Source organism: Budorcas taxicolor, chromosome 13, assembly GCF_023091745.1.
Source record: "Budorcas taxicolor isolate Tak-1 chromosome 13, Takin1.1, whole genome shotgun sequence".
Lineage (NCBI taxonomy): Eukaryota > Metazoa > Chordata > Mammalia > Artiodactyla > Bovidae > Budorcas > Budorcas taxicolor.
In genome coordinates, this window is record NC_068922.1 from 66,149,463 (window position 1) to 66,290,911 (window position 141,449).

General features: G+C 52.8%; 2 protein-coding genes across 2 annotated transcripts in view; both read left to right on the plus strand.

The window, feature by feature from the left end:
- MANBAL (mannosidase beta like) overlaps nt 1-3,862 on the plus strand; it is a 24,505-nt gene extending 20,643 nt beyond the window's left edge. The window contains exon 3 of the mRNA XM_052651042.1: nt 2,999-3,862. Coding sequence (XP_052507002.1) covers nt 2,999-3,106 — 108 coding nt within the window. The 3' untranslated portion in view covers nt 3,107-3,862. The remainder of the gene's footprint in view (nt 1-2,998) is intronic.
- Nucleotides 3,863-44,203: 40,341 nt separating this feature from the next.
- Nucleotides 44,204-80,528, plus strand: SRC (SRC proto-oncogene, non-receptor tyrosine kinase). The gene is made up of 14 exons (XM_052650543.1): nt 44,204-44,245; nt 49,755-49,821; nt 59,682-59,817; nt 62,436-62,707; nt 64,394-64,493; nt 71,882-71,980; nt 72,152-72,255; nt 73,291-73,440; nt 74,889-75,044; nt 77,140-77,319; nt 78,767-78,843; nt 79,581-79,734; nt 79,886-80,017; nt 80,320-80,528. Exons 1-14 carry the CDS (start codon nt 44,204-44,206, stop codon nt 80,526-80,528), a joined length of 1,878 nt encoding a protein of 625 aa, XP_052506503.1.
- Nucleotides 80,529-141,449: the final 60,921 nt, after the last annotated feature.

A 141,449-nucleotide genomic window follows, 5' to 3' on the forward strand; every position in this document is an offset into this window, starting at 1 on the left:
CGTTCCTTTACCGCACGTGGGATCTTCCCGAAGGAGGGATTGAACCCACGTCCCCTGCATTGGCAGGCAGATTCTTACCGACTGAGCCACTCAGGGAAGCCCCAGATCTAGTCTTTTTCATGATGATAAAGCAAGAGAGAAGTTCCCATGGTTATGGGAGATCTTTTGTGTTCTTTGATTTCATTCATTCTTTCAGGAGCAGTTGAAGCCATCTAAGGGGCTCACAGGCTAGGAGGGGAGACCCTCATGAGCACTGCGTTGTTGAGGTTCCTGGGTGCCTGGGGCGTCAGGGCGGAGGAGAGCATGCACCTGCGGAAGAAGAGTGGAGGGAGAAGGCTAGGAGGGAGCATCGGTGTGTTCCTGGGGGCCAAACCGTGGGGGGAGCTTTGCTGGGCGGCCAAGGAGAGAGGGGTGCTCCTCTTGCTTAGGGCTAAGCAGTGGAAGCCCTGGGGCCTGGCCTGGTGTGGGGGATGGAGGAGAGGCTGGAGAGGTGGCCTCCTTAGCTGCCATCCCAGAACGTAAGACTGTGGGTGATGGAAGCCACTGGAAGGTTTAAGGTGGAAAGGATCTGCATTTTAGAAAAATTCTTTTGGCAGGTACACAAGTCATGGCATAAAGAATTAGGGCCTTTGATGCTCAAGACGGTGGCCGAGTCAAGGTGGAGGAGGTCAAGTCAGGAGGATTTGGTGACTGTTGGACGGAGGGGAGCAAAGGGATGGAGGAGTCGCTGGGACTCTGGTTGTTCTGCCTACGGGAGGGGGTGGGGTGGAGGAGGAAGGCCAGGCCGGCTGCAGAGGGGCCATGCTCTGTCTGCGGCACTTGAGCTGGAGGTGCCTGGGAGGTGCCCGTTCCACTCTGGGCCAGGAGAGAGATCTGGGAGGTGACAGACAGGATGAGGCGCCAGAGAGAAGGTCTGTGGAGTAAAGGAAGCACGAGGGATGACAGCTGGGTGTCCTCGTCTCTGGGTTCTGAACCGGCCCCACTAAAATCAGAGGAGACCCCAGCTTTGAACTGAGAGTGGGGCTCCATCCCTGGAGATCCTGGCAGGCCTGGCAAGTCCCTTGTGCAGAAACCTTTTTGTTTAATCAGATCTTGTTTGCTCAGGCACGCAGGGACTGACTGGTTTCCACTGGCCACACAGGTACTGGACTGGGGACTGTTTCCGGTTCCCAAAGTCTCCAGAGGTGCTGTGCTTGTGAGGTTGGCCTTAAACCATGGCCCTCCTGCTGGCTCTGCAGCTGCCAGCCTGTGCACTTTACACAGTGTCTCCTCTGAGGTTTTGTTCTCTTTGTGTTTTTAATGAAGTAGCTTTTTCCCCCCCTTTTCTTCTTCCTTCCTTCTTCCCTTCCACCCTCCCTCCTTCTCTTTCATAAACAGCATCACTGCAAGGGGACTGGTTGAGCTCAATCAGAGCTCTGGCCAGCCAGGGCCCTGCCCCCTGGTTATCTAAGGAGGATCACCCATGGGTGCTTGGAACTGGGCTGGGCCTTTACGCCTGGTTTCCCTGCTGGCAGGCGAGCAGGGTGGAGAGCTAGTGAAGGCTGATAAGAAGGAGCTGGCGCACCTTTGGACTGGGCTTAGGTGGGGACCGCCTGTCTGCAGCCCCAGTACAGCCCCTTCTGTCTGAGGGAAGCTCGAGGCTGGGGCCAGAAGCTGACAGTGAGCAGAGAAGGACCAAGAGTGAAGCGAGCTGGGAGCTGGCCAGTTAGACACGAAGAAATGCTCTTCTGGAAACACTGTGCTCCCTCCTTGTCTTCTGAGTCTGCTTTTTGTTCTCCCATTTTTAAACAAAAGGACACAAGTACTGAAAACGTTTCTTTACTGCAGTGCTGGGGCCCGTGGAGTGGCGGGAGCCAGGGCAGGGGCGGGCGCCACTGAATAAAGGGACAGCCACTGCTTAGCCCATTTCTTCCATGAGGCCGGTGTCACCGGATGTTTAAAGTTTTCAAGAAAAGCAAGGACTCCACGTTGAATGGGAAATCTCCCAACTGGCTCGAATCCCTAAAAATAAACACTGCAGGCCAAGTGAGGTCTGCCTCTGGGCCTGACCAGGCCTGCGGACCGTGGCTCGTGTTCTCTGTGCTATATGGGAACTCTAGCATCCTTCCTGGCTGAGTTTATCACCAGGGAGGAGGAGACTCCCGACAGGACAGGGCCCACTCCAGAGTCTCCTCTGACATGAGCCTGTGAGGCTGGGGCAGGCCAGTTCCCCTCCCTAGAGTCCACTTTCTTTATCAGCCCTGTGAAGGCCAGGGCTGGCTTCGTGGTTTTAAACCTTTTTTCAGCAGCAGAACCTTTGTTTAAACCAGATCTCACAGGGAACAAATCACAGTGTACATGACAGATGAAAACCAGAGCTGCCCTGGACGTAGGGAGAGTCTGGAGTTGTGCCCTGAGGCTGCCCTCTGCCCTTTCCCAGAGGGCACCCCTGCCAGGCGCCGCAGAACCTTGAAGCGGCTGTGCTCTCCACCCTTCCCTGTCCCCGCCTCTGCGGCTTGAATGGGAGGAGGGGGTGGCAGGGCCAGAAGGAGGGCAAGCCGCCCAAAGTCTGCCCACCGCCGCCTCCCCAGTCGCGCTCTGCCCAGGCCCTGCTCACTGTGCCCCACGGCCCCCAGGTGCATTGGCGTTTCCCGGGTTCTCCCCGAGCACATCAGCCCTGCAAGGTGCGCGCCACTGTTTCCATCCCTCAGGCGGTTGCGCCGAGATGCGGAAAGGGGAAGGGAGTTGCCCACAGGTCACTTGGCTGGAACTGGGGGAGCCTCGGTGCCCCCAGGCCTGTGAGACTCCAAAGGCCGCCCCTCCCCTTGGGCCTCCTCCCTTATCCTTCACCTGCTCCCCGGGGACAGTCCCGGAACACACGGCTCCCAGGTCCCTGTGGTGATGGTTTGGTCCCTGGTTTCTCTGCTTCCATTTGCAGAGTCCTTTCAGACGTGGTCCCATTTTGCTGGTGTCAGGCTTGATTTGTCTAAGCGAGACTCTCCTCTTTCTCGCCACACAGGAGGCAGAGCCATCTGAGCCCCGAAGTGCAGAGGTGACGAGGAAACCCAAGGCCACTGCTCCTTCTGCAAACAAGAGACCCAAGAAGGAGGCCAAGAAGAAGCGGTAGAAGAGGCGGCCTGCACAGCCTGGCACGAGGGCCTTAAGGGCAGCCCTCCTGGGGCACAAGGTTTCAGGTGGCTGGGATGCCCTGTGGCCACAGAGATCTGGACAATCATGACAGTGCCCAGGCCCCAGAGTGCAGACCAGCACTTCTTCTTTCTTCCGCCTTCCTGAGGGGTTCAGGCCAAGGGGGCTGAAATACCCTGTGAACAGAGACTGTCCTGGAAGCCTCTTGAAAAGTTGGGTCACCTCACAGAGTTCCATTTTCTCAATCCCCGTGTCGCCCACCTTGTGGGTTTACACTACGCTTTAGAGTTCTTATCTACTGCCGCAAGCACCACGCTCTGCCATTATCCATACCCCACAGATCAGATCCCCTGCTAATCAGTCACCTTTGTCTCTGCTTGTGCAGAGGGAGCCAGGCCAGGCCTCCCCTGTTTGTTGAGGTCAAGGCGCCAAGGCCATTAGCACAGTGGTCCCACTGGTGCAGCAACCAGGCCTTAAAGAGGCCTGGTCCTCCTCTAGCCGATGGAAGGGATTTGGCTTGAATGAGTGTGTATTCTTGAGCCCAGACTTCCTGAACATCTCACATAGCGGGTAAGGGCAGGGACTTGTCAGTCGCAGACGAACCTCTCTCCAGCCCATCACAGCACATTGAGGGTGTAGCTTTTTGCTTCTGTCTGTATCCCCTCCTCTCCCTCCAGTTCCTTCAACCCCTGACCACAGTCATTTGGGGAAGTAAAGGTCAATGAATGGCCCCGCACGCTGAGCCTCCTGTGTGTTGTCTGTGCTGAGGGGGAGCCTGGTCCCTGCCCTGGAGGGTAAGGCAGGGCACACCCCTGGAGAAGAAGGTGGCCTGAGTGGGGTCTGGTCAGAGCAGATCTGGGATGAGTTTCAGGACGGGTCCAGCCAACTGCTTCATGTAGCCCTTAGTCACTGTCACTGGAAACGCTGTGAACATCCACATGTGTGTTAGAGTTTCCGTGGGCCAGGTCCCACTCCGTCCCCAGATCCGGCTGCCTGAGGAGGACATCACTTATCTTCAGAGTGGCTTGAGGAGAACCCACTCAGAGGCCTCACGTGGCCTAGGGTGGGTCACACAGTTGTAGTCACGTGCCCTGAATCAGCCACCAGGGAGAAGCCTTGACTGTGGTACCTCCGAATGCCCGGCTGGTTTACAGTTTGCCAAACATTCTCCCAAAGGTCACAGCTGAGGAGGAGGAGCTTAAGGGATGAGCGCGCGTCCTCTCCCTTTCTGAGATGGGAGACTGAAGTCCCAATGACTCGTGAGTGCCAGGACTTGAACTTGGACCCAGTCCTTGGCCCCTTTCCTGATATTTAACAGCTCTTCAGTGAGTGTCAGCAGGTGGGTGCTGTGATGGCCAGTCTGCCGCGAGGGCCCAGGAGGATCCCAGCACCCCAAGTTTCAGGGGATGGAAGTGTCTGCACAACCAAGCACTGGACACAGCCATATCCCAGGGGAAGGGGCTTCTGAGTGTGTTCTCAGACGTTTACTGAGGGTCTGACACCTCACACCATGCTAGGCCGGGGGATGCCCAAACGAAGCTTCTGAGAAGCCCAGTGGGAGACTGAGACGTGTACACAGGCTGAGTGTGGAGAGCTGTCCAGTGGGGAGCAGTGGGAGCTGGGTGGGGGCCCCCAGCTCAGCTGTGGGGGGCAGCACAGCCACGTGGCAGAGGGGAACAACTGAGCTGAGTCTTAAAAGCCCAACTGGAGCTGAGACCAGAGGGAAATGATGCTGGGAGAGCAGGGGTCAGACCTCTCGAGCAGATCCGTCTGGAGGGGAGACAGCTCTGGAATCGCAGGGCTGCCTCGGTAGGTCCAGCTCCCATCAACTGTCTCCTGTAGAGGCTGTTTGCCAGAGAATGGTCCTCTGCTCCACCATCCTTGCTCCGCACTCACTTTGGACAGTGTTGGCGGGATTTGGCACTCTTGAGGCTTGCAGGACCCCGCCCTAGCCTGGTTTTCTTCCTGCATCACTGGTTCCTCCTCAGCAAAGGGACCCAGGTCTTAGTCCTTAATGGCTCTGCCTGCACTTCCTGGGAGATCTCATCCAGGCTTATGGCTTTAAATTCCAACATGCCGATATCTTGCCAACAGATCCCTCCAGACCCCTCGCCCAAACTCCAGACTCATAAATCTGACTTTCTACTCAGGTATCTCCCTCTGGATACCCAACAGGCATCTCAAAGTCCTGACACCAGCAGCCCCAGGCCTGGCTTTTTGTGGTCTTCCCATCTTGGAGAGCGTCTCAGTCCTTGCAGTTGTTGATTCGTGACTCCCCTCTTTCCGTGACGCCTCACTTTTGATTCTTAAGTGGTTCCTTGCAACTTGACCTTCAAAATCCAGATTTAGACCCATCTCACTGCTTCCCTCTACTGCCATGGTCCAGCTGGCATCATCTCATGGATGTTGCAGCCACCTGCAGTATCCCACAGACTCTCCAATAGTCTGTTCTCGACACAGCAGCCAGAAGCATCCTGGTAAAACCCATAAGGTCATGTCCCTCACCTGCTCCCAGCTTATTTGGGTAAAGGTCACAGTCCTCACTGGGACCCAGAAGAATCTGCAAGAGCCACTGAAGCTTCTTCCCCTCGCTGACCTCAAAGACCACTCCCCTCTTGCCCACTCCCCTCCATCTTCACCGGTCTCCATCTTCCTCAGACATGCCTGGCAAGCCCTGCCTCGGGGCCTTTGCACTTGCTCTTCTCTAGATACTATGCCTCATATGGTAGACAGAACGGCTCCCTTGAAGATGTCCCCATCCTAATCCCTAGGACCTGTGACTGTGTCACCTTACATGGCAAAAAGGACTTTGCAGGTGTGATTAAGGATTTTGAAATGGGGAGAGTATTTTGGATTATCCAGGTGGGCCCAATATAATCACAATGGTCTTTATGTGTATATATATATATATATGTACACACATACATGTGTATATGTGTATACATGTGTATACATATATACATACCTGTATATATACATGTGTGTGTATATACACATATGTAAAATTTCATTTATTTTCGGCTGTGCTGGGCCTTCACTGCAGTGCTCAGGCTTTCTCCAGCTGCAGCGAGTGGGTCTGCACTTCCTGCTGCTCAGGCTTTCTCCAGCTGCAGCGAGTGGGGTCTGCACTTCCTGCTGCTCAGGCTTCCCGCTACTGTGGCTTCTCTTGTGGAGCACAGGCTCTAGGTGCCTGGGCTTCAGCAGCTGTGGCTCTTGGGCTCTAGAGCACAGGCCCAGTAGTTGTGTCACACGGGCTTGATTGCTCCACAGCACGTGGGACCTTCCTGCATCAGGGATCGAGCTGTGTCTCCTGCACTGACGGGCAGATTCTCTACCACTGAGCTACCAGTGAAGCCCCACAAGGGTCTTTATAAGGAAAAGAGGGAGGTAGGAAATGTCAAAGAGAAGAAGATGTGATGACAGGGGTGGATGCTGGAATGATGCAGGCCTATGAGCCAAGGGATGCGGGCAGCTTCTAGAAGCTCACAAAGGCAAGGTACGGATTCTCCCCGGAGCCTCTGGAAGGAACACAGCTCCCCCAACACCTTGATTTCAGCCCCATGAGACCCATTTTGAACTAACTCAAGAAATGTAAAATACTACATTTGTGTTGTTTTGAGCCACTAAGTTTGTGTTAACTCGCTATAGCAGCAAGAAGAGATGAAAACACCTCACTGCCCTCAGAACATTACTCAGGGAAACCTCTGGCCACCCAATTAAAAAATTCTAATGTTTCCCCCAAACTTCCTATCCACACCCTGTATTTATCTTTTCTCTTTTAGTATGGGTCAGGAAGAGCCCCTGGAGAAGGAAACGACCACTGACCCTAGTATTCTTGCCTGGAGAATTCCAGGGACAGAGGAGCCTGGTGGGCTACAGCCCAGGGGGTCGAAAATGACTGAACAACTGAGCACGCACACACCCACATGCAACATGCTATGTATTTTACTCACTTTGTCTCTTTACTGTCTTATACCCCAATTGGAGTGTGAACTCCAAGAAGAAAGGAATTTTATTCTTGCTTAGAGATGAATCCCTGAGGCCTGCAAGAGTGCCTGGCAGGTAGCAGGCGCTCATTAAACATCTGCAGCACAGGTGACGGTAGAAGCAGGTGGTCTGCCCTGACAGCACAGCCTGGCGAGTAAACGGCGCCTCTAAACCCTCCCTGTGCCCGGACACTGCACACCTGATACCGGTCCATCTCAAACAGCCCCATGAACCCGGTAGCATTAGCAGCCCCATTTTACAGATGAGAACATGGAGATGCCTGCACTTGAACTCAGGCAGGCTGACTCTAGGGCCCATCCTCTGGGTCATGCTGCCATTTCCTCCCTGAAATTCTCAAGCAAGCAGGGGATACTCTGGGAGAGAAAAGATTGGGACCAGGTGCTGGGGAACTTTACTACGCCAAGGACTTAATCATTTGTAGTAAGATTATGCTCATTAATGAAAAGACGGCAGGGTGAAGTGTTTGGTTTTTTAAAAAAATTTATTGAGGTAAAAGTCATGTAACATAAAATTAACCATTTTAGGGACTTCCCTTGTGGTGCAGTGGCTAAGACTGCACTCCCAATGCAGAAGGCTTGGGTTCGATCTCTGGTCAGGGAACTGGATCCCACATGCTGCAACTAAAGATTTCGCATGCCACAATGACGATCAAAGATCCCACATGCCGCAACTAAGACCTGGTGCAAAGAAAAAAAAATTTGTAAGTGTTCAGTTCAGTGACATTTATTACATTTACTGTGTTGTATAACCACCATCTCCATCTAGTTGCCAACCATTTTTGTCACCCCAAGAGAAAAGCCCACAGCCATTAAACAATTTCTCCAGTTCTCCTCTCCTCACAACCTCAGGCAACCACCTACTCGCTATCCGTCTAAAGGTAGATTTACCCTTTCTGGATATTTGGCATAAATGGAATCACACACTGGGTGACCATTTATGTCTGCTGTCTTTCGCTTAGCCCAATATTTCTGAGGTTCATCGATGTCGCAGCATGTATCAGCACTTCATTCCTTTTCATAGCTGGATAAAAAGCAACTTGAGTGAGATTTTGAAGCCACTGTTGCATTTTAAATCTAGACCCCATGGAGATGTAGCTGTGTGGTGTTAGGCAAAGAAATTCTTATCTTTGGACTCAGCTGGTTCTGTGGATAAGAATCTGCCTGCAAATTCGGGAGACATGGGTTTGATTCCCAGTCCAGGAAGATTCCACATGCCGTGGAGCAACTAAAGCCTGTGAGCCGCAACCACTGACCTGCACTCCAGGGCCCGTGAGCTGCAACCACTGAAGCCCGTGCACCTTGAACCTGCGCTCCATAAGAGAAGCCACAGCGATGAGAAGCCTGTGCACCGTAATGAAGACTAGCCCCTGATCACCGCAACTAGAGAAAGCCCGTGTGTGGCAAGGAAGACCTAGTGCAGCCAAAAATAAATAAATCCATACCTGATGTTTAGAGACCACCGAATATGGATCCTGTAACAACCTTGCGGGGTTACTGTACAAATCCACATACTGTGTGTAAATACATGTACCGTGTACTGCTGGGGCAGAGTAGGCAGTTCATAAATGGCAGCAGTGAGCGTGATTACTCAATCAAGGGCAAGTTTATCATTAAAACATTCTGGGAACTTCCCTGGTGGTCTGGTGGTTGACTCCCTGCTTCCTGTCCAAAAAAATCATTGACACTACCAACAAGCAACAAAAAGGAAAAAAGTATCAAAAATCTTCTGCACTACAAAAGAAACAACAAAACGAGGAGGCAACTGCGAAACTGTCTAAAAAGGTTTTCATGTCCTCTGTCTGATAATGAATCAATATCCAAAATATGTAAGGAAAGCCTGCAACTCAGTAACAAAACACAAGTAATCCAATTAGAAAATAAGCAGAAGATCTGAATAGACATTTTTCCACAAAAAAAAAGAAAAAAAAAAAATATATATATATACACAAATGGCCAACAGGTACATGAAAGGATGCTCAACATGGCTAATCACTGAAGTGAAGTGAAGTCGCTCAGTCGTGTCCGACTCTCTGTGACCCCATGGACTGAAGCCTACCAGGCTCCTCTGTCCATGGGATTTTCCAGGCAATAGAACTGGAGTGGACTGCCGAAATGCAAATTAAAATCACTATGAGATATTTCTTACATTTTTTAGTCTGCCTATTATCAAAAATAGATAAATAGGGTTGGCTAGGATGTGGAGAAAAGTGAACCCTTGTGCACTATTGATGGGGTCATAAATTGGTACAGTCACTGTGTGAAATAGTATGAGCTTCCTTAAATTAAAAATAGTATTTGTTTAGCAGCTAATTTGTCTCTGACTCTTTGTGACCCCATGGACTGTAGCCCGCCAAGCTCCTCTGTCCCTAGGATTTCCCAGGCAAGAATACTGGAGTGGGTTGCCATTTCCTTCTCCAAGGGATCTTCATGACTCAGGGATTGAATCTGCATTGCAGGCAGATTCTTTACCACAAACTACCTGGGAAACCTCAAAATAATACTACAATGAAAAAAAAAAAGACTCTGCACTTGAACTGTAGGGGGCAGGGATGTAATCCCTGGTCGAGAAACTAAAAATCATGCATGCTACACGGTGCAGCAAAAAAAAAAAAAAAAAAAATTCTGACGTCAAGTCAGCCATGATCTTGTCCCCAATTCATTCAAGAAAAGCAAGTCCTTAGCTCCCCAGTCCTGGGAAACCCAAGTCAGCGGAGGGGTTCCAGGGCTGAGCTTATGTTTGATTTTGTATTTGTAGAGCTGTTTACATTTTCAGTAGATTTGGTCATCAGTTTTCCCCTTCTTATTTGTTCATCAGTCCTTCTAATCATAGAGGGTGAAAGCTACACGGCAGCAAAGGGGAGAGGAACTACCTTGGAAAATCTTCTAAGTAAGCACATGACAGGAATTCACTAGTCATGGGGAAATGCAAATTAAAACCATGATGTGATACCAGAATGACCAAAATCCATACGACTGACCACACCAAATGTTGGCGAGGGTTTGAAGTGACTAGAATGCTCATACATCACTGATGGAAATGTGAAACGATACAACCCCTTTAGAAGGTCATTTGGGAGTTTCTTTCAAAGGTGCAACATACATCTACCGGATGATCCAACATTCCACTCCCAGGTATCTACCCAAGAGAAATGAAAATATCTGTCCATGAAAGTCTTCTACTAAATTCTAACGAGAAGATTCATAGCAGCTTTCCTCATCATAGGCAAAAACGGGGACTAGCCCAGAGGCTCATCACCAGTACAGTGGAAAAGCTGTACAGCATTTATGTGATAAAATACTACACGCCATAAAGGAAGCATCCTACTCACTCACCGTAATAGGAATGACCCTCAAAACTGTCATGCTGAAGAAGCTAAAAATCCCCACAAACACACAGATACAATATATACTGTTTAGTTCTATTTGTATGGGATTGTAAATCAGAAGAAACTAACCTGTGGTAATAGAAATCAGATCTGGTTTTTTTCCCCCCTGGGAGAAGGGCTGCCTAGGAAGGGGCACGAAAAAACTTTCTGCAGTGATTGAAATGTTCTGTATCTTGCTATGCAATCATCAAAGTTGAATGCTGAAGATCTGAGCATGTCACTATGTGTAAACCACACCTTCATTAAAAAAAAAAGAAAATTCATATGGGCCAAACACTAAGCTATGCGCTTTGTATACATCATGTTATTTAACCTGGCAGCAAATCCCATGGGTAGATGTTATTGTCTCTGCTTTACAGATGAGACAATTGAGGCTCAGAAAAGTTAAGCAATTTTCCTCGGGACACGCAGCTAGAAAAATGAGATTAGAATCCAGGTAGTGTGATTTCAAAGCCCATGACTCAGGGGTCCTCTCTTTTCACTCTACCCATTCTCTTCCCTATGATTTTAAGGTTGGGGAAACTTGAGTCCCCATGAGGAGACTTAGCTTCTTGGCATCAGAGTCAAATTAGAAGCCATATCTCTGGAAATTTCTTACTGTTATCACACAACCTCACTTGGGCAAAGAGGTCAAGTTCACTCCCACTTCTGCCCAGTCGTGGCATGGGAGTGAGAAGTACAATTAAAAAAAAAATTTTTTTAACCCAGTTCAGTATTGTTGCCTAGAAAATCTCACGAACAGAGGAGCCTAGCAGGCTACAGTCCATGAGATCGCAAGAGCTGGACACGACTTAGTGACTAAACCACCGCCATTGTTGTAATCTGTTGGTCGGTACTTATTAAGCGTTTCTGTAATGTGAGCTTTTAATTCTGACAGTTTGGAGTTACTTTTAATCCTTAAAGTCTGCATTTCTAGAGACAAAGGTCTTTTAAATGTTTGCTTTTTATTACAATTTTAAAACACTTTCATGTCAGTTTTTATTAGGAATACCATTTCTTTGAAGTATTTGGGTTTGAATCATGAGAATATGCATTCTTAATAAAGATCATTTATAACCCCCCAATTTTTTTTTATTGAGGTAAAAGTCACATAACACATACTGTTTTAACCATATTTAAGTGTATAGTTCAGTGGCACTAAGTACATTTACACTGTACGACTCTCATCGCCATCTATTTCCAGGATTTTTCACCTTCCTAAACTGAAACTCTGTCCCCATTAACCACTAACTCCCCATCTCCCCTCCCACCCCCTACCCTGACCCCTGGCATTTACCAACGTACAAAAAGTACCATTTTTTAAAGAGTTGAATATAACAGTTGTATTATGAGAGACGCAAACTCAGGGCCTAGATATCCAGTGACTTCAAAATAAGAGATGGGGTTATCCATCTGTCCCTGCACTGCTGGAGCAGTTCCGGTGGTTTTCTGTGAATGGTGGAAGCTCACCATTCAAGTTCACTGCAATTAAACCATGCTTCCCCCTAGATCCCCCAACCAGACTCACCTGTTACCTCCCTCTGTGTCTTCTTGAGTTACAAGATGTCCAAACCATCCAGCAAGCTCTCCTTTGCTTAATTTAAGTGGAGCAAGCAAGATAAGTTGCTGATCTTCCTTTTGACCATCAGAGTTCTGGAATGGATTAGTGCCAAGAACAACAAAAGCAGCCAACCTAATTTGGTTTTAACTCACATCCAATCAGTCAGGGTTCACAGTGGCTGTTGTCAGGTTCAGTCCACCATGCTGTTTAAAAAGCAGCGTTGTCCTTGGTGTTCACTGAGGATGCCACCTTGCATTTTGGGACAGTTTGGCTCAAACCATGATAGTTTCCTTTCCTCAAAGCCTGAATCTCTGGGAGGAAAAAAAAAAAGTAAATATATATATATCTATCTATCTCCCAATTCTGTCTCTGTCCGCTAAAGAGAAACTTAATCTTAACATTTCTTTGTCTCCTGTTTAACAGTTGCAGAATGTATTTCATGGTCTGTCTTTTCTCTGGAACTGGCAAATGGTGTTGTGATGAATCACCCTGCTCCTTGGGAATGTTTTGCTCCAAGAGCTCAAGGGGGTAAGACAAGATGATAAACAGCCTCTGGAATGATCCCTCCTCCCCTGCCTGGCGCCTGGCGTCTGTGGGTTCACAGAACTGGACCGTGGCTGAGCTTCCAGAGGCTGCTGCATGTAGCCCAGTTTTGCAGATGAGGAAACCTAGGCTTTAGCATTTCTGGGAGGAGAGCCATGGAACAGGGCCAGGACCATCTGAGCGTGATTCACGTTATGCTCATGGACCGTGCCTTTGTCGCTCTGAGCTTCAGCTTCCTCCCCTGGAGCATGAGCACGAGAAGCCCGATGTCCCTTTCATTTTCCATCTTTCAGGGCCTCTGTGCCTCTGCACGTCCACTTGGTAGGGACGCTAAACCCGAAATGTGGTACTCTGCCTGGGAGCCAGAGAAGGATCAAAGTCTGTGGCCCTTCACAAGGCACCGCCGGGTTCGGTTCAGATGAGATCCGTTCAACAAACACACCCACACCTCAGTTCTGTGCAGACCCTGAGCTGGGCACTGCTGTGGATCAGATGTGGCCTCTGCCTTCAATCTGTGGAGCCAAGTGGACACGCAGACAATTGGATAGACAATCAGATAGGCAAGTCTGGTGATGTGATACCTGAGGGGCTCTGGGAACGCAAGGGAAGTCCTTCATCCAGCCTGGAAGAGAATCAGGGAAAGCTTCTAGGAGGAGGTGACAATGCCAGAGGATTAGCATCTGGTGGCACTGATGAAGGAGGGGTTGACCAATGGAATGAGGTGTTGGGCAAGACCCTTCCCTACCCTGGGCCTAAAACTCCCCGGAGCACACTTCCAGGGGGATGGCTAACTCAGCTGAGAGTTGTGGTCACTCTGGACTTTCTGAAGTGGGGAAAGTGTTTGCTAGATTCTTTCTCTTTCTTTTTTTTCAATTAAATTTTTTGGAATATAGTTGCTTTAGAATGTGTTAGTTTTTACTGTACAGCAAAGTGTATCAGTCATGCATATACATATATCCCCTCCCTTTTGGAGGTCCTTCCCATTCAGGTCACCACAGTATACTAAGTAGAGTTTCCTGTGCTATAGAATAGGTTCTCGTGTAGCCTACCAGGCTCCTCCCTCCATGGGATTCTTCAGGCAAGAGTACTGGAGTGGGTTGCCATTTCATTCTCCAGGGGATCTTCCCAACCCAGGGATTGAACCCAGGTCTCCCACATTCCAGGCAGATGCTTTAACCTCTGAGCCACCAGGGAAGCCCAGGTTCTCATCAGTCATCTGTTTTATACATAGTATCAATAGTATGCATGTGTCAATCCCAATGAGTCCTCCCCATCGCCCCACTTCCTCTTGATGTTAAGTTTCTGAACGTGGAGGGCGCCTGGTCCAGCAGCCAGGCAAGGCTGCTTGTTCTGGCATTTGAGCACCCTGGTCCCCTACGGGCCCACAGTCCCCGGGAAGCACCAGGGCGCCCCACAGACCTCTTGGCTCTGACAGAGCCCTGGTTTGTGTGGGAATACCGGGGGTGGAGAGAGGTGACAGTGAGTCATCCGCCTCCCCTAACCCCACACCCTGTCCTCAGTCCCCTGAAGAAAATCTGCGGGCAGGAAGGAGTGCTCCATGCTAACACAGGACTGTGGCACCACCGGCTGGACCACATCAGAAAGGAAGTCATTCTGAAGTGTCCATCCCTCTGGCAAATGGCGGGTGTCCCTGTCCCCAGATGGGCAGCATGGCAGCCCAGGACCCTCAGCCCCTGTTAGCTGCCCCCGTCTCTCTCCTGCTCTCCCCAGCTAGACTTAGATGTTGGAAAATGTGAGGCCACTTTCTCTGTCCTGCTCTCCCCTTCCCGTTCCTTCCGGACCTCTTGTGGTCCAGCTCCCAGCCCCTACTCCTCTGCACCCACGCTGTGTCTCCATCCCCTGGACACTCTGTCAGGTGACCCCTGGCAACATCAGGATGACCCAGAAGAACCACCTTCTGGGAAGCCCAGGATTCCCTTCAGAGGCACCCCCCGCCCATGGTCTTTTAGACATGAGGGCTTCTTGAGACTCTGCCTGGCTTTCTTCTCATCCTATACGCTACAGCCTACTCCAAGCCTCAGTTTCCTCATCAAGGAAATGGGCATAATAACGGTACCTATTTCTAGGAGTTGATGAAGGGATTAAATTGCCTGATGCAGTATGTGTGCAATGAGTGTTGGCTGAAGTATTCATTTTTTCCACATCACCATGGATACTTAAAAGGTTTTTCCAACATAATTTGGCCAACGCTGAACTTGTGACTTTTTGCCCTCAGCTGGCTCCTACCCAGGCTTCCCCATCTCAGCTAATGGCAACTCCATCCACTCAAATCAAAAGCCTGGGGATTCATCTCGATTCTGCCCTTTCTGTGCTCCCACGCTCCCGATGCAAGCAAGGACTGTGGGTGCTTCCTCCACACGCAATTGAATCATGCTCTCCACCTCCCCTGCCCCCCTGCCATCTCCCCTGCCCCCATCCCTGGGCTGAGCCACCTCCACACCCACCCACCCCCAGAGGGCATCCCAGCCTCCTTGCCCGCCTCTCTGCTCCTACCTGCCCCCCTGTAATCCCCCTTTGAGCAGCTGCCAGGGGGATATTTCAAAAACATACATTGAATCGTGTCACTCCCTCTTGCTTAATATCTATAGGCTTTCCAGCGCATTTAAATGAAGTTCAAGGCTCTCGCTACAGCCCAGGAAACTCCAGGCCCTTTTCCAGGCTCCAGCTTCACCTTTCTGCCTGCCCCTCCGCTACACTAACTGCTCCACCCAGACCAACTCAAGCCCATTCTCACCTCAAGGCCTTTGCCTGAACGCTCTTCCTCCCAAATCCTTGTATGGCCAGTCTGTTTATCTTTCAAACTTCAAAGCTAAAATTCAACCCTGGTGGTGCAGAGGTTAAAGCGTCTGCCTGCAATGTGGGAGACCTGGGTTCGATCCCTGGGTCAGGAAGATCCCCTGGAGAAGGAAATGGCACCCCACTCCAGTATTCTTGCCTGGAGAATCCCATGGACCGAGGAGCTTGGTGGGCTACAGTCCACGGGTCGCAAAGAGTCGGACACGACTGAGCGACTTCACTTCACTTCACTGAGAAGCTCTCCCAGACCTGTTGTCCTCAGCGCCCCCAACTCTTCCCCATCACGCTCCGGGCTTCCTCTCACCCTAGCAGGTAGCACAACCCGCCTTTCTATCGGTTTGTGCTCTGGGTTTTTTACCCATCACCCCTCACACCAACCAGTGAACTTCACACAGGCAGGGGCTGTGTGTATTTTATCAACCATTGTGTACCCACAAGATGATGAAGTAAATATTTAATCAACTCCCAAGTCCTTAACCAGATCTCTGCTCCTGGGCTCTGTGACCTTGGGGAAGTCTCTCACCCTGTCTGGGCCTTGGGTTTCATGTGCCCAGCAGGTAACCGGACTCCTCCTCGTCCTGGCCCCAGGTGCAGCGGGCAGGGAGGCAGCCTGGCTGGCACCATCACCTGCTGCAGACAGGGCTCCATAGTGTTTACTGAGCGGCACTGAGTCAAACAGCCCTGCCCTCGAGGCCCTGAAAACACAGATGCCAGAACCTCCAGGAATGAGAAGCCAGAGGGGAGCTAGGCTCAAGGCCCCGGGAGCTCTCTTACCTGCTGGATGGTTGCGAGTCCTCAGTCGCTCAGTCGTGTCTGACTCTTCGTGACCCCATGGGCTGTAGCCCGCCAGGCTCCTCTGTCCATGGAAGTCCCCAGGCAAGAGTACCGGAGTGGGTAACCATGCCCTCCTCCAGGGAATCTTCCTGACTCAGAGATCGAACCCAGGTCTCTTGCATTGCAGGTGACTTCTTTACTGTCTGAGCCACCGGGGGTGATTAAATATGTCTAACTGTTGGGAGGAAGATGCGGTAGAAGTTGAGGACAGACCACAGTGACAGGAGACGGCAAGAGACCTGGGGTTGCGGGGAGGTGATTCCCCAGACCCCGTCACTGGGATGGGAGAGGCATCAGACAGGGAAGGCCGGGTTCCTCTCTGGCTCCTGCTGGGCTCCCCTACCCACCCAAGCCCCTCCCTGAGCCAGCAGGAGTACGGGGAGAAGGTGAGGCCAGACTTGGAGTGTGACCTGAGTGGCTGGCCCAGTTCCTGGTATGGAAGGCTGAGAGAATGTGTTAGCCTCAGGCAGGGGCCGAGACAGGCCTGGCAGTGTTTCTGTGGAGCTGGGAAATCCAGGCCTGAGATTCCTGTCCTGACAAGCCTGGGGCCTGTTCAGTGTCAAGCCCTGTGGGTAAGTGGGGGCAGTGCTGGGGTACAAGGATGACCCCGGCCCAAACTCTACCCGCTTGGAGCTCTTGGCCTGTGGTGGGGGGAATGGTCAACTGAACATTGCTTGTGAGACAGGCAGATGAGGTTTGTGAAACTTTGACCCAGCCTGGGGGAATCACCATGTGTGCGTATTTGTGGCTCAGTTGTGTCTGACTCTTTGCATCCCCATGACTATAGCCCACCAGGCTCCTCTGTCCATGGGATTCTCCAGGCATGAATACTGGAGTGAGTTGCCATGCCCTTCTCCAGGAGATCTTCCAGACCCAGGGGTCAAACTCTGGCCTCTAGCATTGCAGGCAGATTCTTTACCAACTGAACCACCAGGGAAGCCTGGGGGGGGTCAGGGGAGGGGCCAAAGCATGAGGAGGATTAACCTGGGAGGAGAGGCGGGGAAAGGATCATCCCTTGTGGAACAGAGAGCAAAGGTGAGACAGTGCTGCTGGTTCAGTTCAGCCCTGGGGAGGATGCAGACAGGACTGGAGAGGCTGTCCGGCCCTGTGTGGCCTCTTTTATGGGCTGTGGCCTGAGGCCACAGGGGAGCCACTGAAGGACAGAGTTGTGTTCTGAAAATAGGAAGGTGAGGGCTGTTAGAGGAAGAGTGGGGGATGCAGAGACCAGAGGCCGGGAGATCATGAAGAGGCCGGGATGCTGTCTGGATGCTCCAAGCCCACCTGAGCTCCGGGGGTGGGGGAGTATCCAGGATGCCAGAGTGGGGGAGGGGAGTGTGTCCTGGGGAAGGATCTGGAGGATGATGGACAGACGGGTCCAAAGCTCTAAAGAGAGACCAAGGCATGGGAGTGGGGCTGGGGTGAAGCTGGCTGGGCGCTCCCTTCCAGACTCTTCTCCCTCTGGCCCTCTGGAGGCAGGGAGCAGGCTTGGTCGTGGAATGAGAGGGAGTGAACAGCCCGGGGGCTATCCTGAAGCCAAAGGGAGTCAGAAGTGAGGGACAAAATCTCCGTAGGATGGACAGTTGTGGAGGCGTGTGGAGACTCATTTGAGGTCTCAGAGGAACTGGAGCGCCTGTGGCCTCCGGCAGTGACCTGGATCAGCCTCCTTTATTGGCTTCTCCTCTTCCGTGTCTCTTCCTGTTCCCTCTCTGTGGCTTCTGCCATCCCTTCCCAGAGGACTGCGGCCTCAGGCTCTGCTTTGGGAGAACCGGACCGAGACAGGGATGAGTGGGAGCCTGTAGACTGTGGGCTCCTCCTGGGCTACTGTGCGCTGTGCCCTCGGCCCCAGACCCAGGCCCTGGGCCAAGGAGCACCCCCTCCTCATTACCTGCCTCTGCCCCATCCTGCAAGGGCTTGTGGACATACACAGGGTGAGCCAAGGTCGAGGTAAAGGGAAATAGCAGGACCCCAGAACACCATGGGAGAGAACCAGGCACTTCCCCTGGGAACCTGGCTCTTCCTCATCAGGTGGGGCCAGGAGCAAAATGAGCCACAGGATCCCAGGTGGAGGCACTTGGGGGTGGAGGGTGGGGGTAGGTCACCCAGAGTGGGTGGGGAGAGGCCAGGTGCAGGGCCAGCTCACCCTCATGGACCTTGGCCCCCAGGAACCCTGAGCTGTGGAGTCTACGACCAGGCCTGGCCCTCTGCGTCCAGACCAGTGAGGCAGCCAATCGAGTCACAGATAATCTCTATCACTTTCTATTGCCCCTGTATCACAATCTCAACCAATCCTGAATATTCACTGGAAGGACTGATGTCGAAGCTGATGTGCCAATACTTTGGCCACCTGATGCAAGAGCCAACTCATTAGAAAAGATCCGGATGCTGGGAAAGATTGAAGGCAGGAGGAGAAGGGGACGACCGAGGATGAGATGGTTGGATGGCATCACTGACTCAATGGATATGAGTTTGAACAAGCTCTGGGAGATGGGGAAGGACAGGGAAGCCTTGTGTGCTACAGTTCATGGGGTTGCAGAGCCTGACATGAATGAGCAACTGAACAACAACAAAAATCATGACCTCATTTTAGAAAATTTAAAACATAAAGATAAGCACAGAAGAAAAAATCATTAAGCTCAACTGTGAGTTGCCCCCTCACACCCTACCCCTGGGACAACTGCTCGAAACATGGTAGTGTTTATTCCTTTTATTTTCCCTACTCCCACATTTTTTTAAAAACAGAAATGGGATTATATTGTTAATACTATAACATTTAAATGTACTAGTAGAGTATGAACTCGTTCCAGGGCAAAATACATAGATGTACACTGCTAATTTTAAGACTGTCGCAGCTGTCCACTTTTCTGATGGAACCGTAAACTGGCTACACCAGAAATAATAATAATAACAATAGTAATAATATCCATTTACTGAGCATCTAGTATGTGTAATGGTCCCATAAAGAAGGCTAAGTGCCAAAGAATTGATGCTTTTCAACTGTGGTGCTGGAGAAGACTCTTCAGAGTCCCTTGGAGAGCCAGGAGATAAAACCACTCAATCCTAAAGGAAATTAGCCCTGAATATTCAATAAGCACTGATGTTAAAGCTGAAATCTCCAATACTTTGGCTACCTGATATGAAGAGCCTACTCATTAGAAAAGACCCCGATGCTGGGAAAGATTGTGGGCAGGAGGAGAGGAGGGTGACAGAGGATGAGGTTGTTGGATGGCATCGTCGACTCAATCGACATGAGTTTGAGCAAGCTCCAGGAGATACTGAAGGACAGGGGAGCCTGGTGTGCTGCGGTCCCTGGGGTCACAAAGAGTTGGACATGGCTGAGTGACTGAATAAGAAGAAGAAGCATGTGTCATGCTAATCACTAAAAACCAAAGGAAATGTGTACAGTTACCCCTAGTTTACAAATGATACCAGTGAGGATGACAGGGTCAGGTGCCTTGCCCAAGGCCACAGAACTATCCAGGCAGGATTCAAAGTCCTGTCTTCATAGTTGCTCTTAATCATGATATCTGGCCACCTCGTAGGCTCCTTTCCCAGGCCCCCATAAATTCTGATAAACTGAAGCTCTGAGTCTGCCTTTTGCCCGTTCCACTCAGAGGGAAGCTTTGTACTGGGGTCGACAGAATGGGGGTTGGTGGGGCAACCCTTTCCATCTCCCCTGCCTGTTCCCTTAATTAAGGCTCCCTAGACGTGGCATTGAACATTTCCCCTCAGCAGCTATGGAAACAACGCTGGCCAGACAGAGGAAGGGACTTGCCCAAGATCACACGATGCAGAGGCTGTACCAGACTTCCAATTCCCCACCCCAGGTGTGGACAGAACCTGCAGGATGCATGGGACATAGAGCCTAGAGGCCCCCACTGCAAAGACAGGGTTTGTGCCAGTCTTGCTCGCTGCTGATCTGCCTGCCAGGCAGAAGGCATGAATGGGTAGAGAGGATACAGGGACCAGGAGGGGTCTATGCAGAAGCCCTCTGGGAGGAGCTTAGGATGGGCTGAGGAGGGCAACTGGGGTTTGGACCAGCGGAGGGGAGAGGGTGGGCAATCACGGGCAGATGAATGGAGGTAGGAAGGAGAAAGTATACTTTGGAGGGCAGGGGCGGGACACGAGACCAAGTGTCTGAGTCTTTGAGTGACCAGAGCAGACCCCAGGAGGCTCCGAGCCCAGACTTTAGGGCAGTCCCCCCAACCAGCAGAGCCCGGCCCCAGGGTAATTCCTGAACAAGAGCAGAAGGAGGAAGTTGTATAAGCGACACTCAGCTGGTGAGTGGGAGGCAGGGCTGGGTTTCATTTCCAGACAGTCCTGGAGTTGTTCAGCTCTGGTGGCCGCCCCCGCCCTCGCCCATCCCCACTGCCTCTGCCCTTGATTCAAGGCAGTGGTGAACCCGAAAGCCCAGGGGAGGTCAGGAAGGAGGCATCAAGACCAAGAAATGGGGAAGTCCCGTCCCGTGGGAATGCCCTCAGGGAGCTGCTCGATGCGTTTCCTTCTCTGCCAGACCAGGTGGTGAACTCTGGTGGCTGGGGCTCAGTTTCCACATCCTCTCTCCCTGGCAAACTTCTTCCCATCCTTCAAGACCCAGTTGAAAGGTCCTTCACCTAGGAAGCCCCCCAAGAAACCCCCACCAAAGCAACTTGACAAATCACTCCCTCTCTGAGCTTTCCAGCACTCAGACTGCACTTGAAAATAAGGAATCATTATTTGTTGAGAAATTTCAGTGCCAAAAGTGCCGTATTAGATCCCCCAGAGCTCCAACACCTTATTGCCTCCTCTTAGCATCATTGCGCATCACAGAGAGAAGGTTCCATTACCAGCTCCTTTCCATGAAGCAGCATCGTGAGGCTTAGCGAGATCACGTGGGTTGCAGATGGTGGGGCTGAATCTTCCGAACATGGAAGTTCATGGCTCTCTGGCTCTCCTGCTCAGGGTGTTTCAGTATCTGTTTCCCCTTCTGGTTTGAGAGCCCTCAACGGGCAGGGTCTGTATCCCTGCACACTTAGCCCAGGGGAGGTGCTGACCTATGGACAAAACTCTGAAACTCTCAAGGACCTAGGCTAGTGTCCTGTGTACAGTAGGTATTTGATAAATACCTGTGCCATCCAGAACACTTGATCCTAGTTCAGGCTGTCATGAACTTGCATATGACCTTGGGAAAATCTCTTCCATTCCCCAGTCCTTGGTTTTCCAAGTTTTAAAAGGAAATGTTTAGTGGCAACCCTCTTGGCTTCCTGTCTATCCTAAAATTCTGTCCTTTATTAAAGAACATAACGTAGCATATGGTGGCAGTGGTTTTAGTCACTAAATCATGTCCGACTCTTGGGACCCCATGGACTGAAGCCCACCAGGCTCCTCTGTCCCTGGGATTTCCCAGGCAAGACTACTGGAATGGGTTGCTATTTCCTTCTCCAGGGGATTTCCCCACCCAGGGATCGAACCCTCATCTCCTGCATTGCAGGCACATTTTTTACCGCTGAGCCACCAGGGAAGCCCAACACGGCATATATTCCCCAACTGGTTGCCCCTATAACTGCCGTCTTCCATCAGGATGGTAGATTTGTTCCAATGAATGAGCCAATCTCAGTGTACTATCGTTAACTAAGGTCCATAGTTCATTCAGAGTGCTAGGTTTTCCCCTAATGTCCTTTTTCTGTTCCAGAATCCCAACCAGGATGTCATATTACATTTAATCATCATGTCTCCTTCTGCTCCTCTTGGCTGTGAAAATTTCTTGGACTTTCCTTGTTTTCTATGACCTTGACAGTTTAGAGGAGAACTGGTCTGCTGTTTAGTAGAATGTCTTTGGACTGTGTCTGATGTCTTTCTCATGATGACATTGGGATTGTGGATTTGGGGGAGGAAGACCACAGAGGTGAAGTGCTGTGTTCGTCATATCATATCAAGGGCACATATTATCATCGTGACCTATCTCTGTTGATGTAGATCTTGACCACCTGGCTGAGGGAGTGTTTGTCAGGTCTCTCCAAGGTAATGTTACTGCCTCCTACCCCATGCTGTCCTCTCTCGGAGGAAGGAAGGCACGGTGAGCACCCCCTATCTAATGAGCTGGGAGTTATGCACCCTTCCTTGAGTTACCATTTTTTTCTTCTTTAGTATCTACTTTTCAAAGTACTCCCACAGAACATTGCTACGTTCCATCTATCCAACAGACCTGGGAAATGTGGGAGATGGAGACGTTCCATGAGATGGAAGCAGAGGCTCAGGGTAGGAGGGGTCAAGAGGTAGCGTCCAGCTCTGTGGGTCCCGCCTCTCCCTACTGGACGTGAAATACGTCCAAGGTCTGGGTGGGACAGAACCACAGAGCCTGAGTTTCAGACTCAGGAGGGCTTGAGATTAAGGTCCTGCCCTCCCTCCCGGGGGCACATCACCTTGCCTCGCCTCAGTTTTCTCATCTGTAAAACAGGAATAACAATAGCTCCCACCCTGTAGTGCCGTGAAGAACAAGCATGTTGCTATGCAGAGACCCCAGAACAGGGGGCTCTGGACACTGTCACTGTGGGCTGTTGCGATGCTGATTATTTTCACAAGCATTCTTTGAAGCCCTCCTGTTGCAGACTGTCTCCTCTCAGCTCAGCAGGTTTCTCACCCCCTCTGATGTCTGGGGTCACAGCTCTGGCTGCAGATTTCCGCCCTGCCCTCTACCCTCCTGCCAGGTCAGGCAGATCAAGGGCCCTGGTTCCTTTTATCTTTTCTCACAAACATTCTGAGATTATGGCGGAAGGAGGCTTGGGGTGGAGGAGGGCAGGTTCTGCTGGCCAGTAACTCTCTGTGTGACCTTGGGAGAGTGTCTGTCCCTCTCTGGGCCTCAACTGAGGGGAGTGATGTGATGAATAGCTGAGTTTCTTAGTGGGGGGGGACAAGAGTCTCCCCTGTTTTCACATGGGCAGCCTCTGTTCTGTCTCCAGACTCCAGGCTGAGAATAGAAATTGAAATCACACATTTCCACCTGTGAAGTGACCGTACAGACCCAGAAGGTGGGCCACAAGGATTCTAAGTGTGCCGGGTGGCATTCCGAGGTCAGCGCGGTCACTCATTGGTCTTCGCTTGGGCTCTGTCTGCTCAGGTGCTCACTGTCTCCATCCCTCCCTGGAGGTGGGCAGATGCTGCAGGAGCCTGCAGTTGGCTGACCACCTCTCCAGAGCTCGGCCTCTGAGGACACATATGCTCACTTGCTCCCAGCTCTCATGGGATTGGGGGCACTCCCTTGGCATCCTGGGTCTTAGGCCTTTGGGCCAGTTTGGCCTCACTCCCTGGAATATAGGTTTGTGCCCCCCCCCCCCCCCACACACATACACCCTGTAAGCCAGGGGCTCCATCTCCCCTGGTCCTCAGCTGTAGTTGCCATCAGCCCAGAGCCCCCCAGACTGCTCCTCCCACCCCTCCATCTGCTCCCTGCTCAGGGACAGCACCTCTCGGCCAACCCTCCATGGCTCCCCATTGCCTCCAGGACAGAAGCCAAGCCTGACATTCAAGCACCTTCAGGGCTCCCCCAGCCTCCCTTCCCACCTCCCTTCCCCCAGCCCAGGCGCCCACTGCTCATTCCACTGTGCTCCTTTAGCTCTGCCTGCGCTTGCTTCCAAACAGGGTTTTCAGCCTCTGTGTCTTTGCTCACGCCTTCTCTGCCCATCTTTCATCTGCAACTACTTCCTCCAGCTTCTATAGTCTCCATAGACATCCTCCTTCCTTCACCTGGACTCCATCACACATGCAGAGTCAGAGCCCCTTCCCTCCACCCCCCAATGCTTGCCCATCACTGTGCCAACCACCACACCACCACTCTTCCCCGCTCCTCCAGACTGTGAACATCTCCAAGGCAGAGACCAGACTTGGCTTGTTCACTACTGAATCCCAGAGGTGAATGTGCAGAGCACAGATCTTAGCATACAGTAGACGCTCGGTAAATATTGACTGACCAGAGGAAGGAAGAGTAAGGCTTAGCCAGGGGCTGGCGGGGAGAGGGCATTCCAGGCAGACGGGCCAGAGCAGGCGCTTCAGGGTGGAACAAGCTGCTGTGATAACAGGGAGGCAGGCTTCCCATAGTCAAAGTCATGCTTCCCATAGTCAAGGCTACGGTTTTTCCAGTGGTTATGTATGGATGTGAGAGTTAGACTCTAAAGAAAGCTGAGCGCCGAAGAATTGATGCTTTTGAACTGTGGCGTTGGAGGAGACTCTTGAGAGTCCCTTGGACAGCAAGGAGATCCAACCAGTCCATCCTAAAGGAAATCAGTCCTGAATATTCATTGGAAGGACTGATGCTGAAGCTGAAACTCCAATACTTTGGCCACGTGATGCAAAGAACTGACTCATGGGGAAAGACCCTGATGCTGGGAAAGATTGAAGGCAGGAGAAGGGGATGACAGAGGATGAGATGGTTGGATGGCATCAGCGACTCAATGGACATGAGTTTGAGTAAACTCCGGGAGTTGGCAATGGACAGGGAAGCTTGGTGTGCTGCAGTCCATGGGGTCACAAAGAGTCAGACGCGACTGAGCGACTGAACTGAACTGAACTGATTGAGGCTTCCCAAGAAAGGCCCGAGCAGTTAGCGAGGCTGATGCACTGGACATCTCTGTGTAAACTGTAAATTGTAGTGCCAGGAGAGGTGCCAAACCCATTTCACAGCCTCAGGCCAGAGTCTGTCTTCTTTTCCACCTTGTCCTGTAGCCCTGAGCCTGGTTCTTCGAATTGCGGCAGACTATCTAGGGAATGAGGGGGCGGGTCTGGAATTTCCCACCCAGCGCCTGGGATGGGTCAGCTTCCCAGTGGCTTTCCAAGGATGTGCTGGGCTCAGGGTGGGTGAGGCGAATATCCTGGGGGAGGTGCAGGCAGTGCCCTGATCCCATCGCATGGGAAAACTCTTGCCACAGGTCTGCTGCCAGCTGTGAGGAGACAGGCCTCACCCCACATGCTTCATCCTGCCCTCAGTTGTGGCTTTGACCCAAGCTGGGGGGAGGAAAAGAGAGGAGGTTTCCAGAGACAGAGAACTGTATACAGCTGGTGCTCACCATCTCCACGGTGTTGACATCAATAACATCTGTCATCTGCTGGGTGCTTGGGGTTGGGAGATTATCCCTCTTGGTGTTCCAGGCCTGGCACGGGGCTGGGTATATTATCGGTGACCAGTGTTTGCCGTTCATGGACAAAGATGAATGATTGGCAGGTATGAAGCAATGAGCTGCTGTTTTACTAACAATCTTTTAAGCAAAATAATATACAAAGAGTCACTCACCAGTTCCCCAGGCCAGACCAGCAAGCAGCTCTTGCACCTGCATAATCCTGGTAAGGGTATTGCTCCCAATTTATTGATGAGTAAACTGAGGCTCAGAGAGGGCAGGATCACATAGTCAATGAATGGAAGAGTTAGAACTCTTGTATGTATATCCCTAATCCCAGCGCTCTCTTGGCCAGAGAGTGTCGCTTGGCAGTGCCTACTCTGTGCCAGGGGACAGGCCAGAGTCCCTGCCCTCTGGGTGGGGACAGACACTCCCAAATGGCTTGGGGTGTGCCTCCAGCAGAGGATTGTCAGGAAACTTATCCTGTAGGAGGCCACACTTACTTAGGACCATGATGGACAGGGAGGGTCGGGAAGCTAGAGAGGTGGGGCGAGCATTCCTGGTGGGGGTTACAGCCTGAGTGAAGACCCAGAGGGGTGGTTGAAAATAACGAACTCTTCCAACGCTCAATCATGAAACCACCGTGCTGGCCACATCCTCCTGAAAGACCTCCTGAGAACCTCAGCGGCTGAGCCGAGCCACTGGTGGCTCCAGGTGGAAGGCCACATACACGCTCACAAAGCCAAGAGGGGTCCCAGCTGCCCCCTCTCCTCCAAGACAGTGGTAGGGTGTGAAAAGGGCTGAGACACACTGAGGGGACATCGCTTCATTTCACGTTCACGTCAGTCTTCTGAGGGGAGCACTCTCTTTAGCTCCTTTTGCAGGTTGGCATAGTGAGGCTCAGAGAAACTCTGCTCCCCTCAAGGAGAGGTAACCATGGGGTGGCAGAGATGGGACTTGAACCGAGGTCTGTGGGTCTGAAGTCTATGCTTTTAAGCACTCTTGTTATCCAAGCTTTAGAAGAAGCCCAGAACTTTCGACTGAACTCCTGGGGATGAATTTAGTGATGGGCTGGTAAATATTTAACAACTAGCTCTCTGGAATTAAAAAAAAAAAAGCTTTGATTTGTCGTGTCTGCTGGTTTCTGCGGTGTTAAAAGTTCCACTTCTGCTGACGTCAAGCTACCAGGATGATATCACTGAATGTGGAGTTGGGAAGAGATGAACCCAATCTGCTCCTGCACGAGAGAAGAGCCAGCTTCAGCACACCACTGGATGAACACGCCGCCCTCAGCCCAGGCCCCCCAGTAAAGGCCTGCAGGCCTGTCTGAGGAGTGAATGACGGCTGAGAAACCTGCTCCTCCAGCTAGGGCCCCGCCCAGTATATCCTAGGAAGCTGGGGTTAATCTTTAAGCCAGCCTTGCAAATACCTGCAGCCATTTCACCAGCCAGGGTTGGCTTCTGGTGCTGGCTCTCTTGCTGACTTGCTGTGGGACTTCAAGCAGCCCCTTCCCCTTCTGGCCTCAGTTTACCAACCATAAGCGCTTTACCTTTGTTGAGCACAACCTCGCCACCCTCACTCTTGTCAGTTCTAACCTTCCCGGAAGTTGTCTGTGGACATGTTTACTCCCGTTTCATAGGCGAGGGGACCTGGGCTGGGGAAGGTGATGGACTCGTAGAAGGTACAGCAGCTGGGCAACCAGTCTAGATTTGAACCCAGATCAGTCCAGCTTGAGGCCTTGCTCATTCCTGGTCTCCCAGGTACTGTACTGTACCCTGAGGCCCTTGCCTCCCATAGTCTTGCGTTTCCCTCCCTGCTCCTCTCAGGAGAAGTCCAGGCTTCTACCATTTGACCTGGACTGGGCTTTACTTTCCCATCTGTGAAATGGGAAAACTTTCAGAGAAGGAAAACAGAGGCAGATGGTGGCATTTAAAGCTGGATTCAGGCCCACCTTCCCCTGTGCAGTAATCCCAGGAGGACCTGTGAAAAGCCAAAGGTGGGACTAGCACATGTGCTCAGTTGCGTTCGACTCTTTGCAATCCCATGAACTGAAACCTGCCACCAGGCTCCTCTGTTCGTGGAATTTTCCAGGCAAGAATACTGGAGTGGGTTGCCATTCCCTTCTCTAGGGGATCTTCCCAAGCCAGGGATCGAAACCACGTCTCCTGCCCTGGCAGGCAGGTTCTTTACCACTGAGTATAATTGCCACTGAATACCTGCTTTGGCCCCTCCTAAGGGGCTTACTCGGAGAAGGCAATGGCACCCCACTCCAGTACTCTTGCCTGGAAAATCCCATGGGCGGAGGAGCCTGGTAGGCTGCAGCCCAAGGGGTCGCTAAGAGTCAGACACGACTGAGTGACTTCACTTTCACTTTTCCCTTTCATGCATTGGAGAAGGAAATGGCAACCCACTCCAGTGTTCTTGCCTGGAGAGTCCCAGTGATGGTGGAGCCTGGTGGGCTGCCGTCTGTGGGGTCGCACAGAGTTGGACACGACTGAAGCAACCTAGCAGCAGCAGCAAGGGGCTTACTGGAAGCCCTTTATAAGTTCCTTATCTGGAACTTATTGGCTTCTTAGTTACTTTTTTTTTTTTTTCTTCTGATGCACATTAAAATGAATGCATAGCTATTAAGATAAAAACGCTGCTCCTTACCACACTGTCCTGCCTGTCTCAGTCCCCAGTTTGGGAAATTCAGGTCAAGGCCAGGGTCCAAGACCTGGCTCTTGTCAGGTGAGTCCCTTCTCTGTGCCTCAGTTTCTTCATCTGTAAAATGGGGGTGATCATTGGCCTGCCCAGCCCACTTGGTTGGTAGGAATAGATCCTAAAGTTGACCTGAACAGCTTAGCATGGCACCTGGTAAGGAATGAGTTCTCCATCAGTGCTGCTGTTACTGATTATCAGTAATAATTTCATGAGAGGTAGACTTGGGGTCAGTTGGGTGGGTGGGTTGGGAGGAGTTGGGGAGGGTATTTTGGCTTGAGAGCTGATGGGTGCGTGCCCCACGGGTAGGGAGCACTCTCAGGGCGGGGTAGGGGGCGGGGCTCCCGTGGCCGGAGCCCCTGCCCTTCCATCCCCTGGCCGCCGGGACCCCGGGCGTGGGGAGGCCGCGCGCGGGACTCTCCCAGGTCACCGGCGGGGACCCGTCCCGGCACGCTTCCTTCTTCCTCCCCCTCCCGGCGGCCTGCCGGGCCCCTCCTCCCTGCTCGCGCGCTCCCTCCCTCCTCTTCCCCTCCCCGGGCCGCCGCCTCCTCCTCCTCCTCCGCCTCCCTTTCTCTCTCGATCTGTCTCTCCCGGCCCGGAATCCATTCCGGCCCGGGAGCCGGAGCGGCCAGGCCGCCGTGTGCCCGAACCCCTGGCCGTCCGGCGGTCCGTCCTCCAGTGCGTCTGTCTGCCCGGTGCGTCCGTCTGCCTGCCGGTCCAGGTGAGCGCCCCCCGCCCCTCCGCCGGCCCCGGCTCCCGGCCCGCGTGAGGGAGGCCCCCGCCCGGGGACCACCCTGGCGTCCGATCGCTGGGCCGCGGGGGCTCCTGCCCCCCCTCCAAACCTCACCCCTCGAGCCAAGCGGCGATCCCGGGGCGCGGGGCGGGCGCACCGGGACTTGACTGGCGCGGCCTTTTGTTGTGATGCCGCGCGGGGGGGGGGAGGGGTTTGGTGGGGGGCGTAGGGGTCTTGTCCTCTCGAGGACCCCCCCTCCCGCTCACGCTCCCTCTGCGGGCCCCCTGAGAGCAGCGAGCCGGGCCCGAGCCCCCAGGCCAGGTCTAGGCCAAATCTGAAATCTGAACCAGTCGGCGCCGCCTCTGGCCGCCGCTACCCAGCCTGGCGCCCCCAGCCCGGGATGGGAGGTGGAGAAGGGCCGGCAGGGTGGGCCTGGGGGGGCGCCGGGCAGGGGGTGCCGGGCCAGAACACCAGGATCTCCTTGTCCTCGTGGGGCCTTGGGTAGGGCCTGGTGCTGCCGGCCTGGAAAGGACTGGGCCAAACTGTGGTTGGTCCCAGCTGCCCACAGCCCCCAGCCTCCTCTCTGGGCAGGCCCTACCTCCCGTCTGCTCAGAAGTTGGCAAAAGTTTAAGATTTGGCCCCCAGGCCGGGTCCATCTGCCTGCCTGGGCTGGGGTTGGTGGTGGGTTTGAGTCCCAGTGGGGGCTCCGCTTTCCTGCCCTGCTGTGCTTCCTTGAGCAACTGCCTGCCCTCTCTGAGCTGGGGGCCCTGGTCAGGTCCAGCTGTGGGCCTGGCTAAGCCTACTGGGCTGGTGGAAGGACTGGGTGAACAGAAGGGGCTCACCTGTGGGGTAGCAGTTCAACCTCTGGGGCCTTCAGGCGGACTTGAGAGTGGACAGAGCCTGTGTGGCCCTGGGTGAGGTGTCCCCAGCTTCAGGGACTCTGTCCAGTTGGGGCAGTGGTCTCTGGATCACCTGGGGTGACTCCAGGCCTGGCTTCAGTCAGCTGAGATCAGACTTGATTTCAAGAATGGAGCAGGGTGATGCTGTTGCTGACCCTCATCTTGGCTTTCTGGCTGGAGAGACAAGACCTCGGCTTCTGGTCACACTGGGCTACCTGGGCCAAAGGACCGCCCCTCTGAGTCTGCTTGTGTGCGGTGGGGATCCCCAGGGGAAACCTGTAAGCACTTCTGCTGGTAGGGCCTTGGCATGTAGTAGGTGTTCAATAAATGAGCATGGCACTGGATGAATGGCCTGAAAAAGATGGGCATGAGATGAGATGGCTGGCTCTTGTGGGGCTTATTCCAGAAGAGGGTGGATTGGTGTCCCCAAAGCCACCTCCTAACCTCTTGAGGAGGAACCAGCCTCAGTGCAGTCTTGCCACCCAGCACTTGAGACAACTCGCTTCTCCTTCTGGCCTCAGGTTTGTTCAGTATAAAATGGGCTCGTGAGAATGATAGCTGCTAACATCTATCGAGTACCTCCTAGGAGGTAGGGACTTTTGTGTATCCCCTTTTTGCTGGGGAAGAAACTGAGGCTCTGAGAGCGGAAGTGACTTGACCGAGCCACACAGTTTGAAGCTGGAATGAGAGCCTAGAGCTCAGAGTGCCCGGTCGGGCTGCCCTTGTTCCCTTCCCGTGATGGAGGAATGGGTGTTTCTCAGTATGGGACCAGGCACACGACAGTGTTGGAAGAGACTCGGATGAGTGATTGTGTGGATGCCACGAGGCCCTTTGGGTGAGGTGGTGTGCTGTGGTGATGTGGTCTTTCCACCCAAGGAAATGATTTACAGTGTGTCACCTCTCAGCTGACTGCCTGCCTAGGCTCTCCTGTGTGACCCCAGGGCCTTTGCTCCTGAGGGTTTCCCTGCCGGGTGTGCCCTCTCCTCTAAGAGCTGCTTGTCTGCTTTTGCTCTTTAAGGCTTTGTTTAAGGCCCACCTCTTCCAGGAAGGCCTCCCAGCTTTCTCCTCCTCTCCCCTAGCCTCTTCCCAGGCGTGACGTAGCCCCAGCTCATAGCCAGTTCCTGCTTTGGCTTCTACCCTGATTGTGACCTGACCTGGGAGTGGTGGGTTGGTGGGTGGGGGGAGGTTGCCTGGCTCCCTCAAACCCCAGGAGCCAGGAAGGAGATGGCTCAGTGGCCTGTGACCAACCACCCATTCCCTGAACCTCAACTGACCCCATTTTCCCAAACCTGCCGAGATACAAGCATCCATGGCCCTGTGTTGAGTACCTATGATGTTCTACGAGCTTTGATCTTGAGCTGAACAGTGTGTGAGGGGTTAGCAGTGGGAGCTGTAGGAGACCTTGGGAGGCTTCCAGGAGGTGGTGACAGGGGCGGGGGGCGGGGAGCAACATTTTCCTCAACAAAGAAGGGGACACAGTACTCTTTCTTCCTTTCAGCTCAGACATGTCCCAGGGCCCCTGGGGGAGGCTCTGGGACGTGTGTGGGAGTGGTCAGTTTGGGTGGGTCCTTGCTGGGGAATTGTGAACAGTCCTGGCTGCCCAGAAATGTAAGTCTGGAGGGTGAGCCAAGTATAACAGCAAACAAGTTACCAAGTAAATGAATATATAATCACAGACGTGAGAAGGGTTGAGAGAGAGGTGTGGGGTGCTTACCAAGTAAATGAATATATAATCACAGACGTGAGAAGGGTTGAGAGAGAGGTGTGGGGTGCAGAAAAGTCATGAAGGAAGCATAGTGCAGTCCGCCAGGCATGGAGCTGGGGATAGGGCTTACCAGGCAGAGGGAACTCACGTGCAAAGGCCCTGAGGTGGGGAGTATGTGCTGTTCTGGAGAAACAATGGGAAAGCTTGTGAGTCTGGAGCACAGAAAATTAAGACGAGCAGATGAGCGGTGAAACGAGGGGATGTTATCAGCAGGGCTGGGCCATGTGGGGCCACATGGGCCTTGGGAAGGAGTCTGGCTTCCATCTTCACACAAGGCGCCGATTGGTGTCCCCTGTGTGAACAGCTCCAACTTGGGGACCAGGGAGGTCAGAGCTGACCAAGTCACCTGGGAGAAGTAAATCTGTGGGCTGGACTCCACGTATTCTGTGGGGGCGTAGATCAGGTGTCAAGAGGAGGAGGCACTGGAGGCTGGGCTTTGAAAGTAGAGTAGGAGTTCGGTAGCAGGAAAGCAGGAGAGGGTGAGAGCCGGGGTAGGGGCAGTGCCACGCAGAGTGGCTGGATGGAGGCTGGGAGCAGGAAGCAGTTGGCTGGGGAGCTGGAGACTAAGGTACAGTAAGGGCTCAGGAGTCAGACAGGCCTGCATTCAAGTTCTGACCATGCCTGCTTGCCAGGTGTCCTTGGCTCGTTCATCTTGTCTTTCTGAGACTTAGCTTCCTTGTCTTGAAAATGGGAACAGTAAATATCTCCCTATGGGGTGAGGGTTCAAGGAGGGCTGTAAGCCTAATGCTTGGAACCAGCAGGTCCTCAGGGGAGTGGGCCCTGCCCTGTGCGGTGTGAACACTGGGAGGGTCAGTTGCCTCGATGAGTTGACCCCTCTGCAGCTGTCCCATGAAGGCTTCAAGGGAATGGGCTCACTAATTCTGAAGGTGCTGGCCTCAGAAAGGATGTTGGTGGCCAAGGCCGTCCATACACTGGGTGACCGGAGTCCTGCCTTGCCCTGTGTGGGGAGAGTTCTGTGGGTCCAGCTTGTCCCAACTTTTGGAAACCTTGCCTTCAGTGATATTAGCCATTTTTCCACCTGTGAATACTGAGACCCTGAGGGGGAAGGCACTAGGTAGGGTCTCCCAGTTGCCAAGTGACAGAGCTGAACCTAGGCTTGGGGCTCTGGGCTCCTAGTCCTAAGAGACCCTTCAGAGGCCTCTGCCCCGTGCCCTGGGCCTTTTGACCAGAGCCTCACTTCCTGCCTTAGCTGTGTGGCCACCCAGCCTCTATCTCTCCTGGGTTCCCCCAGCCCTTTACTTCCCCTCCGCTGCTCCTCCCCACTTATCTCCATGGTAAACCACTCTGGTCTCCACTTGAGCCCCTAGAGGGTTGGGGACCGCTTCCTTTGGGGGCACTTCAATTTCCTCATCTATGAAGTGGGATGGTATGAGTCATGGCTCCTGGGGTGTCCCAAGGGGACTGAAATAAAGCGTTTACATTAGCTGGATGAATGGTGGGAACAGCTAGATACATGGTCAAGTCCATCGTTTTCTGGCAGCTGACACCCCCTTCCTGTGACTCAGTTTCTAATGCTGTAAAATGGGCATGGGGCTTGCACTTAGTAGGTCCAAAAGGAGGACGAGGTGAGGTCATAACCTAGGCTCTCACCTGGTGGCTGGCTCTGCATCACTATTCCTGGGGAGGGTGACCCCAGAGGTACCTCCCCTGTGTTCAAGGCTCGGTTCCCAGCTGTCTGTCCAAAGGCAGATCACTCAGCCTTTCTGAACGTCAGCTTGTGCACACCTCCCTCCTTAGGATTAAATCAACAAATGTCTCCCAGCACTTGAAACTACTGGATGTCCAGTAAATGTTACGTCTTTCTTTCTCCCTTCTCCTCCCTTGAGCGCATGCTAAGTCACTTTAGTCATGTCTGAGTCTTTGCAGCCCTATGGCTGTAGCCTGCCAGGCTCCTCTGTCCGTGGGATTCTCCAGGCAAGAATACTGGAGTGGGTTGCCATGCCCTCATCCAGGGGATCTTCCTGATCCAGGGATCGAACCCATGTCACTTATGTCTCCTGCACTGGCAGGTGGGTTCTTTACCACTAGCGCCACCTGGGAAACCCTCCCCTCCCTTGGGGAGGACTCATATGTTGCCCAATCTAGGGATGGCCCTGGGACTCAGATCCCCCAGACCTGGACTGCTCTGTTAAAAAACATGCTGAGGCCCAGTTTGAGGCTTCATGGGAAAGGGTGCTGTGATAGATTAATAATGTTAGATATCACTGTGTATGTGCCATGAGTTTGTCTTTCCTGATCTATTCTGAGCTTCTCTTTTCACAGATGGGGGAATTGAGGCCAGAAAGACCCAGGACATAGTATTCAAGCAGGGTGAAAAATGCACATCTCCTATCTTTTCATCCAGGGCTCTCCCCACCCAGCCAGCTTGTTCGCAATACAGCCCCACAATACAATGCAGGGGTCGGGGAGGCTGAGTCAAGGAGTAGATGCTTGGGGAAGATCCCAGAGCTGGAAGTCAGAACCCCAATTTCCCCGCTCCTTGCTGCAAGACCTTGAGCAAGTGACTTCCCCTGCAACCTGGGCCTCAGTTCCTCTCCTCCTCTTGAAACTGTCCAGCAAAGTTCCAGAACAAAATGAGAAGCCAGAGAGGAGAAGTAGTCCAGTGATCTTGTCCAGGCCTCTTTGTGCTCTGTTCCTTGGGTTCCTCAACTGTCTGGTGAGGGCTCTTCCCTCCTGAGGTTCTGAGACAGGGATCCTAGCAGGGGGTCTCCGGGGCCTGGGGCCGTGTCCTTATTGATGCTGGGTGGGCCTGGGGATGTCAGTGGGGCTAGGGGCTGTTGAGAGACTGTGGGGATGGGTCTTTGGGGTCCTCAGACCTGCTGGGCTGTGAGGCTGGTGCAGGTGGACTCCTGCTGCTATGGGATGGAAGTCGGGGTTGGAGTGCCATCCGGAAGCTTGGTCTGCTCTGTCAAGATCTGCTGTTGCGTCCGACCGTTTGTGACCCTACGGACTGTAGCCCGCCAGGCTCCTCTGTCCGTGGAATTCTTCTGGAGTGGGTGGCCATTTCCTTCTCCGGGGGATCTTCCCGACCCAGGGATCGAACCCATGTCTCCTGCACTGGCAGCAGATTGTTTACCACTGAACCACCTGGGGAGCTCCTCTTTCCGGCTGCTTTATCCAAATTCTCGGTCTTGACTTTTACTCTATCTGATGTCAATGTCCGGGTCACAGCAAGGTGACTCATTCCATCCTTTGTGTCATCTGGGGGTGGGAGGAATTTTTGTTTTTATTACACAGAAGAAGAAACTGAGGCTCAGAGGGGCTAAGAGCTGGAGCCACAAACACCCATCAGAGTGTGAGCCCAGATTTCTGGCTTCTGGTTGATGTGTAGCATCTGAGTCCCACTGAGTGAGAGCTCAGCTTAGCTGAGGTCTTGCCCGAAATAGCATGGGTGTGTGGCTGGGCTGACAGGTGATCCTGCCTCCCTGGGCTTCCGGCTCTGGCTGGTGGATCTCCACTCAGATCTGGAGTCCTGGGCCTTGCAGGGATCTCCCAGCTCCCAGGATCAGCATAACATGGGTGCTCCACGGACACTACTTCCACTCAGATTTTTGGAGTGAATGGGTTCCGGGTTCAAGTCCTGGCTGTGCCCTTGTTTGCTGTGTGTGATTGCGGGAAATGGTGCCTCTGAGCATAAGTCTCCCCGTCTCTGAAGTGGGGATGGCAGGGCCAGTGCGGCTTTGGCCAGGTGGCCTGAGGGTCAGGCGAGAGAGTGTGTCTGCTCTGGCGCAGGGCCCCCACGCAGTCCGTGCTTAGGATTTCTGAGTGCCTGTAATTATGAAGGTAATTCCCTGATGAGGCTGGAATTCTGGGTCTCTGCAGGCCAGTGAATCCAGGAACCCTGAGGCCTGAGACTGGACGCCCGTGTCCAGGCTTGTCCACTGGGGTGGGGATGGGGGCGGGGAGGTTAACTATAGACAGACAGGTTTGGTGGCCAGACCAATTGCAAGCTGCCAGCTCCCTCCAGCCTCCCTGAGCCCACCTCCTGCCTCAGCGCCTGCCCTCCTGTGGTTTATGAAGGCCTTTGAGTGTCCCGAGCCCTGGCATTCAAGGACTCCCTTACTGAATGGGTCCATTTCTCCAAAAGTGGCTGCTGTTTGAGCACTGCGTGCTTTGCATCTCTGCCTGCTGGGCCTGGAGTCAGGGACTGTCACTGCTCTTGTGTTTTGGGGGAGGCACAGCTGAAGCTGAGAGAGGCTGGAGGAGCCCAGGGCCCACAGCAAGGGCTCCTGGACGTGGTGGTGGTCTGGACCACGCTCTTCCCTCCACTCCACCCTGTCGCCTCCCACTTTCCCCTTTCACTCAGGTGACCTGTTAGCCTTTCTGAATCATCGGCTGCCTTCCTGCCGGCCCCGGGCAGTCTAGCGTCCATGCTTTGACTCTGCGGGTCCCGCTGCCAGGCGTTCCCGCCCTCTCCCACCATCTCCATGTGACTGAGATGTCTCTGCCTCTGGAAAGTTCTGGCTGACCACCCTCTGCCCCAACCCACGTCTACACTTTCCAAGCTCCTGTGTCCCCCAACCCCCATTCTCTGCCTTCCCTCATGGCTCTAGCACATTCTACCTTAGATGGCAAGTCACAGGATTCTTCTTGCCTCTAAGGGAGTACAGTGATCGTCATCACTCTCAAGGGTGCCACGCTTTGCAGTTTACCAAGCACTTTTCACCATCGCCTTTGATCATCCCAGCAGGGCTGGAAGGGAGACAGACCATCTAATAATCTTCATTTGGGGAATTCCCTGGTGATCCAGTGGTTGGGACTCTGTCTTTCCATTGCAGGGGTTCAATCTCTGGTCAGGAAATTAAGATCCTATAAGCCTCGCAGCCAAAATAAAAAACCCAGCAGACTTCATTTGGCAGGCTGAAGACATGGAGGTCTCAAGGCAGCATCATGCCAGGCACTGCTCTCTCCGCGTAGGCAGGCTGAACTGAGCCACCTTCCTCGCATATGCTCTCAGTCCTTCCAGGAGGACCTCCTCCTCAGGGCCCTGTGAAAGCCTTGATTTAGTAGCAAAAGGAGGAGCCAGAAGTTCAGAGAGGTGAAGTCATTTGTCCGAGGTCACACAGCCTGGAAAGCTGGCAGAGCTCGGAGGGTTCCCACTAGGGAAGAGGTAGGCTGTACCCCCGCCTTCCTGCCCCTGCAGAGCAGAGAATCAGATACCACCCAGATCCTGGAGGAGCAGTGAGCTGTTGGCCCAGCCCTGAGGCTTCTTTCCTGAGCACACAGTTGAGCTCTCGTTCAGTGGCAGACAAATGTCTGTGTCCCGTCCCCACAGTGTCTCTGCGAGACAGCAGTTCTGGCCCCATTTTACCAAATAAAGGCTCAGAGGAGCAAAAGGACAGTGGCTTGGATGCGGACCCAGGGCCTCCTGAATACTGCAGGCTTGCCCTGCCCTGTCCTGTGTTCCTCCTGCCTGACCCCTGACCTCTCCTCCAGCCCCCTCCCCACTGTTCCTCTGGGGCAGCGTGAAGGGCAGGAGACTCCCCTGGGAAGCCCCCCCATCCCCCGCCGTCTCCAGCCCCACAGCCTTCTCCTCTGCCTCCATGCTCGCTGTGTGACTTTGTGACTTTGTGACTTTGTGAGTCAGCTCACCGCTCCGTGCCTCAGTTCCCCATTTGAAAAACAGGCCTGATGGTAATATCTGCATCACAGACTTGTTCTAAGGATCAAGTGAGGCATTATGTGATGCTCTGAGCAATGGCAGCATGTAGGAAACACTCAATATGTGTTGGCTGTTACTTTATTATAATTTGTATCAAGGCTCTCCAGGTAGCCCTGGAAAAGTGATGAAGAATCTGCCTATCAATGCAGGAGACATAAGAAATGTGGATTTGATCCCTGGGTCAGGAAGATCCCCTGGAGGAAGGCAAGAGAACCCACTTCAGTATGCTTGCTTGGAAAAATCCCTTGGATAGAGGAGCTTGGCAGGCTATGGCCCATAGGGTTGCAAAGAGTCGGACATGCCTGAAGCAACTTAGCATACATGGGGAGGAATCACAGCTCCTGTCTCCAGATAGGAAATCTGAGACTCAGAGAAAGGAAATTGTATCCACCAGGTCAATCCATAGAGGAATATCACAGCCAGAGAGTTCCTGGGGCACATAGCACTCCCCAGATGGGGAAACTGTCCCCTTGTAGGACTCAGTTTTCTCATCTGTGTGGTGGGTCTGTGCATATTTGAGGGGAGACAGTTGTATCACATTGCCCCAGGGTGGCTCCTCAGTCCTCAACCACTCTAAGGGGAAGGTCAGAAGGATGTAGGGGCTCTTGTTCTATCTGGGCCAGTGAGGTTCTCTGGCCATGAGCTATGCCAAGTCCCCAAGGCTGGGCTGACACAGAAAGGTGAACCAGGCCCTGTCAGGCCTCCTGGGTGGTCCTCTGGCTGCCACCACCCAGGTCCCACCACCTTCCATCTGGTCCACCTGCCTCCTCTGCTCTGTGTCCTGAGCCAATGGCTTCTCTTTTTGAGCCTCAGTTTTCTTATCTGTGAGATGGGGGCAGGAGTCTTTTCTTCATATGACTGTTGGGAAGATTCGATAAGCTCATTCCCCCCAGGTGCCCACCAGTGTCAGGCTTATACCAAGTGCCCAGTCTGTGGCCACAATGCCAAGGAGGGGCAGGATTCTGACCGACAGCCAGGGCGACAGCATTCTGGGCAGAGGATGCAAGTGAGCAAAGGCTGGGAGGTGGGACAGTTTAGGGAGCACCTGGTTGGTAGGCGGCGGCAAGTGGGATTGGATTGGGACTAACCCTGAGGGAGGTGGGCAGGGTGTCTACACCACCATCTCCGGTTGCAGTGGTGTTGGCCTCCCCGTTCTCCAAACTTCAGATCTCCCTTCACAGCCTTGGGAGCAGCCACCTGCCCTCCCCACCCCCACCCCCGCCAGGTGTTCCCGGAGGCCCTGGAACCAGATGAGCCACCGTTCTATTTGGGGACAATTCTGCTGCTCCCGTTTCTTTCCTGTGCCCTAGTTTTAGAAACGATGTGGGTTTGGTTACCAGTTGGCCGTTGGTGGAAAGCCCCCCTCCCCCACTCCACCCCTACCTTAGCTCTGTGGGCAGTGTGGGCAAAATAGGAGTCAGTCCTGCCTCTGGGAGTTGCTCCTGGCTTCTGTTAGTGGGTTCTCCAGGCAGGGGGTTGGCAGCTGGCCTTTGGACTATCTGCCGGTGAGATCTGGGCCTTGTTCTGGGTGCTGGGGACCCCAAAGAGGCACTCTGGGAGCAGCCTACACCCCAGGGGAGCCAGACACAGACCCTGATCATGGCCCCAGCACCAGGTAGATACCATATGAACTGGGGCAGCTGTTACAATGCCAGAAGGGCTTTACAGAGGAGGTGATACCTGGCCTGAAGCTTAAAGGGTGAGCAGGAGCTCATGAGGGAAAGAGAAGGGTGAGGGCCTGCCAGCAAGAACAGACAGGGTGAGCAAAGCTCTGGGGAAGTGGGGAGGTCAGATCCAGGGCAGTTAGACCGTGATGAGGTTGGTCAGGCAAGGCTTCGGACTGCGACTTCTGGGCACAGGGTTGGCCTCTTGCTGAAGGTGAGAAGGGAGGGCGGAGAGAAGGATCAGGCTGGGCTCAGGTGCTCAGTTACTGTTGCCAAATGAAGGCATCCCACAGAGGCTGGGGTTCAAGATAGTGATCAAGAGCCCTTAGCTGGAACAGAAGGGAGGGGCTGGTCTGGGGTCTTGGAGAAGTGAGTCAGGGAAGATTTCCTGGAGGAAGTGATACATATGACATCCTTGGGACAATGGAACGGTTCTCTGGGAGCAGGTAGAACTTGTGAAAGGCCTGAAGGTGCAGTGTGAGTAGCTCTACTCTTGTTGGAGTTCAGAGGAACCGCAGGGTTTTCTCCTGGCAGGTGGCTGGTGCCAATCAATGGAGGGCTGGGAGTCCCTCCCTGGGGAGTCTACGCACTACCCTTGGGCAGCAAGGAGAAGCCACAGAGGCGGGGGTGGTGATGGTGATGGACAGGACTGATTTGCCTGGCCCTGTGGTTAGTGCCCACTGAGGGTAGGTGTCCCATTGACACTGTGGCCTTGGTGAAGTGGCCCTGCTGACTGCCTTGAGAGCAGATGGGCCTGGAGAGAAGGTGGGTGCCAGGGAGGCAGATAGCAGGTCTGTGATTGACAGGGGAGCGGCGGGTAAGGGGTGGGGGAAGTCTACCCCCTGGTCTGTCTGCCCGCCCAGCCTTTCCCTGTGGACGCCTGCCTGGCAGGAAGTGGTGGAAATGTGTTGGGGCCTGGCCAGCAGATTGCGAAGACACCTGGGGCATGGGCTGGGCATGGACCAAAGGCTCCGAGTTCAGAGCCCGACCCCCCTTCCCTTGTTGGGTAAACCTCCTAAAGACAGCGATCTTCTGCTAAGGGTGGAGGACCAGGTGTGGTTGCCCACTTGTGCCTCCAAAAAAGGCACCCCCACCCTTCTGAACCCAGAGACAGGGTGAGTTGAGAGCAGGGGCTGAAGATGCTAGTGCCAGGTGGGCTTAGGTCTGAATCCTGGCTTTGCTCTTTGCTGGCTGGGAGACCTTGGCCAAGTGACTTTGCCTCACTTTCCCCATATAAAAAAATGGGGGTCATCCTAGAACCTCCCTCCTAGGGCTCCCAGGGAGGATTAATGAGATTTTAGAAGGCTGTGCCCAGTACCGTGCCAGCCCCTGGGATCCGGCTTTGGAGCTGTTAGCTCAGCTGACCGGGGGTGCTGGGACCTGCTGGGTGGCTGAGGGGCAGCTTCCGGTCTGCCCCAGGCTCTCAGCACTGAGGACAAAGCCGCTTTGTGGTGGGACAGATGGAGCCTGGGAGCGCCCCCCTCTTTGGGAACCAGGGGCCCATCCGCCCCTCCTCCTCACTCATTCCCTGGGGTGGGGGGGGAAGGAGCTTCCTTAGACCGAGAGGATGGGAAATGAAAGTCGGGCTGTGCAGGAGCAGAGACTCCAGCTGCAGACCCTGGCTGGTGAGCTAGGGTGGACCCTTCCCTTCTCTGGGCCACCTTCTCAGAGCCCTGGGCCTCTCTGGTAAGTCCCAGACCCACAGTGTGTTCACTAATTCATCCATCCATCCATCCATCTAGCCACCATCCATCCATCCATCCATCCATCCACCCATCTAGGCATCATCATCCACCATCCCTCCATCCATCCACCGTCCCTCCATCCATCCATTTGTTCATTCATCCAGTAATTACCAAGTACCAACTCCATGCTAGGCCCTATACTTTGGCCAGTGTCCATTCCGACCGGATGGCCCCAAGCATCCCGGCTGTGAACTGTTGTGACTGTTACACCCACTGCAGAGTATTTGGCTGGGAGTGAGACAGAAGTGGCCCCGGTCCTCCTCCTCAGACATACTCATCCAGTGTGTTATGTCATCACAGCTATGGTCCCCGCTAGGAAGGAGAAGTTGAAGGTTCTCACTTGGGGGAGGTCAGAGAGGCCTCCTGTGAGGAGGTGGCTTTTGGAATGAGACTCAAAGAGAGAGCGGAATTGGCTGAGTGTGTAGCTGTTTAAACCAGTGGTCAGGACTGGCCTCTGAGCAGGAGACGTCTGAGTAAAGCCCCCGAAGGAAGTAGGCGCTGGTGGGGGTAACAGCAAGTGCCAAGGCTCCGAGGCGAGTGTGTACCAGGTTCTTAGGGAAGGGGAAGTGGCCAGTGTGGGCAGAGCAGGAGGAGGGGAGGGGCGTGGGGCGGGTAGTGTCCACTGGGGGACCTTGGAGGCCCCCGGGAGGACTTTGTCTTTCGTCTTGGAGTGTGGGCTGTGAGGGGCGTTAAGCAGGAAGGATGGGTTCAGATGGACGTTTCAGAGACACACTCTGCAGGCAACTGGCCAACCTGGGGGGGTTGACCTGAGGGGTGACTCTGGTGGGAGAGAAGGAGGTGGAGTCAGGCTGTGTTTGGAGGTGGGAGTGACAGGGCTTGGAAGTGGGTTTCATGAAGCACAGGAAGCATCATCCTTCCTCTCTTGGGCTGCTGGTGATGCGGGGCTGAGTCTACACCACACACCACTGGCTTCCTGAAGCTTTTTTATTTTTTATTTATTAGAAGAGGAAATTTATTTAAAATTTTATTTTAGTTTTGAAAATATTTTGGCTGTACCATGCAGCATCTTAGTTCCCAGACCAGGGATCAAACCCGTGCCAGCTGCAGTGGAAGTCTGAAGTCTTAACCATTAGACCACCAGGAAAGTTCCTCCCTTCTGTGGCTTTAAGCAGTGGTATTCCTTAGGCTAACCTGGCAGGATCGTACCCATTTTATAGATGCGAAAACTGAGGCTCAGAGTGGTACACCCATGACCTGGGTTACACAATAGGGGCAGGGTTAGGGTTTGGCCTCTCAGGACTCAGGAAGGCCTATGGATTTCAGAAATAGGGACCCTGCCCACCTCCTCCAATTCCAGCTATAGATTTCAGGGGGTACCTGAGATTTCTTTCCTACTTTGACCTGTCTTGGGGAAAGAGAGGCTGCCCGTGTGACCTCAGGGGTGGGGGTGGGGACCTGGACTCCAGCTTGCCATGTGATCTGGGCCTCAGTTTCCTCTGCTGGGAAATGGGCACAGTAACGGTCGCTACCTCACAGTGTTGGTGGGAGGACCAGGTGAAAGAGTGCCTGTAAAGCCGGCGTGGCAGGCACAGAGTAAAGTGTTCAGTAACTAGCGGGTTTGTTATTGTTGCTTCTGTGAGGACTAAGGACGTGTGTGCAAGTCTAGGCTCTGGCCACAACCACCCCAGGGGTGGGCTCTGGGGGAGGGCTGGAGTCTCCAAGGTGGCCTCTTCTAGATAACTCCGCAGGTTGGGATGGAAGAAAGTCCCTGGAACCCATGCCCAGCGCTGCTTTTCCCCTGGGGAAATGGTCTGGACCCACCTGGATTGGCCGAGAGCCGTGTTGCACCTGGGTGCGGAGCGGGGCTTTAATCAGGTTGCCTGCTGCCTCGTCGAGCTCCGACATCACCTCCTTCCCCGTTTCGGGCTTCCTGCCCAAGGACAGGTCCTAGGGCTTAGAACTGGGTTTCATGGGGCACAGGAAGAATCGTCCTTACTCTTGGGCTGTTGGTGATTCAGGAAGGGACCCCGCCCTTTACAGAGCAGGTCAGGGCCTAGGGTCTGGAAAGGGGGTCTCCTTCCTGTCCAGAAAGAAACCTAAAAGCCTCCTGGACTGGAACAGTTCCATCTCCACGGGGCCGGGGTTAGTGGGAGCAGCACGATCCGCTTGCTGAACCATCATCCTCCCAGGGCGGTGGGTCCCGGCTCAGGCAGCGCCCCTCCATCTGCCCGCTGTGCCAGCCTGAGCCTGCAGTGTCCACCCCGCCCCGGCCGCACTGGCGGAGCCGGTTTGAGGTCTGACAGCTGTACGTGTGCTTGCGCCGGGAACACAGGACCAGACATGTCCTGGCTGCCCTGGCCCGTGGATGGCCCCTGGCTCACGCTTCAGTAACCCCTGGCTCATGCAGCAAGCATCCCTGGTACCCAGTCTGTGCCTGAGCCGTGCAGGGCGGGGCTCGGGGCTTAGAGCTGTCTCACCCTTGCACATTGTCCTGTGTAACCAGGGAGGTCAGAGGCTCTGCCCCGGGAACAGGCCAGGCAGGAGAGTGCTGTAGTTGGGGCATAGGTTGTGGGGCTGGGCAGACCTGGGACGGAGGCCTGTATCTCTTTATCTTAGGGGGCCCTGGATAGGACCCATTCATCCGTCCCTCCCTCTGTTCCTCCCTCCGTCCCTCTTTCTATCTCTCCCTCCTTCCATCCCTCCCTCCATCTACCCCTCCCTCCCACAAATATTTACTGAGCACTGCTGGGTGCCGGGGGGCTTCCCTGGTGGCTCAGATGGTAAAGAATCTGCTTGCAGCGTAGGAGACACAGGTTTGACCCCTGGGTCGGGAAGATTCCCCTGGAGGAGGAAATGGCAGCCCACTCCAGTATTCTTGCCTGGAGAATCCCATGGACAGAGGAGCCTGGCAGGCTACAGTCCATGGGGTCACAAACTGTCCATGGGGACACGACTGAGTGACTAGCACACACTCTGTGCCAAACAATGTTCTAGAGGTTGGAGATTCAGCAAAGAAGCAACAAGGCAAAAATGTGTGGTCTCACAAAGCTGACATTCTAGTTGGGGAGATAAAGGCAGAGCAAATAAGGAAAATACGCACATGGTCTGTAAGAACTTGATAAGCTCAGTTGTGTCCGACTCTCTGTGACCCCAGGGACTGCAGCACACCAGGCTTCTCTGTCCTTCACCATCTCCTGGAGTTTGCTCAAACTCATGTCCATTGAGTCGCTGATGCCATCCAACCATCTCGTCCTCTGTCGTCCGCTTCTCCTCCTGCTTTCAATCTTTCCCAGCGTGTCATGGGTCAAACATAAAGCTAGGAAGACTGGCTGGGATAGAGAATGGATTGTGATTAGTTGATTACATAGGATGGTGAGGGATGGGAACATGTGGGGAAGACTTCTCCCAGAAGCTCACATCCCCGGAGGGGAGGGAGGAGACAGGTCGCTCCCCGAGGCAAGAAAATCCAGGTAGAGGGAACAGACAGTGCAAAGACCACAAGGGAGGGGTGCACTGGAGTGTTGGAGAAACAGCGTGGAGGCCAGCGGAACAGAGTGAGCAAGGAGGAGAATGGCGGAGGAAAGGACAGAGAGATGGAGGTCAGGGAGGGCCTCCGGATCCTTTTGACGTTGACTCTTACTCCCAGTGAAATGGGGCTCCAGGAGGCTTTCTGAGGGCATCTGGTTGCCGTGTGGGAAGCAGACTGTGGGACTGAGGATGGAGCCCCCAGACCAGAGAGAAGACTGCTTCATTGGTCTGGTGAGTGGAGAGTGTGACAGTGGCTGGCCTCGCCTGGGGGCGGTTCATGGCAAGGGGTAGGGGCTCAGACATTGTTTTGTATTCTTTTCTTTCGTCTGCCTTTTTGGTTTTTTCTTTCGGCCGTGCCGCAGAGCATGTGGGATCTTAGTTCCCTGACTAGGGATCGAGCCCATGTACCCTGCATTGCGAGACACATCCTTAACTACTGCACCACCAGGGAAGTCCCGACAATGATCACTTCTAATATCTATTTTTAAGTGAGGCAACGGAGGCACAGAGAGGTAGAGTGACTTTTCCAAGGCCACACAGCCAGGAAGGGTCAGAGCCGGGTTTTGAACCCAGGCAGTCCAACTCTTAATCTCTATGTGATGGAGGCTTGTGAGCCCAGAAGAAGAGTACCTCTCTCAGTTGAGGGCAGGGTATGGCCTGTGGTCAGGCTCAAAGAGGGCACTGGAGTTCCTGGAGTTGGCTGGGGCCGGGGATGTGATGCATCAGGAGGAAACAGCAGGGTGCAAAGGTCTGGAGGCTGGAGCGTAATTCTGAGTTCAGGGAGGGTCAAGGGGTAGGGAGGAGGGAGCTTGCAGCAGCCACCCCCCACCCCATTCTTGGCCTTGATCCCATGAACAAATTGTAGGAGCTGTAAGGGTTTCGGCCATCTTGCTACCTCTGTCCTTGGCCTCAGGCTCGAATGCCCTCTCCCTCAGAGACCTCCCAGAGGTCCCCATTTCATGGGTGAGTAAAGGGAAGCCTGGACCTTCTGGAGGTTACACGTCCTGGGTGGCACCTGCGGGCTCCAGTGTGGAGGGCTGAGTTCAGGGCCAGCCGTGTGGAGGGGCCTGGCTGCCAGCTGCTCCTGCCCACCCGCGTCCCTGCGGGGGCTGGGGCAGGGGTGGGGAGGAAGGGAGACTGTGTCCCCAGAGCAGGGACGCAGCCAGAGCTGCTGGCAGGAGTAGCGGGCACCGTGGGCAGAGGCCGGCTGGCAGCTGTCTCCCCCGGAACCTGTCAGCCATCAACCAGCGGGGCTGGGGTGCCTGGGAGGCATGACCTTGGTGAAGCTGGGACAGAGCAAAACTCGTCACCTCAGTGTTCCCTGGGGTCACTCTGATGCTGGGTGGGGGGCGTCTGTTAAAGAATCCTCGGCATGCCAGGGCCTCTGCCCAGGTGCAGATGCTAAGGCCCATGAGTGGGTGTGATTTGCGGAGATCACATGGAGATTTGGAGGGAGGCTTTCTGCTTAGCCTAGTGGCCAGGCCAGGCGGTACCTGGCTGGGTCCCTGTGACCAGCCTGATGCGTGGTCCTGGGGGCCCAGCATCTCTCTTCCAGCTCCTCCTCATCCCAGTGCCCTTAGGCCTGGCGTGCCAAGAATCTTCAGTCCAAGCCCCGTCCCACACCCTCTTTCGAACCCCCACCTCTACCGTGCTGTGTGGCCTGAGGCTGAGTGTGCCCCTCTCTGAGCCTCTGCTTCCACATCTGTGAATGAAGATCTCTTACCAAGCTCTCTGAGATTGGGACTGTGGTCTCCTGGCCCCTCAGCTGCCCTCCCCATCCGCTTGCTGGGCAGCCTGGCCTGACCTGTAGGGTAGAAGGGTAGGGGGCGGTCAGTGAAGCCTCCCAATCCTGCCAGCCTCAAAGATGCCCCCATGGCAGGAGGACCAGCTGCCAGTGCCCTTCCTCTCGGGCAGTGGCCTTGGAGAAGGGAGGTGGTAGGACGTGGGGGTGGGGGAGATGGAGGCACCCACTGTGTGCCCTTCTTTCCCCCCATTTTGTTCCTGGAGAAACTGAGGCCACATGACTTAAACTGACCTGGCCCTTTGCCTTTCTTTCAGTGGTCCCACCTCTGGGCCTTTGGCCAAGCAATTGCTTCTGCCTGGATCATGCTTCCCCTTCCTCTTTTCATAAACTGCTTACTTTTGGACCTCAAGTAAGATGTCCACTCCTCCTGGAAGTCCACCGTGGTTTAGGTGCCTCCTCTGGAGCTGGAGACCACTGTGCTCTGACAGGATCGCTGTAGGATGAAGTCTCAATAATCTGCCCCCATCCCACTCAGCGTGCTCCAGGGCCTGAGAAAACCTTCATGGGCTTCCCTCTCAATTTTTCAGGTCTTTATGACCTAAATTGCTGGACGTGTCCCTCTTGGGGCCTCCCTCAGACCTCCTCGTGCCTGGGCCAAAAGCCTGCAGTGACCCAGTTAGGCTGGAACCCACTCAGTCCAGACCTCTCACTCAATAACCCTCTGCACATCTGACCCTCCTGGCTCAGGGCCTTTGCTTGCACTGTGTCTGCCTCCTGCACGGCCCTTCCCATGCCTCCTTGCAGGTGCAGTGGAGAGAGGGAGGGCTTTGGTATCCTTGGGCCTGGCTTGGCACCCTGGTTCTCCCCTTCCTGGCTGGGGCAGCTTCCTGGAGCCCCCATGTGCTGACATGTAAAGTGAGTGACACGTAAAGTGGTTCCAGGGCTGTTGGGAGTATGGAAGGAGTACTGTAAACCCCAGGTGGGAGGACATGAACCCCCAGTGTAGGTCTCCACACCACCATCAGCACGCCTCGTCCCACCCCACCAGCCCGCATTGGAACAGCTGATGGCAGGATATTTTAAAAAATTACTTATTTGACTGTGCTGCACGGCAGGTGGGATCCTGGTTCTCTGATCAAGGATTGAACCTGTGCCCCTTGCTTTGGAAGTGCAGCATCTTAACCTCTGGACTGCTAGAGAAGTCCCAAGAGGTGGGATTTTAAAAAATATATATTTATTCATTTGGCTGCACCAGGTCAGTTGTGGCACGTGGGGATCATTAGCTGCAGCATGTGAACTCTTAATTGCAGCATACGGGATCTAGTTCCCTGACCAGAGATGGAACCCAGGCGCCTGCATTGGGAGCGCAGAGTCCTAGCCACTGGACCACCAAGGAAGTTCCTCCCTCCCTCTTTGTTTTTCTTTTAATAAGAGGTGGGATTTTAATCACATTATTTAACCTTTCTCTGCCTCCACTTCCTCATCTGTAAAATGGGTTGAAAAGCATAGGACACAGTAGGCACTAAATACGTATTAGCTATTGCTCCCGCTGTTATCTTATCAGTGTCATTATTCATATTCCCTTCTCTGAAGCAGGACTTTTTTCTGTATTCCGAATCTGCTTGTACAAAAACACCTCAGGTGAGCAGGTCATTCTTTTGAAAGGCTGAAGGAAAAAAGAGAATGAGAAGATTTTTGCCACACGTGGGAGGTCTCTGGGGAGGCAGGCAGGGGTGGCGGCCCCCATCTGTGAGATGGGCATGAAGGCTGGCCCCTCTCCCAGGCTCCCCCAGACTCAACTTCCTCCCCTGTGGACACGGCCAGTGCTGGTGGTGCCTGCCCCGCCTAGGGCTGTTGCGAGGAGGCAGGGGGCATCAGCTGGGGACCCAGCCTTGGAGGTTCAGAGGGCTGAGAGTTTCATTCCAAAATAAGGGTTCTTCTTGGGCTGTGTGGACAGGCCCATTCCCTTTGTCTTGGCCTCCATTCCTCTAGTTGGAAATGGACTGGCTGAGGGCCCTGCTTAAGTCCCTGGTGTAATAACTTCCTGCGAGAGCCCAGCTGGGACGGTGCCCTTGGGGAGGGGGGCCACAGTGGCCCGGGGCCAGGAGAGCCAGGGTCCCCAGCTGGTCCTCTGCTGTCTTGGATGGTGGCCTGGTGCCTGGCTTGGCTTTTCTGAGCCTCTCTCTGTTGCCTCGTCTCGGAGGCTGGGCTGATCTTCCCTGTGAAGCAGGGTCCCGGTGAGAACTGGAGAGCTCGACAGTAGCAATCGAAACTGTACGGTAGCTGTGATGGTTGGAGCCCCGTTTATCCAGCGTGGCCTGTGTACCCGGGGCACATGCAGTTAGCTCCTGTGCCTTCATAACTGTCCCGGGATCCTCTGGGTGTCTCCATGGTACTGAAGAGCCGACTCGTTAGAAAAGACCCTGGTGCCGGGAAAGATTGAAGGCAGGAGGGGAAGGGGACAACAGAGGATGAGGTGGATGGATGGCATCACCGACTCGATGGACGTGAGTTTGAGCAAGCTCCGGGAGTCGGTGAAGGACAGGGAGGCCTGGCGTGGGGCAGTCCATGGGGTCGCAAAGAGTCGGACATGGCTGAGCAGCTGAACAACAGCAATGGTACTGAAGGAGGCTTTGGTTGACTTGCTTGAAGCCCTCCCATGGGTCGTGGCAGGATCCCTCTTCACAAGGATGTTGCACCCCACCCAGCTGGCTCTGGCGGGTACCCGATGGAGCTTTTTTTGCTCCCTTCCTTCCAGAGGCACGACTGAGATGGGCTGTGCCCCTCCCCCACCTCCTCTGCCTTCCCCCTCCTCTACCCCCACTTTCCCCACACAACCTCCACCATCCACCCCTCCCACCCCTGGTCCTGTTATCAGGACACATTCCTGGTCTGGCTGAGAACAGCTTATACCCTGGGTCCTTTTCAGAAGGAGTGTGACTGCTGATACAGGCCCTGGCAGTACAGGCTCCCTTGGGGGATAGGCCCTGGGACATGAGATTACAGAGCCCAGATGATCTGCCTGCTGATGCGGTCTCTTTTGAGCTGTGTGACCTTAGGCTAGTCACTTGACCTCTTGGGTCTCGGTTTCCTCATCTGCAAAATGGGAGTGACCATGTAGGGCTGCAGAAGGTTCACTTGGGCTTGTGGACTGTATGTACTTAGCCTGGTGCCTGGCACACAGGAGTCTCTCTACCCATCAGCCAGGTGCTGTTATCATCTGAGAACCAGTTGTCCCTCCTCTTTGTGATGGCATCTGTATCTACCTTTTGCTGAGCACACCATGGGATGGCCCCTGTGAGCTTCCTCTTCTCCAGAGGCACAGGGAGGTTGGAGCTGGGAGAGGCCCTTTCCAGAAGTGGAGAAGGTGCTGTGTGATCTTAGGTGGCCTCTGTCCCTCTCTGAGCCTCTTTTTCCTGGTCTGCTCTCTGAGCACTTGGACCTGGGTGTGGCTCTGCCCCGGCCCGTGTCTCCACACACTCTCTAATTCCTTCCTCGGCTGGTCCAGCTACTTGGCTTTGTGTGTCTGTCCCATGACAGTGCCTGGTGCATAGTCAGGATTCAGCTGAGCTTGTTGAAGGACGCAGTGAACGCACGATTCCGCAAACACCCAGGGCTTTCTTACTTCCAGGCCTTGGCCTGCACGACTCTCTGCCGGATGCACCATTCCCAGTTATCTCTGCTTGTGGACCTCCTTCTCAACTTTGAAGTCCTTTTCACATGCTGCCTCTCCCAGGAAGCTCTTCCGGTTTCTCCCAGGTGGAGGGGATTGCTGATGCTCTGAACACTTGGTCTGAGGCTCTCTGGTGGCACCTGTTACAATCCACCTTGGTGTCCATAGTGACATATTAATAACCAACGCGGACCACACATCTACCACTAGGCACCTGACACAGAAACAGTGGGGCCCCTGTGCATGCCTGTGGGGCCTTGTCTTATTTAATCCTTCACCACAACCTTGCAAGGTGGAGACTATTATTAGCCCTCCCTTTGCAGAATCCAGAGGTTCAGAGAAGTGACTTGCCCAGCTATGAGAGAGAGCGACACCAGGATCTGAAACCAGGTAAGCCTGTCTTTTTTCTTAAAAAGGAAGGAAAAAGCATTGACACACACAGTAAAAAATAATTCAAGCAGTATAGAGGAAGGCAGGGAAAAGCGAAGCCTCTTTGGCACTCAGATCTCCTTGCCAGAGGCAGCCATGGGGAGGCGTTTCCAGTATGTCCTTCCAGGGTGTATATGGAAGCATGTATGTTCCACAAACGATCACCCATGGTGTATCCTCTAGTCTACACCTGACTGCTCTTGACAGTGTGCCTTGGAGATCGTTTTCTGCTACTGCTTTCTTTTCCCTGGTTACATAGTGTACATTGTGTGGATGGAGACAGTGCTTTATTTAATTTGTGAGGATTGCTTTGCTTATTACAGATCATTTTGTGATGCATACCTTCCATTGTACACTTAGTGGCCCTGTGTGAGGAACACTGGATAGTCCCAATCGCAGGGTCTGAGAATGTGTGCAGTTGTAATTTTGGTAGATGTGGCCAGATGGCCCTTCGCACCCCACCCACCCTCTGCTTCCCCTAGCTGTCACCAACACAGGTTGCTCTAGAATTTGGGAACCTGCCAATCTAACAGATGAAACTTAATAGATGGCCTCTGGTGTAGTGTTTTGTTTTTTTAATATCACACCTCTATTGGACTTCCCTGGTGGCTCAGCTGGTAAAGAATCCACCTGCAACGCAGGAGACCTGGGTTCGATCCCTGGGTTGGGAAGATCCCCTGGAGAAGGAAAAGGCTACCCACTCCAGTATTCTGGCCTGGAGAATTCCGTGGACTATATAGTCCATGGGGTCGCAAAGAGTCGGACTGGACTGAGCGACTTTCGCTTCTCTCTGCTGCTGCTGCTGCTGCTCCTTCTGCGTCGCTTCAGTCGTGTCCGACTCTGTGCAACCCCATAGACGGCAGCCCACCAGGCTCCCCTGTCCCTGGGACTCTCCAGGCAAGAACACTGGAATGGGTTGCCATTTCCTTCTCCAATGCATGAAAGTAAAAAGTGAAAGTGAAGTCGCTCAGTCGTATCCAACTCTTAGCAACCCCATGGACTGCAGCCCGCTAGGCTCCTCCGTCCATGGATTTTCCAGGCAAGAGTACTGGAGTGGGGTGCCATTGTCTTCTCCGTCACTTCTCTCTATTGGTATAGAATTCACATGCCAGACAATTCACTTACTTAAAGTGTACAGTTTGTGTCTTTATTTAAATTTTTATTGGCGTAGAGTTGATTTGCGAGGTTGTGTTAGTTTCTGTTAAACAGCAAAGTGAATCAGTTGTACAAATATCAACTCTTTGTTCTAGCTTCTTTCCTTGTATAGGTCATTGCAGAGGATTGAATAGGGTTCCCTGTGCTATACAGCAGGTCCTTATTAGTTACCTATTTTATATTTGGTAGTATGTGTATGTCAGTCCCAATTTGCAATTTATCCCCGGCCGGAAGCGTACAATTACAACCATCACTGCAATCAATTTTAGAACAGTTTCGTTACCGCTCCCCCCAAGAAAGAGACTGTGTAACCCATTTAGTCAGTTCCCACTCTCCCTCAAACCTGTCTCCCCCAGCCCTAGGCAATAACCAATCTACTTTATGTTTCTATAGATTTGTTTATTCTGAATCTTCCATGAAATTATGTAATAGGTGGGCTTTTGGGTCTGACTTCTTTTCATTTGGCGTGTTCTGAAGATTCGTCCAAGTTGTAGCATGTATCAGTACGTCATTTCTTTTTCTTGCCAGATGATATTCTGTTATATGGATATACCACATTTTATTTATCCATTCATCAATTGATGGACATATGATTGTTTCCACTTTTTGGCTATTATGAACAATGCTGTTATGGACACCTTGAAGTTTTTATGTGGATATATGTTTTCTTTTCTTTTGGGTATATTCCTAGGAGTGGGACTTCTGGATTATAAAGCAACTCTGTTCAACCTTTTGAGGAACTGCCAGACTATTTTCCAAAACAGTGACACCATTTCATATTCCCACCAGCAATGTATGAAGTTTCCAATTTCTCTACATCCTCTCCAACCACTTGTTTTCTGTCTTTAATTATAGCCATGGTGGGTGTGAAGCTGTATCTCATTGTGGTTTTGATTTGCGTTTTCCTGGTGACTAATGACGTTGCGTATCTTTTCATGCAGGTATCGACCGTTTGTATATTTTCTTTGGAGAAATGTCTATTTGAATCCTTTGCCCATTTTAAAATTGGGTCATTTCTCTTTTTTGTTTGTTGAGTTGTAAATCTTATTTACATGTTCTAGACACAAGTCCCTTATCGGATACATGATTTGCAAATATTTTCTCCCATTTGGTGGATTCTTTTTACTTTCTCTCTCTCTTTTAAAATTAATTTGTTTTTAATTGGAGGGTAATTGCTTTACAGCGTTTTTTTGTCGGTTTCTACCATCTACCATCCATCAACGTGAATCAGTCATAGGTATACACATGTCCCCTCCCTCTTGAATCTCCCTTCCACTTCCCACCCCATCCCACCCCTCTAGGTTGTCACAGAGCACCAGGCTGAGTTCCCTGTGCTATACAGCAGCTTTCCACTAGCTATCTGTTTTACACATGGTAATATATTTATTTCAATGCTACTCTCTCAATTCATCCCTTCCCTTCCTTCCCCAACAGTGTGCATAAGTCTGTTTCTCCTTTTTCTCTTTTTAAAAATTTTTTGGTCATGCCATGCAGCTTTGGGATCCCTGACCAGGGATCGAACCCAGGCCCTCAACAGTGAGAGCATGGAGTCCTAACGACCGGACCACCAGGGAATTCCCATCTTTCCATCTTTCTGGCTGGTGCCCACCCCCGCCTTTTTAAAATAATTAAATTTATTTATTTTAATTGGAGGATAATTGCTTTACAATATTGTGTTTGTTTCTGCCAAACATCACCATGAGCAGCCATAGTATACCTATGGTTGATGGTGCCCTTTGACACACAAAAATTTTTAATTTTGATGAAATCCAGTTTTATCTATGGTTTTTTTTTTTTTTTTTGGTTGCTTGTGTCATGTCTAAGAAACCATCGTGATCCAAGGTGTTGAAACTTATGCCTGTATTTTCTTATAAGATTTTTTATTTTACCCTGTACATTTAGATTTGTGATCCATTTTGAGTTAATTTTTGTGTAGGGTTTTGAGGAAGGTGCTCAGCCTGAGTGTATCCAGTTGTTCCCGAAGTCTTAACTGAAAAAAGTCTTCTTTCTCCATTGAATTATATTGGCAGCCTTGTCAAAAATCAATTGACCATAAATGTGAGTGCTTATTTCTGGACTCTTAATTCGCTCCCATTGATTTCTAAATCTGTCCTCATACCAGAACCAGACTGTCTTAATTACCAGCGCTTTGCAGCAAGTTTTGAAACTGAGATGTGTGGGCCCTCAACTTTGTTTTTCTTTTTCAAGATTGTTTTGGTTTTTCTGGGTCCCTTGGCCGTCCGCATGAATTTTAGGATCAGTTTGTCTGTTTTTGCAAAGAAACTAGCTAGGATTTTTTTTTTTAAGGGTTATGTTGACTCTATAGACTAGTTTGAGGACTGTTACCATCTTAAAATGCATAGTCTTCTGATCCACGAAAGTGGGCTCTCATCCTGTTTATTTAGTTCTTTAATTTCTTTCAACAATTTTTGTGTTTTTCAGAGTATAAGTTGTGCATTTCTTTTGTTAATTTTATTTCTTTTTTTTTTGCTGTTAATTTTATTTCTAAGCCTTCTTTTGATATTATAATTTATTTTCTTAATTTAATTTTTGGATTGTTTATTGTGCTAGTGTATACATTTTTATTTTATACATTAATTTTGTACTTTGCAACTTGCTGAACTTGTTAATTTAGTTCTCCTAATCTTTTTAGTGTACTTAGGAATTTTTATATACAAAATTCTGACATCTATGAATAGTTTTACTTCCTTGTCAATCTGGATGCCATTTTTGTGTAGTTTAAATGTGATTGATCTGGAACTTATAGGCATGTGGAGTGAGATCGAGTTCCAATATAGTTTCCTGAAGGGAGATCATGGGTTCCAACTCCGTCTTAAAAATAGCCTACCTTTTTCTCACTGTTATGAAATGCCACCTTCGTAATATATTAAATTCCCATGTGTCTGGGGACAATTTTTGGCCCCTCTGTTCTGCTCCATTAATTTGTCTCTTTCTGTGGTGATATCACACAGTTGTTGTACCTTTTCAGTAAGTTGTACTGTCTGGTTGAGCTATTTACTCTTCGCTACTCTTCTTTTTATGATTTTCTGGCTATTCTTATACCTTTACTCATAAACTTGAAAACTGACCTGCCTAATTAGAAAAAAAATCCTGCTGGGATTTTCATTGAGATCACATTCAATGTTTAGATTTACTTAGGAAGAATTGATATTTTTGTAATGCTAAGCTTTCTTTCATTTTATCTCCTGATTGCTGTTGATGTGTAGCTATATTATTGACTTTGGGATATTTACATTTAATTTCCTTCCTTTTTACTCAATTTACTTTTTCTTCAATAGTTTTATAGCAGATTCTCTTGGATTCCTCAGATATACATTGATAACATCTGCAAATGATGAAACTCGTCTTCTGTTTTCCAATTCTCTTTATTCCTTCCATTTCTTTTTCTTAGCTCATTGCACCGGCAAGCGTTGTAGAGCAAAGTTAACTTGTAGACATGCTTGTCTTTTCTGGACTCTTTCCCTATGAAGTGGCTTCTGTAAGCCTTGGCTCCAATCAGTTCTACCAGATGCTCTGTCCAGGGTCATGCACAGGGCTTGGCACATAGTAGGAATTTTGGAAGCCGTTGCCTAATTATAAGAGTGGTTAGAAAAGAGAGCAAGGATATGAAAAGAAATCTTCCATAGTGATGATAATAATAGCAAGTATTTAGGAAGCACTTCCTGTGTTCCAGGCACTGTATGAGTATTACCTCATGATTCCTTCTCAAGCTTAATCATGTGGGTGCAATTATAGATTCCCATTTCTGATGAGGAGTAAACTGAGGCCCCCTGGAGGCTGTGCAACTAGAAAGTGGCAAGTTGGCTTCTGAATCTGGCGTTCCGGCTCCAGGCCTTCCATAATGCTTCTTCTTCCCTGGAGGATCCAGAGATATGGATGGTGATGTCAGGGGTTGACCTCTGACCCGAGTTGCCTCTGTGTTAAGGAGGTAGAGATGATGGAGTGGTGGGTGCGCCTGGGGTAGTCAGAGCATCAGCGAGGCCCCAGAGGTACCTTCTCTTCTGACTGCACTTCCCTGAACCTGAGCATCCCAACTCAGCTGCACTCGCTTGCTGTGTGGCCTCAGGCAAAGTTCTGGCTTCTCTGAGCTTTGAGCCCATCTGTAAAGAAGGCGTAGTTACAGTCCCCCCTTCACTGTCCTGAGGGGACAATTGAGTATGGACTGCAAGCAGATTTCTCAGTTCTGTGCTTGGCTTTCAGGGCCCTGCCATCTACTCTTGCTTCATCTTGCTCTTCGTCCTCTCGTCACTTGTAACGGTAATAACAGCAAACGACTGAGTGCTGTTTACTGAGCACTTATTCTCTGCCTGGCACATGGACTCTCTCACTTAATTCTCAGATATTAAGTTTATTACTACCCCCATTTTATTTTATTTTTTGAAAAGTATTTATGTCCAGACTCGCCATGCCGCCCTGGTGGCTCAGATGGTAAAGAAATCTGCCTGCAATGCGGGAGACCTGGGTTCGATCCCTGGGTTGAGAAGATTCCCCTGGAGAAGGAAACAGCTACCCACTCCAGTACTCTGGCCTGGAGAATTCCACGGACAGATCCTTGGTGGGCTACAGCTCATGGGGTTGCAGAGAGGCGGACATGACTGAGCGACTTATTGAGCACTTATTCTCTGCCTGGCACGTGGACTCTCTCACTTAATTCCAGATGTTAAGTTTATTACTACCCCATTTTATTTTTTGATGATGCTCATCTATTTATTTTATTTTTGCTGTGTTGTCTTTGTTGTGGCGCACGGGCTTCTCTAGCTGTGGCGTGTGGGTTCAGTCATTGTGGCACGTGGGCTTAGTTGCCCCATGACATGTGGGATTTTAGTTCCTGGGCCAGGGATTGAACCCACGTCCCCTACGTTGGAAGATGGATTCTGAAGCACTGGAGCACCAGGGAAGTCCTACCTCCCTTTTAAAGATGAGGAAACAGAGGTGAAGTGACTTGCCTGAGAAGATTTAGCTAGTAGATAGTGGAGCTGGCTCCACTGGGATTTGAATCCAGGTCTGACTGGGGTCCTCACTCTCAATTCCTAAGCTCCTGGCCTTCCTTCCACCCTTAGAGGAGGTGGAGGTGACATTCTTCAGTCAGGAAGGAAGGAGTGGGTATGTCCTGACTGAATTACAGTCTGTTTTGGACTCTTCTGGATGTTGTGTCTGCGTATGTGGCAGAGGGGCACAGCTTACGCAAAGGCCAGGAAGTGAGAGAGTATGGTGCCCTCCTGTGGGGGCTGGGGGGGCGGGGCCGCAGCCCCCCTTCAAGGGGCCACGAGGACTCAGGTGAAGGGTTTAGGCCTCATCCAGAGAGGATGATGGGAAGCGCTTATATGTTTTTTTAAGACTCATTGAAAAAAAAATGATGAGAGAGTAATTTCTAAACGTCATGTCTGACTCTTTGCGACCCCATGGACTGTAGCCCGTCAGGCTCCTCTGCCCATGGGATGCGCCAGGCAAGAATACTGGAGTGGGTTGCCATTCCCTTCTCCACAGGATCTTCCCAGTCCAGGGATCGAACCCAGGTCTCCTGCATTGCAGGCAGATTCTTTACTATCTGAGCCATCGGTGAAGCCCATGTTGGTATTTAATTGTCTGAAAATGTCTGTTTTACTTTTATTCTTTTTGTTGTTTAGTTGCTAAGTCGTGCGCAGCTCTTCTGCAGCACCATGGGACTGTAGCCCGCCAGGCTTCTCTGCCCTTGGGGATGCTCCAGGCAAGAATACTGGAGTGGGTTGCCATTCCCTTCTCGTGGAGATCTTCCCAGCCCAGGGATCGTGCCCAGGCCTCCCGCATTGCAGCAGCTTCTTTACTGACTGAGCCCCCAGGGAAGCCAAGTGATACAACACTTAACATAAGGGATTTTCCTCTCCCTTTTTCACACCCTTTGGATGAAATATTGTGAAGAACTTGGACTTCTTCCAAAACTTTCTCTAAAGCTCTGTAGCACGTGTGTGTGTATCTGCACATACACATTCACATGTGAATTTTCTTTACAGAAATGATTGGAGTTTCTGTGTACTACACACCAGGCACCCCACTAAGCCCTTGCCTGCACTGTGTCTTTAATCCTTCCACCAACCCTCTGACCTAGGTAGCAGTATTGTCCCCATTTTCCAGATGAGGAAACTGAGGCCCCTGATGGCCCAGAGGACCTTCTACACTGCCGTCTTCCTCTTTTCACTTAGTAGTGTGTGTCATGCGCATCTTCCCAGGCCACACGGAGCACTCATTCCGTTTATTTAGCTGCACAGCTGTGCACTTGGTGAATGGACCGTCCCTTATTTATCCAGTCCCCATCTGATAAACACTTAGGTCATTTCTGGTTTTCCATGGACAGTGTTGTACAAAAGCCCCATTTGTTTGTGTGGATTACAGAGATGCCGCTGGCTTTTGGAGGAGGGGTCCCCACTGCTGACCCAGGTCAGGATGACAAGGGCCTGGCCTCGAGGGAGTAGAGACAGGATGAAGGGAGGGATGTGTATGAGGAAAACTGGAAGGAAGGATGTATGAACCAGCCCTGAGATGGAAACGTGGAGTGTGGGGCAGTCTTAGAGGAGGATGCTAAGTCAGTTTGGGGCCCACTGAGCATGAAGCCCTGGGGACACTGATGGGGAAGTGCTGTAGGGCAGGGGTCTCCAACCTCCCAGATCTAATACCTGATGATCTGAGATGGAGATAATGTAATAATATTAGAAATAAAGTGCACAGTAAATGTAATGGGCTTGAATCATCCCGAAACCATCTTCGACCCCCCACTGTGGTCCATGGAAAAGCTGTCTTCCATGAAACTGTTCCCTGGTGCCCAAAAGGTTGGGGATCACTGCTGTAGGGCATCCTGGGGCCTGTCGCGGTATTGATAGCGCAGATCCTCTGTCCTGAGCCTGTGGTCAGGAGCAGGTCCCCGGAGGAAAGGGACAGCCTTCCTCTGGGAGCCTCACACATCCCCAGTATGGAGCTCTCCCCACTTCCTCTTGAACCCCAGGGATCTATCTCTGCCTGGGAGTGAGCAAGTGGCAGAAGAGATGTGTGGAGCTAGCCCTTCTCAAATGGGCAGCTCATGGTGACTTAGCGTTTGGGCCCTGAGACAGAGTCCTGTTTCGAGAAACGAGATCATGGTCCAGAAGGAGGGTCGGCCCCAAGGTGACACAGCCTAGCAGGGACTGGACCTCTCCCTAAATGTGCTGTCCTTCTAGCACACTCTGCTGTGTCAGAGCTTGAAATCGTGGGTCTTCCCTGGTGGTCCAGTGGCTAAGACTTCACGCTCCCAGTGCAGGGGACCTGGGTTCGATCCCTAGTCAGGGAACTAGATCCCACGTGCCACAACTGAGAGCCACGATGCAGCCAAATAAATAAATAAAATATATTTTTAAAAAATTTGAAATCTTGGTCTTTCTAGAGGAACGGGGCTAGGCTGCTTTATCCAGTCATGCCCCATCTGCCATGGGCATCTATCTGGCTGTGTGAAGGAGAGGTCCGGAAGGCAGGAGATGGACCCCATGAGCAACCCCTGATTCCTACCTGCCCAATGTGGTTTCATGTCCCCACTTCTTTTCATTCTCCCCCTCGCTGTGTGACCTCAGGCAGGTGCCTCAACCTTTCTGTGCTTCTGCTTCCACATCAATAATATAGGGACACTATTAATGTCTACCTCCCAGATTATCATGGGGATTTGATGAGTCGATATTTGCAAAATGCTTAGAGCAGGGCCCAGTACAAGGTCCAGGCTCCCGGAGAGTTTGAATATCTCAGATACATGGTCTCGACAGTGTGGCATTGCAGGAACAAAGCAGGATGCGAAGTGTTTAGTCTTTGCATTTGGTCTTTTATCTCTTCCACAAATATTTCAGAATACCTAGTGGGGATAAGGACATGGATCTGACCTGGTCCTGCCTGGAGGGAGCTTGGAGTCAAGCACACTAGCTGGGTCCCTGGATTCAGTCTTATGTTTCTATGACACTGGAAGGAAGTCCACCGCCATGCCCAGGGGCTGGCCCTCTGGCAGCATGTTGCCAGTGGGCCACAGTGTCCCCAGCATCTTCTGTGTACTTCCTTATGGATCCTCCCAGTGGCCCTACGACATGGTACTTACTGTTGTTATCCTCAGTTGGCAGAGGAGGAAACTGAGGCACAGGGTCCTACACTGGGCTTGTAGGGCTGGAATTCACACAGATGGTCTTCTCCAGTGTTCTTGCCCTTGACCTCAACCCGCCCACCTCTCTCCAAACACATGGCACTTGTATAATCATTGCATAACAAAAACCCAAACCCCACCAACCAACAAACAGTGCAGTTAGAGGCCCCAGGCCACCTTAGTCTTGAAGGCCCTCTTATGCTTTTTCTGAATGCCTCAATGGGGAGTGGTCCTCTTGGTCAGTGTAAGAACTTAGAGGCCAGGAGCTTTTTTTCTTGCTCCTTCCCAAGAGGGCACATGCATCCTCTTGGTGCCAGAAGGGCCTCTGAGGTGCAGCCCTGGCTGTCCCTCGCCCTCCATGGCATGTCAGTCAAAGGACCCTTTTTCTTGTCCTTGATTACTTCTAGTGACAGCAGGCTCATTCTTTATCATTTAGTTCCTTCTAAAGAAAATTTGGGCTTTTAGAAAGTTCTTCATTAAAATTAAAAAAGTACTTTTATATTTTTATTTCCTCTCAAAGTCCTGCAAACAAGTCCACTGTTAGACCATGCACCCCCTGAGACAGGACCTGGCCAGTCCATCTCTGTGTCCCCCCGTGGTGACGGGCAGAGGGCTTGCTGCACAGTTGGTGCTGTGAATACTGTTCCAGGGAGCAGGTGAGTGGGAGGTATGGTGATTGGGGCTCAGCTTCCATCAAGCCTGGGGCTGTGGGCAACTGGGTCAGTAGGTCCCACAGGATGGCAACCATATGAGCGCTGCTGGGCATCATGACCTCAAGGGATTGAGTTGCCATAGAAATCAGCTTTCCCAGGCCCATTGGCATGTTGCTCCCCTGGTGATCTTTTGAGCAGGTCTCCCCAGGGCCTTCCCAGCCCCACATTCTCTGAGCTGGTTGGCCCCCAGGGAGCATGCAGGCCACACCCCTATTGTGTGGATAGGCAGCCTGAGTCCCAGAGGGTTACAGGCACTGGCTAACGTTCACCTAGGGAGGAGCATCACATAGCTGGGCTTAGTGCTTAGGGCCAACAGTCTTGCCTGAGGCCCCAGCCAGTCATGGGGACTTTTCCCCATTCATGGGTTCCCAGAGGAATTCTGGACTGATTCCAGGACCTGCAGCTTCCCCAAGGGAGTAATTGGAGCTCACGTCGCCAGTGTGTCCAGAATCACAGTGTCAGTAATAGCTGGTGTGGCAGGGTGATCTACTGTGTTCCCAGCACTCTGCTTTGCCTTCAGTTGTCACAGTCATTTCCTGATGAAGAAATCGGGCACACAGAGAAGTTGTCATTTGCCTGAGGTCACACAGCCAGTTAGGGGCAGAGCTGGGATCCAAGAGTGGGGAGTCTGGCTTCAGAGCCCACCATGCTATACCCGGCCTCACTCTCTCTCTTGCTTTGAGAAGAATGAAGGATCTTTCAGGTCTGGGGAGCACTTAGCACTGGGCCTGCCAGAGTCAGAGCCAGATAAATCGTGACCCAAGTGTCAGAGCCTTGGCAATTTCTCTTTCTAAAATCTTTATTTATTTGGCTGTTCTGGTTCTTAGTTGTGGCACGTAGGCTCTGAACCTGGGGTCAGATCCCTGACCAGGGATCGAACCCAGGCCCCCTGCATTGGGAGCACAGAGTCTTAGCCACTGACCACCAGGGAAGTTCCTGATTTCTCTAATCATATCCCCTCAACAGTCCTGAGAAGTCTGCTTTATCCCTACTTTGCAGATGAGGACACTGAGGCCCAGAGAGGGGAAGTGACTTGCCTAGGGTCACACAGCAGGCAGAGGTGGAGCAGGGCCTCTAGTCCACGACCCCTGACTCCATACCTGGTGTTCGTGCTGTGACCTCAGGCTGCTTCCCAGGTCCTCTGAGATAGCCCCTGCCTTCCACCAGGTGAGGTGATGACCCGTTGGGGCTGCCAAGATGAGGGAGCTGCGAGGGGTGGCCATATTGGGTGGGGAGACCCTGGCCAAGCTTGGTGGGAGTCAGCACCTGTGGATGGGAACATAGGGAGCAAAAGGGGGTGGTGGAGTGATGGTCATCACTGGGGAGTTTGCAGCTTGAGTTTCTTTGTGTTTCCTGATCTCTAGCCCACCCAAATTCCTGGCTTAGACATCTAACTCTTCAGTAGTCACACATTCATGCATTCATTCAGCTGTTTATTGAGCACCACTATGTGCCACTTCTAGGTACTAGGAGTGCAGCAATGTGTCTAGATGGACAAAAGCCCATAGAAATAATCATATGATCACACACACACACACACACACACACACACACAGTCACGTGACCCCACGGACTGTAGCCCGTCAGGCTCCTCTGTCCATGGAATTCTCTAGGCAAGAATACTAGAGTGGGTAGCCATTCCCTTCTCCAGGGGATCTTCCCAACGCAAGGACATAACGTGGGTCTCCTGCATTTTAGGCAGATTCTTTACTGTCTGAGCCACCAGGGAAGCCTCATGTTATCAAGAAGAGACACAAAAGGAAGGGAACTTAAACCAATGAAAGTAGTTTGGGAGCACATCCAAAGGAGGTGAATTTTTTTTCCTTAAGAGCATAATTGAAGTATAATTAACATACAGTGAACTGCACACGTTTAAGGTCTGCAGTTTGATAGATTTTGACACATGGGTGCACTCATGAAACCATCCACATAGTCAAGATAATCCATCACCCCTAAACGTTTCCCTCCCACTCCCCACATGCTGCCTTTGGGGTGAAAACTGAACAACACATGAGTTACTCTGCTGAAATAGTCAAGGAAAAGCATTCAGGTGGAAAGAATAGCATGTGCAAAGGCCCTGGGGCTGGAATGAGCTATCAGCCATCTCTCCTTCTTCCAGCTGCCTGCTATATCCCTGCCCTGGTTGCAACTTTTAGCATCTCTTTCCTTGGTGTAGGACAATTTCAGCCAACCATGTATTCGCTCAACAAACCTTCAGCCCTCTCCTGGGTGCCTGGAACACACACATGCCTCAGAGACTGTCCCTGTCCAGGAGGGATGGACACAGTGTCTCAGGGGAAGGGGGGGTGCAATTAGGGCTGCTGATTATTAGGCATTTCTTCTGTGCTTGACCCTATACCAAGGAAGCCCTTTATGCGTGCCATCACTATTCCCATTTTGTCGATGGAGTAACTAAGGTTCTGAAAGGTAACTTACCCAAAGATATCTCTTTGGGCCTCAGTTTTCCCATCTGTAGAATGGGTGGAAGTGCGGGCTAAGGGGCCCAGGTAGCCCTGTCTGCTCCCAGAGTCCTTCACCTCAGGGTCCTCTCTACTCTCCAGGACCATGGGCAGCAACAAGAGCAAGCCCAAGGATGCCAGCCAGCGGCGCCGCAGCCTGGAGCCTGCCGAGAACACCCACGGAGGCGGCGGCGGTGGAGGCGGCGGTGGGGGTGCCTTCCCCTCCTCACAGACCCCCAGCAAGCCAGCCTCCTCTGATGGCCACCGCGGCCCCAACACGGCCTTCGCCCCTGCAGCCGCTGAGCCCAAGCTGTTCGGAGGCTTCAACTCCTCTGACACAGTCACCTCCCCGCAGAGGGCGGGGCCCCTGGCTGGTCAGTGTGCCTGGGAGTGAGTGCCGGGTGGCCCTGGCCCCTTGGGCTGTGTGCCCTGGGGGGCAGCGATGCCCGCTTTCTGGGCTGCTGTTTCTTTCTCTTAATGACGGGGAGGAGTCTAGGGGTTATTTGGTCTTAGGGGCTATTGGGAGTTTTTTGGAGGTTTTATAAACGAAAGAGTGGTGCGCACGCCATTGCCTTTAGGGCTCAATTCTGATGTACAGTGTAAAGGGCCCTAGAGATAAAGGGCTGCAGGTGGAAACTGAGGCCCAGAGAGCCGGGGGCTTCTTGGGGAAGCCCGAGGACCAGGTCTGAGGCTTTGCTTTTCACTCTGATTAGCCTGGAGATGGATCAGGACTGGAGGCGGTGAGTGGCCAAGGGGGCGGGGCAGGTTTTAGAAGGAGAGAGAGCGCTCGGGTCTTCAGAGGCTGGACCTACGAGATGCGCCCCTGCGCCCTCTGCTGGTATTGAGGGGGTATAGCCGCTCCGGGCGAGTGATGCTTAGTAAGAGAAGTAGATGTGGTTCTGGAGAGGTAAGGCCCTCACACAAACACGGGCATTTCTACCGGGACACCTTCAGACAGACACACACACACACAGTCGGCAACTCATTCAGAGACAGCCAAATAGGACACGTGCACATGTTAGGCTGAAGATGCCATCGTAAACGCAGACACACCATGGACACAGAGACACACTCAGGGACACAGGAATGGGCACCCTCCAGGCACAGACACACACCCACCGCAGATGCACACAAGTACAAAAGCACATACGCAGAAGCGCCTCCTACTCCCAGATGGAGACACAGACACGTGCAGTCGGAGCCCTTCAGAAGCGCACACATGCTCAGCTAGCACCCACGGACACGCAGACGCACACACGTGCAGTGAGAACACACAGACACGCACCCAAGCGAGACAGACGGACCCACAAACACAGCCATTCATTTGTTCAGGAGACAGTTGTGGTGCCTCTCCTGTGTGCCAGGTCTCTTCTGGTGTCAGGAACACAAGCAGTGTGTAAAACAGACAAAACCCTCCTGGGGAAGAGAGGCTAAGAGCGAGTTGTGTAAACTGTGCCATGTGTTTGTGGGTGGTAACTGCTCTGAAAGAACACGGAGGACAGGGAGGGGCGCTGGGGGATGTGTGGGTGGAGGTTGCAACTTAAAATGGGCACAGAGAGGGCTTCGGGAGGGACAGTCATCCGCAGCCAGGATCGTCCCTGATGGCCCGAAGCACCCAGAGTCACACAGAGAGTCACAGAGCCGCCTCCCCGGGGCAGTTTCCCTTCATTCACTGCTTCACTCACCCCATGATTGTGTCTTGAACACCTGCGATGCGCCAGACTCTAGGAACAAAATAAAGATGCCTGTTACTGGGGACTTCGGGTTCTTGGGGGGAAGACAGATACCAAACAGAAGCCAACACCCAGCATCACCTGGAGCCCGCTGGGCTCATCATGTGAACCCGCTCAGATGCACGTGAGAGACCCACGTGCCTCTTCCGTGCCCTCACAGGTGTGCCAGACACATAGGCACAGGGGACATGCACAGAAGCCCACCGTCTCTGTAAATGAAAGCAGGCCCCCGGGATGGCAGTGGGGGACCCACCCCCACCCCCAGAGTGCAGGGCTCTCCTCCGCCGGCCAGGGCCAGGCCTTCTGACACGCCCGTCTTCTGAGCAGGCGGAGTGACCACCTTCGTGGCCCTCTATGACTATGAGTCGCGGACAGAGACTGACCTGTCTTTCAAGAAAGGGGAGCGGCTTCAGATTGTCAACAACACGTGAGTGCCCCCTGGGGACCCCGATCTGGTCTTGGGCTGGAGCCACTTCTGACCATCCCAGAGCCAGCTTGATGGGCAGTGGGCGGGGCTGGATGTCAAGGCAGCCGAGGCCCAGGGAACCCATCCTGGGCATCCTGGGGTCTGTGGGGGTGATCAGGCGGGCATCCCGATGAGGTGGGTGTGGCTTTGGGAGGGCTCCAGGGACAGGGATCTGGGTTTGGTAACTGATCCACAGAGCACGGTGCTCCAGATCCCAGCACCCGCAGAGGGGCGTGTGGTCAGAGTAGGACTGGGCCCAGGACTCGGGGCTACAAACAGCAGGGCCTTTGTACTTGAAGGCTGTGCCCCAAGAGGTGCTGGAGCGCCTGGGGCAGCCCAGAAAGTGAGTCTTCAGCTGTAGAGGGAGGGCCCTGTATTGGCAGGGTTGGGGGACCCATATTAGGGACCCAACATGAGAGGGGTCAGGATAGGGCATGGGGAGGATGGGGCATAGGATGTGGAAGGCAGGGCACCCTAGGATGGCATCCATGTCCCCCTCCAGGGACTCCAGCCTTGGCATGGGGCATCCTAGGGCCAAGCTGATGAACGGGGGAGCAGGGGACCCTGCCAGACTCTGGGGCCCCTGTGAGTGATGAACTGATGAGGGGGGTGGGGCTTCAGTCAGGGGGTGGGGGCCTTCCCCTCCTCCCTCCTCCTCTCCTTTCCCCACCTGCCCAGAGTGCAGTGGGAAGTGGGGTGCAGCATCTGTCATGGGGGGTGGGGAGTGCAGGCTTTGGGTGCCATGCCCTGGGGTGATCACAGTCGGGGCGGAGCTGCCGACAGAGGGCGGGGCACAGCTCCACACCAGCTGCCTTCCTGCCCTTGGACGGCCTGCTCTCCCGTCTCTGCCACCTCCCATCCCTCCCCCGCAGCCTCGGGGATGCCCTGCCCCACTCCCGGCCGTGCTTGCTCCCTCCAGCTCTTTCTCAGCTTCTCCCTCTCTGCTTCTCTCTCGCTGGCCCTAGGAGGAAGGTGGATGTCAGGTGTGTACGCGCTCCCAGGGCGGCGGGCTGGGTGGGGGTGCTTCACTGGTGGGAGTGGGGCTGCATGCGCTTCCGCCTGCACCCCCTTGGCTGCACCCCCTCCGGCTTCCCCAGCTTCTGTCCTCACACCCTAGAGTTGGACCAGATCCTGACCTGCACCCCTAGGCTGAGAATGGGGAGGGTCCTCTCATCACCCCTGTCACTCCCCATCACACCTCCTCCCCATCCACCTCCTGCTCGCTCAGCTCCCCCCAAGTGCCAGCTGCATGCAGGGCCAGCGCTGGGTCCAGGGAGGCCTGGGTGGAGAAGGCCACGTCCTCCTGGGGCCAGAGTATAGCGGGACTGGCCCTAGTCCGGGCCTCGTGGCCTGTGCAGGGCACGGCTGGGATCAGCTTGGGCTTTAGGGGGCTGTGCTGTGTGCCCACCTCTGGTCGTGACCAGGGGCTGGGAGGCTCAAGCAGGACCTTGAAGGAAACACAGTGAAGCCGAGCTGCTGGAGGGAGGTGATGGATGGCAGCCCCCCTCAGAAGGGCAGCTCCCGGGAGGGTGCAGTGCTGGAGGGGGTTACATGCCTTCAGGGCTATGGAAGGGTGAGAAGGTTCTAGAGGGTAGAGTGGGGTTGATCCCGGAGCATCCTCGAAGGCCTGGCTAAGGAGGTTGGACATCCCCACCGTCTCTAGGCATTTCTTGCTTGTTCATGCCTGCCTGCTGTTATGCATGTTGTTCCCTCTGTGTGAAAGGCCCCTTCTCCCATCGGTCTGGCAAACTCCTACTCATCCCTCAAGATCCAGCTCAGAAGTGCCTTCCTTGTGAGGCAAAGGGGAAAAGAGGGGTAGGCATTTTTACCCACGTCCTTTACTCTGCTGCTATTCCACCAGGGCTGTAGTGATGGGGGAGGGGCCATCGCCATATTGATTCCTCATATGGAATGAGGAAACTGAGGCACTGAATGAGGAAACTGAGGCTCAGAGATGTAAAGGCCCTTGCCCAAGGTCACACAGCTACCAAGTAGCAAAGCCAGGATTGGAACTTGGGCAGCAGCACTCTCTCTTCTTTAAGCTGCTCTCCCAAGGGGAGGGGGCTTTCCCAGCTCCCCCAAACCCCTGCTGTCTGAGTCCCAATGGCACTCTAGTTCTCTTCTGGTTCCAGCTGTTTCCGTCTGCCTACCCCTAAACTGGAAACTCGTTGAGGGCTGCTCTTGTGCCTGCCCCATTTTGGGGCCCCCATCACCCCATGTTCCTCAGCCCGCTGGGGGTACCCAGGTGGTACTGGCGCACCATTTCTTGTGCCCTGCTTGTGGGCCTGTGCTTACGCTGACCACTTCAGTTGCCCTGTTTTATTTAAAAGGCACCATAGTCCTGGGAAGTGGAAATGTTTATTGGCTCCATTTTACAGATGAGGAAACTGAGGCCCAGAGGGGTGAAATGACTTTCTCAAGGTCACACAGCTAGTAGTGGCAGAGCTGGGTAAGGGGCCATGGGGGGGTAGGCATGACCCTGAGCCCTTGGAGGGGGTGCTCTGCAGGTGCAGAGGAGCTGGGAGGAGGGAGGGGCCCGAGCTGGGCGGGATGGTACCTCAGGCTGGAGAAGACTTTGAAGTGCTGGGGAGCTCTCAACTGGCAACGATGGGAAGGGCTTCTCAGGGGGCTCACAGCTTGAGTAAAGGTGTGGCCAGAGGAGAGTTCTGGAAACTTTGATCCTGCCTCTTTCACTCGTCCTTTGCCAGCCCCTTCCTTTCCTTCTTCCTGTCTTCCAGGATGGGCTGGGGGTTGCCAGGAGGGCCAGAAGTGATGGAGACCTGTCCATGGGAAGCCCATGAGGGGCAGTGAGGTGCCCCAATTGGAAGGTGGGGGTGGATCGGGAGCCCTTCCTCATATCACAGTATTCAGCTGCTCCTCTGCCTTAGAAGTCGGGTGATGGTGGAGTTGGGGGGAGCTGGCATTAGAGGAAGAGGAGGGGTAATAGGGTCAGGGAAGGGGCAGGGGAGTATCCTTGTCCTGCTTCCCTTAGTGGAAGGTAGGCTACCCAAGCGTGAGGTTTCATACCTCACCCCGGGACCACCCTGCATGTCCTTCTACCATTATTGCTTAAGCTCTGTTATTGTAAGCCCCCTGCACCCACCGCGCACCCTGCAGGAGTGAGGGACTCTCTGAGTCTAGCCTGTGGCTGGGCTGGGAGTCGGGGAGGGAGAGCTTAAGGCTGAGCCTGTTGGGGCTGGGCCAGGGCTGGCTGGGCTGGAGTCCTCACAGTAGCTGCCTGGAGACCCTGCTCCCTGGATCTCCATGCCACGTGGTCCTGGACCTAGAGCTCTGGGTGCTGTGTGGCCTTGGGTCGGAGGAAGCCCATCCGGGGGGTGACCGCCCTAAGCCTCTGTCCCGGTCCTCTAGGAGCCAGAGCCCCTCTGGTCTGACTTTGGGGTGCTTCCCAAACTGCCGTTTGCTTCCACCCAGATTATTCCAGCAGCTTCTCCAGCAAGCACTGACCTCTGCCCCCTTTCCCTGGGCTCTTCGGTTCTACTCCCCACCATGGGGTGAGGGACCCCTTCCTGCCCTCCTCACACGATCTGCCTGGGCCTCACCCTGCTCCCTCCCCAAGGACCAAGCAGGGGTCCAGGCCTCAGCGCTCAGAAACTTGACTGTCTGAGCTGTGCCCAGCTGCCCTGGCTCGCCTGCAAGCTCCAAATCGCTTCTCTGGTCAGTCCTAATAGCCCAAATGGGTTAAATAGAACGATGCAAGCTGCCCGAATTCCCCAGGTTCCAAAGCTGCCACCCTCCCAATCCACATACCTGCCTGAATTAGCCACAAGAATTAGGCTCTTAAAAAGAGGATCCTGAGGCTCAGAGAGGTGAGGTCAGTAGCCTGAAGTCACACAGCTAGTGACAGCACTTTGGGTGTAAAATCGTAGTTCGGGGACTTCTGGTCCAGTACTTTCTTCTCTGGCCACATGAGCGAAGGCGAGGGATCAGGCAGGGAATGTGCGATTCCCTTCCTTCCCTTCTTCCTGCCTATCTAATGGGACCCAGACCCCAGGAAAGGTGTGAGATGCAGTAAATGTGCTCAATATGTTAGGTTAACACCACCATCACTTCTGAGCTCAGATCCGAGTCCCCACCAGACCGGACTGATCTGGGAAGCTATGGGGCCCCTCATTGTGAGGGCAGTCCCTGGCGCTCCACAGAGCCAGCTCACAGCCACCTGAGGCAGGTTTGAACCTTCCAGACCATTGGCAGTGGAAGATGGGGCTTGATATTTCTATTTCACAGGTGGGCACACTGAGGCTCAGATGATAATCACAGTAATCCACTTCTTGGCTTGATGCTGACTGATTTACACACTTTGCCTGCAAGGGAGATTTTGTGACTATTATCTCCTTCTTAAAGAGGTGCTGAGAGGGTAAGGAACCTGCCCAAAGTCGCACAGCAAATCCTTATCGGAGACTGGAACTGAGCTGCGTGCTGGTTTTTAAAGCCGTGTTGAGAGTGGGGAGGGGTACCATAGAGATGCAGATTTCATTCTTTTTCTTTTTTTAGCCAAATCAAGATACTATCAGCTCATGCACATTGAGCACCTACTGTGTGCCAGGCATAGTGCTGGGATTTTACATCCTCGGAGGGAGGCCTGAGTTTCCCCATCCTGCAGATGAGGAAATCGAGCTAGGGCCAAGGTCGTGCCTGCAAGTGCTGAGCTGGGCTGGTGCCGGGATGCTCGGACTCTGGCGCTCAGGCTCTTCGAAACCTCTCAAGCCGGGACCAGGCTGAAGCTGGACCTTGGATCCTTAGTGAGCTTTCAGTACACCTCCATCCCTGTCCTTGTGAAATAAAACCCCCCAAATTGGACTGTGAGCCCAAACTCACACATGGGCTGGTGTCGGGGAGCTGGAGGCTCAGCTGGCCCAGTCTGGGTAATGTCAGCAGAGCTGAACCCCTGCTTCGGGGGCTTCTGGGGCCATGCTTGGCCAGCCTCTGGGCACATGCCACTGCCATCCTTCCATTGTGAGTAGGTGGCTGGGGCCTTTCCCAGGGCCAGCCAGCTTGCAAACTCTGCTTTGTCATCTGCCGCATTTCGTAGTCTCTGACCTAGACCTTGACTCAGTCCCCTGCCCCCAGCCCTGCTGCCTCCTCCTCCATCTTCCCCTGGTTTCCCTGAGGGTCTCTAAGTCTGAGGGGTCTGGGGAGGGCACAGGGGTCCAGGGGGCCGGCCAAGACTGGCTGTGGGCACACAGGGACCCTGGTTCTCACCCTTGCTCTGCTGTTCATTCGCTGTGTGTCTTTGGGCAAATCATCGCCCTTCTCTGTGCCTTAGTTTCCCCCTTGGTGAAATGAAGGCTTCGGGCTAGAAGATCTCTGCTAGCTTTGGGGAAGTCTCTACCCCATTCTGTGCCTCATTTTCACCAACTCTACAAAGAAAGTGCTGGGTTATTCCATCCTGGGTGTTGTGTGTCCTTGGGCTGGCCCCTAGACATCTCTGAGCCACCTTTTCTTCATCTAGGGGCTGACGCCTGCCTTTTTTGCAGGGTGGTTTTGAGGGTCAAACAGGACAGACAATGTGGGCGCCCCCATCCATTGTGGGTACACACAGGCTTCTTGCCTTGAGGGGGGCATCGCCACCTTACTCTGGGCCCCTCCGTCTCCTGCCAAGATTCCCATGTGAGCCTGTGCCCCTGCCTAAGTGTGCACGTGTGCAATGATTGTATAGCTGAGTCAGCCCACACAGCGCCAATCTCACTCCATCCAGAAGGGACTCAAACGCTCTGGTCGAGCCTGGGCTCACCTGGCTGACTTTGGGATGCTCACCTGTACTCATCTGTTCTCAGAGAGCTCCCCCAGCTCCACTCTCTCCTGGCCTCAACTTCTCCATCTTCAAAATGGGCTGAAGAGCATAGGAAGGGCAGCTCAGAAGAACCCGGAGCCAGGGATTCAGGTTCAAGTTCAGACTGTGGCTGTGGGCAAGGGCCTTTTTCTCTTTGGATCCCGATCATGGGCAGCAGGGAGCACATCCATTGGCTATGTGTCTTTCCAGGGCTGTGATGAGGTCAAAGGCAGCCTTGGGGTGAGAAGCTCAGCAAGGTATCAAGCTCTATAGCTCCCCATAGGGAAGGATTCCTCCTCATCTGGGAGTTAGGAACCTGGGCCTGGCTGTGTGACCGTGAGCAGAGGCCCTTGCGTCTCTAGCCTCAGTCTTCCCATCTATACAGTGGGAATTGGAGGGGGCTGGGCCCTATTTCCCAGGCAGCCCTTCCCATCGGCTTCCCCTCCCTCCCCATCGACCCTCTCCCTGCCTCCACTGATTGCTTTGGATGCAAGGCCCCTGTGGCTGCCGCCTTCTCCCCCCGCCCCCATCCCCAGCACTGCCTGGCACTCTGCTCTCTCCCTCGCTCTTTCTGCCTCTCTCTCTCTCTCACCACCCCCATCTCTGCCTCTTCTTTCCTGTTGGGCTCTCGCTTTCTCCTCCCTCCTCTGTGTCTCTGGACCCCCGCTCCAGCCAGACCTGGTTCACATTCAGATGGCTGCAAAGGTACTTCTGCCCCTTCCCCGCTCCCCCCCACACCCAGGGGACCCACCCTGCTGGGGGCTTCTCCTGCCCCTTCACCCTGTCCCCGTCACACTCCCTGCCTCATGGGGAAATCAGTGTAGAAGGGCCCTGGGCACTGGGGCTCTGCCACTTCAGCTCCCTCTGACATGACTCGCTGTGTGACTTTGGGCAAGTCCCAGCCCCCTCTGGCCTCAGTTTCCCCATAGCTGGGTAGGCTGCGGGAGGAGGCCTGTAGTTTTCAATCAAGGAGCCTGGTGGGTGTGACCCGTGATCTGTGACAAAGGCAAGCATTGCTCCAGCTGCAGTGGCAGCTCTGCAGAGCTCCTGGATTGTCACCAAGCCCCCAAAGGACCACCCTTTGCCTCCACTCAGGTCTCGCCAGTTCCCAAGCTTGGGCTTCCAAATCTCAGGGCTTGGGGAGGTTTTGAAGGTCTGATTCGCCATCCATCTCAGGCAGGAAGCTTCTCCTGTTACAACTTGCTTGCTCCCCAGAGACAGGGAGCTCCCTCCCTAAATTGCAAGGTGGGCTCTTGGCATCTTGAGACAGCTTGGGGTATCTGCAGGGCAGCCGATCACTTCCCATCTCAGGACTCTGCCCCTGTGAGTTCGGGCCTCGTCGTCTGAGTCAGCTTTGGCCAGGAGGCTTCTGGGATAGGGAGGGGAGGAGTCCCAGGCCAGCTTAGCTTGGCAAGGGGTGAGTGGCCTGATCTCCGTGTTCCCTGCACCTCACTCAGCCTCGCGAGCCCCCAGCACAGCACCTCTGAAGACTGCACGCCCCGGGGCCCATTGCTGATGGTTTCCTTCTCCTTTGCTCCCTCCCTCTCCCCCTGCTCAGAGAGGGAGACTGGTGGCTGGCCCACTCGCTCAGCACAGGACAGACGGGCTACATCCCCAGCAACTATGTGGCGCCCTCTGACTCCATCCAGGCTGAAGAGTGAGTATTGACTCTGGCCTCCTGGTTGCTCACCATCATCACTGCTGGTTCAGAGCTTCTCTCCTGGGCTAGAGTGGGGGCGCTGGCTGTCCCAGCCACATCCCAGGAAGAGGCATGGTGGGTGGGCGGAATCCTGGACCACCAGCACCATCCCCCTCCCTCCCACCCCAGGTGGTACTTTGGCAAGATCACCAGACGGGAGTCAGAGCGGTTACTGCTCAATGCAGAGAACCCAAGAGGGACCTTCCTAGTGCGAGAAAGCGAGACCACGAAAGGTATGAGTGCTTCTACTGGGAACTGAACCTTTTGTGGGTTATTTGAGCTGGGTATTGAGGAATGAATAGGAGTTTGGTATATGGAGTGGGATGGGAAGAATCCTCCAGCTGGAGAAAAAGCCAGGATCAATGGCAGGGAGGTACATTTTCCCTTTTTGACACTGGATATTGTAAACCCCACCTGAAGGTTGTCCAGAGGTTGTGGGGGCTGAGGGGCCTGGGCTTCTAGAATGATGCCTGTATGCTGTTTACTTAGAAGGGCTTTCTCTGGCCACTGAAGCCTTCTCCCTCACCTCTGGGGCTCGGTCTTTTTCCCTGATGCCACCCCAAGCATCTCTTGGGCTCAGGTTAATAGGCCTGTTGGGCAGAAGGAAACTTTTTGAGCCCAAAGCTTTTCTAGGCTCCAGGGCAACAGGGAGGGGCCACCCGGACTGGCCCAGCTGAGCCTTGGCGCCCTTCGGGCCACGCACAGTATGTGGTCTCCTGCGCTGGGCAGCCCTGCCTTAGCCAACCACCGGCTCCTGCCTAAGCCTGGAGTCTTCAGGGAGGGGCGGGGCCTGGACACCACTCCAGTGGGCAGACCCGGAGAGGAGAGGCAGTTAGGCCAGGGACACACAGCTACCTGGAGCTGTTCCTATGAGGCTCCCCACAAACATTTACTGAGCATCTATTGTGTACCCGGCCTTCTTGTATGTGGTCTCACTGCATCTGCCCAGCTGCCTGGGGAGTAGCCTGCTTGTGCAGAGGAGGACACTGAGGCCCAGAGAGGGCAAGTCGCTTGCTTAGGTCACAGCTGGGATGCACATCTGGGCTTCACAGGTCAAAGGTGCATGGAAAGACTCTTGAGTCAGGTGCCCTTTGTCACTTGACTCTGCCCCAGCGGCCACCCAGGGGCTGGGTGCTCAGAGACAGGCTGGACCAGACCTGGCTCCGTCCGTGCCTGCCTTCCGTCCCGTGTCGGGTGGGTGTGCTCAGCGCCGCGGCTGTGGGCTAGCGGGCGTGGTGGTCACGGCCCCCATGCGGCCTGTCCTGCAGGCGCCTACTGCCTCTCGGTGTCTGACTTCGACAATGCCAAGGGCCTCAACGTGAAGCACTATAAGATCCGCAAGCTGGACAGCGGCGGCTTCTACATCACCTCCCGCACCCAGTTCAACAGCCTGCAGCAGCTGGTGGCCTACTACTCCAGTGAGTGCCAGCTGGGCGCAGGGGAGGGGCGGCCCCTGCAGGGGCTGGGGGTGGCGGTCTCCATCCGTACTGCAGACCCTGAGCTGGGGGCTTTGGAGCCAGCCAGGTCCGGGACTCCTGTCACCCTGGGCTTGAAAGCTCCTGTTCCGCACCCCCCTTCTTCCTTTCCCCTTTTCTCCCTCCTCCCATTCCCCTCCTCCTGTGCCCTCCTGCCTGGTTTCTCTCTGCCCACCCCACCCCCTCCCACCCCTCCATCCTATTTCGCCTCCTCCGAAGCTGCCTGATGAGGAGGGGGCTGCCTGGAGAAGTGAGCCGGGAAGGAGGGGGGCATCGACTGGTGTCGTTTGGCCCTGCAGCCTTAGGACCGGTTGGAACCGGTTACCGGGAGACAAGGAGGGGGCGGCTAGATCGATCGCAGCAGAGAAGGGGAGAGCGAGTGGCAGGCGGGGAGCTCACAGGCGCAGGTGGTGGGCGCGGGTTAGGCCGTGTGTGCAAGGCTGTGGCCAGTCCATCTGGATGTCCAGGGCTGCCTGGGTGGACCCCAGTGGTGTCATGGCCTGTGTGCTCCCATGTGGACAGTCCTTTGGGTACCTGAGTGTCTGGCATGTGGCCACAGCCTTTCACGTGTGGCCTTTCCTGAGAGCACCACCTCCTTCTCTGTCAGCTGAGCCTCCTGACCCCCTCAAGGATCTGCCACTGTCCTCCTCCATCCCTTTGGCCACCGCTGTATTTATTCTGAACCCGGTTCCCCCAGATCAAAACACTCCAGGGGTTACCTTGGAATTTTAGGAGAAAGACCCCCATTTGGCCTCAGGTTTTGGGTGGTCTAAACCCAACTGGCCTCCATGCCTTACCTGGGGCCCTCCTTCCCCTACTCACTCCTTGGCAGCCCTCCCCACCCGTCTCGGCCTCCTTTCGGCTCCTTCAACCCACTGGCTTGTTCCTCCCTCAGGGCCTTTGCACGTGCATGAGGCAGTGTGCACTCTGCCCAGAGGGCTGTTCCCTAGTTGACCACTCATCCTCCTGTAGATATAAGCCCAGGTGCCACCTCTTCCAGGAAGCCTCCCAGGATTCCACCCAACCCACCTGCTATTGCATGTACAGCTCTCCTCTGTCACACTCGTGGTCCTGGGAAGTGATATGGGAAAGTTGGGTGCCCCCTGGACTGGGAGCTCCATGAGGGCAGGCTTCCACTGGCTCCCTGGCACCCACCTAAAGTCAGATGAATGAATGAATGACTTGGGGAACAGATGCATGAGGCAGTGTAGGCCCATGTTGGAGGCAGTGCATACACACAGGTATGGACGCCTGGCCTCGAGGGTGTCCTGTGTGGCCCCAAAGCCTGTGTGCATGCAGTGTGTGAGTCTACACACACACACACACCGTGGGACATGGCGACCCTGCACGGATGCCAGGCCTGAACTCCACCGCCCTGTCTCTGTCTTCAGAACACGCTGACGGCCTCTGCCACCGCCTCACCACTGTGTGTCCCACATCTAAGCCGCAGACTCAAGGCCTGGCCAAGGACGCCTGGGAGATCCCCCGGGAGTCACTGCGGCTGGAGGTCAAGCTGGGCCAGGGCTGCTTTGGAGAGGTGTGGATGGGTAAGGCCATGCCCCCGGCGCTCCCGCCTCTGCTTTGTCCCCACTTGAGAACCAGGCAGATGTCTGTCCCATGTGGCTACTCCAGGCCCCACGAATCCTCCAAACTTGCTTCCATAATCTCATCACCTCTGTGAACTGTGGGTCCTACTCTCAACGTGGAACTCCTCCAGTAGTGGGCAGCAGCAAGCTAGGGCCCCAGCAAGCCGTGCCTCCGGCAGCAAAATGTGGTACCCATTTTCCAAGAACTGCTTGGGGGTGGGCATCGTGATTCCCCAGTGATATACCCTGTGGTCTGGGCCGGGTGGCTTCCCTCTGAGCCTTGATCTTCCCACCTGTAAAATGGGGCTGGGGGTAGTAGGACCCCCTGGGGGATTGAGAGAATGCTGGCCCCACATGTGTCCCCATGTTAACTTCAGCTGTTGGGAAGAGAAACCTCAGCTCCTAGATGGAGCTCTGGGAGGTGCAGAGTCTAGAGCGCTCCTGGCCTGTTAATGATCTCCTGTTTTACTCTGGAGAGATGGCCAAACCGTCTTTGAAAACAAATGCCGTGCAGCCGTGACAAAACCCAGGCCCCCTTCTGCTGACTGGTCTCTGCGAATACGGGTTGCAGAGGTCGTGGTGAGGGAGGCCTGGTTGTTGTGAGCCTGCATGTCCAGTGGGGAGATGACCGTGTGCGGTTTTCAAGGTGGTTCCATCTGAGCTCTGGTGTATCACTGCCTCCACTTCCTTCCCTTCAGAGGAAGAGATGATGGAGGAGAGCAGAGGGGCTTCCTGGGAGGCTCATTGCAGGGACAGAGGCCTATAGGCTGGAGGTCAGGCCAGGTCAGGAAAGGGGAGCTGCTGGCTTTGAGCTGGGGAGAGGGGATGGAGATGCAAAGCACAGGCACAAAGAGAGGACCTGATGGGACTTCCCTGGCAGTCCAGTGGCTGCGATTCCATGCTCCCAATGCAGGGGCCCAGGTTCAATCCTTAGTCAGGGAACTAGATCCCACAAGCCACAACTAAGGGTTCACATGCTTCAACAAAGATCCCATGTGCCACAACTAAGATTTAGAGCAGCCAAATGCATAAATCAATATTTAAAAAAGAGAGAATCTGAGCAAAACGGAGACGGCATCAGCCATTCTGGTGGCTGCAAAACTCATTCCTGGCTTGCCTGTGTGGTGAAATCAGTGGAGGAGGCTCTCACTCCTCCTTGGATGATCCAGGCAGACTTACGAAGAGAAAAGCCTGGTACATATCTCCAGAGGGCCTGTGCTGGAGGACCGCAGACATGGGCCTGAGCCCCAACCCGCAGATGGAGGCCCAGAGACGGTGCGGCATGGGCCAAGGCCACTCATCAAAGGAGCCTCAGGCCTGGCTGGGACCAAACTGGGATTAAACACACTGGTTTAAAACATAGCTTTCCCTGAGGCATCACAGTTTGAAAAACCAGATAATAATAAAATGACAGCTGCAGCTGTTAACTGTGTGCTCACAGTGGGCTTAGTAGCCCTAGCAGCCCCATAGATGGATATTATAGCATCCCCATTTTCCAGATGAGAAAATTGAGGTTTAGAGGGGCACTGACTCACCTGTGGTCTCACTGCTGACAGTGGGCAGAGGTGGGAGCCAAACTCCTGCCAGTCTGACCTCTGAGTCTTTGTACTTGGTGTGAGGCCTTAATTACTTCTTGGCGAGTGTGGCTTGAGACAGCTTCTTGTTCTGAGGCCAGCTCTGTCTCACCCCCAGCCCCCACCAGTGCACACACACCATCTGTGGACACCTAGGCCACCTTTCAGTGTGTTACCTAGAAGGAACATGACCACCCCAAGGAGGGCAGTTGAATTGACGAATGTGCTGCTTTTGGGGACATTTTTAATCATAAGCGTCCTAAGAACAGCTTCTGTTTCTTGAGCGTGCCCTGTGAGGAGCATCCTGCCCATTTTGCAGATGGTGACACTGAGGCTCCGAAAGAGGCTGGGCCTTGGCTGGGCTTGTCACCTGGCCTGGGAGGTCAGAGCTGACATTGGTACCCAGACAGGCAGATCCTGCATCCCTGTGAGATGGGGATGGGGGTCCTCCCCTGAGGCAACCTGCACACCTCTCCACACAGGTACCTGGAATGGCACCACCAGGGTTGCCATCAAAACCCTGAAGCCTGGTACGATGTCTCCGGAGGCCTTCCTGCAGGAGGCCCAGGTCATGAAGAAACTGAGGCATGAGAAACTCGTGCAGCTGTACGCCGTGGTGTCTGAAGAGCCCATCTACATTGTCACGGAGTACATGAGCAAGGGTGAGGGAAGCTGGGAGGGCCCTGGTGGGGGTCCTTGCAACAGGGCAGGTGGGACGCGTTTCATTTCCCACCACATCTAGAATGAGTGTGTGCCTTTATTTTTTTAAAGTTTTATTTATTTATTTTTAACACCAAAAACATTTTGTGTTGGGGTATAGTCGATGAGCAGTGTTGTGACAGTTTCAGGTGAAAGGCAAAGAGATTCAGCCATACATATGCATGCATCCCTTCTGCCCCAGGCCTCCCATCCGCCTGGTTCCAGGCCGGCACATAACATTGAGCAGAGTACCCTGTTCTATCCAGTAGGTCTTTGTTGGTTATCCATCTAAAATATAGCAATGTGTACATGTCCTTCCCAAAGTCCCTAACTGTCCCTTTCCCCCAGTGAGTTAGAGTGCATGCCTTTAAAGGTGAAATGCATGAAAAGAATCAGCTTCCCATGTCTGTGGAACCTTAAACCGCAGGTTGCCTTGCTCGGTTCATTTTGTTTTTAGTGATGTCCCACAATGCACCAGTGTCCCCCTGTCTGCTGCTTTTGTAAAGCTGTTTGCCATTTCTAGGGCTGGAAGGAAAATTCCCTGAATCCTCCAAGCTGAGCCACATCTGGGCCAAGTTCCTGGCTTGACTTTTACTTAGTTTTGAAAATAATTATTTTTCAAAATTCCACTTTTGGAGGTATAACTGACATATGATAAAATACACCCATTTTAGGGGACTTCCCTGGTGGTTCAGTGGTTAAGACTTTGCCTTCCAGTGCAGAGGATGTGGGTTCGATCCCGTGTTGGGAAGCTAAAATCCCACATGCCTCATGGCCAAAAAACCAAAGCATAAAACAGAAGCAATATTGTAATAAATTCAATAAAGATTTTAAAAATAGTCCACATTAAAAAAAAAATTTTTGGAAAAAAACCCACCCATTTAAAATGTACGGTTTAGTGAGCTTTAATGAATGGATATGCTGTGTATCTCTTAGCATAGTCGAGATAAACATTTCCATCACCCCAGAAAACACGTTTGTATTCCTTTGCAGATAATACGCTACAGTCCCAAACGCATACAGCCACTGATGTGCTTTCTGTCTTCATAGATTTCTTTCTTCTAGAACTTCATATATGAGATCTTTTACATCCAAGGGTTTTCTGTCTTGTTGTGTATATCAGTAGTTTCTTCCCTTTTTATTGCTTAGTAGTATTCCATTATAGTATGGCTGTGCCATTATAGTACGGCTATACCACAGTTCTGTTCTCCTAGAGGTGAACGTTTGGTTGTTTCCCATCCTGCTTGCCTTTTGAGTGACAAACAGACTTTATTCAGAGATGGGTTTACATAAAATCTGCTGTATGGTTAAAGCAAGACTGGCCTGCCCCGGTGGACAAGATCGGGGAATCACTGCTTCCTGGCTCAGGGAGGACAGAGCAGGAGCTAGAGCTGCTTTCTCTCTGCCCAGGGAGTTTGCTGGACTTTCTCAAGGGGGAGACAGGCAAGTACCTGCGGCTGCCTCAGCTGGTGGACATGGCTGCACAGGTGAGTCAGCCCCTCCCACCTCCTACATCTGGCCTTGAGCTCTCCCACCCACCTGGCTCTGCCACATCTGGCCTCTTGAGTGCCCCCTCCAAGAAACTTGCCTTGATTGCCCCCTCCCTCACTGATCTCATCCTATGTATTACTGGGACCACTTACAGATGCTGTGAGTGTTGGTTCTGGGCAGAAGAAAGAGCCCTTACCTGGGCATCAGGAGTCACTGACTTGCTATGGGACCTCAGACCTCAGTTTTCTTCTCTGTCAAGTATCAATACACTCATCAAATGTGTATTAGTACTTGCTTGTTGTAGGCAGTGCTCAACAGCCACTTTTTAATGCTTATCACAATCAGAGGAGGTAGGATGGCTATTATTCCATTTGACAGATGAGAAAACTGAGGCTCAGAAAGGGGACTTGGGACAACTGCCAGGATCTGGTACTCATCTGTGTCTCTGGGAGCATCTGGGGTCTCTTTTTCATGGTCACCCCACTTCCCTGGTTGCATCTTGTCTTGTGCCTCCCCTTTGCCCTATGCTCTCTCCTTAGGCCAGGCACTGGTTCCACTTTTTGTGCCAACAGGGTTTACTGTAAACTGGTTTCATTGCCTGAAAAACTGGGAAGGGCAGGGCATTTGGTTGGCTATCCACTCCTGGGGATGACCCCATTCCTGGGCATGTGCCCTGTGATCTGGGAAGGGCACAGGGTGGCCTCTGAATCAGGCTCCCCGGTTCTGCCTGCAGATTGCCTCAGGCATGGCTTATGTGGAACGGATGAACTATGTCCACCGAGACCTCCGGGCTGCCAACATCCTGGTTGGAGAGAGCCTCGTGTGCAAAGTGGCTGACTTCGGGCTGGCTCGACTCATTGAAGACAACGAATACACAGCCCGGCAAGGTGGGCAGGGTCCCAGCAGATGCTATGTGGCCGTTAGGAGTCACACCCCTTCTCTGAGCCTGTTTTTTCCTCTGTCAAGTGGGGACCAGAATGTTGCCCGACAGAGAGGTAATGATGTTCTGAGTTCCCCCGACCGTTCTTGTTCCTACAGGTGCCAAATTCCCCATCAAGTGGACGGCTCCGGAAGCTGCCCTCTATGGCCGGTTCACCATCAAATCAGATGTGTGGTCCTTTGGGATCCTGCTGACGGAGCTCACGACAAAGGGACGGGTGCCCTACCCTGGTAAGAGAACTCCCCGCCGCCCATCTTTAGTCCTTCTGCCCCTGCCCTGGTGATGCCCCTGCTCAGGAGATCTTGGGCACGTAAAAGCCCCTCCTGGGCTTCAGTTTCCCCATCTGTGTAACAAAGAGGTGACCCTCTGATCCTAGGTTCTGTCATTGTTCAGGGCTCCCAGGCTTGGGGAGGGCCTTACCTATGGTCACAGCCACCCTGCCCCTAAGCAGGAACCCCTCTTGGTTGTCCCCATCAACGTCCCTCTGCTCCACTTGCCTCCCCTAGCGCCTCACGCCTCCCTCTGCCTGCAGGGATGGTGAACCGGGAGGTGCTGGACCAGGTGGAGCGGGGCTACCGGATGCCCTGCCCGCCTGAGTGTCCCGAGTCATTGCATGACCTGATGTGCCAGTGCTGGCGGAAGGACCCGGAGGAACGGCCCACCTTCGAGTACCTGCAGGCCTTCCTGGAGGACTATTTCACGTCCACCGAGCCCCAGTACCAGCCCGGAGAGAACCTATAGGGCGGGGCTACCGGGCCAGACTGCCTTCTCGGCTTGGATCCTGGGCGGGGTGGCCCCTGATGCGGGGTCTTGCCTGCCTCTGCCTGCCCGCGTTCCGTGGAATTGCCAGTGACGAGGCCCCGCCCTCTTCCGTGGTGGGGTGGGGCTTGGGGCCGCCCTGGGGGCGTGGCCTAAGGCTGCCGTCCTGGCTCCGCCCACCAACACGCCCCTTCCCTGCGTTGTCTCCTGGAGCTCTGGATGTCTCAGCGGGAGGCCCTAGGAAGAAAGGCTGGGGCTGAGGGTGCCCTTTTCTTAGCCTCAGCCACCCCGCGCACTGGCTCCTTGCCACTTCCACGCCACCCCAGGTCTGTCTGCAGAGCTGGCCAAAGAGCCTTTCCAAAGAGGAGTGATGGGCCTCTGGTCCCCGGCCTGCCTGCCGCCCTGGCCCATGCCGTCCGTTTCTGAATCGCCTGTTTGCGGAAGGCTCCTGGGTCCAGCCCTCTCTGCTGTGGCTCCCAGGCTGGTGAGGCCTAGCTTGACTTGATGACCGTGGGTGGGGGTGGACACCCTCCTCAAACCCTGCCCTTCTTAGGCTTGAGGAATCCTCAGAGATCATCAGTTCTTTGTCCCCGTATTACCTATGGGGACGCTGAATCCAGAAAGAGGATGTGACTTGCCCAAGGCAGCGGAGCACTTCAGGGTTGAGGTGGAATTGGAACCCGGTGCTCCCTCTGTCTTCCTCAGGAACCAGTGCCGTTGTCCTTGGAGGCATTGTGGACCGACTGGGGCAGCCCAGGGGACAAGGGGCCTGGGAATGGCTCAGAGATAGCAGGCAGAGTCCTGTTGCCACTGCTCGCTCAGTGGGGCTGTGGTGGGGGGAGAGAGTGGAGGTGGTTGTGGGGCTGAGCTAGAAATGAAGGGTATAAGGATAGGGAAGCAGGTTTTAATCAGAATGTGGGTGATTTTTTATCTTTGGCACTAGCCAATCATGAAAGGGAGCTCACAGGCTCTGGAGGCAATCAAGCGGAAGTAGAAGATCCAAGTGGTTGCGACCCTGGCCTCAGGACGGAACCCCAGGTCCTCCTTCCCCCAGTTTGTCCTGTGTTGTTTCAATGCCTGTCCCCTGCTCTCCTCTCCAAGTTGGCACCCTTAACTCACGAGTTGGGGAAGGAGTGCGTGGGCTGGGGTGAGAGAGGACAGATTGTCTATTGCCACATACCAGGACTGGCTGTGTGACCTCAGGCAGCCCCTGCTGCTTCTCTGGGCTTCAGTGTCTGCCTCCATATGTGGCCATGGCCTCTGCACTCCTGTCCAGACCCTATGGCCTGGCATCACGTGGTGAGTCCAGCCCGTGGCATCAAGAGACCGTGTTTTGGCCCTTGGGCTATGTGGTGGCTTCTCCCTGGGCCTCATCGTGCCCTTCTTAAATGGGGCAGCTGACAGTTTTATAGGCATTCTGCCAAGGGCCCCTGTGTGTGTGTATGTGTGTGTGTGCACGTGTATGTTCCTCCATGTGTGTCCATATTTAACATGTAAAAATGTCCCCTACTCTGTCCCCCAGCCATGTACATTTCACCCCCAGCCCCTCATCATAGCAATAACGTTCCTGCTGCCAGGGGTTCTTGAGCCAGCCAGGCCCTGCCAGTGGGAAAGGAGGCCAAGTGGTGCCTGCCTATGAAATTTCAATTTTTCCTTTCATACATGTGTATTACCCAAGTCTTCTCCTGTCTGTCCCAGTCAAAATTTGGGTTCACTCCAGCGTGCTCTCAAATCCCCTTCCAACTGCCCAGCGCCCTTTGTATAAGGTATCCTAATACTGTCCTTTTTTTTTTTAAAGCAAACAGTGTTTTGTAGTTTTCAGATGACTATGCAGAGGCCTAGGGGACCCCGGCTCTGGGCAGGGCCAGGGGGTCCCGCATTCCATGGCCCAGGCCTGGGGTGGGGGAGGGGGGAATTTGGAATTGGTTGTAAATACTTTGCATATTGTCTGATTAAACACAAACAGACCTCAGAGTTTGGCCAGTGGTTTCTTGAGTATCTATTGTGTGCTGGAGCGTGACAGGGGGTGGGATGGGAGGACAGGCTGTGTCAGAGGAGCCTTCGTGCAGGCAGCACCAGTGGCTGGACGGCTTCAGGCCAGGGAGGGACATAATCAGATTGGAGACCTCTGGAGTGCGGCTGTGTGTGAACATCTGTTCCTGTGTTTGGGGAGTGACCATGCCTGGCAGCAACCTTGCTTGTGTCTGGGTGAAGCCCAGGACTCTCCAAGTGTGAGCAGTTGAGGACTCAGATGCCCTGGGTGGATGATGGCAGTTGACACTCTGGGGGCTCCATGGGGGGCTGTCATGCCCTTGTGGAGTTGTGGATATCCCCACAGGGAGCTGTGGCTGTGTGTATGCTGTGTGTTTCCCAGGAGTGCTTGGGAGGGTGGGGGTGGTGAGACTGGGTCAGCAAAAGCCCTGGGTGTTCTGGAGAAAACTCCGAAGTTTCCTCTGTTCCCTTGTCCCCTTCACCAGGGCACACAGCCTGGGAAATTCATTTGCAACAGCCTATAGGAAGAAATGTATTTTTTATCAGATCACACACCTATCCATGTGAGTTACCTCTGGCCTAATGACACTGTTTAATCTGTTTAATTAAAAACAGATTTCAAAGTCGGGATGTTTCTCTGTTTGCTGTTATGTTCACATGCCAAACACCACAATGTCCGGATCTGAAAGGACATCTGGAGACTCCATGGGTGTGCGTGTGTCTTGGAAGCAGAGGTAGGAGCATGGGTGTGAGTGTGTGCTCCTGGGAGTGTCTTTATGCTCACGTGGGTACGCCTGTACGCCTGTTTGCTCATGAACACCTGTGCTGGTGTGTGGGTATGTGTCCAGGTGGCTTGTGAGTCCGGGCTCCTGGGGTTGTGTGCCCAAATGTGTGAACCTGCTTTTTTCCGGCCGTGTGGGTGCGATTTGTGAGTACTACGTGGATACCACTTCAGGAGGTTCTGCTTCAATCTGTGGGCTCCTGGGGCCAGGACCCCGAATTGAATGACAGGGCTCCTCTTGTCTGCACGGTGCATCGTGTGTGTTCACATGGATGCTTGTGGGCTCAGGACGTGCACAGAATGCCAGCTGCTTGGCCAGGGCCCACACACACGGTGAGGAAGGGGGGTGCAAGGACACGTGTGAGCAGCCCGGGATGCGCCCCAGCCCCCGGCGGGGACAAAGCGCCTGTCCTCGGCATCCTCAGCGGGATAAGGGTCGGGAGTGCGCCTGCGCAGCGCGGCTCTGGGCAGAGGGTTGAATCCCGGAGAAGCCCCATCCCCTATTCTCTCCATGCGATTCAGTGATCTGTGTTTCTTTATCTGTGTCTCTCCAGCTCTCTCTCTGGCTGTCTTGACAGTTTTCTGTGCTTCTTTTCCTTCCTTAACCCCCCACCCTCCCCCCACAGCACCACGCTCTCTTCTTGGTGTTTTTCTTTGTGTTCCTGTGCGCTCCTGATTGTCTGTGTGTCTGTATGTGTCTGTCTCTCCCTGTTGCTAGTTTCTCTTTTTCTCTGTGTCTCACGGCTGTCTCTATTCCTCTAGTCTCTGTGTGTTTCTGTCTCAGATTTTTTTTTTTAACCAATCTCTCAAAGCCTCTGGTTCTTCCCCAAGCCCTCCGGCCACTCGGTGCGTCTGTCCAGGCTGTTTCCCCCACTGAGAATGCCCTTTCTTGCCTCTCTGCAACCTGGCAAACTCCTTTTCATCCTTCAAAACATATCTCAGAGGCCACAGGTCACCTCTGGAAGCTCTCTTTGACGCCCCTGGAACTTGCAGAGGTTGTCACAGTGGTTCACAGGCTGGGGAAATTCTGGCTGAGGCACCCGAATGTGGCCCACAAAGGTGCCATCTGTTCAGGGAAGGGAGGCAGAGGCTCAGCCTGTCTCTCCCACCTATTGTCTCTGGTTCCTTCTCTGGTTTTGACTCCCTAGGCTTCTGTTCAATTTGCTTTTTCTCGACCCTTCGAGAGAGAGGCAGTGAAAAGCCTCGTGACGCTCACTCTGCTGGCCACCATCTCCCCGCCCCACTGCCGGCTCCTCCTCTGCCGCCCTCGTCAGTGTCCAGCTCTCACCAGGGGATTGGAAACCCTGGGACCTCCTCACCCCTCCACCTTTCCATCCAGGTTTCAGTGGTTTTTCTCGTTCTGCATGAATTTTTTTTTTCTTTTTGAGAAAAATAAGATGTTTGCAAACAACAACAACAACATTCCTTACAGTAGGGTAGGAAAGATACAGAAAAGCATGTACAATAAGAGGTGGTATTTGGGGCTTCCCTGGTGATCCAGTGGTTAAGACTCTGCGCTTCCACTGCAGGGGGCTTGAGATCCTGCTCGCCCTGCAGCAGGAATAAAGAAACCAACACGGTAATTGGTGCTATGTACCCACTCCCACCACCTAGAGAGGGTGGAACATGTTTCCGGGTGTGTATCCATCTGGGACTGTCGCTTGCCCTCTACCCTCTGGCTTCAGTGTCTCCTTGTCTCTTTCTCTCTGTCTCTTCATCCTTTGACCTGTTGTTACTGGCTCTTGGGCTTGATTCTTGATTCTTTCAGACATTCATATGTAAAACTTACATTAAAGATGGACCCTGGGCCCAGTCCTGCCAGGCAGCCTTGGGAGTGCAGGCACTCCCCTGTGTATCTGTCTCAGCTCCACACACCCGCTACACGCTGCCTCTTTTTCTCCATGTTTTCATTGACCTTCTTCCCATGAATTGCACTTCCAGTGTGTGCAGTGTGTGTGTGGTGTGTGCGGTATGTGGTGTGTTATAAGGCTTGTGTGTTCCTGATCCTTCCAGGCTGCGCCCCGCCCCCCAATCTGCTGTTGGTCCTTTTGCTCATCTTCTTTCATCCCCTTGCTCCTAAAAGTCCAACCAGACCTTGTGTTGGACACACACACATACAGACACACACAAGGTCCCTCATCTTTTTCTCCCATCTCTGTCCTCTTTTCCCATTTTTCTCTCCGGGTCTTCAGAAAGCTCTGGTTTGCAGAGAGGAAGGCAGAGAGAGACCTGCAGGGAGAGAAACACAGAGATGGAGCGATGGAGGTGGAGGGTGCTGTGGTGGTGGGGGATCTGGAGGGGAGATGAAGCTCTGTCCATCTGTCCATCCCACTCTCCCCAGCCCTCTCTCACTGGGGCTCTTACCACCCACTGCCAGACCTGTGCTTCCCTCAGAGTATGTCCAGGGGGACTCAGGGCTCTGCCTTCTGCCCATCTGTCCATCCGTCTGTGTGTCTGCCTTTGTTGCCCTGCCTCCCCCTTGCTGAGGTGTCATTAAATGCCTGTCTCTTTCTCTGACTGTCCTGTCCCCGTGTGTGTGTGTGTGTCCGTGTATCTGCGGCTGGGTCTCTGTGCCAGTGGGTCTCTTTCTCTACCTCCCACCTCCATCTCCTTGCAGATTTATTAAATATCTTTTTTTCTTCCCTTTCTTGTCATTCTGTGTGTGTGTGTGTGTGTGTGTATGAATGAACCTCCCTCTGCCCCCTTTCCCCTTTCTGGGGCTCCTAGGACTTGGTTTCAAGGGTCACTTTCTGCTTGCTCCCCATCCTGGCCCCAGACTGAACCCCACGCTTCCTCCAGCCTCCATCTCAAGGCCTCCCTCCCTGATGGTTTCCCAGGCAACCATCCCCAGGACACTGCACCCTCCACTCCAAACTCAACTCAACTCCTGTCTGCTCCCTCCCTGATCCTGGGCCCCACTCAGCCGTCACTCAGCCTCCCTCTGCTGTGGTCTCTCATTTTCTCTTCCCACTCCTGGCCCTGCTCAGAAGAATCCTGTCTCTGGTGGAGGAAGCCTCAGCTCCCTCACGATTGCCTGACATGTCTTTCCTTCCTTCCTGATTGCCCCTTCCCTGGGTTCCCTTGGCTCCAGCACTCCTTCTGTAGGGTCTGTCCTAGCCTTTGCCTCGTGTTACCCCATCCCAGGCTGGGCACTCAACCAGGGCTCCATGATGACTTCATGGGCCCTGGTCAGTTTTGCCTTCGTGGGTCCTTTCCTCCATAAAGATACAAAAAAAAAAAAAGTATTTTACAACATTGATATAAAGTGGAATATGTTAACATTATCTATGAAAACATTTTCGTTGTGTTAAAGTTCATTTTTTCTCCTGATTTTGAAATAAATTAAAACATTTTTCATGGGCCCCTAAAGGTATTGTGGGCTGTAGATGTACTGAGTGCCCTCTGTGCTGACCCTGGGCAAAAGCTGTTGCTGGCAGGCTCTATGTCCTCTGCACCTTCTACCCTCTCTGGATCTTATGGGTTCCACCCTGCCCCCGAGGTCTGCCCCTGACTTCCATATGAGAGCATCAAAGCCCCGTAGTATGTGTAGCACCCCTGCCCCCTAAGTCTCTGTCCCTCCCTGTCCATTTCTCTCACCTTGACAGGTTTGTCTTTTGCTCTGGGGTCCCCTGTTCATTTATTCATTTCCCCCAACAAACATGCGTGGCCCTGGCATCTGTGTGTCTGCCAGGGAGCAGGGGTCTAGCTCCCTGTCTGTCCCCAAGGCCAACTGCCTCCCACATCTGCAGGCTTATTGAATTTCTAGTGTGGGCTCTCTCCCCGCAGCCCCCCTCTTGCCGAGTGCTGGGGGTGGGTGTTTCATCTCATTCCCTGGGTTCTTCAGGCTCTTCATAAAGCACTTGTCATGAAGCAGCTGCCCTGCCTGGGTGTGTGTGTGCATGCATGCGTGTATTGGCCTGTACCCACCAAGTGCTTCACCCCTCACCCACTGCCCGCCAGCTTCCAGGGCTCCGCCATACCCTGTACCTCCTTTTAGATTATTCCAGATGTGCCTGCCACATCTTTCTGTCCCCCACCCAGGGCTCTCGCTCCCTCTGCCCTCCTCTTTTACCCTTGGCTTTTCCCTTCCTCATTCATCCTAACGCCTTCCAGCTCTGCTGTCACTCAGGTGTGTAAGCTTTCATTGTACACGTGGCCACTTTGCACCTACTGTGTGCCTGATCCTGGTTGGGGGTTGGGGTTCAGGGGTGAGAAAAATCTGCTGTGGAGCAGCTGTTGACCAGGCACTTAGTGTCCAGAAGGACAGATGAGCAGAGCAGATGCAGAAAGGCCCACTGTCCGCGGAGAGTAGAGCCGGGGTCCCGATCTTGAACAGAGGCCCCGAGTGCACCGCGCCCCCCAGGAGAGTAGAGCCGGGGTCCCGAGCTTGAACAGAGGCCCAGAGTGCACCGCGCCCCCAGGAGGGGGCTGAGTGAGGCCCCGGGGCAGCAGGTGCAGAAGCCAGGGAGGAGATGTGGGAAGGGGAAGCGCTCCCGGGGGCAGGACAGTCACCAAGCCCCTCTTTTTTCTGCCCCTGGTTCGCCCCTTTTCTGGAGAGTGTGATTGTGTGCTGGAGGGGGCAGCTGGGGAGGGGCCGAGAGTGAGTGAGAGGGAGACGGAAAGACTTACAGACCGACCCCAGGAAGGGGAGAGTGGTGCCCGGAACCCTGCCCTCCCCGCTTCTGTCCTGCTCTCTCCTTCCTGCTTCTCTGAAACTTCTCGAAACCTCATCTTCTCTCTGGGCTTCCTGCGATCATTCATGTGTTCACACACCTGTGTGGTGGGTATGGGCTATGCGTGTGTTGTGTATGTAGTTCGGCATGTGATGTGTTATATGGTGTAGTATTTGTGAGGTATGTGGGGTGTGGTGTGTGGTATGTGTGATGTGTGTTGTAGGGTGTGGTATCTGTGTGTGTGGTGTGTGTGTCATGTGTGATGTGTGTGTGGGGGGTATGGTGTGGTGTGTGTCATGTGTGATATGTGTTTTATGGTGTGGTGTGTGTTTTATGGTGTGATGTGTGTGTGTGGTGTGGTGTGTGTGGTATGGTGTGTCATGTGTGATGTGTGTTTTATGGTGTGGTGTGTGTGTGTGTGTGTGGTGTGGTGTGTGCCATGTGTGATATATGTTTTATGGTGTGATGTGTGTTTTATGGTGTGGTGTGTGTTTTATGGTGTGATGTGTGTGTGTGGTATGGTGTGTGTCATGTGTGATGTGTTTTATGGTGTGATGTGTGTGTGTGTGTGGTGTGGTGTGTATCATGTGTGATACCCCCGCCTCGGTGCCTTTCTCCTTTTCTCTATTTTCCTGTCTTTGCCTCTGTGTCTCTGGCTTTCTGTTTGCTTTCTTCTTTCTTTGTCTCTCTCTGTCTCTGCCTCTCAGTTTTAGGTTAGCTCTACATGTCACCCGGGCTTCTCTGGTGGCTCAGTGGAGAAAGAATCTGCCTCCAATGCAGGAGACACAGGTTCGATCCCTGGGTGGGGAAGATGCCCTGGAGGAGCGCATGGCCACCCACTCCAGTATTCTTGCCTGGAGATCCGTGGACAGAGGAGCCTGCTGGGTTACAGTCCACAGGGCTGCAGAGTCAGACACGCCTGAAGTGACTGAGCACGCATGCTCTACGTTCCCTGCATCCTCTGAGCTCTAGGTTAACTCTGTGTTACCCACATTAATTCATTTTTTCTGCCAAGATGTGACTTCACGGTTGTCTGTGTGCCTGTGTGTCTGGGTCCCAAGACATGTCCCCCCACTCGCTTACCCACCACCCTTCCCCAGACACATGTGCGGGGCCCTCAGGCTTGTGCGTGTGTCTGTGTGGCCGAGTCAGGCTCTAACTCGTCTGACCCCTGAACCTCTTGCGGAATTCCCAGTGTGGGCGGCCGCCTCCCTCACTCTACTCTGGGGGTCCCTGCCGTCGGAGGGGGCTTTGTTTCCTTTCACATCTAGGCTCTTCCTAGATGACTCCTTCCCTGGCAGTTGTGTGTGTGAGACACGGAGTGACTGACAGGGGCCCAGTAGCCCCTGCCCTGGCCCCTCTCGTTTGGGTCCTTGCTTCCGTGCTCATTCGCTGAGCGGTTTGCATCTGCCCCTCTGTTCAGCCAGCACTCTGCTGGGTGTGAGTGTGTAGCTGCCCAGTCTCTAAGGCGGTTCTGAAAGCCGCCCTGGTCCTGCGTGTGGATCCACAGAGAGAGGTTGTGTGTGTGTGTGTGTGTGTGTATCTGTGTGTGACAAGCCGTCTGTCACTGTGTCCCCTCGGGCACTTTACCTGAATCCTCTGCTCCCACGCTGAGGGGTAGTTCCTTTGTATTTTCTTTCGGTCAGCACACGCTGAACACCTCCCGTGAGTGTGAGTGTGTGTGTGAGTGAGTGTATGTGACAGATTCCCTTGCACCCCTTGCTCTCTGCTCCCCCTCCTTTTCTCCGGCTCCATTTTGCTTTTTGCACGCATGCTGACCTGTCTCTCTCCCCACTCCGCTCTATAGCTCTCTCTCTCCTTCTCCATCCGTCTCTGAGACTGTCCAGAGTTTCCTTTCGCTCCGTGCCTGAGCACATCCCTCTATCCATCTGCCTGTCTGATTGTTACTTCTGGGCCCTTTTCCTACCTACCCCCGTGCCTGGCTCTACTGTGGTCCTTGTCCTGCTGGGCTGTCTCGGTGCCCACGCCTCGCTCTCGGCCTCTGAGTTAGCCTGGCCCCTGCACCCCTCAAGTCCACCCCAGACTCAGCACCTTCCTTGCCCACTTCTCCCCCACTTGCTTGCTTCAACCCCACCTCCGATGACCCATCCTGGCCAGGCCGTTTCATAGCCAGTGGTGGACACCTGCTCCGGGAGCCCCCACCCCTGGCGCCTCCAGCTCAAAGGGCCAAAGTTGGCGATTTCTTTCCTGCCCTGGGGACCCTGCTCCCAATTTGGGTCTCTCTGGGGTCTCTCTCTCCTTCCATGTGAGGGTTTAGGCACTGGGCTTTCTCTCTTGATCACATTAGCTTTTTAATCCGTTTCTCATCAGACTTTGCCAGGTTTGCTCTTACCTGGACATTGTTACAGTGTGTGTGTGTGTGTGTGCGCGCGCGCGTGTGTGCACACGTGCATCTGTTCCTCTGTTGTTGTCTGACATTCATCTTTCCTTCCCTCTCCCATCAACTCTTTCTCTCATTAGAAAAAATTGAGGTATAACTTGCATACCATAAATGTACAAATCTTAAATGAAAAACCTCGATGAATTTTACATGGGTCTACACCTGTGGATCCACATCCCAGAGCAAGAAACAGATCATCTCAGCCCCCAGCAGCCCCCTTCTCGCTCAGGATCACCACCAACTGCCAAGCGAACCGGTTATTCTGACTCTCTTACTGTTTATTCTCGTTATTTTAAATCCAAAACGCAATTGGGAATTTTTTTCTTTTCCTCACTGTGTATACATGTGACATTCTGTCTATCTGCTTCGGAACTTTCTCAGGCATAGCTTTCCTTCTGAGAGTCCCTCATCTTTGTTCCTTCATTCGATCAACAGTTATTGAATACCTCCTGAGACGGGCTGTGTGTGTCTAACCCACTCCCTCCCTCCCTCCCCGGCTGCTCCCTCCCCGCTCGCTCTAAGTCATTATTGAATTCTGCTTCTGTTCCATGCGTCACTGCAGGAGTGTATGTGTGCGTGAGAGTGTGTTTGTCTGTGTCCTGCTTGCCCACCACCTCCCCCTCTCTCCTGCTTGCTTCCCCCACCTCTGCCTCTCTCTCCTCCTCTCCCACTCCTGTGGGCTCCATCTAGAATTTTCCAGGTGCGCCTGGCTCTGTTTCTCCTTCTCTCTCTCCTTTCTTCCCTCACTGTCTTGGAGGGTGGGTGAGCGCTGTGTGTGTGTGTGTGTGTGCCTGGCCTAACCCCCTCACCTCCTGCCCCTCGAAGCTCCCCAGACCTCTTTGCAAACTCCGTTTGCTCCGCAACTAGCGGCCATCAGGGTCTCTAGCCGAGCTGAGCCCCAGATCCGTCCCCCCACCACTGACCCGTCTCCCCCATCCTGCAGAGCACCCGTCCCAGAGCTCTCTCCGTGCACCTCCCTCTCATTCCCTGGTTGTCAGCATTGTGTTCCTGACCCCCTGAAATGGCTTTGCTGTGGCCTCTCCCACTCTCCAGCCAACTCGGGTCTGACTCTGCAGACAAGCCCATTCTCTGAACCCCGAGGACACCGCGTCGCTTGACCTTACCCCTCCCTCCCTGCTGACTCCTTCTCCGTGTCTGGTCCTGTCACCTGTTACCTGTTGCCGTGCTCCAGCCTGCATCCGACTGCAGGAGAATTTGGTCAACAAACATGGTTGCTGCTCCGTGATGGGGTGTTGGTGGGGGGGCGCTTGAGGGAGACAAAGGACCCCTCCACCCCTCAGTCCCCCTGCTGTGGGGTAGACCTTAGAGTCAAAAGGGTATCCATGGCCGGGCTCCCTGGTGTGGAGGGGAGCCCCCGAGCCTGGTTAGGCTGCAGTTCAGGCACCTGGCCTCATCTCCATCTTCTCGTCTCCACCAACCTCCCTGTCCTTCCGTCTCGCCCTTGCGGGTGTCCCTCCCATCTCTCCACATGTCAGTGTGTGTGTGTTCCCGTCTGACTCAGGTTGAAGGTCTGTGTGTCTCTCCCTGTGAGGTCTGTCTGTTTGTCCCTGTGCACCGGAGCGTGTGATTATCTGCTCGTCCTATCTGTGTGTCTGTGGATGCATTTGTGTGTGTATTTATCTGACTGTCTGGTGTCTGTATTTGTGTGTATATGTACATCTGTCTCTCTGGGTTTGTGTGTTTATCTGGTCTGTGTGTCCTGACCTGGAATTCTGAATGTCTCTGCCCCGAGAATGGGAGTGTGTGCTGGTCTCGTGTGTGTGTGTGTCTCCTGTCTGTATGCGGTGTTGCGTGTGTGCCTGATGTCCATCTGTGTGTCTCAGGGACAGTCCTTCCTGGTTGTGTCACCATGAGTTGTGAGAATCACTGTGTCTCTGGCCTGTCTCTATGAGTGGAGGGGTCTGTCTGGATGATTTTGTCCATGTGTTCTTCCCTTTCTGTCTGGGGGCTCCTTGTCTGTCTGTCTGGCCCCAGATCCCCCCAGTGCTGGGCTATCCAGCTCACGTGTCTCCCTCACCCTCCTCTCCCTTCTCTGCATCCCTGCTCCTGGGGGCTTTGATGGGATATCACGTCACGGTCTGTGCCCGGTGGCCTGAGCGTGGGCTGTGTGTCACACCTCACGCCCGCGTGGGCCGGCAGCATGCGTCATCCTGAGCCCCTGACGGCGTGGGGGTCTCGCCTGGCTGCTTCCGCTTTCCCTCTGCCTCCCTGCTCTCCCTTGGAGCCTTTCTCAAGCTTTCTTCTCCTTTCTTTCTGCGTCTTGCCTGCGTCTCTGTGAATCTCTCCAAAGCACCTTGCTCTCGCCCCTCCTGTTGCTTTTCTGTTTAGGGAGTCTGTTGGGGAAACTTTAAGGATTTAATCAAGTCTTAATCAACCAACCCTGCAGGGGGCAGAGCCAGCAGGGCTGGGGCCTGACAGGTCCTCCTTGTCCTTCTTATTGCTCCTGTTCTCATTAGGGTCCGTCTCCCTGGGGGACACTCCCCTTCAAAACCCAGGCACCCACTGGCACCTACAGGAATGGCCTTGGCTGCAGGCAGGGCTCCGCTACCCCCTACTCCCCCAGCCCCTGCCTGCTGCCCTTATGCTCCAGCTACCCTGCCCTTGCCTTTCCTTGACTGAGACGTGCTGCCCCACCCCAGGGCCTTTGCACGCGCTGTCCCACATGCCCGGAGTGCTCTCTCCTGAGATTTGTGTGCTCGCTCACCTCTCAGACCATTGCTCCATTGTCTCCTCTTCAGAGAGGCCTCCCTGATGACTGAGCCTCACACAGAATCCTCCAGTTCAGCTTTCCTTACCTTATTTCACTTTCACTTTTGGGGCGTCCCTGGTGGCTCAGAAGGTAAAGCGTCTGCCTCCAATGCGGGAGACCTGGGTTTGATTTCTGGGTCGGGAAGATCCCCTGGAGAAGGAAATGGCAATCCACTCCAGCACTGTTGCCTGGAAAATCCCATGGACGGAGGAGCCTCGTAGGCTACAGTCCATGGGGTCACAAAGAGTCGGACACGACTGAGCGACTTCACTTTCAATCTTCACCTTATTTTGCTGTCTTTGTCTTCAGAGCTCTCTTCACTGCAGCTGTCATCTTTTAAAATTTTTTTCTTTATTTTAAACTTTATATATATATTGGGGTATAGCTAATTAGGAGCTTCCCTGGTGGCTCAGATGGCAAAGAATCTGCCTGCAATGTGGAAGACCCAGATTCGATCCCTGGGTCAGGAAGATCCCCTGGAGAAGGGCATGGCAACCCACTCCAGTGTACTTGCCTAGAGAATTCCATGGACAGAAGCAGCTGATGAGCTACAGTCCATGAGGTCGCAGAGTTGGACACAACTGAACGACTAACACACACACATAGCCAATTAACCAACAATGTTGTGATAGTTTCAGGTGAACAGGAAAGGGACTCAGCCATGCACACACATGTATCCCTTCTCCCCAAAGCCCCCTCCCATCCAGGCTGCCACATAACATCGAGCAGAGTTCCATGTGCTATACTGTAGGTCCTTGTTGGTTATCCATTTTAAACACAGCAGTGTGTACATGCCCATCCCCAACACCCCAATTGTCCCTCCCCTCCGGGCAACCATAAGCTCATTCTCCAAGTCCTGCAGCTATCATCTTATCCATGCGTTTCTTGGTTTATTTTCTTTCTCTCACACCATCCTCTCTGCCACTGTGCTGTAGGCTTCCGGAAGAGGCAAGGACTGTCTGTTCGTTGCTGTGTCTGCAGGTTCAAGAACACTGCCCAGCCCGGGGAAGGCCCTCAGTACATGTTCTCTGACTCATTGAACAACCTAATGTCTAAGTCCTGCCTGGCTGGGATGCAGGGAAGTGCCTCTTCTTGTTCATCCAGTTCCAGGGAGGCAGCCCCAGCTCCAGCCTTGGGGACTCCATCAGCTGTCACCTGTGCCTAACTGGTCCCCAAGTCCCGGGGCCTTGGCTGAGTCCTCCCTGCACCCCAGTGCCCGCTGCTCACAGCTTATCAGCCCCCACTTGAGTGACTGATGCCCGCATCCTCTCTGGTCTCCTCCAGGATCTGATCTTACCCTGGGGACCCCCTCTGCCCACTTAGGGGACCAGTCACAGCTCTGCAAAGCAGCTCTGCTCATGTGCTCTCCTGCCTCATGGGTCTCTATGGCGCTTGCCTGCAAGAAGCGTTCAAGCCCACGCGCCCCCCCCCCCCCCACTCCCCCAACACCCCACATCTGCCCACCGCCTCCCTGCCCTGTCCTGTCCTCTCCTCTGGCTTCTAAGCCCCTCCCCCACCACACCTCCCACCCCCACCATGTGCAGCATGCCTCTCCACCTTTGCAGGTGCTGTTCCCTCCACCTGGAAATCCCTTTCTGCACATGCCTGCTTGGTGAACTATTTTTATTATTATTTTTAATTCTATTTATTTATTTGGCTACACTGGGTCTTAGTTGCAGCATGTGGGATCTAGTTCCCTGACCAGTGATCGAACCCTGGCCCCTTGTGTGGGGAGCGTGGAGTCTTGCCACTGGGCCACCAGGGAAGTCCTTATTTTTTAATAAAACAAACTTTTTTATTGAGGTGAAATGTGTATAAAATGAGCCATTTTCAAGTGAACAATTTAGCGGCATTTAGTATCTCCACAATTTCGTGCAACCTCTACCAAGTTACAAAATTTTTTTTTTAATCACCGCCCCCGCCCGCTGAAAGAACATGCTCTGCCCATCAAGCAGTGATTCTCCATTTCCCGTCTCCCTTCCTGTCCCCGGTCACAACCAATCTGTTTTCTGTCTTTACTGATTTATCTAATCCAGATACTTCAGATAAATGGGACCCTCCCATATGCGACCTTTTGAGTCTGATTCCTGTCACTTCCTGTAATGGTTTTGAGGTTATGTGTCCCGTGTGTTAGGACTCTGTTCCTTTTTATGGCTGTATAATATTCCAGTGTAAGGAGAGACCACACCTTGTTCACTTTGCTTTGTCTTGGGATACTGACCCTCCCTTGTCTGGCCCTCCTGTTCCTGCGGGTGATCTGGGCCTCCCTGGGCTGGCTGCACACCCTGGACGCCCCAGGCTATGTCTCCCTTCCTTCCTCCCTGAGCTGCCTACCGTGGCCACCTCTTGAATCTCACTGCCTTTCCCCTTTGCCAGCCTGCCTCCTGCTGCCCCCTGGCTGGCCAACCATCCCCGTTTCCCCCAGGTCAAACTTTCTAGACACCAGCTCCTTCTCCAACACGCCTCTGAGCACGTCTGTCCTCCCACGTCTATCCAGCATCATTCATCCCCCGTGCCATCAAAGTCCAGGTCTCAGCTCCCACTGTCTCTCTAGCCTTGTCACTCCTCCAGCTCCCCACGCCAGCTGCCCAGACCCCTCCTGTGGAGTTCTCACCGCTCTGTCCCTAGTGTTGCTCCCTGACCTGCCTCAGAGCTCCAGAGATCAGATCCAAGTCATCTCCCCCACAACCCCCCTACCGCTGGTGGAGTATCTTTAGGAAAGAAGGGGCTTCCTGAATAGCTCCTACCCCACTGTGTGCTGATGGCATCCCTTCGTCAGTTCAGGCTTTGGGTTGCCTGTGCCCAGGATGGTGCCTCCCCCTGGGGGGACCTCTGCCCACTCCTCTGAGAGCCTCCTGCCCTGTGTTCTCTCCTACCTTTCTCTCTGAAGCATTAGGTGGCTTTATGCTCCTTTCAAGCATCAGATGCTTTGTTGTGTGTGTGTGAGTGTGTGTGTGTGTGTGTTGGTCTGTCTGTCCGTCTGACTGCCCGCCACACTGTACTCCTTGCTTTCTGTCTGCTTCAGCCCCGGGGGTCATTGTCATTCTTTGAACGTATGTCACACACACACACACACACACACACACACACACACACAGCGAGAGAGGGAGAGAGAGACAGAGACAGAGGCGCCCCCTGCTCGGCCCGGCCCCCCTCTCTGCAGGGTTCTTGCTTTTGTGTTTATTCTGTGAGTCTCTGTCATTCAGCCCTCTATTCAATCAACACGGCTCCAGTCTCTCTTGTTCGCTGGGCTGTGTGTGTGTGTGTGTGTGTGTGTGTGTGTGTGTGTGTGTGTGTGACACTCTCTCTCTTCCCCTCCCTCCAGCCGGTTCCCTCTCTGTCTCTAAGGCGGTAGTGGAGTCTGCCTGGGCTCTGGGAGCAGGAGGTGGAAAGAGTAGGGGCGCCCCTCCCTGCTTCCCTTTCCGCTCTGGTCTTTCTGTCCCCACTGTCCATCTCTCAGCCTCCGTTAACTCGGGGTCTTTCCCACGTCGCTGGCTCTTCATCCCGCTTCCCCGTCTGCCCAGCACCGTTTCCCTCTCTGCCTCTCTGTTCCCGCCACACTCTGCCTTTTGTCCGTCTCTTGGCCTCCCTCTCCTTCCTCCTCGACTTTTCCAGATGTGCCCATGTCTGACTCTGTCTCATGCCACGTGTTTCCCTCTGAGCCTCCTCCTCTCGGGCTCTGCTTCCTCCAGGGCTCTGTGTCTCTGTGTGAACGGATGTGTGTCCGCGAGTGTGTCTTCACACCCGGGTCTCCTGTTCCTTCCACCATCCCCTGCTGGAACTCCCAGGGGTGCCCTGCCTGGGGACCAGTGTCTTCCCAATGGCACCCCCAGCTGTGACTTCACCACCTCCTGGGGCATCATGCTTGATGGGGTCCTTATACCCTCACATCTGGCAGGTGCCACCAATCTAACCCCTCCCTCCCAAGCCCTCTTGGAGTTGGGGCTCTCCATCATTCCTCTAGTTGTCCAGGTCAGCTGGGTCCCTCTCCCCCCATAGTAACCCACCCTGTAGACACTGTCCCCCAAGCAGCTCTCAATTCACCCGCCCCTCTCCCTCCCTGGTCAGGGCACCTCGTTTCTCTCTGGAAGGCTCCCCTGGCTTCCTTTCTGTTCTTCCTGCTTCTGCTCCCATCAGGGATCAGAAACAACCCCCAACCCCTAGACCCCAAATCCCTTCAATCTCATCGTGCAAAGAACAAAGCCAGCTTCCGAGGTCTTCCAGGCCCTCTGCTCAGGCTGCAGGGGCGCTGCCGCCTCCTTCTGGTCTCTGCCTCTCTCTCCCTCTGTTTTTCGCTGTCTCTGCCTCTCTCTCTCTCACCAGGCACTTGTGCTCCTCCAAGCCTTTGCCCTGTGCTCAAGCATTCCCCTTGCCTGCTAAGCGAGGCCCCCTTCTACCGCAGGCCTTCTGCCCCATCTGTTTGGCAAACTCTGCTTCCTCCCCCCACCCCACCCTGGACCCTGCTTTGAGCTCTTGGGCTCTGGGACCCTTCTCTGGGAGATGCTCCCTGCCCAGGCCTCGGGGTCAGCCCAGACTTGTCCCCCCAAGACTGCAGCAGGCTTGAGGGGACCAACCGAACCCTGGACTTACAGTAGGTGATCAATAAATGCGCCCCAGTCTCCTCCAGGAGTTTGTTCTCCCTGTATGAGATGTGTGTGGAGGTCTGGGGCTCGGAGCCTCAGTTTGCCTCTTTGCCCTGCCCCCACTGCTCCCTGCTCTCCTTGGTTGGGGGGTGCTGTCCTCAGTCCCAGGATGGGGAGGGATGGTGTGTGTGTGCTCGTGTGTGTGCGCACGTGGACGTGTCTGATCACTACCCTGCTTGTTCCTGTAGCTTCATCTCCATTCAATCTCCGTACCATTTTTCTTTCGCTTCTTTTTCTTTCAAGGCACATGTTTTCTCCTGATCCCCAAAGTCATACATCCATCTTCACGACTGAGCGGTTAGAAAATACAGACAAGCCCAGAGAAAGCAGTAGCAGTCCCCTAGTGATTCCATTCCCCGAGGCGGGGCCCCGCCCCCAGGGCCGAACTGTAGCCCCCGTGCCCCTTCCTCTGTCCCCTCTGTCTCACACTCCCTGCCCCTCTTGGCCTGTGTCGCTGTCTCCGGTTGGACTCGGAGCCTCTCTCTGTCTCTCCCCGTCTGTTCCTTTGTCTCTGGGTGCCTGCTTCTGTCTGCAGGGGCCCTGCTTTCCCCATGGGGGCAGGTATCTCCCACATCCACGCTCATTCATTCATGAAACCCGTCCTGGAGAGGCTGGGACCCGGAGAGCGTGTGTCTATGGGATGGCAGGTCCCCTCCCACTGCTCAGGTCTCCTGGAATTTTACCCCTAGTCTCTGTGAGCCCGGGGGGCGGGAGGTGTGTCGCGCTCGTGTCCATGTGTCTGGCTGCCTGACACCCATCTGCCTGATTGTCTGCGTGCCACCGCCCTCTCTCCACAGCCTGGTGAGATTCCCGTCTGCTTCTTGCCCTGTTTTGTGCGTGCGCTCGCGGATGTGTGTGGCCCCCTCCGCAGGCTCTCGCCTCTCTCACTTCCTCTCTGTGGTTTCCTCACAGTTTGTTCTCCCTGTGTCTCCCTTGGTCACTCCCATTCATAAGTTCTTCTGCTCATTCAAAAAATAGAGCATCTTTTTGTTCTAAATTGTCTGCCAGCAACACAAATTATGTTATTACCATTGTAATAAGAAAATCTTGTGGAAGTTATAACCACAGCCACCATCAGAGTAATGCAGGTGTTAGGGGCCTGTTGTCAGTGGCCGTGCTGAGTCATGTCCTGGGCTAGAGGGTCATGTGTGCATGTGTGTGTGTGTGTGTGTGTGTCTGTCCGTCCATCTCTGGGCTTCCCTGGCTGCCTCTCCTTCCCCTTCTCCATCCTTTTCCTTCCTTGGAGACTTCTGGAATTTCACTCTGGTTGTTCATGCTGTGGGCATAAAAAAATGGGCTTGTGTGTGTGCCTGTTGGGGGCAGTACATGTGAATGATACCTGCCCCCATGGGGGAAGGGGCATGGAGCGGTGTGTGAGCCCGTGAGTGTGCAGGCGGGTGTGGAGTGTGTGTGTTCGCGTGTGGTCCACGGTCTCGCTGCTTCGCTGCAGCTTTGGCAGGCTTTGTTCCTCCCCCCACCCCGAGGACATTTTCTCCCTCTCAGAAATGACATTTATTGTTTTCCTTTGGTTTCAGAAGTAATATGTGTTCACCGCAGAGAAGGTGGAAAATACCAGAAAGAACGTGCAGAAGAATATGAAATAAAAATCCCCTGTAATCCCAGCTCCTAGAGAGAAAGGAACCACTATTAACATTTGGGGATCTTTTCACAATCTTCCTTGTATCTGTGAACCTTTCTTTTGCTCCGTGTGTGTCTTTCTCTGCAGGTTCAGTTTCACTCTGTTCTTACTTACCTGTTCCTTCGGAAGCATTTGGGGGGGTCCCCATCTGGGACACCCCCGTGTGTCTCTGTCAGCTGGTCTGCATGGTCTGAATGTCTGTCTGGGAAGGTCTGTCTGTCTGGCAGTCTCCTCCCTCCGCTCCTTCCTCCTTCTGGGGCTTAATCAGATGTGTGTCCGTGTGTCCGTGTGTGTGTGTGTGTGTGTGTGTGTGTGTGTGTGTGTGTGTTTGTATACAAGATGGGGGAGGAGAGGAAGCTAGACAGAGAAACCCAGAGAAAAAAATACCGGGGAGTGGGGGGGAGTATTTAGATTAGAGGCAGAGACAGAGAAAGACCCATCCTCCCTTCCTCTCCCTTCTCTCTCTCTCTTCTGCTGCCGCCATCAGGATGCTGGGGCCCTTCTGTGTCCCACCAACCCTTTTCCTGGCCTGTCCATTTGTTCTTGGGTTTCTTAAGTAAAGAATCCGCCTGCAATGCCGGAGACCTGGGTTCGATCCCTGGGTTGGGAAGATCCCCTGGAGAAGGGAAAGGCTACCCACTCCAGTATTCTGGCCTGGAGAATTCCATGGACTATACAATCCATGGGGTTGCAAAGAGTTGGACACGACTGAGCGACTTTGATTAAGAATGTAGGAGAGTTGGTGGGTGGGGTAGGGGTTGGGTGGATGGCGCAGGTGGAGGGCACAGGTTCCACCAGCCAGTGGAGCTGGGAAACGGGACGGAGTTTCTAGAAGCTTTCCTTGTGCAGCTGGGGAGAAGAGGGTGGCAGAGGACCAGGGGCCTGGGCACGGAGGGGCCTCACTCTTGTTTCAGCCTTGCAGGGGCTGGGGGCCGGAAAGTGGGCTGAGGGCAGCAGCAGTGGGGCAGTCTGAACCCTCCCAGCCTCTTCCTGCAGCCGGCTCAGAGAACTCAGGCATCTCTTCTCCCCTGGGCTCTGCCTCTGTCTCCTGCCTCTCATCAGGACACAGTAGATAAACAAGCCTCTGGACTTTGGTGCCCGACACCTGTTCACATCTTACGCTGGTCCTCAGAGCTCGGTGTCCCCACCTGCAGAATGGGGACAATAAGAGTTCGGAGGCTCCATGCGATGGCTCCTGTCAGGGAGGCTCAGCACAGGTGGGCATGTGGCAGCGCCCAGTGCATGCTGGTCAGCTCTGCTGCCACTGTGTTGACATCCTGTCTCTTGTTTGGGGCAGTTCACCCCACACTATAGGTCCCTTCTATCTGTTCTTTCCTTCACTCCCTCCCGCCCTCCCACCCAGGAGTGGTTCTTCTGAGTTGTCCAATAAATACTCTAGGAATTAGGGAGCGAGGGGAATCACGGAGGCCTGTGGGCAGCAGGGACAGGGGAGGGAAGGCTGGGGACACGAGTGACCTTCCTAACATGGGTGCCCGCCTTGAAGGCTGTGGCTGTGACTGCGCCCCGCCTGGGCTGCAGTTCTCCTTCCCTTGTCATTCCCTTTACCTGGCTCTCTCCTCTGGTCCTTAATGGTGTCCCTCCCATAACCTTCTGGGCACATCCCTGTGGCTGCTGGTACCACGTTCTCTGATCACAATCTGTTTCTCCCAGGCTTGCCTTCCCCGTGAGACTGGGTGTGACGCGGAGAGGAACTGGTCTGGTACTCAGCCCCTCTCTGGAGCTTTGGCCGCCAACATTCACACAAGGCCAGGCATGAGTGAGGCACTTAGGGAATGCTGGAGAGTGGCTAAAAGAATGAACAAACCTTTCTTCTTCATCTGTAGACTCGTATGCATCCTCTAAGGCCCAGCTCAAATGACCCTTCCTCACTAACATCTTTCCTGATCCCCTATTAGTAAGTGGCTTCCTGGGCTCTCTCACCAGTGTGGGTGTTAAAAAAAATCTCAGGCCACATCACTGTTCTCTTTTTGTATATCTGCCTTCCGAAGGGCTGTGGGTGCTCAGGGGCAGAGTGAGACAGAATATAACCACACCTGGAAGAGTAACAGCTCATCTTGTACAGTGCTTACTACATGCTTGAAACTGTCCTAAATGCCTCACAGGTGTTTTGCATTTAATCCTTACAATATGATTCTTGATACTATTTTATCCCCATTTTACAGATGGGGAAACCAAGACTCAGAGAGGTTAAGTGACTCGTCCCAGCTCACTCAGCAAGTAAGTAGTGGAGGTGGGATTTGAACCAGGCTACCTGGGTTCAGAGTCATCCTCTAAGTGATACAAGGTGGTACGTGTTCAGCACTTTTTCTCTCAGCAGTTTTCTCCAGGGCCCTGAAATCTCTCTCTTTTCAGCTTCTCCTGTCCTGCCCAGAGCCTGCTGTCTCTTCACTCTGCCCCTTCTTGCTGGGCCTTACGTCCCCTGCTTCTGTAGTCCACAAGGGTAAAGACATGATGCCAGCGCCGGCTGGGCCTCTCCCTGGATGCTTGAAACCCACCACCTCGTCTCTGCAGCCCCCAAACCTGTTTTTCTCCTCTTCTCATTAGTGCCCACCGGGGCTGCAGCCAGGAGTCCGGAGTCATCTCTGATTCCTCAACTCCCTCCGCCCACAGCCATCTGCTGGCTTCCTGCTGCCTGTCCCTCCGGGAGCCCCTCGGCAGCCCCCGTGTATCCCCTCCTGCGGCGCAGCCCCCTCCCCGGCCCCCTACCTCTGCGCTCATCCCTCCACTTCTTGCTCCAACACCTGTCACCTTTCCAAGTCCCTTCTTCTGCCAGTGAAGCCGCTGACAGCACGTTCCTCGTGGGGTGTCACGAGGATTAGATGAGTTTTGAAAAGCTGTTACGGCAGGGCCAGGCTCACCATCCGCAGCTGTTATTAAGGATTAAACGGATAGTTGTTATTAGAGATTTTCTGAATGAATGAATGAATGACCCAGTGGCTGCGCCTTCCTTCTCTTGTCCTGCTCTCAGTAACACCTTCCACCTCCTTGTCTCACAGGCTATATTTTGGAAGGATGAATACACTTCCAATTCTGGATCCCTCCAGCCAGCATGCGCCTCTCTCCCATCCTAGCAAAAGAGCCTTCTCTTGACCCCCATCTCTCCCCCAGTTACAGCTCTGTCTCTCTCCTCTCTTCTCAGCAAAGCTTGGGGTAAAGAGTTGACCCCACCCCAGCCAGCCCTTGCCTCCACCCCCGCTGGGATCAGCAATCCATCCCCAGCAAGGTCACTGGTGTGACCTCCTTGCTGCCAGATTTAATGGACATTTAAATTTTAGTCTTTGCCACATTTCATAGCTGTTCTCAGTTCACAGGACATTCAACACCACCCCCCCACCCCCCCCCCCCCGCCTTGTGTCCTTCGTGACTAGCTGCTGGAGAAAGCTGGAGAACCCCTTGTAAGTGTGGATGACATATTGGCAAGCCCATGGCTCAGTCTTTGGAGATTTTTCTCTGTCTCTCTCTCCTGCTTCCTTAGGAATCTTGATTCATCCAGTCCTATCCTATCCAGTCCCAGCAAGCCTTATGCTCATAACTTCCAGCCAGAGCCCAAATCCCAGACCACCAAGCCCACATCTCCATGTGGGAGTCTACAGGCAACTAAGCTCTAACATGCTCCTAATGAGATCTTGACATCCATTCCCCAAGCCTGACCCCCCTCCCGACCTTGCCTCCCTCACTTCAGTAACTGACACACCCACCACCAGAACTGAAAACAACGACGAGCTGCCCTCCCTCCTTGCCAAGACCGTGTCCCCAGCTCTTCCCATTTCTCCTCCCACCTGTTTCCCTGCCCCTTATCTCAGTAACCACCCAAACGCTATGACTCTCAAGTTTTAATTTCCTGCCTCATCATTCTCTTGAGTCTCAGATCAGTGTGGTTAGCCATTTTCTAGATGCTTCCACCTGGATGTTCTCCCAGGCGCCTGCCACTCCATGTGTCCCAAAGTGGACTCAGCATCTTCCCCACATGTCCTTCTCCGGCCGGGGTCCCCGGGTCTGCAAACAGGATGTGTCCTGTCATGGAGGCTGGTACCTTCGCATCGCTTTCAGTCCTGCTTTGCTCACTCCACCAGCATTTTTCATTGGGGTGGTCGTCTTCCAGTCTCCCACTGTGCCCTCTCAGTCCCTGAGGATTGTATTTCCTGGTTCTTCTCTCTGTCCCCAGTGCTGTGATCATCCTTGATGACCTCACCACCCACGTGGATGTGGTGTGTGTTAGTTGCTCAATCATGTCCAACTCTTTGAGACCCCGTGGACTGTAGCCCGCTAGGCTCCTCTGTCCATGGAATTCTCCAGGCAAGAATATTGGAGTGGGTAGCCATTCCCTTCTCCTGGGGCTCTTCCTGACCCTGGAATTGAATCCAGCTCTCCTGCATTGCAGGTAGATTCTTTACCACTGACCCCTTAAGGAAGCCCATGGATGTGCAGCCATTACCATGGTCTCCCAAGTGCCAACAATCTTGTCCTCCACTCGACTTTAACCATGGTCTCTCTTTGACCTTGCAACAACAGCTCCAATTCCAAAATCCCAACTTCAAGCCATCCTATTCCCAAGTCTTCATCACCTGTTGTCATTCCATCGCATATACTCGAGCATGTCTCGGATCTCAGCAAGACCTTGAAAATCATCCCCCACCATTTTTTCTCTAACCCCTCTAGTTAGCTTTCTGCTCCCACCTTGCTATTGGCATTACTCTTGGCAGTGTCTGCAGCGACCTCCATCTTCAGGTCCAGGGGTCAGCTCTGAGTCCTCATCTTCCCGTCCCATCAGCAGTATTGGATATGGTTGAACACTTCCTCAGTCTTGAAACATTCACTTTCCTCGACTTTCATGATATGACATTCTTTTGATTTCTTGGTTTCTTGGTCTCTTTCGCTGGATCCTCCCACTTCCCCCAACCTCTAAATGGCCCACTTCTCGTCTTCATTTACACAGTCTCTCCAATTCAACAGTTTCACATACTCTCTATCACTCCCAGACGCTACCTTTCCCCTTAACTTCAGACTCTACTGCCCATCCAGCACCTCTGCAGGGATGGCCAACACACATTTCACATTCACTGTCTCCAAAGCTGAAACTACCCCATCTTCCCTGAAAACCTGTTCCTGCCTCGGTTTCTCCCCCAGATCAATAGGTGACCCCACCCCGAAACCCTGGAAGTTCTCCAGGAGTCCCTTGTGACCCTCATCATTCATACATACTCACGGTTAGTTCACTGGTTTAAGTCTCACAGACTGAACTTCCAGAGGACCCACAATTATTCTGCTTTCTTCACCCCATCTGTTCCATCCTAACTCAAGCACCCACCGTTTCTCTGAGACAATAATAGCTCCGCCTCCTTCCTGGGCTCGCTGCTTCTACTCCTGAATGCAGAACCTGAGGAATCTTATGAGTCAGATTGGGCCACAGCTTGATTAGACCCCTCTAATGGCTTCCCATTGCATTGACTGTAAAACCCAAGCTTTGAGCCGAAGTCTAACATGATCTGGCCCTGATCACGTGAGACTTAGTAGTTAGTTACTGGGGCTTCCCTGATGGCTCAGGCAGTAAAGCATCTGCTTGCCATGTGGGAGACCCAGGTTCGATCCCTGGGTCAGGAAGGCCCCCTGGAGAAGGGAATAGCCACCCACTCCAGTATTCTTGCCTGGAGAACTCCACGGACAGAGGAGCCTGGCAGGCTACAGTCCATGGGGTCACAAAGAGTCAGACACAGCTGAGTGACTAACACTTTCACATCTCACTGACTTACTTGGCTTTTTCCTGTCTTCTGTACTAGAAGATCAGTTCTGGGAGAAGAGGAGCTGTATCTCCTACACTAGAAATTCCCTGTTTAATCTACTCATTCAACAGTGTCTGGCACATAGTAGGTGCTCCATGAAGGCTCATGGGGCACGAGCATGAACCCGATTGGTGACCACATCGCTGTCAAGTCTGCTGTTTCTCAGCCCTCCTCCTGTGCCCTCCACTCCAGCTCACCCCTCGGTGTCCCTGCTCGGCTCTGCTGTGTTTGTCATTCTCTCCTAGCTTCTGAGTTCTCTCTCCAGGCCCCCACAGGTTTGGCCCTCCACTGTGAGTGGATCATCCTGTGTGTGTGTGTGTGTGTGTGTGTGTGTGTGTGTGTGTGTGTGAACTCACACCCATGTTGGGAATGCTTGTCTCACTGTGGTTTATTCTTATTGAGCTTTAATCTGATTTCTGGTTTGCTTCATTCATTCATTCCTTTGTTAGTTTACTACTTTATTTAGTTATTCCATCTTTAAATACCCTGTGGTGGATACTATGTTAGGCAATGTATTTGTGTGATGTGGGTGTGTGGACATATATGAATCACTCCTATTCAGGGCCCTTTATTAAATTTTGTTCTCATCTCTGGATTACCCATCCATTCATCCATCCCCTTACCTATCTATTTATTTATTGATCCCATCCAGCCAGCCAGCCAGCCAGCCATTCGTCCATCCAGCCATCCATCATCTAACAAGTGCTGGATTCTGTGCCAATCAGCGAGAATGTGAGTGTGTGTGCAGTGTGCCTACAACTGTGTCCCTGCTGTCTGAGGGCCCCTTTCCCCTCCTTCACGGCTTTTCTTTTTATCTCACTCCAAAGACACATTTCCTTTCTGTCTACAGAGGAGCTTTGTTGAATTTTTGCTCTGAGTCTGTGAGCAATTCTGTGTGTGTGTGTGTGTGTGTGTGTGTGTATGTGCAAGCATCTGCTGACCTTCCCTCTCTGCTCCCTCTCTCCCTGGAGCTTGTGTAGTTTTGCCATTTCTTTGTGACGCTCTCACTCTGTGTGTATGTGTGTGTGTGTGAACATCTGTTGATCTCTCACATCTTCTCCCTTGGGGCTTGGGCTTAGGTGGTTCCCAGTCTTTAGGTCACTGTCATTCACACTTTGTCCAACTATTTATTGATTCATCCACAAGAGGTTTATTAAACACCTGCTTCATGCCAGGGATGTGTGTGTGTGTGTGTGTGTCTGTGTGTCTGTGTGGTGTAAGCACGTGGCAGTCTGCTGTCCACTGTCCTACCCCCGCTCTCCTGTCCCTCCACCTGTCTTCGCAATCAGGGCCCCCAGGTATGTGTACTGGGCCCCACCCACTGCTCATCATGGGCTTCTGCCCTTGGGACAGACTCCCATTTTGCTCACATGTTGAAAACTCAAAGCCAACTCCCAGCTGGCTTTGGTACCTCAAATGTAGACTATGACAAGCTCACCGCATCATTTCCTCACCTCTAATGGGTTTCTCTCCCTGTTCTCATTAGCGCTGAGTGTCATTGCCTGCCTGGGTTCGCAGCCAGGAGCCCCGAGTCATCTCTGAATCCTCACTCTCCCGCCACCCACAGTCCATCTGTTCTCTTTCCTGTAGCATCTTCCTCCAAAAGCTGCTCAGCACCCACCCCCCAATGTCTGATCAGCCCCTCCCTCAGCTGGGCCCAGAAAACTGAAGCCTGGACCACTGCCTTCATACATCCAACCAACAAAGTAGCCCCAAGCACCTCTGGGTCTCTGATGGGGACACAGACCCCAAAGACCCAGCCCAAGTCTTGCAGGAGCTCAACAGAGTCCAGGGGAAAAACAGACCAGTCATCACTGCTCTATGAGACGTGTGATGGAGCATCCCAAGATTTTCTGTCACTTTGGTCACTACACTATGTGTTTTGGGGGTGACATCTGTCTTTTTTGCCTTGGCCACTTTTTCAGACCTTCTTCTTCCTTCCAGCCCTCCAGACTAGGCTCTAGGTGCTCCCCAGGGCTATGTCCTCCTGCTCCTATCCTTCCAAGAGCTCTCCATGCCCAGGGCTTCTGAGACCCTCCTCCGTGCAGAAACTCCCTTGTGCATACTGGCTGTTCCTTCCTCAGTCCCACTTGGATGCCCTGGCAACATCACAGACTTACCAAGACAACATCAAGCTCCCCACCTTCTCCCTTGTTCCTGCCTTGCCTCTTCAAGATCAGAAATCTAAACGTCACCTTCTCTTTTCCTTTGCCTTCCATTTCCAATTTAGTTCCCATTTCTTGCTGACTCTTCCTCCAACATCTCTCTCCAGCCTTTCCCCTTGCTCCTGCTCATCCTCGTGGCCAACGTGGTTGCCCTAGCAACGGCCATGCTTGCCTTCTCTCCAGGCTGCTCTCAGCAGGGGAACGTGCTCACTTTCCTCTAACTTGTGGAGAAACACTCCATCTTGTCCTGTCTCACTCCTGGCTGCTCTCTCCTTCCATCTTCAGAAACTTGGCTATAGCAGGCGTGCATGTGTGCCAAGTCACTTCAGTCGTGTCCGACTCTTTGTGACCCTATGGACTGTAGTCCGCCAGGCTCTCTGCCCGTGGGATTCTCCAGGCAAGAATACTGGAGTGAGTTGCCATTTCCTTCTCCAGGGGATCTTCCTGCCCCTGGATCAAACTCGCTTTTCTTCCATCTCCTGCATGGGCAGGCGGGTTCTTTACCACTGGCGCCACCTGGGAAGCCCTAGCTTTAGCATAGCCACCTCCAGTTCCTCTGGGTCCACCATGATGCTTGGCAGATCCCTCTACTGACCTCCTGTTCACCAGATCTGCAGTCTATTCTATTGCAAAAAGAACATGCATCTGCCCAGTGGAGAGGCTCCCAGGGATGGTCCCTCCTCACTGTCAGCAAGGCTGCAATGGCCTCTATCCTTTCCCCTCTCAAGCTCATCTCTAAGAATAAGGCACCATATTCTCTTTGATGAAGACCCTGACAGCCTCCTTCCCAATATCCCATCATATCCCAGGAATATCCAGGCATGCCTTTGGTTTGAGTGGCTTTCTCCCCACCAGACTGAGCCTTGCGTCTGATTTCTTCTCTGGATGTCAGCACAGAGGTAGGGCTAGGGAACATTAGGCCTGGGGAAAGAGGAGGGGTGGACAGATAGGAGTTGTACCTGTGAGTTTCCTCTTTCTCCTTGTTCTTCATCAGTTTCCTTCTCCCCTCTCAGCCACCCTTCACTTTATCTTTTAATAAAAATTACAGTTTGGTCTCTTCTGTGATATACAAATATATTATCTTAAAATATTAAAACACTACATATGAAACTAAATTCCCTTCCCTTTTCCTTCTCAGTCTACATCTTGGTTCTCAATTCCCTTCCCAAGTGGAAACTAACATTATCAAAGTAGTGCAAAAAAAAAAAATACATCACACATACACACACAGAGTACCAAAGCAGCCAAAATAATACCCAGCGATGAAAGACTTCTTTCCTCCTAAGATCAGAACATGGCGAGGACATCCTCTTTTTCTCACTCTTATCACCTCCCATTGGAGGTCTTAGCCAGTGCAATATGGCAAGAAAAAAGAAGTAAAAGAACATACAGATGGTAGAGGAAGAAATAAAACTCTCTCTCTTAGCAGATGACATTATTGTCTACATAGGAACTTTTAAAGAACCTACAAAAGGGACTCCTAGAACTGTTAAGTGAGTTACAAGGTCACAAGATACAAAGTCAATCTATACAAATCAGTGAATAACTGGAAATGGAAGCATGCACATTCCTTTAGGAAATTCAGAGAATAGTTTGGTAAACAGTATTCAAAATACTATCGCTGTTCTTGTTTTTAAAAGAAGTTGTCTCGTACTGTGTATATGATTCTCTTGTGGGCTTTTACACTGAACTGTTCTCCGAGGGCTCCTTCTCCTTATTAGAGAGTGTATCACAGTCAGTTCTCTTTCTCTGCTCACGGGATTCCTGAGAAGAGCTGCTCTTCCCCACCAAGGATGGACATTCTGGTTGTTTTCACTTTCGCATCATTACAGATGAGATGGTACTGAACCCGTGCTGTCTCTTTCTGGCTCCCACTTCTCCAGGTCCTAGGGGCACTCCAGATCTTGGCTGTGCATTCACCTCTCTCCTGTCTCCCTGAGAGCTCTATGTATCTTCTTCCTTGCTTCATTCTCTCTTAGTTTCTTCTTCATCTTTCCCATTTCTTTTTGGACTTGGCCCTAGTTGTTGCGTGTGTGTCTGTGTGTGTGTGTATTTCCATATTGCCTATTTCCCCACTCTATGTGGATCAGTAAAGGTCCCATCAGGAAATTGATGCCACAATCAAATTAGGATAATCTGAGGAACTTTCCTGTCTCTGGGGACTTTCTTAAGTTTTGTTCTCACCCCCTGGGCTACTCCATCCTCTCGTCCATCCAGAAAGACGCATGGAGGTTGTTCTAGAAGCAGAGCTTAGAGAGAGAGGGAGGGAGAGTGTGTGTATCAGGGGATGTGCGCTGGCGCGTGTGCTGGTGCCTCTAGACCTGCTTGCCTGCGGGTCCCCTGAAGGTTTCACCTTCCTTCTTTTTCTTTTCTTTCTAACTTACACAGCATCTTGTTCCTCTTGCTTCTGTCTTGATCGCTGTCTCTCAGCCATGCTCTTCCCCCCTTTCCTGAGAAAGCGTTATTCAATTTTGCTCTGCCTTCGTGCGTCATTCCTACTGTGAGTATGTGTATGTTACGCGCATGCACACAGCCCGCCCCCTCAGCTCCGTCTCTTTTTTCTCAAGCTTGTAAAGTTTTTTTACTTTCTCCTTGTCTTACCGTGGGTATGCAGCAGGCACATGTGTACACGTGTTTGGGTCCTGCTTCTCTCTCTGAGGCAGGGTCATCATCGGCTCCCACCCTCTCTGCCATCCTCCACGACTGTTTGTTTGTCTGCCTGTCCGTCTATCCACAACATTGCTGTTGAGCGTACTAGGGTCTGTCTGTCCTGACCGTCTTTCTTCCCTGGGTCCTCCTGCTTCACACATCCTCACATGGCAGACCCCCAGGTTCCCGTCCTGGATCTTTACCTCTCCTACTTTTCACCTGCTTCCTGGATGAGTTCACAGAGTTCTTCTTGGCATGGACACCCCAGTGTTCTTCCTGCAGCCCCCTCCCTGCTCATCCTCTCCCCTCTCCTGCCTCCGACTCTGGGCTCATATGCAAACCCGGTGCATCATCTCCCAGTCCTCCCAAAGTGCTTCTCTCCCCACTCTCCTTAGCGCTGTGCATCACCACCACCTGGGGCTTCACAGCCGGGAGTTGGAGTCATCCCTGACTCGCTCATTACTGCCGTCCACCCCCATCTGTCTCCTCTTCCTGTCAAGACTCCCTCTGAGGGGCTGCTCAGCGCTTCCCTCCCCCGACATCCCTTCAGCCTCTCAGAGCTACAGTCATCAGCTCTTTGCTGCCTGGACCATCAATCCATCCATCCATCCATCCATGCATCCACCTATACCATTAACTTGCCCTAAGTACCCACTGGGTCTCTACTGAGGACCCGGGTCCTAAAGCCCACATCCTCCAGGAACTCTGAGGCAACGTGGATGATCAGGGCTTCCCATGACTGTCTCAGCACTGTTGTGTGTGTATATCTGTGTGTGTGTCTTGGCCACTTTTCCAGACCCTTCTCCTTCCTCCTTGTGTGGATCCAGCTTTGATGTTCCTCGAAGCTGCAACCTCTTCCTTCCTGGCCTTGTTGTCCACTCCTGGGAGTTCGAGGGCCCCCTCCACAAGATGCTGCCTCAACTCCTGTCTCCTCCCTACCCCCAACCCAGGCCCTCTGTTCAGCTTAAATATCCAGACCCTAAATATCCATGGTTCCCTCCTCGGCTCCAAGTACGTCCACCAGCATCACAGATTTATCAAAACATGACCAAATTCTTCACCCCGCCCTCATTTTCAAAGCCAGAAATCCGACTCTCTAGCCCCTCTCTCTGTCCCCACCTCTAATTGGCCCCCAATTCTTCACTATTCTTTCCCCAAAGTCTTTCTCCCATCTTTCCTTGCTCGTCCCCATCCTCAGGGCCAGTGTTGTTGCCCTGGCAACAGTTATCCTCTCCCCCTCCTCCCATATCCTCTTGGTAGGTGGGCTTGCTCGCCTCCCTCCCACCTGAGGAGAGAAGTCCTATCTCCCTCCTGTCTTCACTCTCCTTCCATCTGCAGATGAGCTGGTGGTGGAACGTCAGGCTCTGGCCATTTTCTCTTTGGTCCTCTGCAGTTAGGCCCCCACTTATGAACCCTGCAGCCCCCCAGCAAGGCCTCCTCCATCTGCTCATTGATGACCAGCCAGCCAGTTTCACTCGTTACCCCCTCCTCCCCTGATGCTGGAGGCCAGCATTGCCCACACCGAAGACACCTGGTTTCTCCCCACCTCTTAGGCCGTGCCCCCTTTGTTTCCTTTGGATGGTTCCCCTACAACCCTGCCAGCCTCTGTGGGGTCTCAGTGCTCCCCAGGGCCCTCCCCGGCTCCTGCCTCTCCAGGGCTGTGCTGAGCTCTGCCCAGCTCAGGCCACTCTGCCCAGCCTGCACCCCCACGCTGGCTGAGGGAGGCTCCCTTTGGAGTGGGTTAAGGCCCTCTCCTTCTCTCAACTCCCACCTTGTGCAGAGGAAAAGGCCTTGGGTTCGGGGTCCTCCCCAGAGAGGCTCCTGCTGACCCCTCCCTTGGGGCCCTTGGGGGCTCAGTGAGTGCTCCCTGGGCAGCACCCAGCCCCACGCTTGTGGTCATCTTTCTGCTGCTGGGTGGCTGGTTCCCTGGGGCTGGGCCGGCTTTCTCCTGGGGTCTGCTCTGAAAGGAGGCTGGACAGGTAGGTGTCTGTGGGCTCCTCTTCCATTTTCTTGTTCTCTCTCCTCTCTGGCTTCATCTCTTCTTTTCGAAAATAATTTTTAAATTCCATAGGTGATAAAAGAACTGATTTTTAGTTGTAAAAGAAAAAAATTAAAGTTTCCTATACAAGACTGAGGCTTCCCTGGTAGCTCAGCTGGTAAAGAATCTGCCTGCAATGCAGGAGACCTGGGTTCGATCCCTGGGTTGGGAAGATCTCCTAGGTTGGGAGGAATGCCCTCCAGTATTCTTGCCTGGAGAACCCCATGGACTGCAGAGCCTGGTGGGCTACAGTCCATGGGGTCGCAGAGAGTCCGACACGACTGAGCAAATAAGCGCAGCACAGCACAGCATATGAGACTGAAGTGTCCTTTGACCCCTGTTCCCGTCCTGGCCTCAGCCAGGTCCCAGCAGGACTCTCCACAATGAAGGGAATTTGAGGAGTCTCTGTTGACAAAGGTACCAAGGTGTGGATTAGGGGACCACTAGGCAGGAAGCTAGGGATGGTGGCAGTGCATTGTTACTATCACTGGGAGAAGTTTCCAGAATCGTGTAGAGAGGGCTGCCTCGAGAGGAAGAGGACACAGCAGCCTGAGGTCCAGGGGACTGAACACACCGACCTCCCCAGATGGCCCCTCTGGCCAAACTCAGAGGGAAGCTGGGGTCTCAGGCTGGGAGGCACTGCCTCCACTCGCACAGCCCAGCCTCCTGGGGGCTGAGAGCCGGGAGGAGGCCGAGGGCTGAGAGCGGAGCTTTGGGGAGTTGCCCTGCGCCCTGGGGCGCCACAGGGTCTTCCTCTGTCTGGGGCCCTCCTCAGGCTTGGTTCTCGCCCTTTTGGGTTCATCTCTCTCCCTGAAGACACCAGTAAGCGTCTCCTGGGAGGAGGAGGTCCTGGACTGGTGTGTCTGTGCCTCACACCCTCACCGCCTCACCTCCCTGGGGCTTCTGCTCCCTTTCTTTGAATTTTGAAACTTTGCTGTTGGCTCTCTTGCTGCCTCTAGCTTCATCTCCTTCAGCTCTCCAGAGAAGCCTGATTGAATTTTGCTCTGTTTGTGCATAATTTCTGCTGTGTGTGTGTGTGTGTGTGTGTGTGTGTGCACGCATGTAGCTGCTGCTTCCCCCGCAGCTTTCTCTCTCTTGTTTCTGAGGCTTGGGGGTGGGAGGGCGGTCTTTCTTTCTCTCTGTCTCACTATGTGTGTGTGTGTGTGTGTGTGTGTGTACATATGTGTTCATGGTCTGAGTTGATGCCCACCTCTTCTGTCCAGCTTCATCTGTCTCCCTATCTGTCCATCATCCATCCATCCACTCATCTATCCATTCATCCATTCATCCACTCGCCCATCCAATCATCTACCCATCCATTCATCCATCCATCCACTCACCCATTCATCCATCCATCCACTCACCCATTCATTCATCCATCCATCCACTCATTCATCCATCCACTCACCCATCATTCATCCATCCATCCATCCACTCATCTGTCCATTCATCCATACATCTACTTGCGCATCCATTCATCCACGCATCCATCCATTCATCCATCCATCCATTCATCTGTCCATCTACTCATCCATCCATTCATCCATCCATCCACTCATCCATCCACCCATCCACTCATCCATTCATCCATTCACCCATCCATTCATCCATTCACCCATCCATCCATCCACTCATCCATTCGTCCATTCACCCATCCATTCATCCATCCATCCACTCACCCATTCATCCATCCATCCACTCACCCATCATCCATCCATCCATCCATCCATCCACTCATCTGTCCATTCATCCATCCATCTACTTGTGCATCCATTCTTCCACTCATCCATCCATCCGTTCATCTGTCCATCTACTCATCCATCCATTCATCCATCCATCCACTCATCCATCCACCCATCCACTCACCCATCCATTCACCCATCCGTCTACTCATCAATCCATCCACTCGCCCGTCCATCCATCCATCCATCCATCCACTCACCCATCTATTCACCCATCTGTCTACTCATCCATCCATCCACTTGCCCATCCATTCATCCATCCATCCATCCATCCACTCATCCATCCATCCATCCACTCATCCATTTATCCATCCACTCATCCATCCATCCATCCACTCGCCCATCCGTTACTGGGGATCTTGGAGAGCTCTGAGCCAGGGTGTCCTGAGTCTCGCCATGTTCTTCTCTAACTGTTGCTCCTCCTCCACCCACCGTCCCACCTTGTGGTGCCTTGGTCCACTCCCGTGGCTCCTTTCTCTAGTCCGTACATATTCCATGGACCATCTTGCCATGCCTTTCCTGTGTGCATCCCCCACTGTGCTCCTGGAGACGTGAGCCTCTGTGAGCCAACACTGGCTGGGATGCCCCTCGGGTGTCTAAAATCCAGAGCAACATGACATTCCCACAGCATCTCCAAACCCCACAGGGGCATTGCTTTATGTTCTTATCAGCACTGAATGTCACTCCCCTGCTTGGAACCCCAAATGATCTCTGTCTCTCTCTCTTACCACTCACGATCCACATGGCCCCCCTTCTTTTCAAGTGAACCTCCAGGAGACTGCTCAAGAACCCCTGCCTGATTCTCCAGCCCTGCCTCAGCAAGGACCCAAGGTCTTGGATGACAGTCATCCACCCATTCAGCTGCCCACCCGCCTACCCACATACCCAGTAGATATTCAACAAATGCCAGTGGAACACCTACCGTGTGGTTTGTTGAGGGCCAAGAGCTCAAAGTCCCAAGCTGCGACCTGAGGAGACTCGAGTCCAGGGGAGACTAAACAGTTATTCCATCGAGAGAAAATGAGGAGGGGAATAAAGGATCCCTCAGCTGTGGTCTCTGAGTCTCACACTAGGGGTGTAGTGGGGTCTTTCTTGGTGTCTACTTCTCCAGACTGTATCTCTCTAGTATCACATCCCCAAGCTGTGCTTTCTTCTTTCTGTTCATCTCCACTCACCGCCTGTCCCTGGGCCACGTCATCCACATTGAGGGCCACTAACATCCCCTCATTCATGTCTGTGTCCACCCAGGCCCATGTATCTAAACATCTTTTCATCCCCATGTGGGTGTCCCACCAGCATCACAAACGCACCAAAGTCTGGGAGGAAATCCTTGACTTTCCAAACTTCATCATGCACCGCTCCCCGAACCCCCAGTCTCCGGGAACAGAAATCGAAGCCCCCTTCTCCTATCCTGCCTCCCACATTTACGTTTGGCTGATTCTTCCTCGGAACCCCCACTCCCATCTTCCCTTTCACTTCTCTCCATCACTCCTGGTCAGTGTGGTTGCCTTGGCAACACCATGTTTCCCCTCTCCTGGGTTTTTCCGAGACAAACACAATCACCTCCCTCCATTGACCTTTTGTTCCCAATACCTCCTGTCTGCTCTCTCCTTAAGTCCACAAAAGAGCTTGGTTTGAGAAAACATTAGGCTCTTTCTCCCCATCCTCCCCACCGCCTCCCTGCAACCACCTGCAGCTGAACTTGAGCCCATCATGGTGCTCCATTGAGGCTTCCACTGACCTTTAAACAGAATCTGATTTTTTTCTCCCCCTGCCCCCTGCCAGTCCAGAGCGACCCTGCCTCTGGAGACTGTTTTTGCCGTTTGGACCCTTGCTCTTCCCTCAGCTCCTGGAACAACGAGGGTCCTGATTTTTCTCCCACCTCTCGAGCTGTCTCTGCTCCATTTCTGATGGAAGGTTCTCTTCCTCCCTGGGCTGCAGCATCTCTGCTCTCCACGACCCTTCCCTGCCTTCCTCGTCTGCTCTGCCTGCTTCCTCCAGGTCAGTTCCCCGCCTCCCAGGGCCTGAGGGCCATTCCTACCTTGGCCACATACGACTGTGTCTGTGGTCCCGCCTCATCCTGCTGAGCCGGGCCCCCCATGTCCATTGGCTGGAGGGAATGGCTCCCCTTGGCATGGCCACCGCGGGCCTCCCCTTCCCTTCCCAATGTCTATCCAGAAGAAGACCTGTGTCCTTCCCAGAAACACCTGCTGACCTTTCCCAGGGGGAAGCACCCCCAGGGCATCTGGAGCAGCCAGACACCCAGTCTGGGCTTGGATGTCTTGGGGCAAGGTTCCCATGTCTCGCACAGAGGAGGGGCTGACAGATAGCTGTGGCAGGAGGGGAGGATGAGGGGCAGACAGATGGAAGTTGTGTCTGTCTAGAGGTCTCTTCTCTTCTTTCAGCTTTCTTGTTCTCTTGCTCCCCTTGCTTCTTCCTCTCCTGTTAAAATCAGTATTTAATTACCTAAGTGACGTATGAACACATCATATTCATATGAACAATGAAGTTTCACAGATAAGACCAAGGGGTCCCTTTGAACTTCCTCCCATCCTGTTCTCCAAGCACTTCCTCTGGGGGAGACCACAGGTCCTTACTTTTGCAGGTATCATTCCATCCTAGATACATATACACACATTCCTAGATCCACACATATGCATATATACACATATGCATATATACGATACGTATATATGTATGTGTATGCTTTTTTCCTATGGAAATGGAAAATGTTTTTGGTAGGTTTCAGTTTAGGGCCCTTTTCCCAATAGAAATTATTTTGAGCTATGTATATTGTTCAGTGAGACATTTTTTTGTGGCTGGGGGTCTTACTGGTGGCTTGCAGAATCTTAGCTCCCTGGACCAGGCATCAAACGTTTACCCCCTGCAGTGGAAGTGCAGAGTTGTAACTGCTGGACCTCCAAGGAATTTCCCAGTGAGATCTTTTTAAGAATAATTTTAATTATTTATTTCTGGCTGTGCTGGGTCTTCACTGCTGTGCGGGCTTTTCTCTAGTTGTGGCGAGTGGGGGCTGCTCTGTAGGTGCAGAGCCTGGGCTTCTCGTTGCGGAGGCTTCTCTTGTTGCAGAGCACGGGCTGTAGGGCATGTGGGCTTCAGTAGTTGCAGCTTGCAGGGGTCTGGATCACAGCCTCAGTAGTTGTGGCGCATGGGCTTAGGTGCTCCGAGGCATGCAGTATCTTCCAGGATCAGGGATCAAACACGTGTCTCCTGCATTGGCACGTGGATTCTTTATCATTGAGCCACAAGGGAAGACCTCCCCCTCACCAGCTGTGAGATTTTTGACTAAACAATTCTGGGGGATCTCTTTCCCTCTCAGTACATAAGGATGTACACCAGCCTTTTTACTAGCTGCATGGTATCCCAGAGAACAACCATGAAAGTGAAAGTGAAACTCTCTGTCATGTCCGACACTTTGCGACCCCGTGGACCGTAGTCCATGGAATTCTCCAGGCCAGAAGACTGGAGTGGGTAGCCTTTCCCTTCTCCAGAGGATCTTCCCAACTCAGGGATCGAACCCAGGTCTCCCGCAGGTAAAGAACCTGCAGGCGGGTTCTTTACCAGCTGCGCCACAGGGGAAGCCCAGAGAACAGCCATATCATCGTTTATTTAGCCTTTCTTCTGATAAAAGACATTTAGATGATTTATACTTTTTTGCCATTAAAACAAGATCGCCATGGACATCCGTGTCCCCACGTCCCTTCTCTGTCTGCCTCGTGGCCTCTGAGTCACTGTCTCTCTTTGCCTTCCTCATTTGCTCAGCTTCTCCAATCTCCCTGTTCCTTCTGGATGTGTCATTACTTTGTGTCCCTGTGAATGAGGATGTGTGTGAGTGTTCACATATATACACATTTATGTTGTCTGCTCTCGTTGTGGGTTTGTATTAGTCAGGGTCCCAGCAGGAAGGAAATGGAACATTCACAGTTAGGAGCATTCGAGGAGAGTTTATTTACAGAGACTCTACGCTGCCAGGTGTGGTCATAGAAAAACCCTGAGGGATTGTACAGAGACCTGGAGACAACGGCAGTGAGGCTGTGACCAGCTCTGCTCTTTAGGGGGCGAGGGGTGGGGGGGTGCAACGACCAGAACCTGGAGGCAATAGTTTTGAAGCAGGGCTGCCCTAAGAGGAGCCGCGACATCAGTCTAGGGACTGGCAGGCAGGAGGTGACCCAGGGAATCTCTCTCCTCCTCCACTAGTCTCCACCAGGGCAGCCCAGGGGCCAAACCCAACTGGAACCCAGAGAGCAGGGAGGCCACTGGCGGTAGCCAGAGCACTCAGCCTCTTGGAGCAGAGGAGAAGCGTGGAGCGGGGAACTGGAGGAGCCAGCAGAAGACATCTAAATGTTTCTCTGTCCAGGCCGTTTGTCAGCTTCTGTTTCTGGTCTCCGGGTTGCTCCATCCATTCATCTGCCCATCCCCCTCCACTCATCCATCCATTCATCCATCCACCATCAGACATGTCTCCCCAAGTCCTGAGTGGGCTGGGGTGCCTGGTGAGGTGTGTGTGCGCCCATGTGAGCCCTTGCTTCGGTCTCTGCCTGCTCCCCCTCTGTCTGCCCGCGTGTCTTGCCACCCCCGCTTCGTCTCAATGTTCTTATTGACGTCTAATCCCCCTTCTCTTCCTGTATCTGACTGTGTCTTGCTCATCTCTGCTCTTTCCCTCTCTCCAGAGGAGAATTATTGAATTTTGCTCTGAGGCTGTGCGTCATTCCTGCTGTGGATATGTGTGTGCGTGGTTGGGCTGCCTGCCCTTCCCCCGCAGCTCTCTCTCTCTTTTGGGGGCTTGTGGAGTTTTGTTCTAAAGCCTTGATATTCTCTTTGATCGCCCCCATCCTGTTCCCCCACCCCTTCCCCGCAGAAGATCTATCAGGAAAGTGACCAGCAGAGTGGCCATGCATGGGTCTCTCTTTCGGGCTCCGTTACCTGATTTTATTCTTACTCCCCGAGTTACTCCATCTATCTCTCCATCCATCCACCCGCCCATATCCACCCGTCCATCATCCGCAAGCGCCCTGCAGCAGGCGCCAGTACCCACGTCCTTTCTCTGCTCCGTCTCACCGTGTGTGAACACGTGTGGGTCTCGTCTTTTCCTCCGAGACATGACTGGAGTTGGCTCCTACCCTCTTTGTCTCTTTCCTCGTCTGTTTATCAGCTGGCTCCTCTACGTATCCGTAAACTGCTTCATTAGTGCAGTGTCTGTCTGTCCTGTCCTTCCCCACCTCCTCCTCCTGCTCTCTCACCTCCCAGGATCTCTGCTCACTCCGCTTACATTCCTGGACTCACTTGTCCACTGTCCTCTGTGTGGATTCCTCCCACTGGCAGCCCAGACCTTCTTTTTCTTTCCCTCCAGCCACAGACGTGAGCTTGTGGAAGCCCTTACCCAGCTCCTCAGGCCCACGCACTGTGTCTACACCTCCTTGGTGACCTCTGTTCTCACTAGCACTGTGCATCACCATCACCCCAGGCTCCACAGCCAGGAACCCCAAGTCAGCTCTGACTGTTCCTATTCTTATCTCCAAGGCCCACCTGTTCCCCTCTTCCTGCCAAGTCTCCCTCCAAAGCACAGGTTGAGACTCCCTCTTCATCCCCTGAGCCCCTGCCTCAGCTGAGATGGAAGAATTTTATGCTTGGGTTATATCCATCCATCCATCCATCCATCCATCCATCCATCCATCCATCCTTCTTTTCTTCCTTCTAACCTAACTGAGCATCCACTGGGTTCTTTGCTGAGGACCTCAGAGCCCCAGAGGACACAGGTAAGTTAACACACCATGAGAAGACAGTGATAAAGCAGTCTCAAATCTTTTTGTCACCCTGAGCTGCAGGTGTGTGTGTGTGTGTGTGTGTACATACATGGGGAAGGGGAGGAAAAAAAAAGAGAGAAAAGGGGGAATCTGTTTCCTGTCTTGCTCCCTTCTCACTGGATTTTTCCCCATCTTCCCATTATATTCCCATTACACTGTGCTCCCCAGAACTGTTCCCTCCTCCCTCCTCTTCTGCGGGACCACATCGTCCAGCCCCAGGGCTCTCAGAGCCTCTCCCCTCAGAGATGGCTGCCTCATTTCTGCGTCCACTCCAGCCCCTGCCGAGGAAACGCTAGACCCGCACACCCACGCAAACTTCCTCAGCCCCAGCAATGCACACCAGTGCAGTCAGCCTCCTCGCCTTCTCATTCCCCATGCAGCCTCCCTGTGGCCCCAGCTCCAGGGCAAGAAATCCCAAGACTCTTCCCCTGCTACACCTTGACCCCCGCCCCCCCCCCCCCCCCCCCCCGCCCCGTCTTCCTGCCAACTCCTCCCTTGATTGTCCCTCCTGGAGTCCTTTTCTCTTCTCCGTCCCCAAGGCAACATCCAACACCCAGATGAACACTCAACTCTCTCCTGGAGAAAGAATTTTTCTCCCCAGTGCCTGTCCCGCCGGGCACCTGCCCCCTTCCCCTACCCCACCCCCAGGCCCAGAGGATCTGGGGAGGACCACCCTCCCCTCAGCCTTCCCACTGTGCACGCAGTCAGTCCTGAGCCCACCCCAGTATGGGAGGAGAACCCCACCGGCCTCTCATTTCTGGGGTCCCGTGGCCCTGCTTCCCCACTCACCTCCCAGCCCACCGAGGGCCTCTGCCTTTGCAACCTCACATCTGGATGCCCTTCCTATCTTGCCTCCTTCCCTCCTCACGGGACACCCTGTACTCACATTCCACCTCCCACCCCGCCCCCCGCTTCTTGGGCGCTCCCTCTTATGGCTCCATGTTTTAAATTAAGTAATTATTTTTGGCTGCGCTGGGTCTTTGCTGCTGCGTGCCGGCTTTCTCCAGCTGTGGCGAGCGGAGGCTACTCTCTAGTTGCAGTGCGTGGCTTCTCTCGTTTCGGAGCACAGGCTCTAGGGGAGCAGGCTTCAGTAGCTGTGTGCTGTGGGCTGTAGAGCTCAGGCTCGGTAGTTGTGGTGTGTGGGCTTAGTTGCCCCGTGTAGGCGGGATCTTAGTTCCAGGACCAGGGATTGAACCCATGTCCTCTGCTCTGCACTTCACTCCATGTTCCCTAGTAGCTCAGTTGGTTAAAGAATCTGCCTGTGATGCAGGAGACCCAGGTTTGACCCCTGAGTTGGGAAGATCCCCTGGAGAAGGGAATGGCAACCCACTCCCAGTACTCTTGCCTGGAGAATTCCACGGACAGAGGACCTGGCGGGCTACAGTCCATAGGATCGCGAAGAGTTGGACATGACGGTGCGATTAACTTTCCTTTCCTTTCCCCTGCACTGCAAGGTAGACTCAACTACCGGACCTCCAGGGAAGTCCTTACCTCTTATTGTTTTTTAAACAACTTTATTGAGGCTAATTTACATACCCATTAAAGTGATACAATTCAATGGTTTTTAGTATGTTTACATAATTGTGCATCCTTCATCACAATTAACTTCAGGACATTTTCATTACTGCAAAAATGACACGCCCACCCCTTCAACCATCACCTCCATTCCTTCCCCATCCTCTTCAGCCTGAGGCAACCATCAATCTGCTTTCTGTCCCTGTGAATTTACCTATTCTGGACATTTCGTAGAAGTGGAATCATGCAATGTGTAGTCCTTTGTGACTGGCTCTTTTCACTTTCCATCATCATATGGATGACGTCATGCACATTGTAGCATGTACCAGACACTGCATTCCCTTTCTTGCCAAATACTATTGCACTGCATGGATAGACCACATTCAATTTTTCCAGTCACTAATTGAAAGACATTTTGCTTGTCTCCACTTCTTGGCTCTTAATGAATAATACCGCTAGGAACACCCATGTACAAGTTTTTGTGTGGGCATGTTATGTTCTCTTGGGTATAGACCAGGAATTGAATGGCTGGGCCATATGATAACTCTATGCTTGATCTTTTGAGGAACTGCCAGACTGTTCTCCAAAGCAGCAGTCCTTCTGGTGCTGAGGATTCCAGTACCTTCACTGAGATTGGTCATTCCTCCACAGCCTCACCAATACTTGTTGTTATATCTCTTTCTGACTATAGTTATTTTAGTGGGTGTAAAGTGGTATCATATTGTGGTTTTGATTTGCATTTTCTTGATGACTGATGATGTCGAGCATCTCATCATGTCCTTACTGGCTGTTTGTATAACTTGTTTGGAGAAATGTCTGTTCAGATCCTTTGCCCATCTCTTAAATTGGGCTACTCAACTTTTTAAAATTATTGAGTTGTAATAGTTTTTTTAATTTTATATATATGTATATTCTAGATGCAAGTCCCTTGTGAGATATATAATTTGCAAAAAATACATTTTCATTCATTGGTTATCTTTCACTTTTTGGTGGTGACTTTTAAAGCACAAAAATACTAAATTTTGATGATGCCCAATTTATCTGTGTTTTCTTTCTATTGTTATTATTATTTTTTAATTTTACTTTATTTTACTGTACAATACTATATTGGTTTTGCCATACATCAACATGAATCCTCGGGTGTACACGTGCTCCCAATCCTGAACCCCCCTCCCCCCTCCCTCCCCACACCATCTCTCTGGGTCATCCCAGTGCACCAGCCCCAAGCATCCTGTATCCTGCATCGAACCTAGACTGGCGGTTCGTTTCTTATATGATATTACACATGTTTCATGGCTTGTGTTTTTGATGTCATATCTAAGAAAATCATTGTGGTCAAAGATCATGAAGATTTATGCCTGTGTTTCCCTCTGAGAGTTTTATAGCCTCTTTCATGAGCTGTGGTCTACAATCTATTTTAAGTCAATTTTTGGATATGGTATGAGATAGGGGTCCAAGTTCCTTCTATTGCGGGTGGATGTTAGTTTGTTCCAGCACCATTTGTTGAACAGCCTAATCTTTCTCGAATTGTCTTGGCACCCATGTTGACCACCAGCTGGCCATATGTGAGCAGTCCCTCCTAAGTTTCCTTTTTGTTTGTTTCTGCATCCGTCCACTCCTCATTGTGTTGCTCTCCAGGATTTGATTCTCTTCTTTCTGCACTCCCTGCACTGCCTGATCCCCTGGAGGACATTCCCGCCCCTAGGTGGCACTACCTGTCCACAGGCTGACCTCCCAGTGAGTGCACTCTCTCTCGGCTCCAGACGCTCTGCAGAGCCCCAGCGGCACGTGGAACAATACTATGGACATCCACACGCACCTTCTCACACTTGGTGTGACCACCACAGACCTCATCCTTTCCTTTCCCCAAATCCATGCGCTCCTGCCCCTTCTCACCTGCCCACCTGCCTGGTCAGAATCTATGTTAATCTCCTAGGGCTGCTATAATAGAGTACCACACCTGGGTGACTTAAAACAGCAGAGATGCATCCCCTTTTGGTTCTGGAAATTAGAAGTCCAAGATCAAGTTGTGTGCAGGATTGTTGTTGTTGTTTTTTTTTCCCTGGGGATTCAGAGGGAGAGTCCCTTGGACTGCAAGGAGATCCAACCAGTCAATCCTAAAGGAAATCAACCCTGAATATTCATGGGAAGGACTGATGCTGAAGCTGAAGCCCCAGTACTTTGGTCACCTGATGCAAAGAGCCTCCTCTCTGGAGAAGACCATGATGCTGGGAAAGATGGAGGGCAGGAGGAGAAGCAGGCAATGAGGTTGAGATGGTTGGATGGCATCACCCAACTCAGTGGACATGAATCTGAGCAAACTCCGAGAGACAGAGGAGGACAGAGAAGCCTGCGGTGCTGTAGTGCATGGGGTTGCAAAGAGTCGGACACCACTTAGCGAATGAACAGCAACAGAGGGCGAATCTGTCCCATGCCTCTCTCCCAGCTTCTGGTGGTTGAGTTATCAGACTCCAGTCTCTGCCTCTGCCTTCACATGGCCAACTTCCCTCTCTGTGACAAGGTCCTATTCTGAGGTTCTGGGAAGGATGTGGATTTGGGGGAACACTATCCAACTTGGTCCAGAATCCCAGGCTACTCCTCCCCTCACACCATCCATCCCATTGCAGCTCAGCCTCTCTACCCTCTGAGCAACTTAAAGCTCTCCCAGTTCTCCTGGCACTGCCCCCCATCAGGCCACCAGCCTGATCCCTAAACTCAAAGGTCAGTTTCCTCCTGCCATGCCCACTCAAATACCTGAGTACTCTTTCTAGAAAACTTTTTTCTAATTGAAGGATAGTTGATTTACAACATTGTCTATTTCCTGGTACATAACAAAGTCATCCAGTTATACATGTATGTATATTTTTTCATATTCTTTTCCATTATGGTGTTATCATAGAATACTGAATACAGTTTCCTGTGCTACACTGTAGGACCCTGCGTTTATCCATCCTATATACAATAGTTTGCATCTGCTAATGAAAGTGAAAAAGTGAAGGTGTTAGTTGCTCAGTCATGTCAGACTCTGCACCAGGGTCCTCTGTCCATGGAATTCTCCATGCAAGAATACTGGACTGGGTAGCCATTCTCTTCTCCAAGGGGTCTTCCTAACTCAGAGACTGAACCCAGGTCTCCTGCATTGCAGGCAGATGCTTAACCCTCTGAGCCACCAATGTGCTATGTTGTGCTAAGTCACATCAGACGTGTCTGACTCTTTGCGACCCTATGTAGTCTTACCCTCCAGGCTCCTCTGTCCATGGGATTCTCCAGGCAAGAACACTCGAGTGGGTTGCCATGCCCTCTTCCAGGAGATCTTCCTGACCCAGGGATCAAACCCACGTCTCTTATGTCTCCTGCATTGGCAGACGGGTTCTTCACCGCTAGCTCCACCAGGGAAGCCCCAGTATGTAACTCCGATTTCATCACCCCCACCCCTTCCCCTTGGCAACCACAAGTCTGTTTCCTACGTTGGTGAGTCTGTTTCTGCTTTGTGGATACATTCATTTGTATCATAGTTTAGATTCCATGTACAAGTTTTATCATATGGTATTTATCTTTCTCTCTCTCATTTGCTTCACTAGTACGATAATTTCTAGTTGCGGCCGTGTTGCTTCGATGGCACGAATTCATTCTTTTTCGTGGCTGAGTACCAGTGTGTGTTAGGTACCACATCTTCTTTACCCATTCATCTGTCAGTGGACATTGAGGTTGTTTCCATGTCTCAGCTACTGTGAATAGTGGGCACCCTTTCTAAGACTTATGCCTGGCCAGCTTGCCCCTCCCAAGCCTGGTCATTACCCAGGGTCCTTCCACCACACTCAGGCCCTTGGCCCAGCTGCAAGGCCTCCCTTGACCAGGTGTCAGTTCCCTCATTCCTGTATCTTGGAGGCACTGCTCTCTTAGCCCAGCTCCCTGAACCACCTACAGTCCTTAGAAAACCTATTTCCCATCTCTGGGCCTTTCCTCATGCTGGATCTTGGCCAGGAATGCCTTTCCCTTGGGTCTGACTTACAGCCTGGCATCCCTGGGGACCCAGCACTCTGTCGTCCATGAAGGAGCCTTGCTGACCCCTTTCCTCTGGCGACATCCCCAGCCCGCGTGATCACCACCCGGGGAGGCCAGACACCTGTGTGGGGAGGTCTTGCCCCAAACTGGACTGTGAACTCTTGAGGGCAGGGTGTGATTCTTTCAACAAGGCTGTGGGATGTTTGGGCAGAAGGATAAACAGACAGATCGACACAGAAGTTCTGTTTGCCTGCGGCTTTCCATCTTTCTATGTTAGTTTCTCCATCTTGCCCTCGCTTTCTCTAAAAAATAATTAACTTTTCATTACAGAAATAACACAACTGAACGATTTTCTTTTTACATATTAACATGTTACAGACAAGGCTGTTTTCTTTGAACACTCAGGGAATGGAAGGGATCGTTGGGTCGGGGGAAAGTCCTCTGACCCTTTTCCTTAGGTGCTCATAGAAATGCAGTGTTTTTAGTTCTTCACCCTGAAATCTAAATGTGACTGTAAGTGTATACGGTTCTGTATGGGGTTTTCACTCGATGACCAGCTCCAATTACTTTCCCTGGCAGCTCATGGGGAGGCCCTGCTGTTCTTAGATCCAAAGCAAAGTGTCCCGAGGACTCTGACAAGAGCGTTTGCTTGGCTGATCCCTTGTTGATGGATGTTTAGCTTGTTACCACTCTTTTCACTTTATCACCATTCCATACAAGGTTGACACCAACTTCCAGGTCCCTTGCCTCCTCTTCTGTCTCCCTCTTCAAGGTTCTAGCCCAGCCTTGTCCAGTGGGAATATGATGCGAGCTATGTATAGAGTTTTGCATTTTCTAACAGCCACGTGGAAAAGTAAAAAGAGGGACTTCTCTGGTGGACCAGTGGCTAAAGCTCCACACTCCCCACGCAGGGCGCCTGGGTTCAACCCCTGGTCAGGGAACTAGATAGATCCCATATGCTACAACAAAGATGGTCAAATAAGACCTGGCACAGCCAAATAAATAAATAAAAATATTTTTAAAAAGTAAAAAGAAATAGTTGGGTTCAGTTCAGCCACTCAGTCATGTCTGACTCTTTATGACCCCATGAATCGCAGCACGCCAGGCCTCCCTGTCCATCACCAACTCCCGGAGTCTACTCAAACTCATGTCCATTGAGTCGGTGATGCCATCCAGCCATCTCATCCTCTGTTGTCCCCTTCTCCTCCTGCCCCCAATCCCTCCCAGCATCAGGGTCTTTTCCAATGAGTCAACTCTTTGCATGAGGTGGCCAAAGTACTGGAGTTTCAGCTTCAGCATCAGTCCTTCCAATGAACGCCCAGGACTGATCTCCTTTAGGATGGACTGGTTGGATCTCCTTGCAGTCCAAGGGACTCTCAAGAGTCTTCTCCAACACCACAGTTCAAAAGCATCAATTCTTCGGTGCTCAGCTTTCTTCACGGTCTGACTCTCACATCCATACATGACCACTGGAAAAATCATAGCCTTGACTAGACAGACCTTTGTTGGCAAAGTAATGTCTCTGCTTTTCAACATGCTATCTAGGTTGGTCATAACTTTCCTTCCAAGGAGTAAGCGTCTTTTAATTTCATGGCTGCAATCACCATCTGCAGTGATTTTGGAGCCCCAAAAAATAAAGTCTGACACTGTTTCCACTGTTTCCCCATCTATTTCCCATGAAGTGATGGGACTGGATGCCATGATCTTCGTTTTCTGAATGTTGAGCTTTAAGCCAACTTTTTCCCTCTCCTCTTTCACTTTCATCAAGAGGCTTTTTAGTTCCTCTTCACTTTCTGCCATAACGGTGCTGTCATCCGCATATCTGAGGTTATTGGTATTTCTCCTGCCAGTCTTGATTCCAGCTTGTGCTTCTTTCAGCCCAGCGTTTCTCATGATGTACTCTGCATATAATTTAAATAAGCAGGGTGACAACATACAACCTTGACGTACTCCTTTTCCTATTTGGAACCAGTCTGTTGATGACATTTGCTTTAATAAATATTTTATTTAATCCAATGCATTCAACACATCATTGTACCCACATGCAATCAATGTAAATATTTATTAATGAATTATTTTACCTTTTTAAGGTGCAAAGTCTTTGAAATCCAGTGTGTATTTTGCACTTGCATCAGATCTCGATTCAGACTAGTCACATTTCAAGTGCTCAAGAACCACATGTGGCTACTGACATCGGTGCTAGCATAGTTCTAGAGGGTTGTCAGCATTTGTCCTTAGCCTACTGCACATGTGTCCCTTTTTGTCTGTCTGTCTGGGCACACACATGTCAGCCACTTGTGTCTCTAAGTCACTCTGTCTCCCCGTCACCCCAAGTGTCCATCCATCCATCCGCTTCCAGCCATTGCCTCCTGTGTGCCACCATATGTGTGCACCCCCAAGGCTCCTACATCCAGGCCACCTCCTTCCTCTTTGCTTCACCGAGGATTCTGCCCTCTATCCTTTCTCTGCCCTGTCTTCATCTCTGTCAGCCAGGCTCCCTCCTTCTGTCCAAAAGGGTCGTGAATTTTGCCCTGAGTCTGCACATCCTCCCAGCAGTGTGACTGTCCGCACGTGCCACCCACCCCCTCAGCCCTCTCTTTCTGGATCTGTCGTATTTTCTCTAACTTCATGTCAGTTTCACTGTGTGTGTGTGGTTTATGTATGTGTCCGTACCCATTCCCTCCCTAGGATGTGGCCAGCGTCCCTCGTGTAAACCACACCTCTCCATCCATTTTCCTGTCTGCACACACACTGCTCACTGAGCTCCAGGCACAGTCAGTCCTTGTCCTTTCATTTCCTTCTTGGCCACCTCCCCGCTCTGCCCGTGGACAGGGCCGCTGCTCCCTGACCTGGCCCTGCCCCTCTGGCTGACACCCTTGTTTCTCTCCCACTGCCTGGACTCTGCCCAGATGCAGCTTCATATTTGAAACCAACGCAGACCTGGAGCATCTCAAGGCATCTCCACACTTTCTTCTATCCACCCATTCATCTGTTTTTCTCCCTTCCTTCCCTCCCTCTCTCTTTCCCTCCTGCTTTCCTCCCGTCCATCCATCCGTTCATTATCCATCTATCCAACAAGCATGAACTGAACACCTGCTGGATGCTCTGCTGAGGGCACAGACTTCACAACCCAGGTTACATCCTGGTGGAGCTGAGTCCACGAGGAAGCAGTTATCTGTAATAAAAATATAGGGGTAAGTGCACCAGGCTTAGGGAATGAGCCTATGTTTCCTGGTGAAAGAGTGGAGGGAAGGGCTAGTTAGGGACTTTGGGATGGACAGGCACACACACTATAGTTTAGATGGATCTAACAAACAGGGGCCTACCGCACAGCACAGGGGGCTCTGCCACCTGTCACTCTGAGTATCAGCGTGTGTGGCTTTATATGTGAAAGAGATGCCCTCACATCTCCAAGTCCCCTCCAGGCCCCTCTTCTGAAGTATCATGCATTGCAGACCCCACCAGCATCATCAACTCACTGTCTGCTGCCAGCTCTGTGTTCCCTGCATATCCCAAAATGTAGATTAGCCCCTTCCCTTCCATCTGCCTCCCATGTCCAACTTATGGCTGATTCTTACCCCAAAGTCCCATCTCCATCCTTCCGGTAAATGTGGTTGCCCTGGCAACTGTTGTCCCCTTCTCTTGTCCTCCCCTGGGCTCCCTCTGCAGGTGGACATGCTCACATCTCTCCCACCTGAGAGTCACATTGTCCCTTGGCACTGTGCTCCCCACTCCCTCCTGCCCTTTCTCTTCATCCATGGAACAGCTGAAGAGGGGCCCTCGGCTCTGGCCATGCCCCCTCCCTACCCCTTCCGCAGCCCTTGGTCCTCTGCAGCCGCCATGGTAGCCATTCTGCTCCCTGGGGTGGCTGGGTGGGGGCCTCTTCTACTGCCTTGGCGGCCTCCTCGGCTTCATCCACCCCTCTGCGCCCTTTCTCCTAGGACCCATCCTCGCCCTTCGCTGCTCCCCTGGGTGGCTGGCCTCCTGCTGACCATGCCCAATACCCCCCCTTCTCACTGGAGCTCTGCTGAGCAGGGTCTCGAGTGCTCTCCAGGAGGCCCACATCCTCCTTACAGAAGTCTTTGCCAGCCTCTCCCTGGGGCCCCCACGTTATTGACTGAGGATTCCACATGCCCAGGGCACACAGGAGCACGTGTCTAACCATCTGGGCGTCTCCCCCAACCTCCCCGCACCCTCACCCACTGCCTCCCCAGGCTGTGAGTTCCTTGAGGACAAGGCCTGCATCCGATTTCTCTGTGTCTAAGCACAGGGGAGGGGATTGAGGACTGTAGTAGGATAGACAGACAGACCAAAGATCTGAATACCTCCTCCTCCTCTTCCTTCCTCTCATTCTCCCTTTTCCCCTCCCCAGTTTTCTTCCCTTTCTGATTAAAATGATGCTGGGTTGGCCAAAAAATTTGTTCAAGTTTTTTGGTAACATCTTAAGGAAAAACCTGAATGGACTTCTTGGCCAACCTAGCAGTTTTTAATTGTACATGTGATATGTGAAGGTGTCTTCTTTGCAAAAATGTAAAGCATGATGGGAAAGACTGAAGTCTCTTTGCCCCTCCACCACCCCCAGCCTGCTCTAGAGGAGTCACTGGGACCCAGTCTGTGTGCAGCTGTCCATTTTGTCTTACTTACATAAAACAGAATTGCTCTGCAGAGGAGGGGCAGAGTGTTTAAAATACACATGCTATTTACCATTCCCAGGTTTTGCCAGCAAGTTTTCTTAACCAGTGGCCAGTCTTCGAGCTCTTTCATGAACACGCTGGCCCATGGCCCCTGTGCTGGAGATTTGTTCCGGCTGCAACAGCCAACACCAGCCATCTCTTCCCAACTCTGTCCAGTGATAGCTCTTTCGTAGCTTGAAATTGGCCTTGGTAGTTGTACTTATGTCACAGAAATCAACAAAAGCTACAGACTGGGAATGCTCCACGCCCCCACCCAGAGAGCCAGTCTGCTAGCCCAGTCCAGGATGCACCCTCTTTTGAAAATCCACTCCAGAGCATAATCAGAATACAGTTACATGCATCTGATAAGCTCCCCTTTTGTGGAAGGACATATAGGCTGTTTTCTCTTTTTCACTGTGACAGAGTTGCCATGGAAGTTTGTGCTCAGACATCCCTTCCTGCTGTTTTCGCTTCTTCTGGTTTCGGGGTTGTCCTCCAGGATGCGTCCGTATGACCCCAGTAGGTGGGTCCTTTTCTGTCTGTCTGTCTGAGCTTGCACATGGCTGCCTGTCTGGAGGTCCGCGGGCCTGCCTTTCTCCTTGTCTCCTCCATCTGCCCTATTTCTTCTTCCTTCCAGATCTGGTCCTTGCCCTGAGGGTCACACGTGGTGTCTGCTTCGGTGTGGGCCAAGGATCACGGGGCCCTCTCTCTCAGGCTCCATGGCAGGTTTTTCCTCCCACTCCTCACTCCCTCACCTGTTCATCTGTGCGGGTGTGCGCGCGTGTGCACACACGTGTGTCTGTATCTCGCATCGGCTGCCTCTGTCGCCCTGAGGGTCCCCCCCCCTCCCGCCGCTTCATGTTAGTTTTTCACTTTGTTATTGATGTCCTCCACCCCCGCCTCCATCTTCATCTCGCTCCGCCATGCTCACTCCGCTCTCCTGAGGAGCCTCACTGAATATTGCTTTGAGAGTCTCTGTCATTCCTGCTCTGCGCGTGTGTGTGGCTGTGTGTACGCACATGTACGCCTGCTGCTTTCCCCTCCAGCTCCTTCTCTGTCTTTCTGGAAGCTTGTGGAGTTTTGCTCTCTCTCTGTGTTTCTTTGTGTGTGTGTGTGTGTACATGTGTGCTTGTACACATTTGTGAGTCCCATCTCTCCAGAGGTGGTCAGGGTTGGTTTCCTATGTACTCCTCATCTGATGGCACACCCACCCATCTGTCCGCAGAATGTCAGGTGACCTCTGGACCAGGATCTGTCTGTCTGTCTGTCTGGTCTTTCCTCCTCTCCTTCCTCGATGCCCCTCCTCTCACACCACCTAGCCTGTGTCCAAACTTACCTACTGCCCTCTGGGAGGACACCCCAATCTCCTCCTGCACCTCAGGACTGCCCCAGCCCCTTCTCTCTCTCTAGCCACAGACTGAAGCCAGTGTGGACCGGTCCCCACCATAGGTGCCTCACACTCATCTCGTCATCTCCATGCCCCCCAACCAGCCTCTTTCCTGTTCTCAGTAACACAGAATGTCACTGCTTCTCCCGTGCCGTCCCGCAGCCAGGAGCCCTGAGTTGTCTCTGAATATTCCTGTTTAGCTACCCACGGCCCATCTGTTCCCCCTCCCTGCCAACTCTCCGTCCAAGGGGCTCCTCAAGCCCCCCATCCTCTCGGCCCCTGCTGCGGCATCGTGTGCCCGGATGATTGGATGACTGTACCATCCAGCCAGCCAGCCAACCAGCCATCCATCCATCCATCATCCATCTATCCACCGGCAGGCATCCATCAGGCGCCTGAGCACTCTGAGGATGGGAGCTCCAAAGCCCCAGGATGAGTTCTAAGGAATCCCAGGGGAAGAAAGACCAGTGATCAAATGCTGGACGATGGAGAGATGGGGAATTCTGAAGTCTCTAAGTCCCTCTTAGCATCACTCTGGTGTGTGTGTGTGCATGCTAGTGTATGCTCTGCCCTGGTCATCTCTTCAGACCAGTCTCTCGCCTCCCTCCTCCTGATCTTCCCTAGCAGTGCTCCCTGGGACTGTATCTGTCCAGGGCTGAGCCTTCCCAGGGCTGTGTGTCCCCCTCCAAGTGCTCTCAGGTACCACACTGTCCACTCCATGACCTCAGAGACTTCTTCTACACAAATGCCCCACGTGTCTGTGCTGGCCTCCCCCTCTCCCAGATCCTTCAGCTCCAGCCACATACATCTGCAGTCCCCACCCAGCCCCACTCGGTCATACCCCGGCATCACAGGCTCACCAAGCCGGACCAGGCTTTATCCTCTCCACTGCTCATCTATGCTCCCCATCCTCCATCTCTAGGAACAAGAATCCAAGCCTTACTCTCTCTCTCTGCCTCCATCCTTCAAGTCTGGCTGCTTCTTTCCAAAGTCTCTCAGCTTTCCTTGGCTCCTCTTCCTTTCCGTGGCCTATACGGTTGCCCTGGCAACAGCCATCCTTTCCCCTCTTTCGGGGTCCACTTTCCTCCAACATGAGCAGAGACCTTGTCCATTGTTTCTCTCTCTTGCTCCATCCTCTCTTTCTCCAGCCATGCAAGAGCCAGGAAAGGAACCCTTGGATCTGATTGCCTCTATTTTCGCCCCCACCCCACTCAGTCCTTTGCACTTGACCACAGCGGCTCTGAGTCCATCGTGGTACTTAAGTGAGCCCTCATAGACTCCTGCTTGCCAAGCCCCATGTCCCCTTTGTCTACTCACTTCCGCCGGCCCATCAGTAGCCCAGCCTGTGGTGCCTAGCTTTGCTTCCCGACACTCTGTCTTTCCTCAGGACACTGGATGCGCCTGGCTTTCTTCCCATCCCTCGGGCCACTTCTCCGCCGTTTCTCCTCCATCTACCCCTACCCTCCCACACCCAGTGCTGATGCTCTCCAGAGCTCAGTTCCCTGAACAGGGTCCTGCTCATCCATGTACCCGAGCAGGGGAGTAGGCGATGGGGGCTCCTTATGGACATCTGAAGACTCTTCCCTGCCATTTCCACACTGGTTTTCTCAGCCCCGAGTAAGTCACAGCCGTCTTCTTGAGTCCTGGCCACACCCAGTCCTGCCATAGGGCTGTCAGGTCCTTTCTGTTACAAACGGGGCCCCTCCTCTGTCCCCAGGAGTCCATCGCTGTCTTATCTGAATGCCGACCTCCAGTCTTGCCCCTCCTATCCACACTGGGCACAGTTGCCCCAGCCACCTCCCTAAATCTCCCATTTGGCAAAATTCTCCCTTACTGGCATGACCCATGCTGGGTCAGTACCCCCAGCTGCCCTGCTTGGCAAGCTCCCTCTTGCAGTGGCAGGAAGGCACGGGCTGTTTCCCAACTCCCCATCTTTGCTCAAGCTGGCCCTCTGCACAGATGCCCTTTCTCTTGGTCTGCCAGACAAACAGCAAAGCTGCTTTTGACTCGGGCATCTCATCCTTCTTGATGAAGTCCAGTGTCCCCTCTCCCCTGAGAGCCCCCATGTTACAGTATCACAGACGTCTCCAGGAACAACAAGGCACACGGGTGTGTTGGAGGCACGTGTTTCTTTCCCATCAGACCATGAACATCTGGAGGGCAGGGACTGACTCTGAGTTCTCACTGCCTCTCAGCACAGAGGAGAGGCTGAGGAATGTTTGTAGCTGGCGGGGAGGATGGATGGACAAATAGGAGCCGTATCTGTCTGTGGGTATCTCCTCTCTCGACTCTGTCTTTGTTTCCTCTTTCATTCTCCTTCTTTGGAAAATTAATTTTTAATTATCCAGTTATAGTGTGAATACATTCAACTTGAAAAAAAGAGTAAAACATTGGAGGAAGGATTACCCTAAATCCTGGTTTCTAACATATTCTCCCATATGGATCCACTTTATCAGATTGCTGTGAATTATTCTGATAGCTAGATGGAAGGAAGAAGGAGGAAAGAAAGGAGAGAAGGAAGGAGGAGGGAGCAAGGAAGGAAAGAAGGCAGGCAGGCTTCTACGCACAGCCTCCCTCTGTGTCTCGCTTGGCTGGGGTCCCCATGTCAGGCTGCGGAGCACCTGTTCGTCTGTCCGTCCGTGTGCAGGCATCCGCCTCTCTGAGCCTCGGACTCTGAGTCTCCTTCCTTTTCCCACTGTCTCTCTTACGGTCTCATTGTCCTTCTAGATTTGGTCCTCATGGCATGTCGCAATTGTGGCTGTGTGTCTCACAGGTCACACTTATGGGTTTTTTCATTTTAATTCTAATTTGCTCAGTGACTTCAAACCCACTGCCCCTCCCATGAGTTCATCCACTGGCCTCGGACACCGAGCATCTTCCAGGTGCTGGAGCCTGGGCGGGCTAGCATGTGCGGGTCTGTGTTTACGCTCTTCCCGCGGGCTGTGTCGGAATCTCGCCTGTCTGTGTGTCTGAGCCCCTCTCCCCCCCTCTCGCTGTGTCTGGCTCCACCTCACTCAGCTGCTGGCTCTGCTTCCCGCTTTCCAGAGGAGCCTTGTTGAATTTCTGTTTGTGAGTCACTCCTGCTGTGTGTGTGTGTCTAGGGGCCCTTGCTTCACTCCTCTCTTTCTGGAGTTTGCAGAGTTTCGCTCTGTGTGCTTCACCGTGTGTGTCTCTGTGTGTCACGTGTGTACCCGCCAGTGGGTCACGTCTCTCCAAGGCCTGGTCTGGGTTGGCTCCCACCCACAGCCACTCTCGCAGACACTTCATCTGTCTGCCCATCTATCCTTCCACAACAGCATGTACTAGCTCTGAGTAAGATCTGTCTGTCTGTCTGTCCTGTGTCGTCCTTTCCTCCCCCTCCTCTAATCCTTACACACTCCCTGGGTGAACTGACTCCCTGCTCTCAGTGCTGGCATCTCCCAGCCTTCAGGGCTGGCTTAAGGCCTTCAGGGTCTTCAAAAATATAATTCATCTACCCAAACAATAAATAAAGCAATCGAAAAACCATGAAGTAAATATGAGGTTTGCAGAGTTCTAATTTTTTGCATATTGACAATTTAAATAATACTTTGAAGTATAATTTTTATATTGTAACAAATTATAATATATAAATATATAAAATTTATATAGTATAATAAAGAATAATAAAATATTGAGGTATAACATTTATATATAATAAAATGCATCCATTTTAAGTGTACATTTTGATGAGCTTTGACAAAGTATTACAGCAATGTAACCATCACTATAATCAAGGTATAGAGGTTTCCATCCCTCCAGAAATTCCTCTCAATGCCCCTTGACAGTCACTCTCCCACCACTCTCCACCTCAAGCAATCAATCATCTGTTTTCCATCATTTATAGATTAGATTTTCAGTTTCCTGAATTTTATATGAATCATATAGTGTGTACTATTTTGCATCTGACTGATTTTGGTCAGCATCACCGACTCAATGGACATGAGTTTGAGTAAGCTCCGGGAGTTGGTGTTGGACAGGGAAGCCTGGCGTGCTGCAGTCCATGGGGTCGTAAAGAGTCAGACGCAAGTGAGTGACTGAACTGAACTGAATGTTTTTGAGATTTTATCCATGTTGTTGGATGTATACATTTCCTTTTTATTGCTGAGTAGTATTCCTATGTGAAAACAGATAAAATTTTGCTTAACCTTTTGCATGTTGATGAAAGTTTGTTTTCCCCTGTTAGTTTTAGGCTATTACAAATAAAGTTTGTGAGCTGGTCATTGTGTGTTTCACTGTATTCACAAGTTTTTCATTTCTCTTGGGTGAATGCATAGGAGTGGAATTGCTGGATTGAATGGTCTGTGCATGTTTCACTTTATAAGAAACTGACAAAGTGTTTCCCACTAGCTGTGCATGAGACTTCCAGTTGTTTCCCAGTCTTGCAAACTTTGATATTGTCAGTCTTTTTAACTTTAGCCTTTTAGTGGGTGTGTAGCAGTATCTCCTTGTGGTTTTAATTTACATCTTTAGAATAACCAATGATGTTGTTATCATATGTTTACCTACCACTCATATATCTCCTTTGTTGAAGTAACTGGTCAGATCTTTGCCAATTAAAAAAAAAAGCTTGACAATCTTATTATTGAGTTTTGAAGTTCTTTGTGTATTCTGAACATAGTGTGAGGTAAGAGTTGAGGTTAATTATTTTTCATGTGGGTTTCCAATTGTTCCCAAACCATTTGAGAAAAATCATCCTTTCCCCATTGATTGTCTCAGCACTCTTGTCCAAACATCAATAGACTACGTATGTGTGATTCTATTCCATTTGATTGAACAGAACCACACATAGTCAATTCTGTGTATTTATAGTAAGCCTCAAAATTAGGTAGTGCAAATTCTCCCGCATGTGTGCTTGCACACTCAGTCACTGCGGTGTGTCTGACTCTGTGAGCCTGTGGACTGTAGCCTGCCGGGTTCTTTTGTCCATGAGATTCTCCAGGCAAGAATACTGGAGTGGGTTGCCTTGCCCTCCTCCAGGGGGTCTTCCCGACCCAGGGCTCAAACCCCGGTCTCCTGCATTGCAGGTGGATTCTTTACCACTAAGAAGCCGGGGAAGCCCCACAAGTCCTCCTACTTTGTTTTTTTGTTCTGTAAAATTGTTTAGACCATTCTATGTTCTTTGCATTTCTTTATCTTCTTTATAATCAGTTTGTCAATGTCTGCAAAAAGCCTACTAAGATTTTGACTGCAGGTGTGTTGAATTTATACATCAATTTGGGGAGACATCTTACTGATGTTGAGTCGCATACTGTGTGACCCTGGACTAATCACGTGCCATCTCTGAGCCTCTGTTTCCTCCTGGTCCCTGGCAGAGAGGTTTCAGGGAGCAAGCAAAGCTGAGCTGAGCAGTTCTGAGCATACAACGTAGTGGGCTCAGTTAGTATTTGGGTGGTGGGGGGCAAGGAGCTGCAAACCAGAAGGCACCAGGACTGGGGGGTCTGCCCCAAGCAGAGGGTCTAGGTCCCCAGGCTGGGCTCGACCTTACTTCCTTGTTGTAATACCCTGGGCACGTGGTCTCCTCTCCCTGGGCCTTAGTTTCCCCATCTGTAAATCAGAGGCGGCCAAGGTTGCCAGCAGATTAAACTAGACGGTGGATGAGCAGGAGCTCAGAAAACCATCTGTTTTCTCCATTCCACCTCTGGGCTGCCAAATCACAGGCGAAAATCACATCACCACGCTGATTGGAGCCAACATAGATTCATTTTCTCCAACCTCAGCTAGGTCTTAAATGCAGCTCAGCACCCCCTCAAGTGGTCCCCAAACTCCTTCCCTTTCCACCTTTGCAACAGCTGTTCTTCCTGAACCACCTCCACCCCTGTGCCCTTTTCTTCCCCAGGCTCAACAGACAACCTGGGCTCCCTCTCTGTGGAGTAAACAGAGGCTTTTTTGTGGAGGCCCCGGCCCCACCCCCTCCTCCCCGGCCCACCACTCCCCTCCCAATAGTCTCTGGAGCGCTCTGCCAGCACCTTTGACTCAGGTCAGCTGCCCCTTCTCTTCTTGGCCTTCACACCTCCTTTCTTCTTCTTCCTCTGTTCCTTCCCTCTTTGTCGGCTCTTTTCTCTCTGCCCCTAAGAATTCTCAACAGCCCCCAGGCCGCCTCCGCGGCTCCCCCAGATCCCTCTCCTCGCCCTCCTGGGCGAGCTGTTCTCTGCAGCCGCCGCCTGCCATCCTCATCTTCTTCCCTTTGGGTTGGTGTTCCCAAGGGCTCCCAGGGACTCGCTGGCCCACTTGGGGGGCTTCCAACGGTGGTCACAGTTAAGTGGAGACCCCAGGCAGGATGCAACCCGCCTTCCCCAGGAGGATTCGGGACCCCAGGAAGTTCACCCAGGACACGGGGATAAAGTTTCCTGCTGAGGACTTAATTAATTCACCTCAGGCAGCTCAGCCCAACACTGAGGTATTGTTTAAAACTAATCCCGCCACCTGGCCTGGATCCTGTCAACATCCCGCCCCCGCCCCCCTCCCCGCCTACTTCTTCCCTCTTACAACAGCCGCCTCTCTCCTGCCCCTTCTGCCTGCAGCGCCCCCCTTCTCAGGCCTGTCTCTGGCTGCCCCTTCCAGGCTTGCTCCAAGTCCTCCAGGCAAGTGAAACCTTCCTGGCCGGTGTCATCAGCCCGGTGCATGGGGTCCCCGCCAGCGGCTTCAACCCAGATGGCCGACAACATTTACTTCCTCAAATTCGTCGCCCCTGGGTTTCCTCAGCATCAACATCTCTCCTGGTCTCCCTCTCCCATCTCTGGCCACCTTCTCACCCTTTGTGGCTCCTCTTCCCTGCACTCCCAGAGGCTAAGTCTTCCTTCTGCCTCCCCTCTCTCCACGCCCCTTCCTGTGCCCAGCTCCGAGCGCCAGTGCATGCGCGCTCAGTTGCTTCAATCGTGTCTGATTCGTTGTGACCCCATGGACTGCAGCCTGCCAGGCTCCTCTGTCCACAAGATCCTCCAGGCAAGAATACTGGAGTTGCCATGCCCTCCTCCAGGGGATCTTCTTGACCCAGGGATCGAACTCGCATCTCCTGTGTCTCCTGCATTGCTGGCGGATTCTTTACCCACTGAGACACCAGGTTAGCAAGCTGAAATAAAGAGAATTCCAACCATTTGGAATTCCAACCGAGCACCAGGCCCTTAGTTAAAAGCACCCACTGCCCCCTCACTGCCTCAGGGGCATCAGGCCTCAAGCCAAACCCTTCCTTTTTCCTCTTGAATCGGCCCTTCTTCCTGAGTGTCTATCTCACTCAGTCCGAAGGGTTTGTTGAGCATCGGCAAGGTGCCTGCCTTGATCTCGGTGCTATGATGCATCATTGGGACCGGACAGTGTGGACACTCTGTCTGAATCCTTCCTGATCCCTTTTGACCAGCTTTTTTTGTGCCCTTCAATCCTCACCTTTGGTGTGTCTGGTTTCCCACAACTCACACGTGCAGTTGCGTTTAGGGGGTGACTATTCTTAGGCATCCGTCAGGAGCTACTCACCCCACAGATATTAAGAACCAAAAGTGCATGGGGATTTAGGGCTCCATTCTCCAGCCCCACTCTGCACCCCCAAGCCCCTCAGCCGATGCCTGATTGGTGCAGGCGTGTGCAAGTCCAACTGCCTTCCTTACAGAAGCAATAACTTGGACGTGTGCCTAACCCTCCTGAACTCCCCAGGGGAGTTCTCCCCAGGGGAGACCCCAGGCTGGGTCTCCGCTCTAGGACCTATCTGAGATGGGTCTCCTCCCCTTTCCTGTCCTACGTCCCCATTCCCTTACTAGTTTGTCTTGAGATCACTTCTTTAATAAGCCATATGTCTCTAAATGCTTGTCCTATGTTTTGCTTCTGGGGACCCTGATCTAGGTCAGTGGGCATCACAACAGCCAAGGCTTACCAGCCCTTCCTGAATACACTCACACCCCTTTCAGATTCTCTCCTTCCCCCATCCTCATAGCCACCCCAGTTGTGGCCTTATCATCCGGACAACGTGCCAACTCCTCCCAGGTGCCAGGGCACAGGCTCATCCACTCTGGTCCCCTCCTGCCAGTCCTCGAACACATATCTGACATCTGATCGTGCCCTTCCTCCACTCAAAACCCTCCCAATCGGCCCAACAAAAATACAGGCAAAAAACAGGAACCACCGCACACCCGTGTGAGCGCGCGCATGCTCAGTCGCTTCAGTCGTGTCCGACTCTTTGCGACCCTATGGACTGTAGGTTATGGTGGCGGTTATGCAACTATATGCATTTGTCAAAACTGTATACACCAGTTCCATTCATGAGAAGTTCAAGAACAAGCAAAACCACTCTTGGGTGATAGAGAAGTCAGGATAGTAATTACTACCCTACACAGTGGTCTTCCCTGGGGGCTCAGTGGCTCAGACTGTAAAAGCGTTTGCCTTCAATGCGGGAGGCTCAGGTTCGATTCCTGGGTCGGGAAGATCCCTTGGAGAAGGAAATGGCAATCCACTCCAGCACTCTTGCCTGGAAAATCCCATGGACGAAGGAGCCTGATAGGCTACAGTCCATGGGGTTGGTTGCAAAGAGTTGGACACGACTGAGCAATTTCACTTTCACCCTACATAGTAGTTACATATAGTTACATAACTGCCACCATAATTGAGATATAAAACATTTCATCCACCTCCCCAAATTCCCTCAAGCATTACTATGGTTCTCTGTCCTATACTTTTCTTTTTCCAGAACGTCATATAAATGGAATCACAGAGTGGCTAGCTCTTGGGTTCTGGCTTCTTTTACTTATCATAATGTGCTGGAGATTCATCCACGTTGTTGTATGTTTCAGTATTTGTTCTTTTTTTATTGCTGAGAACTGTTCCATTGGTGGATGTACCACAGCTTTGTTGCTGTAGCTGTTTTCTGGCCACACTGCACACCGGGTAGTGGGTGCTAAGACCTCTAGGGGATTGAAATTGCTTTTATCTTGACCTGAGTGATGGTTACATGGATGTGTTCATCATTTGACTTCCCTGGTGGCTCAGAAGATAAAGAATCTGCCTGCAATGCAGAAGATCTGACTTGGATCCCCGGGTCGGGAAGATTTCTTGGAGAAGGGAATGGTAAAAATCACTGAACTGCACACCGCAGATTTGCCTGCTGTACTTCTTGTGTACTAAGCTTTAATACAAAACTAAATAAGTGGCACAGTGGTAAAGAATCCACCTGGCAATGCAGAAGATACAAGAGATGTGGGTTCAATCTCTGTGTTGGGAAGATCCTCTGGAGTACGAAATGGCAACCCACTCCAGTGTTCTTGCCTGGGAAATCCCATGGATGGAGGATCCTGGAGGGCTACAGTCCATGGGGTCACAAAAGGTCAGGCACGACTGAGCACTGAACATACATATATTCAGCACTCATTGGTTTTATCGACCATGGCGAGTGGGCAAGGGTGTCAGGAGGTGGGGAACATGTGCCCCCAGCCATGATGAAAGATGAAACTGGTACCTACGTGGGGCCCCATCACCATGGAGAGGAACACAGAAGGGATCAAGCTTTCTGGGAAGAGAGGCAGTTTAATTAAATGTCGAACTTAACACATGTCTGATGATAATCCCCTCACCTACACCCTTGGCCCCATCTGTTCCCTAGTTGTCACATCCCCACTAGCTCAATGTCCCTGACGTGTGTTCTCAGAAAACTAGTATATTACATTTCACTTTCTAGACAATAGGGCCCCCCTGGCCCCTGCCTCCCCTCTTCTCCCTTTCCTGCTTTCCCTTCTCGGGGTGGGGGGTGTATGCATTCTCAATTGGTTGTTCCCCGACCCCCTCTCCTGACAAGCTTCTCTCACAGAGGTCCCCCCAAGCTTCCCAAAGCTTGCCAAGCCTGGAGGTCACCATTCTCTCCTCATCTCTGCATTCCAACCTTCCTGCTCCCTTGCTTGGCAGACCACCCTCTCGTGTCCCCTTGGGCCCCACTTAGCCCTGCCTGAGTCGCCTTGCTGGGCTTCTCTCCCTGTATCCAGCGCCCTGTTCTGGCGGTGAGTTCCAGGGTAAGGCTCTTGGATACCTCTCCTCCGTGTGTCCTTGCCTCGTGGACTGTCTCCTCCTTCTCTGCCTGAGTTCTGGGTTAGATTTGGTCTCTGAGCTGTAGGCCAAGCCACCTAAGCCCCCAAGATGCCAACCATGCCAGACGCCTCCCAGTCCCCTCCCCACTCGGGTGCACACAGATGGCTCAGGTCTTCTGGCACGTCTC

Coding starts and splice junctions, on each gene's coding strand:
- SRC (XM_052650543.1), top strand. CDS start 44,204: ATGGAGCCCCCAGACCAGAGAGAAGACTGCTTCATTGGTCTG. Junction 49,822..59,681: donor ACACCAGGATCTGAAACCAG/GTAAGCCTGTCT, acceptor TTCCTCTCAAAG/TCCTGCAAACAAGTCCACTG. Junction 75,045..77,139: donor CTTTGGAGAGGTGTGGATGG/GTAAGGCCATGC, acceptor CTCTCCACACAG/GTACCTGGAATGGCACCACC.